The 129404-nt window shown below is 38.4% G+C and overlaps 1 protein-coding gene and 1 pseudogene across 2 annotated transcripts; both read left to right on the forward strand.

The window, feature by feature from the left end:
* The first annotated feature begins 60567 nt into the window (after positions 1–60567).
* Positions 60568–117865, forward strand: LANCL2 (LanC like glutathione S-transferase 2). The gene is made up of 9 exons (XM_079151510.1): positions 60568–61593; positions 77584–77701; positions 86305–86512; positions 88171–88318; positions 89442–89588; positions 95899–96081; positions 111969–112145; positions 114387–114459; positions 117534–117865. The coding sequence occupies exons 1-9, from the start codon at positions 61387–61389 to the stop codon at positions 117626–117628; spliced, it is 1356 nt and encodes a 451-aa protein (XP_079007636.1). The 5' UTR covers positions 60568–61386; the 3' UTR covers positions 117629–117865.
* On the forward strand, positions 83387–86285 carry LOC306668283 (glutamate dehydrogenase 1, mitochondrial-like; annotated as a pseudogene). The gene has a single exon. The product of its transcript is annotated as a glutamate dehydrogenase 1, mitochondrial-like (transcript).
* Positions 117866–129404: the final 11539 nt, after the last annotated feature.

The following is a 129404-nucleotide window of genomic DNA, read 5'->3' on the forward strand; positions in this document are numbered from 1 at the left end:
TATCTTTTCTCCATTGCATATTTTTGGCCCCCTTGTCTAGTATGAGAAAATTGTATTTATTTGGGTTTGTGTCTGTGTCCTCTCTTCTGTACCATTGATCTACCTGTCTATTTTGGTACCAGTACCATGCCGTCTTTGTTACTATTGCTTTGTAATAGAGTTGAAGATCTGGTATTGCAATACCCCCTGCTTCTCTCTTTCTACTGAGGATTGCTTTAGCTATTCTGGGTTTCTTATTCTTCCAGATGAATTTCATAATTGCTTGCACTATTTCTGTAAGGTACATCATTGGGATTTTAATTGGAATTGCATTGAATCTGTATAGCACTTTTGATAGTATGGCCATTTTGACAATATTAGTTCTTCCTATTCATGAACATGGGAGATCTTTCCATCTTCTAAGGTTTTCTTTAATTTCTTTCTTTAGTGTTCTGTAGTTCTCATTATAGAGGTGTTTCACCTCTTTTGTGAGATTGATTCCCAAGTATTTTTTTTGATGCTATCGTGAATGGGATAGTTTTCCTAATTTCTCTTTCTGAAGATTCATCACTTACATATAGAAATGCATTGGATTTATGAGCATTGATATTGTAACCTGCTACTTTACTGAATTCACTTATGAGTTCTAAGAGTTTTCTGGTGGAATTTCCAGGTTCCTCTAAATATATAATCATGTCATCAGCGAACAGGGATAGTTTGAGTTCCTCTTTTCCAATTCGTATCCCTTTAATTTCTTTGGTTCGTCTATTTGCTCTAGCTAGAGTCTCAAGAACAATGTTGAATAGAAGTGGTGAAAGAGGGCATACCTGCCTTGTTCCAGTTTTTAGGGGGAATGCTATCAGTTTTTCACCATTTAGAATGATATTGGCCATGGGCTTAGCATAGATGGCCTTCACAATGTTAAGGAATGATCCCACTACCCCAATTTTTTCTAGTGTTTTGAGCATGAAGGGATGCTGTATTTTATCGAATGCTTTTTCTGCATCTATTGAAATAATCATGTGATTCTCAACTTTTAGTCTGTTGATATGGTGAATGACATTTATTGATTTCCAGATGTTGAACCAACCTTGCATCCCTGGGATAAAACCCACTTGATCGTGGTGCACTATCTTTTTAATATATTTTTGTATGCGATTTGCTAAAATTTTATTGAGAATTTTTGCGTCGATATTCATTAAGGATATTGGTCTGAAATTTTCTTTCCTCGATGTGTCTCTGTCTGGTTTAGGTATCAGGGTGATATTGGCTTCATAGAATGAGTTTGGGAGGGTTCCCTCCTCTTCTGTTTTATGGAATACTTTGAGAAGTATTGGAATGAGCTCTTCTTTAAAGGTTTTGTAGAACTCGGCTGAGAACCCATCTGGTCCCGGACTTTTCTTTGTTGGTAGGCTTTTGATGACCTCTTCTATTTCATTGCTTGAAATTGATTTATTTAAGTTGTGTATGCCCTCCTCGTTCAGTTTAGGTAATTCATATGTCTCTAGAAACTTGTTGATGTCTTCGAGGTTTTCTGTTTTGTTGGAGTATAGATTTTCAAAATAGCTTCTATTTATGTTTTGTATTTCACTCGTGTCTGTTGTAATAGTTCCTTGTTCATTCCAAATTTTAGTAATTTGGGTTTTCTCCCTCTTTCTCTTTGTTAGCGTGGCTAAGGGTTTATCAATTTTGTTTATTTTTTCAAAGAACCAGCTATTTATTTTGTTAATTTTTCCAATTGTTTCTTTTGTTTCAATTTCGTTGATTTCGGCTCTGATTTTAACTATTTCCTGTCTTCTACTACGTTGGGTGTTGGTCTGCTCTTCTTTTTCTAGGGCTTTGAGTTGTATTGTTAAATCGTTTATTTATTGATTTCTACTTCTTTTGTTTAATGCACCCCATGAAATAAATCTTCCTCTCAGTACTGCTTTCATAGTGTCACAGAGATTTTGATATGATGTGTCTTTGTTCTCATTTACTTCTAAGAATTTTTAAATTTCCCTCCTGATGTCTTCTGTTATCCATTCATCATATAATAGTGTATTATTTAATCTCCAAGTATTGGAGAAGTTTTTGTTTTTTATTCTGTCATTTATTTCTAATTTCAGTCCATTATGATCTGATAGAGTACAAGGTAGTATCTCTATCTTCTTGTATTTGCTAACAGTAGCTTTGTGGCATAAAACATGGTATATTTTAGAGAAGGATCCATGTGCTGCTGAGAAGAAAGTGTATTCGTTCTTTGTTGGATGGTATATTCTATATAAGTCGGTTAAGTCTAAATTGTTGATTGTGTTATTGAGATCTATGGTTTCTTTATTCAATTTTTGTTTGGACGATCTATCCAGCGGTGAGAGAGGTGTGTTAAAATCACCCTAGTATTATTGTGTTGTGGTCTATTTGATTTCTGGAATTGAGAAGGATTTGTTTGACGTACATTGATGAGCCAATGTTCGGGGCATAGATATTTATGATTGTTATGTCTTGCTGATTTATGCTTCCCTTAAGCAGTATGTAATGTCCTTCTTTATCCCTTCTGACTAGTTTTGGCTTGAAGTCCACGTTATCTGAAATGAGGATGGATACTCCAGCTTTTTTGCTGTGTCTTGTGCATGGTATGTTTTTTCCCATCCTTTCACCTTTAGTCTATGGGTATCTCTTTCTATGAGATGGGTCTCTTGCAGGCAGCATATTGTTGGATTTTTCTTTTTAATCCAATCTGCCAGTCTATGTCTTTTCATTGATGAGTTCAGGCCATTAACATTCACAGTTATTATTGTGATATGATTTGTATTCCTAGTCATTGGACTCATTTTTGTTTTTTGACATGATTTGGTTTCTCCTTTATTTGGCTATTCCCTTAGGCTAGTTCCTCCCGTTGCTGATTTACATCTTTGTTTTTCATCTCTTCCTCATGGAATATTTTGCTGAGAATGTTCTGTAGTGCCGGCTTTCTTTTTGTAAATTCCTTTAGCTTTTGTTTATCATGGAAGGATCTTATCTCATCGTCAAATCTGAAAGTAAGTTTTGCTGGGTATAAAATTCTTGGTTGGCATCCATTTACTTTCAGGGCTTGGTAAATGTTGTTCCAGGCCCTTCTAGCTTTTAGGGTCTGGATTGAAAAATCTGCTGATATTCTTATTGGTTTCCCCCTGAATGTAATCTGATTCTTTTCTCTCGCGGCCTTTAAAATTCTGTCTTTATTTTGAATGTTAGTTATTTTCATAATAATGTGCCTTGGTGTGGGTCTGTTGTAGTTTTGCATATTTGGAGTCCTTTAAGCCTCTTGTACTTGGTTTTCCATTTCATTCTTCAGATTTGGAAAATTTTCTGATATTATTTCATTGAATAGATTGTTCATTCCTTTGGTTTGTTTCTCTAAGCCTTCCTCAATCCCAATAATTCTTAAATTTGGCCTCTTCATGATATCCCATAATTCTTGTAGATTCTGTTCCTGATTTCTTACCATCTTCTCTGTTGGTCAACCTTGTTTTCAAGATTAAATATTTTGTCTTCAATATCTGAGGTTCTGTCTTCCAGGTGATCTATCCTATTGTTTATGCTTTCTGTGGCGTTTTTAACTTGGTTTATTGTTTCCTTCATTTCAAGGATTTCTGTTTGGTCTTTTTTTCAGTATCTCTAACTCTTTATTGAAATGCTCTTTTGCTTCCCTTATTTGCTCTTTTAACTGTTGATTGGTGCATTCATTTAATGCCTGCATTTGTTCTTTCATCTCCTCATTTGCTTCCCTGATTGTTTTAATTATGTACATTCTGAACTCCCTTTTGGACATTTCTTCTGCTGTGCTGTCATTGGGTTTTATTGATATAGTATCTAGGTTTGTTTGGGACATTTTCTTCCCTTGTTTTCTCATATTGGTCAGATGTCAGTGGGACTCTGTGATATTGTAGATTTCCTCTATTGGCTTGTAGTGTCCCTGTAGATTTCCAGTGTATCACCTACCAGCCTTCAGTAGCCAGAAGTCTTGGATTAATTTGATAATGCAGTGCTTCCAAAGAACGCTGCCCCTAGCCCGCTACTGGTTCCAGGGAGAGAGACCTGGAGAGGTCTCTTGCTGCCCAGCCCTGGTCCCAGAGGCTGGTTGTAGGTCGGATGACTCCGCTGGCTTGGGGACTTGTGGCTGGCTCTGCATCGAGAGGCTCTCACTGGGCAGTCTGCCCTGGGAAGCTAGCCTAGAGAGGCGCTTCCCGCTGGAGGGGCTGAGCTGCTTGGGGGAGTCCCTGGCGCCCTGTGCTGGTCTCTGAAGCAACCTGCGGGCGGGCCAGAGCTGGCAGCGGGGCGGGCCAGAGCCGGCCACACTGCTTCTGTGCAGAAGGGCTCTCAATGGGGGCCTGCTCTGTGAGGCTGGAGGGTCTGTCCCTGTGGGAGGAGCCCACCACCAGACTGCACAGAGCTGCCTGGGGGAGATGCTATCTGCCCTGTCCTACTCTAATAAGCCACTCGAATCCGGGCCTGCCGCCCAGCTGAGCTTCGCTGGGTGGGGGAGACTCACCCCGTGGTTCTGTTTTAGTCCGAGTCTCTTAATGCCTCCCCTTCTTGAATCCTGGGTTCTGGGGCGACTGGAGATGCAGTCACCCTCTAGTCCGCCATCTTGGATCGCCCTGTGGAAAAAGCCTGCAGCTGGAGGGGGACCATGCTGCCTGGAGAGGTCTCTGGCTGGCCAGCCCTGGTCCCAGAAGCCACTTGCGTGTTGGAGGTCTCCGCTGGCTTGGGAACCCGTGGCTGGCTCTGCGTCGGGAGGCTCTCACTCTCTAATTATGTTTTGTATTTCAGTAGTGTACATCGTGATATCTCCTCCTCATGTAATATTTTGCTGAGAATGTTCTGTAGTGCAGGCTTCTTAGTTGTGACTTCTTTTAACTTTTATCATGGAAGTTTTTATTTCATCTTCAAATCTGAAGCATAGTTTTGCTGGATATAAAATTCAGAGCTTGATATATGTTGTTCAAGGACCTTCTGTCCTTGAGGGTCTGAGTTGAAATCAGTTGAGATTCAAATTGGTTTCCAATTATATGTAATTTGATTTCTTTATTCTCTCCCAGTGTTTAGAATTCCATTTTTATTCTGTGTGTTAGTCATTCTTATTATAATTTGCCTTGGTATGAGTCTATTTTTATTTTGTGCATTTGGGGGTCCTGTAAGCCTCTTGTAGTAGATTTTCCATTTCATTCTTTGGATTTGGGAAATTTTCTAATATTATGTTATTGAAAAGATTGTACATTCCTTTGGTTTTTATCTCCACACCTTTGTGGAAATAAATCTTAAATTTGGTCTATTCATGTTATCCCATATTTCTTGGAAGTTCTGTTCTTGGTTTCTTACTATCTTCTCTGTATGATCAACTTTATTTTCATGAGTATATATTTTGTCTTCATTGCCTGAGTGGTCTACTCTGTTGGTGATACTTTCTATTCAATTTATAATTTGGTTTATTGATTCATTCATCTTGAGGATTTCTGCTTGATTCCTTTTTATAATCTCTGCCTCTTTACTGAAGTGATCTTTCACTCCCTGTATTTTCTCTTTGATTTCACTCCTTACACTATCCTTCACTTCACAGATCAGCTTAACTATGTACTCCTTCTAAACTCCTTCTCTGACATTTCTTCTATACTGTCTACAGATTCTATTGTTGGAATATCTTGGTTTGTTTGAGGCACTTTGTTTCCTTGTTTTTACATGTTATGTGTGTGTCTTCCCATCTAGTAGTATGGATCTGAGTCAGTACCGTATCTGTCCTATAATTTATAGTGTCCCTGAATGCTTTCAGTACCTCACCTTTAAGAGGGAGACCAATATTAACAGCACCCAATACAAACAATATACAACTTTAAACAGAATAACTCCTATTAAGGCATCCACAGTTTTGTCACAATAAACATAAATGATGTGTTCAATTATTGTCTACTGTATTAACAGTAAGTTTACCAAAAGGGTTTATCATTTCCAATGATGGACAAAGAAGGAATGGAGTAGTATAGGATGTGATGTTTATGAGGGAGAAGGAGAGTAGATAGAGAGAAAATTTTATAGTAAAATGAAGGAGGAATTAATTGACATTGGTTGTAAGCATGACAGAAATGAGAAAGAGAATCCAGGAAGACAGATAAATGAGAGAAAACATATATCCAGATTAAAAAATGTAAAAATATAAGAATACCCAACCAAGTCATAATATACTATTCTGACATCCTATTCCTCAATAAATTTTTGCATGAAAAATATTTGGATTCAAACATGGCAAAGATGTGCAAGAGAGGGTTAAAAAAAAAAAAACAGGAAAGTCTCAATGGAAAATTGGTTGCTTTCATAGGCTTTCAAAATTTTTCTGAGCTTCCCTTTTCTGCAGATGGGTGGGGTTGTCTGATGTTTGATGTTAGCTCTAGCCCAGTGGGTGCCAGACTGGTTCAGTGATGCCCTCATGCCCTCTTCCAGTTTTCCCACCAGTTGTAGCCAACCCCCTTCTGTCGCTGTGCACTTCAGGACTTACTGAGCTAGAGAGAGCCCACTTTTCTCCATTTTCTCCACCCTGGACTCCTTCCCAGGCAAGTGCCCCCAGTCTCCAGCTTTCTTCAGGCTTGTCAGGCCCAGACTGGCCCTTGCAGACCCAGCTGCAATCTGAAAGACCTGGGCTTCAGATTCCCCAGGCTCTGCTGCAGTCCCAAGATCTCAATGCTGTTCCGACTTGCAAAGAGACCACCAGGGATGCACTCACACAAAGGAGCTACCTGCAAAGAGGCAGCCAGATGGTAGCCACTAGCACACCCAGCAGGAAGACTTCAGGTGCAACCAGACCTGCAGGTACCCTGACAATGTATTTCCAGGACCTGACTGGTGTCCCCAGACTGAGGCAGCCACACTCTGAGATGGTGGAGTGATGGCTGCAAACCTATAAATTCCTTGGCCCTGGACTCCCAGGCCCTGGCTGGTGTCCCAAGACAACAGTGGCCTTGTGTAATCAAATCTGAAGATACCCTGACAAAGGGCTTCCAGGCAGCAATGGGCAGCAGGCACTCCATGTGTTATCTGTGGGTGGTCTGCAGGCAAACAGCGGCCACTTGGTGGGTGGACATTGCATGGCAGGCAATATACTGGAAAAGGGCTGGTGATCATGGCAGACATATGGGGGACATAGAGCAGGGGATCAGTGAGCAGCAAGGGCTATCTCTCAGGGAAACAGAATTTCCCATGCTTGAGTCCCAAGTCACTGAGTGACAAGGAATGCAGGCTCCCTCTATTTTGCCAACTTGGATCCCTCCAGGATCTGATTTCTTCTAAAGCAACTTTCCCTGTAATGTTTTTCTTGATGTTTATTGGACTTTAATATAGCATTTTAAAAGTATATATGCCAAGACTTGGTGTTCAACACTTAATAATGCCACACTGCATTATCATTTAACCTACATGTTCTTCTCATTCAAAAGGATAATATGGAAAAAATTAAGTGTCTTCATGAATTTTTGTAATAATGTTACCCACTCTAAAATCTCATAACTGGGTTGATAAAGGAAATGGAGCTACTTTGGCATAGTTTTTAACTAAAATTAATGCCATTCTTGTCACCTATTGCTGTTGGTAGAACCTCTATTAGTTTTGTTTTTTTCAATGATTAAAATCCTATGTGGTCTGAGTTCAGATTGGTTTTCTAAGCATAAACAAGAAATTTATGTTCTTAAATATTCTGCAAACTATGTTATACAAAATATTCCTTCATTCTCTTTCAAGGGAAATGCTTGTTTCTCTTTGATCCTTTTTATATACTCTAAATCCTATAAATTTGAAAGACTCCTGGTCATCAGTTTGAGAGTTCAGCAGGTCAGTGTCTGAAGTTCCTTTGGGCCAGATCTATAAAGCAACCAGATAATCTCTCAACGAAGGTCACAAACTAGCAAGATTTGACCATGACCACACAGTAGCTAATTTTGTTTGGCTCAAACTTTGCAGTACTGCAGATGGAACCCAGAGGCACTGTACCACTAACCTACACTCCCAGCCCTTTTTACTGTTTTTATTTTGAGACAAGTCTTGCTAAATTTCCAAGCTGACCTCAAATTTGCAACCCTCCTACTTCAGCTCCTGAGTTGCTGGGATAATAGGTGAGTACCCACAGTGCCCGACTTTTTTGGCTAGAACTTTAACTTAGTTGCCAACACTGAACATTCAGGACTTCACATAAAATCAGAATTCCTGGCTTCTCTTGAAAATTTGAAAGCTGTCACACTTCTGGGATTCTCTGGTGGAACATCGATCTGGGACTCAGCAGCTGCCAGCTCCTTAGGGCATCATGCAGTTTTGGTCTCAAAGTTTCCACTCAGCCCATTTGATTCATTCACCTTGGCTTCCTGGCCCCTTTTGAAATGGAGTTTGTGATTCCTGATTTTAGGTTTCGCCATATCCTGGTGTATTCGTTAGCTTTCCGTCACTGTACCTGAGATAATCAACTTATAAGGAGGACAGGTTTATTTTGGCTCACAGTTCTTGAGGTTTTGTTCCATGGTCAGTTACCCTTATTGTTTTGCGGCCTGTAATGAGATAACACGTCATAGTAGAAGAGTTTAATGAAGCAAAGTTACTCACCTTGTGGCAGTCAGGAAGCAGAGACAAGAAGAGTGTGGGTCTCAAAAGCATACCCCCCAAATGACCTCACTTCCTCCCACTAGGCCCCACCCCCTAAATGTTCCCTCATCTCCCAAGAACATTATGAGCTGGGGACCAAGTTTTCAACACATGGGCTCTTTGGGAACATTGAAGATTGACACTATCGTAGCTGGACTCAGTTTATTCCTTCCAATAACAATCTTCTTAATCTGAAGCTAAAACTTCCCCAAATGAGAACTAAGACACATAATTTGAGTTGCAAATAATGGTAAATGCCTACATAGCATCTAACCTTGTTGAGATTCTCACAACAATCCTGAGTGGTAAGTAACATTACTGCCCATTTTATAAGTGAAGATACTGTGGCTCAGAGATGTCAGCTAGCTTGTCCAGAGTCAACTGCCTCTCCACACCTTCTGTTCAGTTCACACTTTCTTGACCAAACATTCCCTGCCCCACCCCTAGTATTCAGATAGATTTTCTTCCTTGACCTCAACATGTTGGGCTATTTGGGGCTATTTAACCCTCTAGACACACTTCCTCCAGGACTGTGAAAGTTGGGTGCCCCTCATCTTCTGCTTCGTGTTGCCCATTTATAAGTTGGGGCTCAGAAGTCACTCTGCCTGTGACTTGTTGGCTGCCATTCTTTGTAGGTTTTAAGAAACCAAGGAATCTGTTAAACAAGTTTTTTAGACAGACCAATTAGAATGCTTAAGAATAAAACTATCCTGCAAAGCCAAGTGCAAAGGGAAGGGGAAAATAAAGTGTGGATGAAAACTGTTATTATTTCTCATGAGTCAGAGAGAAGCTAAATTTACTGTCTGAAGTCAGAGCCTCAGAGGATCACCAGCTGCAATCTGGCAGTGAGTAAGTGGTTTTAGCACTTTCACTTGTCATTACAAATAAACTTGAAATTGAAGGAAAGTGAAGAAACATCTCTCAGAAGAGCCTGGTGTCTTTGACCTGGATTTCTAGGGCAGGAACTGCACACAGATTCCTAAAACCTCATCTATTTAAGCTGAATAAAATTTATATTCAAGGACATGCATGTGGTCAGTAATTCATCAAATATTTACTGAGTGCCTACTTGTGCCAGAAATGGTACCAGGTGGGAACCCAGGTCTTCATTCATTTTCTAATATTCATTAGAAAGTTTACTAAATGTAAACCCCACACTGGGCTCTGGGGGTGCATCCCCTTCATTTTTGTAGACAATGTTTCAGCAGAAGTCAGATTTTCAACAACAAATTACATTACTCATTAATTACAATTATAAATGCTGCATAAAGAAAACTTAATATTCTTCCCAGACAGTGTGTGTTCTCTAACAGCTAGTTTCCCTGGTGAAAGATAATTAAGCTGCCATTTGCAAGAGTCATGAGTTGGGCGAAGGAAAGTTAAGAGAAATGTAAGTCTTCCAAGTCAAAGGAGCAGGAATTGCCAAGGACTTAAGGAGGAAAGTTACCACTGTTTTCTAGACCAGAAAAAGGCAACAGGTTAAGGGGTGGGAACAGTGACCTTTGCGAAAGTCATGCAGAGCTGGTGAACCTATCAAGAAGCTTCAGATTCATTGTAAAAGCTTTGGAAGACCATTAATGATATCATATTACCATGCATAAAGGTCAGTGTGCAGATCTTTGAAGAGAGAGAGGTCAGAAGTGTGGCAGAGAAGGAGGCAGTGTTCATTGGGCTAGTTCAAGAGCACGAAGGAGTGAAGGTTCAGAGTAGGGTTTCTCAACAGTTGCATTATTGACACTTAAGCCCAGGTCAATCTTCACTGTGAGGGCTTCCCTGAGCATTGTGGATGTTCAGTATCCCTGGCCTGTGGCTGCTGGATGGTAGCATTCCTCTCCCAATCATGACAACCAATCACCATCACAGACTATTGCATGGGAGGTGTGTTAGCTTTCTGCCCTATAACAAATACCTGAGATAATCAGCTTACAAGGAAAAAATGCTTATTTTGGTTGACAATTTTGGAGGTCCCAGTCAATAACTGATTGACCCTATTGCTTCTGGGCTTGTTTCTATCTAGTCATCACATCATGTTGACAGTACATGGTGGAGCAAAACTGCTCACCTTATACCAAGGAAACGAACAAACAAAATATGCCATGAAGGGGATGAGGATCCCACCATCACCTATCACGTTTGCCCCTCAATGACTTAAGGACCTCCACTAGGCCTCATCTCTTAAAGGCTCCACCACCTCCCAATAGTGCCATTCTAGGAACAAAACCTCTAGCACATGTGCCTTTGGGGGATGATTCATATCCACACCACAGCAGGAGGTAAAATTGCCTATAGTTGAGAATTGTTGTTGTAAAGCAATGAGAAGAGAGGTGATGAGACATGTGTCAATCCAAGTAGGGAGATCGAAGATCCAATCTACCCCTTCAGAACACAGTCCTGGAAATGACAGCAGGTATTCCTGGGTGACAGTTCTAGGCATCTTCTCTGGGTCTCTGCAGTAGAGCATTTTGAACAACTCCTAACCTGGTGCCCCAGGGAAGCAACAGTGTTATATTTAGAAAGTCTTATTCTGTATGAATTTTCACATTATCAAATGCAACCCTGCCAGCCTCCCTGGAGTGCTGCTGTTTCTCTTTTGTGCACACAAAGTGCAGATTTCAAATCATTAACAATAAGCTCCATGATGCTGACACTATTCTGAAGTTGTTGGGAACCCCTTTCATGACAAAATTATTCAGTGTCTCCATGGACCAAATGTTGGTAACAAAGAGCAAGCTGGCAACATGTGTGAAATGGAGGTAAAACAAGTCGATTTGAAATTTTATTTATGAAATTTCTGAGGAGAAAAATGTAACTTGCTCTTCCCCTTTATTCACCAGAAGTATATATCATCCCTTCTCATCAGTCCAAAAGATTCTGCTATGGCTCAAATGCTGCCTCTTTTGTCACTTGGTCATGATTTAATCAAGGGTTTGAAAAAGTAGATGGATCGGGGTTGCCAGATGAAATACAGGACACCCAGTTAAATTTAAATATCACATAAACAATACACACTTTAAGTACAAATATATTCCTAATAATGCATGAGACATGCTTGCACTAATAGAGTATTCGTTGTGTTACAGTAGCTAAAATTTAGCTGCAGATCCTGTATTTTTTCCTTCTAAATTTAACAACTCTTATAGAGTAGCATGAGTTTCACTTTCAACTTTATAAAAGGGACATTTTGAGTGTATAAATACACTTAAATAGTTTTAAAATCGTTTTTAAATAGTTTTCCTATTGCAAAACTGGAGTAGAATGTAAAAACAAACGTGATAAAGGGAATGGAGGTCTGTCTCACCTTTTAGCCTTCCTGACTTACCCCTTACTCTTTTTTTTTAATGTATATTTTCTTCTTCCTCAGAGGATTTGAGGTGGCTTAATAAGATTGTATCCTTTTGGGTGAGTAAGTTGTTACTTAAGGGTCACTTACTATTACTAAAGAAAAGACGATCCTTGGACGACAATAAGGATTCTCTCCTCAGGCTGTTGAAGTAAATGGAAGGGAATTACAGTGGTCCTGAGGGATAGTCAATGCCCTCAAGCTGCTCATCTGAGTATTCTTCCATCCATGGGACTTCTCCCTCATGGCATCTATTTTCCTATTGCAAAACTGGAGTAGAATGTAAAAACAAATGTGATACAGGGAATGGAGGTCTGTCTCACCTTTTAGCCTTCCTGCCTTACCACTTACTCTTTAATCCTAAAAAAAAAAAGCCAAACCCCTCATCTCCCACACATGACTCTCATTCATTTTGATCCCTTAGGATAGATTTCCAGAAGGTCAAGAGGAGCCAACCTTCAAAGTCCTGGAGTCCTGGCAGACAGGTTGAATGCAATGCAAAACCAGCATCCTGAGCTACTAAGCCTGAAATGGATCCAGAGGCAGCAGCAGCAGCAGCTCTTTAAAACTGCAGAATATCATGAAGATTTTGGAGAAATGTGTAATATATATATATATGGAGAGAGAGAGAGAGAGAGAGAAAGCCGTGCCTTTTAAAATACATTCATTCTCTCACAAAACCAACAGTGTTGAGCTGATATATCCTTAGCCTTGGCCCTTTCAAAGTTTAGAAACTGGCTGAGACATGGGGTAAGAAGTACCACCTAAAACTGAAAACATATCTCTCAGGTCCCAACTTTATCTGGACTTTCTGGAAAGAGGGCAAGGCAGGAACAAGAAAAGCAGGCCTGGCTGCCCCATTACAAGAAGACATGAGTAGGATCCTCAGAGCCATACACCCACTAACCCGGCTCTGATCCAGGTTCTGGCATAAAGACATGTAGCAAGGTGAAGTCCCCAGAATATCATCTTCAGTCACTCATTCGAAAAGTCTAAAGAAACACAAAAACCTGACGGGCTTCAGGTGGCTCAGAGTTCTTACAGGCCATTATTGCCTGAGTAACTTTTCTGACTCACAGCAGTGAAAGATGATAAGAGCGTGTAAATATCCTCTTTTTACAACAGAGAAACAGAGGCTCTGAGGATACCTAAGATCAGGATGAAGAGATTCACAATAATTTTTTCATTTTTATTTTTATATATTACTTAAAAGTTTAAACATATACAAAATAAAATAGTACAATAAGCCCTCACTCACCCATCACAACTGCAATAATTATCAGCTCATGACCAATCTTATTATATCATTCTCTTTTCTCTTTCCTCTTACATTATTTTAAAGCAAATCCCAATCACTTCTTCAAGAATGTTTTAGTATGAATCTCTGACAGATACTCTTTCTGAATGCAGTAATGTTGCCAACTTCATACCTAAGAAAGAATTAATTTCCCCAGTAGATCAACCATCCAGTCAGTATTCAAATGTCCAATTTTCTCATAAATGTCATTTATTTTTAGTTTCTTAAAACAGTGATCCAAATAAGGCCTATATGTTCAGATTAGTTGATATATATATATATATATATATATATATAGAGAGAGAGAGAGAGAGAGAGAGAGAGAGAGAGAGATATTCCCCCTCCATATTAATTTTCCTTCCAATTTACTTGTCCTATAAAGGTTACAATAGTATAGATTATTCCAATTAAATCCATGACTCAATATATTTTAATGTTTCAATTTATTTTGAACTATATATATTTCAAATTGATATTGAAACATGTTTCAATATATATCTCTGTCTTCTGCATTTCCCATGAATTGGTAACAGAGACTTGATATAATTTTGCAAGACTTTTTTCATACCTGGTGCTATTTACTTCCAGGAGGAGACATACCTATTCTGGTTCTCTCTCTCTCTCTCTCTCTCTCTCTCTCTCTCTCTCTCTCTGTTATCTGCTATTAATATTCAAATCATTAATTCATTACTGATAGTGAAAACATGATATAATTCACTCTTTTTCACCTATTAGCTAAACTACATCTACAAAAAGAAATTTCCTTCTTCTCCCATGTAGCTCTCCAATGGCACAGAGCATAGAGGAAAGAAAAGTTAAAAGTTAATTTTTTCCTTATGTACCACTTTTCAGTGTAATGTTTTTAAAAATTAGTTGAAATAATAGCATTTCCAATAGGATCAATTAGATTTCAATGTGCCATTAAGATAATTAATTCAAACACACTTGATAAATCAGACCCCAAATTGAAGGAATAGAACATTTAAAACAATTAACAAGCTTGTATCAATAATGAAAGAAAATACATTTTAACTGAAAGATAATACACATATCTTAAATTCACTACTTTATACAATTCAGTTGTTTTTAGCATATTACAAAGTTGTACAATCACCATCACTATCTAATCCCATAACATTTTTATAAACGCCCCCCTCCAAAAAAAAAAAAAAACAATACCCAATAGCAGTCATTCCCTATTTCTCCCTAACCCTACCTCTGGCAAATGCTAATTTGCTTACTGCCTCTGGATTTACCTGAAAATACATTATTTTTTCTTTTTTTGTTTGAGCAATACTGGGGATCCAACCCAGGGTCTCATGAATGTTAAGCAAGTGCTTTACCATTTACCTAGCCTTTGAAAAACATTTTTACAAGCACGTTTTTAACACTGAAGAAAATCAGAAAGAAATCTCAACAAATTTCAAAGTATTTGTATTATACTAACAACATCCTTTGACTGTATAGAAAATAAGTTGGAAATAGCTGGGTGCTGTGGCACACGCCTCTAACCCCACTGCTGGGGAGGCTGAGACAGGAGGATTGCAAGTTCAGGCCAGCCTTAGCAATTTAGCAAGACCCTAAGTAACTTGGTGAGACTATCTCAAAATAAAAAGATTAAAAAGGCGGGGATTGTAGCTCAGTGCTAAATTGCCCCTGGCTTGAATACCTAATTCCTACCCCCACCCCCCCAAAAAAAGAAATTAGAAATAAGTAAGAAAAACTATCATATAACTGAATGATTAACAATACACTTACTTGACTCATGGATTAAAGTCCATGGCTCATAATGTTAATATTTATATTATGTAGAAAATTCATTTCTTTGAAACTATTTGAGCCTAAATTTAATAAAAAGGTTAAACATTAATTTTAAAGTATGTGAAAGTGTTTCAAAATGGTTTTATAGAAATATGAAAGAAAAGAAAGAAGAAAGGGAGGAAGGCCACTGGTTTAAAGAACAATTGGCTCCTGCAGGAGGTAGAGCAATGCTAAAAGAGATGACAGGGGGCGGGATCAGCAGCAGGAAGAGAAGATGTGGCAGAGCTGGGGTATCAGCACGACAGACATGCTCCTGCTGCGGGCATCACCTTTCAGGTCAAGAGCTGCCTCCTGGGAGGGAGAGTACTTCCTGGCTTGGTGCCATGAGCACCACTTGGTCACTAAAACATAGGTGCATCTCTGCTGCCGCCTTTGCGTCATATCCCGTGCAGTCATAACATACATCCTCACAGCTTCTACTTGCTGTCAATACAAATGCTAGTCATTCTCCATCAGCTATGAGATGGATAAAGAATCCCTCTTAAAAGTCAAGTGATTTCTAGTGATTCTCAATTTTTGATTCTGTGCCAGTTCATTTTTCCAGTGGTTCCCTAAAGATAATGTGAAACTTTCATTTCAACTTGCACTTTGAGCAACCCTAGCATTTGTACCTTGTAAACACCTATAGCAATGCATTTTGTCTTAAATGCGTTTTGTCAGCCAGTATGGATAAAATTGCTCAGCAGAACTTTAAATGGCAGAAAGCATGACCACAATAATGGAATTAAAGGTTTGGCTGGTACTTGGCAAGGCAAGGAAACCACATTCAACCCTCTCTGGTTCCTGAGATACATCCGACTCTGCTGTATTAACTAATGTGGTGACTGTACTCTTTTCAAATTCTAGAATATGAAATATTTCTTTGGGAAATGGGGCTGTCATGACTCAGACTGTGTGCAGTAGCTGAACAGAGTTCCAGTAGGATTGTACAGCATGGAAATTCTTCTGGAGTGTCCTGGAACTGCTGTTTTGCAAGGACAGTAGTCTTGTCAGAATAGGAGGTGCACTGGTGGGGACAGCAGCAGTAATTCAGCACCCACAGCATGAAACAGGCAGTGTTGGCAGCAAATTTCAAAGCAATAATCAGTATACAGCCACATATGCTAAAACATTATTTGAGCAACAAGAATAGTGTAGGGTCTTGGACCTCTAAACCCAGATCCATCTCCTTTCGCTTTACCAGGCAAAAGTGACAGTAGCAATAAAACCTGGGATTCCAGTAACTATTGACAGGACAGTAGAAAAAAGAGGAATGAACCTTCCTGCGCTGCTAAAACAAATGTCAGGTGACAACCACCCAAGCCAAGATGTCAGGGTTCACAGATGGACAGCGATGAAGCCATTGGCTAAAAGCCAATAGGACATCTGCTCTGGATCTGTCACAGAGATTGAGCCAAGACCATCAGACCTGAGAATTAAATATTTCCAATATTGCTATCCTCTGGATTTTATTTACAAAGCATAGCATAAGCTGGATGAAGAAGAAAACTTTTTCAAGACAAAACTGGAGAAAGGTTATGTTATTTTGTTTTCTTTGAAGTGCTTGGGGATTGAACCCGGAAGCACAAACATGCCAGGCAAGTGCTCTACCACAGAGCCACATCCCTACTGCAGGAGTCAAGCTATTTTAAACATGGAGTACACACAGGAGATTTCCTTGTTCCCAAGATAAGGTGGATTTCCCTGACGGCAACCTTCATGATTTCATGCAACTCTATCTGATACAGATTGATTCAACATAAGTCTCAAAGAAGATACTAGATTAAAAACTGAGCCAACAGAGGTTCCTGCACATTTATTTTTACCATAATTATGAAGGAGGAAAAGTCTCCTCCAAGAAACTGGCTCCTGGCTATCACCTTTCTCTTCTCTTTCTATTCTCTCATGATTTCTCTCCAGGATAACATATGTACAAACATATGCAAAGTAATGACTGTTGTGTGACAATGTATGCAGACTTCAGGGTAAAAACAAATACACAGTATAAATCAATTACATACACATTTTTAATCAACTCAGGATCATTAATTATATAAATTTTCCAATTGAGTTTCATTTATTTTTTCTTGAATAATGTAGAGGTTCTTTTAAAAATACAAGAATATAATAATCAAAAGTCAGATTGATATAAAAATTACTCAGAAGTTTAAGATGTGAAAAATTCAAATGACTACCATCAGTGATGACTACTGTATTGTAACACTGAGCATAATACATATACACATGCATACACACACACATACACAGTCATTGAAATCTTGGCATTCAAGGGTTAAATATTTGCAGTTTCAGCCATTCCCCAGTAACGCTAATTTTCACCTCTACATGATGCAGATTTCAATCTGCTGTGGGGAAAACATCATTAAACTAATGCACATCTTGCTGAAGTTCCCACCGTGACTGCTCAGACCTGTGATTATCATAAGTAATGCACCAGAGAATCGAAATTCAACCTATGCAAGCAGATTTTTTTTAAAACCCTACTACATATGAACCCTACTCTAAGCTTTTGAAGTAAGTGAATGTAATTAACATACAACCAGTCTTACTAATGTAGGTAGAAAGAACGAGAAACACAGGTGGAACTCATAAGGAAGTGAATAGGAAGTTGGGAATCCAAAAACCAGGGATATTCTCTTTCCTGTCTTAAAGATTTCCTTGCCTCTCACTCCTGTTTCTTCTACTTCCTCCTCTTGCACATGCATAAAATTTGCCACCATAGCCCCAAAGGATAAATGAAGTTTGATCTTATTCCCCCAAAACCTGAGTTTCTTAGTCTCAATTTAAATATCACTGGAGTATTGTTAAATTGGCACAACACATCTCTTGACTGTCAGATCAAGGACAAGAGCCAGGTTTTATTTAAAATTTATTTATTTTGGTTCATTGTTCACAAATGGGGTACAACCGTTGTTTCTCTGGTTGTACACAAAGTAGAGTCGTACCATTTGTGAAATCATACATGTACATAGGGTAATGATGGTTGTCTCATTCTGTTATTTTTCCTCCCCCCACCACCCCTCGTTTTCCTCTATACAATCCATCCTTCTTCCATTCTTGCCTCCTTTCCACACCCCCATTATGTATCATCATCTGCTTATCAGAGAGATCATTGGCCTTTGGTTTTTTGGGCTTGGCCTATTTCACTTAGCATATTTTCCAACTTTATCCATTTACCAGCAAATGTCATAATTTTATTCTTCTTTATTGTTGAATAATATTCCATTGTGTATATATACCACAGTTTCTTTATCCATTCATCAATTGAAGGGCATTTAGGATGGTTCCACCATATAGCTATTGTGAGTTGAGCAGTTATGAACATTGATGTGGCTGCATCACTGTGGTAAGTCCTTTGGGTATAGGTCAAGGAGTGGGACAGCTGGGTCAAATGGTGGTTCCATTCCAAGTTTTAAAAGGAATCTCCACACTGCTTTCCAGAGTGTTTGCACTAATTTGCAACCCCAGCAGCAATGTATGAGTGTACCTTTTTCCTCACATCCTCTCCAATACCTACTGTTGCTTGTACTCTTGATAATCGCCATTCTAATTGGGGAAAGATATAATCTTAGGGTAGTTTTGATTTGCATTTCTCTTATTACTAGAAATGTTGAACATTTATTCATATATCTGTTGATTGCTTACAGATCTTCTTCTGTGAAGTGTCTGCTCATTTCCTTAGCCCATTTAGTGATTGGGTTCTTTGTATTCTTGGTGTAAAGTTTTTTGAGTTCTTTATAAATTCTGGAGATTAGTGCTCTATCTGAAGTGTGTGTGCCAAAGATTTTTCTCCCACTCTGTAGGCTCTCTCTTCACATTGTTGATTGTTTCCTTTGCTGAGAGAGAGCTTTTTAGTTTGAATCTATCCCAATTATTGATTCCTGATTTTATTTCTTATGCTTTGGGAGTCTTGTTAAGGAGGTATGGTCCTAAGCCATACCTCCTTAATGATGAAGATTTGGACCTACTTTTTCTATAAGGTGCAGGGTCTCTGGTCTAATTCCTAGATCCTTGATCCATTTGGAATTGAGTTTTGTGCAGGGTGAGAGATAGGAATTTAATTTCATTTTGCTGTATATGGATTTCCAGTTTTCCCAGCACCATTTGTTGAATGGGCTATCTTTTCTCCATTGTATGTTTTTGGCACCTTTGTCTAGTATGAGAAAACTGTATTTATGTGGGTTTGTCTCTGTGTCCTCTATTCTGTATTATTGATCTACCTGTCTATTTTGGTGCCAATACCAACCTGTTTTTGTTACTATTGCTCTATAGTATAGATGAAGGTCTGGTATTGTGATACCCCCTGTTTCACTCTTCCTGCTAAGATTGCTTTAGCTATTCTGGGTCTCTTATTCTTCCAAATGAATTTCATGATTGCTTGAAGAGCCAGGTTTTGGAAGGACTCTCTGTAAGTCCAATACACACCAGATCTTGTCTCCTGCTTCTGTCAGATGGAGCCATGGTCATGGCTGAGATATAGATCCTTAGGCCTCCAGAACCTGACACTTTATCTTTAATATGACATTATCACCCTTTCCTTTCTTGCCATAAAATGGATGCAATTTTATTTCTAGTATTTTCTATCCAGGTTGTCCACCTTGATTTTAAACTCTATTCATTAACTTTAAGGCAAACCCAGAATGACAAATACCACGTGATCTCACTCATATGAGGAATCTTAAAAATGCTGATCTTGTAGAAGTAGAGAGGAGAATGGTAGTTATCAGAGACTGAGAAGAATAACGTGGAGAAGGCTGGGAGACAAATTTGGTTAGGTAGGAGGAATAAACTCTAGAGTTCTGTGACACAGTAGGGTGAATACAGTTAATAATAATGCAGTGTATATCTCAAAATAGAAAATGTCGAATGTACTCATCATAAATAAATGATAAAATTTGTGATGGATATGTAAATTACCCAAGGGATTCATGAATTAAAACATTACATTGGTGGACTGGGGACACAATTCAGTGGTAGAACCCTTGCCTAGTAGGCAAAAAGCCCTGAATTCAACCCCCAGCACCCCAAAAACCAAAAGCAAAACATCACATTGTGTGGGCTTATGCCTGTAGTCCTAGCTACTCATGTGACCAACTCAAGAGGACCATTAGAGCCCAAGACTCTGAGACAAGCCTGGGGAGCATCATGAGGCCCCTTTTAAGAAAAATCATACTGTATATAATAAATATGTAAAAAGTGCTACATGTCAATGAAAATAAATTAATTTAAATAATTTCACTTAACACATTCTCAACCAACTCCCTGCCACAGTGTCTATCCACACTAAGCAGAGCACAACCAACACAACACAATGGATGCGCCGCTCCACATCCTGCCTGTTTGTCTATTCTTGGTGCTCTTATCTACGATCCTTCACACTGCTGAGCCCAGCATCTCGCTGGGGGTTACTCTTGGCTGTATTCTTGATTGTAATGGTAAATATAGTAGGATAGCATAGACTTCAGACACATGAGAATTTGTTAGTCGCTACAGATACTGGATATTTTGACCCTGCAATTTTCCAATATGAAGGTTTTTTGAATCTGCAATTATAAAAGCACGTATTTTATTGAAAATTATGTAACTGTTGATAAACTATTTCAGAAATTATTTGCCAAGTTGAAATCCATTGAATTATTTATATCTGTTGGTAATTTATTTAACACATATAGTGTTTCCATTCATTTGTTTTTGTTTCACGGAAATTCATTTCTTTCAGATGAGTTATTTTGCATATTTCATTTGTTTTCTTTCTCTAAATCATACTTAATCTGTTCTACTGCCTCATGCTACCACGAGTCCATTGGGGGCTACATGAGTCAGGGTCTTGGCAGAACATTTACTGCCCATCTAATTAGAAATTGGTTTTTTTCCTGTTTGTTTAAAAGATTTCTGTTAAAGCTTTCTTTAAATATTATTCAAAAAACTAACATTAAGCATCATTACTTGCATCTCAGTGGTTTCTAATCTTTGATATGTAAATAATGAAAAATCTTTTCTGGTCCAGACTTTTTTCTTCCAGGTAAGTAAAATATAATGAAACACAGGAAGAAAATCTCAAGCTTTATTGTTTCAGACTCCATTTGAATTTGATCATTGGCTTATAATTCAGTGAGCAATCCTCTAATCAAATCATTGTCATTGGAGATCCAGGAATAAATTAACAAATCAAATAACTGTTCTCATTGATGGATGGTGAATTTTTGTTTTGGGGGTTTTGAGCAAACTAGGATCCCTATATAAAGAGGCATTGGGTGCACATATCATATCATGTCATTGCAATTGAGGTGTTTTGTCATTTCTTCCTTTTCTGAAACAATATGTTTTTAAAAACATATTTTAACATGGTTTTTTAAAAAACCATTTAATGAAGTTTTAACAGTAAATAATAACAGTTAATGAATTTTCAACATGCTTTATACAAATTGAAATGTTTTCTAAAAGAAATGACTTATTTCTGTTTCTCCTGCTGGTCATTGCAGCTCTGTGCATAAATGTATTGAGTTTACTTCTTGTGTCTGTATGAATGTACTGTGTACAACTGAGAAAGAATAAATGCCTCATATTTGAGGACATCATTTCCATTGTTGCTTGGTTGAAAAGGAAGTAGCATGATATGGGGAAGCTCTACTGCTTCCCTACAGAAAAAAAAAAAAAAAAATAGCTTGCTTTGTACTTATTTCATCAGAGAAAAAACAAAGGAGCAGTGAATTAAGGCTGTTTCCTGGTGTTCAAAGCTTCCATGGATACCCAGAGTGTCCTCATGGCCTTTTGTTTGCTTGTTTGTGTGGTGCAGGGTATCATACCCAGGGCCTCCAGCATGTTAGCCAAGTGCTCTACTACATACATCCCCAGGCTGCTTCCTTCACTTTTGAGGCAGGCAAAAGCAGATACAAGATAACTAAGCAAAGAATGGTTGTGATTTGAGGAATTTGTTTCCTCACCTGGGCAAATGATTCCAATTTCTTGCTAGCATAGTAGTGGTGCCATCAATGCAAATGGATCTCTTGTGTATACTGCTGTCTTATACTTTATCCATCTCTTGAGATGGAAACTATTGGTTTCATTCTGGCCTTATGCTAGTGGTTCACAGTCAGTTGAAATTATCAGAGACTTCTAAACGAAGAAAACATAAGGGACAAACTAGGTATGCGAAGGCTCATGGAGACCAAGACCAACAGGTAGCTATGTCATTTCAATGCTTGAAGTGGCAGTGATATTATCAGGGACTGGCTAAAAGCCAGAGTTCTGGAAGACTCTATTCATACAGCAATGCATTCCATGCTAGTACCATACCAAGGCAGGGGAATAGAAGGCAAAATATATACTCTGACTCTTCTCTTCAACTCTCTGTGGCCCATTGTCAGTCAGTGCCTCCCATTAGCCAAATTCGATGGGAAGCCTGAGAACACAGGGGACAACATCCATAAGAGCCAACATCCTGTCACACACAGCAGAATAGAAGATGGTATTTTAATTCAAATCTTGAATGTCCCACAAAGACCCACATTTTAAAGGCCTGTTCTCCAACCCACGATACTGTTGAGAGGTGGCTGAAACTTTAGGGGGGAGAGCCTAGTAGTAGGAAGTTAGGTCATAGGGGACAGGCCAGCCCTTTCCTGTCTCTCTTGGCTCCCCAACTGTCATGAGATGAACAAACCTCCTGCCCCACTTGCTCCCGCCATGATATATATGCTGCCACAGACTCCAAGCAAGAGAGCCAAACAATCATTGACTAAAATTTCTGATTCTATGAACCCAATCTTTCTTCCTTAGAAGTTGATTTTATTGTGTGGGTATTTTGACACAGTGATGGAAAGCTCACAGACAGAGAAAAGATCAAGGGGTTTGAGATGGTAAGAAATGGCATATGACCAGCATTGTCCCTTCTACCAGACTATTCGAAGGACCAGGTCATTCTGCATTGCTGTGGAATTGGTTTATAGTCTACACTAGTCATTAGTTCTTTGCCTATTGTCTGAGTCCTAATGGTTCCATGAAGGTGTTGTTTCCTCTTCTCTGTGCTATGCTAGGGAGTTCTTGCCCACGTGGAGCGCCACTAGAGCTCTCCCACTTGCACACTATCCATGTCCCCTCTGAGATTCTGCCAACTCCCCAAGGACAGCAGGGCACAGAAGACTGGTCCTGTTTTTGAGAGTCTAAAAAAATTAAATTCAAATTTAAAATTCTAATCCTTCTCAGAAATTTTGGGCAAATGCTTTTAGTAAATCTGATCATAATTCAGTTTCTTTTTTTCCCCAGATTTTAAAAGGAACTGATTCTTTGTGACAAAGCCTAGAAATTCAGAGCTGTCTTTTGTTGTTGAATTTTACTTGCAGCTTTTAACATCTTTTATCAGTTTTATCTAGCAAACATTTTTACATGTAGTTTTAATTATTGCAAGCATTTGTGTTGGTTGTTAATTATAATTTAGATAAAAGACTGATAATTCTTATTTATTCCTTTAATAATCTCTGAGAGTCAAGGCATACAATTTGTGTAATCATAAATTTACATAGGGAAATGTTTGATTCATTCTGTTATTATTTTGACTCCACGTACAAATAGAGAAACAACATGTATCCCATTTATTTATAGTAAAAAAAAATTTTAAAAAGATTCAATTCACAGAAAGAAAAAAGAAAAAAAAATAATAATCTCTGAGAAATTGCATACAGTTTTGCCCAAGAATTCCAATATTCCAATATTGCTTAATCTTGGTCTAATTTTTGCTATTTTTGTTCTTGCATATTCTTCTGTTCCTTTTTCTGGCAGCCTTCTAATTATCCATCCAAATATTGGGTCAAGGAGGCAAAATCCTTAAATTTTGCTTTATGAATCATATCTTATAAACATCAAATATTTAGCATTTAAAATTTCTCACAAGTATTTTCCATTGTTTTCATTTTAATAAATACAGATATGTATATTCTGACTTTTCTATATAAATACTTCATCATGAGCAGTTTCCTAGCTATGCTGTAGTCTGTTGAGATGTGAGTTTAGTGGCTGTGTTATATTTTATCTAATGGAAACACTCTAACTTATAATTAGCTCCCCTAATTTTGGACTTTAAGTTATATCCCATTTCCCCATAGTATTACTATTACTTAGAACACACTCTTACTAGTTGCTATTTGCATGTTTAGTTAATTCATCATGACTATTTCCAGAAGTACAATCAGTGAATTAAATGACATGAAATTCTAAAGACTTTTGAAACATTTTTCCAAAAGATTTCTCTCAGGATATAATTTTGCTTCTGATCAAATACAGAAATAAAGGAGAGAAAAAAACACCCGATGCTGTATATCATAGAGTATTACTGTGATAGCAACTAGAAAAACATTTAAAGCTGATATGAAAAAAAAAAAAAAAGGCTTACTCGGGGATTGGGATTGTAACTTGGAGATAGAATGCTTGCCTAGCATATGTGCTAGAACCTCAGCACCAAACAAAAATAAATAAATAAAGATTCAAGATGGTGGACTAGAGGGTGGCTGCGTTTCGTGTTGCTCCAGGACTCAGGACTCAAGAAGAGGAGATATAGAGAGACTTGGGACCAACTCAAAGCAGCCGGGTGAGTGTTTCCCACTGGGCAGGTGTCCCGGACGAGGCGGTAGCCCCGAAAGCAGGGAACTTTGTGAAGTAGAGCTGCCGGAGAGACGCCCCTCCCCCCGCCGGAGCAGTGATCACAGACAACTGGGAGCATTGGAGAGGTGGCTGTTCACCACAGCGCTTGGACTCGGCGCAACCCACCCGGGCTCTGGGAGGCTGCCCAAAGGAGAAGGTGCTCGGTGAGCTGTTTGGACTGAAAGCGACCATCCCTGAACACAGGGGGCTGCCCAGAGGAGAAGGAGAAATACGGGCTCGGCCCGTTGCTTGGAATTGGAGCAGCTGCGCCAGGGCTCTGGGCGGCTATCCGGTGGAACAGCGTGGTGAGTGGTTTGGTCCCAGAGCATCCGCTCCTGAACACAGGGGGGTTGTCTGGAGAAGGAGGAGGAGCGCGGCGGGGTGCTTGGGCTCGAAGTGACTGCACCAGGGCTACGGGTGGCAGTTGGGACAAGAAGGTGCACAGTGAGTTCCTGGGACTCCTGGCGAACGCACCAGATCTCTGGGTGACTGCCTGGTGGAGAAAGAGGTGCGTGGTGGGTTACTTGGACTTAGAGCGACCGCACAGAACACCAGGTGGCTGCCGGAGGAAAAGGCGTGTGGTGGGTCACTGGGACTCGGAGCGATTGTAAGGGGCTCCAGGTGGCTGCTCAGAGGAGGGGCCCCATAGCCAGGCGAAAAGTGCAGAGCAGGGTCCCAGTGCCTAGGCGGCTTCTTGGTGGAAGAGCCCCACAGACAAACTGAGGGGAAGAGCAAAGGCTCCAGGACTGCAGGCAACTTCTCTGAGGAGAGGCAGCCTAAGGAGATTCGTTTGCGAAGGGTGAGGCTTCCAGGCCCAGGAGGTAGGTCCGGGTCCCTGGGAACATTGCAGAAGAAGGCTGCCCAGCCCAGGTGGTAGTTGTGAATTGAACGGAGCCTCTGGGAGGAAAACCAACCAGCGAGACCTCCCCACCGGGTGAGTCCTCCCTGTCGGGTGAGGTTCTCCCAAAAGGACTGTAAAATCAGAGACACAGGCCCAAACTGGTCTTGCATCAGCCCACATCCTACTTCCCTTTTGGATGACCATCCATCAGCAAGTGAAGGTACCTCTGCCCACTAGCAGGGAATATACCCCACCGGAAGGCCACCACCCCTAGGGAGTCAGCTCCCTTGTGGAGCACTGCATTATCAACTTCCTCCAAGACTTCAGGCTACTGAAGACTAAGAGGGGATATACTAGAAATCTTCAGGGATATTATAAGACAATAGAGGAAATCTGCAATATCACAGCGGTCAACTGATACCTGAACAATATGAGAAAACAAGGAAAGAAAACGCTGCAAACAAATCTAGATGTTACATCAATGAAACCCAACGACAGCATGGCAGAAGAAATGACAGAAAGGGAGTTCAGAATGTACATAATTAAAATGCTCAGGGAAGCAAATGACGAGATGCAAGAGCAAATGCAGGCACTGAATGATCGCACCAATCGACAGTTAAAAGAGCAAATACAGGAAGCAAAAGATCATTTCAATAAAGAGTTAGAGATATTGAAAAAAAAAACAAACAGAAATCCTTGAAATGAAGGAAACAATAAACTAAATTAAGAACTCCATAGAAAGCATAACCAATAGGATAGAACACCTGGAAGACAGAACATCAGACATTGAAGATAAAATATTTAACCTTGAAAACAAAGTTGAACAAACAGAGAAGATGGTAAGAAATTATGAACAGAATCTCCAAGAACTATGGGATATCAGGAAAAGGCGAAATTTAAGAATTATTGGAATTGAGGAAGGCTTAGAGAAACAGACCAAAGGAATGAACAATCTATTCAATGAAATACTATCAGAAAATTTCCCAAATCTGAAGAATGAAATGGAAGATCAAGTACAAGAGGCTTATAGGACTCCAAATATACAAAATTACAACAGACCCAACCAAGGCACATTATAATGAAAATACCTAACATACAAAATAAAGACAGAATTTTAAAGGCCTCAAGAGAGAGGAATCAAATTACATTCAGGGGGAAACCAATACGGATATCAGCAGATTTTTCAATCCAGACCCTAAAAGCTAGAAGAGCCTGGAACAACATTTTTCAAGCCCTGAAAGAAAATGGATGCCAACCAAGAATCTTATACCCAGCAAAACTTACCTTCAAATTTGATGATGAAATAAAATCCTTCCATGATAATCAAAAGCTAAAAGAATTTACAAAAAGAAAGCCAGCATTACAGAACATTCTCAGCAAAATATTCCACGAGGAAGAGATGAAAAACAAAGAAACAAATCAGCAATGGGAGGAACTATCCTAAAGGAATTGTCAAATAAAGGAAGAACCAAGTCGTCTCAAAATAAATAAATAAATAAAATGAACCAGATGACCGGGAATACTAATCATATCTCAATAATAACCCTGAATATTAATGGCCTGAACTCATCAATCAAAAGACATAGACTGGCAGATTGGATCAAAAAGAAAGATCCAACAATATGTTGCCTGCAAGAGACTCACCTCATAGAAAAAGATACCCATAGACTAAAGGTGAAAGGATGGGGGAAAACATACCATGCACATGGACTCAGCAAAAAAGCTGGGGTATCCATCCTCATTTCAGATAATGTGGACTTCAAGTCAAAACTAGTCAGAAGGGATAAAGAAGGACATTACATACTGCTTAAGGGAACCATAAATCAGCAAGACATAACAATCATAAACATCTATGCCCCAAACAGTGGCTCATCCATGTATGTCCAACAAATCCTTCTCAATTTCAGAAACCAAATAGACCATAACACAATAATACTAGGTGATTTTAACACGCCTCTCTCACCACTGGACAGATCTTCCAAACAAAAATTGAACAAAGAAACCATAGATCTCAATAACACAATCAATAATTTAGACTTAACGGACATTTATAGAATAGACCATCCAACCAAGAGCAAATACACTTTCTTCTCAGCAGCACATGGATCCTTCTCGAAAATAGACCATATATTATGCCACAAAGCTAATGTAAGCAAATACAAGAAGATAGAGACACTACCTTGTATTCTATCAGATCATAATGGATTGAAGTTAGAAATAAATGAAAGAGTAAAAAACAGAAGCTACTCCAACACCTGGAGATTAAACAATATGCTATTACATGATGAATGGATAACAGAAGATATTAGGAAGGAAATTTAAAAATTCTTAGAGGTAAATGAGAACAAAGAAACATCATATCAAAATCTTTGGGACACTATGAAAGCAGTACTTAGAGGAAAATTTATTTCATGGAGCGCATTCAATAAAAGAAGTAAAAATCAACAAATAAACAACCTAACACTACAGCTCAAAGCCCTAGAAAAAGAAGAACAGACCAACACCAAAAGTAGTAGAAGACAGGAAATAGTTAAACTCAGAGCGGAAATCAACGAAATTGAAACAAAAGAAACTATACAAAAAATTGACAAAATAAATAGTTGGTTCTTTAAAAAATAAACAAAATTGATAAACCCTTAGCCACTCTAACAAAGAGAAGACCAGAGAAAACCCAAATCACCAAAATTCGAAATGAACAAGGAAATATCACAACAGACACTATTGAAATACAAAACATAATTAGAAGCTATTTTGAAAATCTATATTCTAACCAAATAGAAAATTTCGAAGACATCAACAGGTTTCTAGAGACATATGAATTGCCTAAATTGAACGAGGAGGACATACACAATTTACATAGAACAATTTCAAGTAATGAAGTAGAAGAGGTCATCAAAAGCCTACCAACAAAGAAAAGTCCAGGACCAGATGGGGTCTCAACCGAGTTCTACAACACCTTTAGAGAAGAGCTCATTCCAATACTTCTCAAAGTATTCCATGAAATAGAAGAGGAGGGTACCCTCCCAAACTCATTCTATGAAACCAATATTACCCTGATACCCAAGCCAGACAGAGACAAATCAAGGAAAGAAAATTTCAGACCAATATCATTAATGAACATTGACGCAAAAATTCTCAATAAAATTTTAGCAAATCGCATACAAAAATATATTAAAAAGATAGTGCACCACGATCAAGTGGGTTTTATCCCAGGGATGCAAGGTTGGTTCAACATCCGGAAATCAATAAATGTAATTCACCATATCAATAGACTTAAAGTCAAGAATCACATGATTATTTCAATAGATGCAGAAAAAGCATTTGATAAAATACAACACCCCTTCATGCTCAAAACACTAGAAAAAATAGGGATAGTGGGAACATTCCTTAACATTGTAAAGGCCATCTATGCTAAGCCCATGGCTAATATCATTCTAAATGGTGAAAAACTGAAAGCATTCCCCCTAAAAACTGGAACAAGACAGGGATGCCCTCTTTCACCACTCCTATTCAATATCGTTCTTGAAACTCTAGCCAGAGCAATTAGACAGACCAAGGAAATTAAAGGAATACGAATAGGAAAAGAAGAACTCAAACTATCCCTATTTGCGGATGATATGATTATATACTTAGAGGAACCAGGAAATTCCACCAGAAAACTGTTAGAACTCATAAGTGAATTCAGTAAAGTGGCAGGTTACAAGATCAATGCTCATAAATCCAATGCATTTTTATACATAAGTGATGAATCCTCAGAAAGAGAAATTATGAAAACTACCCCATTCACTATAGCATCGAAAAAAATAAAATACTTGGGAATCAATCTCACAAAAGAGGTGAAAGACCTCTACAATGAGAACTACAGAACACTAAAGAAAGATATTAAAGAAAACCTTAGAAGATGGAAAGATCTCCCATGTTCTTGGATAGGCCGAATTAATATTGTCAAAATGGCCATACTACCAAAAGTGCTATACAGATTCAATGCAATCCCAATTAAAATCCCAATGACGTACCTTACAGAAATAGAGCAAGCAATCATGAAATTCATCTGGAAGAATAAGAAACCCAGAATAGCTAAAGCAATCCTTCGCAGGAAAAATGAAGCAGGGGGTATCGCAATACCCGAACTTCAACTTTATTACAAAGCAATAGTAACAAAGACGGCATGGTACTGGTACCAAAATAGACAGGTAGATCAATGGTACAGAATAGAGGACACGGACACAAACCCAAATAAATACAACTTTCTAATACTAGACAAAGGTGCCAAAAATATGCAATGGAGAAAAGATAGCCTCTTCAACAAATGGTGCTGGGAGAATTGGAAATCCATATGCAACAGAATGAAACTAAACCCGTATCTCTCACCCTGCACAAAACTCAACTCAAAATGGATTAAGGACCTTGGAATCAGACCAGAGACTCTGCAGATTATAGAAGAAAAAGTAGGTCCCGATCTTCAACATGTCCGCCTAGGAACAGACTTCCTCAACAGGACTCCCATAGCACAAGAAATAAAAGCAAGAATCAATAACTGGGATAGATTCAAACTAAAAAGCTTTCTCTCAGCAAAGGAAACTATCAGTAATGTGAAGAGAGAGCCTACAGAGTGGGAGAATATCTTTGCCAATCATACTTCAGATAGAGCACTAATCTCCAGAATCTATAAAGAACTCAAAAAACTCTACACCAACAATACAAATAATCCAATCGACAAATGGGCTAAGGAAATGAACAGACACTTCACAGAAGAAGATGTACAAGCAATCAACAAACATATGGAAAAATGTTCAACATCTCTAGTAATAAGAGAAGTGCAAATCAAAACCACCCTAAGATTCCATCTCACCCCAATTAGAATGGCGATTATCAAAAATACAAGCAACAGGTGTTGGCGAGGATGTGGGGAGAAAGGTACACTCATACATTGCTGGTGGGGCTGCAAATTAGTGCAGCCACTCTGGAAAGCAGTGTGGAGATTCCTTAGAAAACTTGGAATGGACCCTCCATTTGACCCAGCTATCCCACTCCTTGGCCTATACCCAAAGGACTTAAAATCTGCATACTACAGAGATACAGCCACATCAATGTTCATAGCTGCTCAATTCACAATAGCCAGACTATGGAACCAACCTAGATGCCCTTCAATTGATGAGTGGATAAAGAAACTGTGGTATATATACACAATGGAATATTACTCAGCCATAAAGAATGACAAAATTATGACATTTGCAGGCAAATGGATGAAATTGGAGAATATCATGCTAAGTGAGATAAGCCAATCTCAAAAAGCCAAAGGACGAATGATATCGCTAATAAGTGGAGGATGACACATAAAGGGGGGGAGGGAAGGGTTAATGTTAGGGTTAGAGTTAGGGTTAGGGAGGGGGGCAAGAATGGAGGAAGAAAGTACTGTGTAGAGGGTAAAGAGGGGTGGGAGGGTGGGGGGAAGGGAAAAATAACAGAATGAATCAAACAACATTACTGTATGTAAATTTATGATTACACAAATGGTATGCCTTTACGCCATGTACAGAGAAACAACATGTATCCCATTTGTTTACAATAAAAAAAATAAAAAATAAATAAATAAAATAAAGGTATTGTGTCCGTCTACAACTAAAAAAATTTTAAAAAGAAACTCACTTAAACCATAAAAAAGTCAAAGTAATTAAAAGAACCGCGTGGAAAATGAAGAAGGAGGCAGGTTAGCAGGTCACCAGAGAAGTCCGCTTTATTACAAGATGAGGCTTACATATATACTCTTGGGGCTTCCGGGTTAAGGGAGAAAGTGGCGTGTGGGTTTCTGATTGGTCCGGCTTGCCACCGGCGGGAAAATAGGTGGCGGGAAGCCGAGACTTATGGGAAGAAGAAGCCGCTCAGGGGCCATCTTTGGTGTGGATCGGACTGCATATGGAACCTTACATTCCCCCTTCTTTGGTTTATGGGAATTCGGGACGTTGATTTTCAATCTGGCTGCTTCCTGCTGATCAGGGGCGTCGTCAAGGGGCCCGGGGCAGGGGGGGTTGGTTGTGAGGGGAGAACAAAGCGTTGGCTATTATATCGTATAATAAGGCATGTCAGATCAGAGTAATATATTACTTCGTCCCCCGTAAAGTCCATAAAACTCCCTTGGAGCCATAAGTCCTCAATTTGGTCTAGGAATTCATTGTAGTCATTAGTCGGGTGGAGGAGCCATGCATCAGTGTCCAAGGTCCGTAGAAAGGATATTAGCCTTGGAAGAAGTTGGGGGAAGTCCATCATAGCAGGACGTCACCAGGCGTTGTTCCCAGTAGGTAGCAGTTGATAGTTCCTGAGGAGAAGCTGGTTAAAGGCTTGGTTAGAAATTTTTTGTACTTGGTCTCTAACGAACCTTATGAGACAGGGGAGGAAGAAAATGATGCAAAGAACTCCAATAAGAGGACCTAATAGAGGGAGGCAACTACATAATTTTTCCCTGTGGTGGTCACTGCTCCCGGGGTTGAGGCCCCTTTGCAAGTTGCACAGGGTTGTCCATATAGGGTTTTAATGAGTTCCAGTTTGTTGACAGGTGGACCAAATCCAGCTGGGGTCAGGGAAAAGAAGGGGAAAAAAGCAGAAAGGTAGGAAGTTATCATTCCTCCTGAATGGGTGAGAGGCGCGAGAGACGGAGTTTCAAAGGATTAGAGGGATCCACGGAACTGGTGTAGATGTTCGGCTTGCCCGTATTTATAAGGTCAGGATCCAGAGGAGTAGGGGGTGAGTCTCCTTGGTCAGCTGGGCAGGGTTTTAACCTGGAAATATGGATCCAAGGAGTGGTCTCGTTAGAAGGTAGGATGAGTTTAGCTGTGGTGGGGGTACTAAGGATTACTGGGTATGGTCCCAGCCATTTAGGAGATAAGGGTTCAGGTGTGGTTGGTGGAGTATAATAGGCAAGATCCCCTGGGTTCAAGGAGGGAGGAGGGGAGGTTGCAAGAGGACAGGGAAGTAACCAGTCTTGATGTTTCCAAAGTTCAGCTCTAAGGTGAGAAAGGAGAGGAAGGCTGAGGGTATTTGGGATGTTTAGGGAGGTAGGAACGATTCCGGGGGGTACAGGAGATCTTCCATACATCACTTCAAAAGGGGACAAGTTGGTAGGTTTCTTTGGAAGTAAGCGTAGTTTAAAGAGTGCCAGAGGGAGGAGGCGAATCCAGTCTAAGTGGAGTTCTAGGGAAAGTTTGGTGAGAGTCTCCTTTATGGACCGATTTGCTCTCTCAACCTTACCTGAGGCCTGGGGACGATATGGGCAGTGTAGATGCCAGGGTAAGGCTAGAGATTGAGAGAGAGATTGGATTACTTGAGCTGTGAATTCCGGTCCGTTGTCCGATTGAAGGGAGGTAGGCACCCCAAAGCGTGGAATGATGGAGGTAAGGAGGTGATTGACGACAGTGGAGGCCCTTTCGTTGGTAGTAGGAAATGCCTCAATCCAGCCACTAAAGGTATCTAGGAAAACTAGGAGGTACCGGTGTCGGCGAACAGGAGGCATGTGTGTGAAATCAACTTGCCAGTCTGCCGCCGGAATGGAACCGCGGGCTTGATGTGAGGGATATGGGTAAGGAACTGTAGTGGTGTTAGGGTTGGTTCTTTGGCATATAACACAAGTTTGAAAAAGTTGTTTTAGCATTTCTCTATCTTGGGATGTGAGAGGAAAGAAGGATTGTAAGAAACGAGACAGGCTTTGAGGACTGGAGTGAAACAGGTCATGCAGCATTTGAAAGAGAAGTTTCTTGTCCGGGATTGGACTGGGAGAGGACAAGTGAAGAATGGGGGGTGGGGTCTCAGATGACTTGCTAAATGCTGCGTTCTTGGCAGCAGCATCAGCTAATCGGTTTCCTTGTGTAGAAGGAGAGTTGTCCTTCTTATGGGCTTTACAGTGGATAATTCTGAGCCGCGTGGGTAGTTGGGACGCTTGTAATAGCTTGTGAATTAGGTCAGAATTGGTAATGGTGTTCCCACGAGTTGTCATAAATCCTCTCTCCTTCCATATTGCCGAATGGGAGAGGAGTGTGTGGAACACATATTTAGAGTCGGTGTATAAGTTTAGAGTTTTTCCTTCGGCCAGAATGCATGCTCGGGTTGCCGCGATAAGTTCAGCTTGCCGATTGGTGGTACCCGGAGGGAGAGGTTGGGCTTCTATAGTGGCTGTTAGGGAGACTATGGCATAACCAACTTTGGGGGCTGTTGGACTTCTATATGAGGATCCATCCGTGAACCAATTGTGATCCGCATGGGGTAAGGGGCCCTCGACAATGGTAGAGGGCGAATGAGTTAAGGATTGTAATGTTTCTAGACAGTTGTGAAGTGGAGGCTCTGGGGTAGGGTGAACAGGAAGAAGAGTGGCTGGGTTGAGAGGAGAACAGGATTGGAAGGATATAGAAGGGTTTTCTAAAAAGGAAGTAATTAGGGCTAAAACTCATGAGGGGGGTAAAGTATGCAGGGACTTGTAAGCTAGGAGATCCTTTAGATGGTGTGGAGAGCATATAGTTAAGGGGGCTCCAAAAGTAAGTTTAAAAGTTTCCTGTTGTAGTTTTTGGGCAGCTGCAAGGACCCTGAGACAAGGGGCCCATCCCCTTACTGTGGGGTCAAGTTGTTTTAATAAATAGGCTACTGGGGCAAATGTGGGGCCCTGCATTTGTCCCAGTACCCCTAGGGCCTGTCCCTGATTTTCATGTACATAGAGGAGGAAGGGTTTTGTTAAATCTGGTAGGTGTAATGCAGGGGCGGATAGGAGTTTGAGACGTAGGTTATTAAAAGGCGTTTTAGGGGAGGAGGGGAGTGGTTCATTTGGGTCTCCTTTAGAGAGATCGTAAAGGGGTTTGGCTAAAAGAGAAAAGTTAGGGATCCAAGCACGGAAATACCCTGCTAAGCCCAAAAAAGAGAGAATTTCAGCCTTGGTTTTAGGTACGGGCCAGGACGAAAGGGCTTGTTTCCTGTCAGTTGTAATGGATTTATGTTGTGGTGTGAGTAAGAACCCTAGGTAAGTGACTTGGGAGGCTGAGATTTGAGCTTTAGAAGGTGTCACTTTGTATCCATGTTGGGCCAAAAAGTTAAGCAAGGCAGCCGTGTCCCCTTGAGAGATATCCCAAGAGGGGCTACAGAGAAGGAGATCATCAACATACTGCAAAAGTGTGGAAAGAGGACAAGTGGGGTAGAAATTTTTGAGGTCATGGGAGAGGGTCTGTCCAAATAGATGTGGACTGTCCCTAAAACCCTGAGGAAGAACCATCCAAGTGAGCTGTTCGGAGTGTCGTGTGTGGGGGTCGGTCCGTGTGAAGGCAAAAAGGTCCTGTGAGGAAGGGTCTAGAGGTACGGAAAAGAAGGCATCCTTCAAGTCCAGAACTGAGAAGTGAGTGGAAGAAGCTGGGATGAGAGAGAGTAGAGTGTAGGGATTGGGAACAAGAGGGTGGATGGGTATGACAGCGGCATTTATGGAGCGGAGGTCCTGTACCAAACGGTAGGAACCATTGGGTTTTTTTATACCCAGAATGGGGGTGTTATAGGGGGACTGAGTGGGACGTAGATATCCTTTGCGAAGAAGGTCAGAAATAATGGGAGAAAGTCCGAGAAGGGTAGAGGCGGTTAAGGGATACTGAGGCTGATGAATAAATTTGGTAGGGTCCCGTAATTGGATGGAGACTGGGGGGCACTGAGCTGTGGAGGGATTGTCCGTGTCCCAAACTGAGGGGTTAACAGGGTGGGAGATACATGGATGTGAGGAGGTAGGATCCTGCAATAGGGCCATAAAAAAGGAAGTAGAGGCATCGAAAAGTGGGAAGGAAATAGACGCCTTGAATTGGGAAAGAATGTCCCGTCCCAACAAGGGAATTGGGCATTGAGGCATGACTAAAAAGGAGTGGATAAAATGTGAAGAGGAATTCTTAAGGCGACACAGAAGTGGGGGAGTTCTGAGTGGATATATGCGTTTCCCTCCTACCCCGACAATAGGAGTGGAACTAGGAGTGGTGGCACCATGGAACTCTGTCAAAAGTGAGAAGGTTGCTCCTGTATCTAATAAAAAGGTGACAGACCGGCCATCCACTACAAGGGTTACCCTAGGCTCGCGAGTGGTGATATTGAGGGTCGGGTGTGGCCCAGGGCTCCGTCAGTCCTCTTCAGCCAATCCCACTATCGGAGGACAAGAGGGGGGCATTCTAGCGATTGGCCCTTCACTCCTTCGGGAGAAGGGGCAATCGGAGCCCCAATGTCCTGTTTGTTTACATTTGGGACAGGGTTTATTGGGGGGCCGCGGCTGAGGACAGGAGCGTGACCAATGACCCTCTTTTCCACATTTAAAGCAAGCTCCAGGAGGGGCCCTTGTAGGGATCGGGAATTTCTGTGAATGGGGAACAGGATGAGGAGTCCCCCTGATCATTTGAGCAACCATTAGTAAATCAGTTTGCCTGGCCTTATGCCTTAGGCGTTCTTTTTCGTCATCTCCTCCATGTAAAACCTTAAAGGCCAGCGACAGAATCTCACTTTGAGGAGTTGCCAGTCCATGTTCCAATTTTTTTAATTTGGCCTTAATGTCGGGGTAGGACTGAGCTAGGAAACTGGTCATAAGGATATGACGGCCCTCATCTGTGTCCGGGTCCAGTGTGGTATATTGCCTGAGGGCCTGAGTAAGCCTCTCTAGAAACTCAGTGGGGGTTTCATCCTTTTTTTGGATAATTTCCTGGACCTTCTGAAAATTAACTACTTTGCGGGCCGCCTTTTTTAAACCCACAATGAGACACGAGGCAAACCGGTCCCGGGCTTGTATGCCCTGATTTGTGTTGTAGTCCCATTGTGGATCGATTTCTGGGACCGCTTCAGGCCCTAGAGGGAAAGTAGGGTCTGTGCGATGTGTTTCATTTGCATGAGTTTGAGCTGCATCCCAAACTCGTCGCCGTTCCTCGGTCAGGAGGGTGTTGGCGAGGAGCATAAATATATCTTTAAAAGTTAAGCTGTAGGCTTGTAAAATCCATTGGAATTCTTATTGTTGAGTCACTTCCTGGTGGGTTTTTCTTTTTCCTGCAGCTGAAAGGGTTTTAACTAGATTGGTCAGGATAAGTCAGGTTCCTTTATGTAAGTGGTAGGATTGGAGGAATAGGAGCCCAGTTTGCGCTCCATCTGAGATAAATCAGCCAGGGAGAAGGGGACGTGGACACGGACAATACCTTCAGCTCCAGCTACCTCCCTTAATGGGGCCATAAAAGTGGGAGGGGCCGGAGGGGGTCCATGGGAGTGCGTGAGCAGCGGGCTGAAGGAAATAGGCGGAGCGGTGGGTGTAGGAGCTATGGGTGCGGGAGCCAAGGCGGCCGGGGGGGGGGGAGGGGAGGAAGGTGGCTCCGGGAGTATAGGGTTGAGAGGAGGGGCCCTATAAGGGGGAGGCTCATTGGCCGGGTCAAAAGAATCAAGAGAGGAGGATGGGGGAGGGGAGGACAATGGGGAAGCAATCTTACATGCCAGAAGAGCCTGGGAGGGAGAGCAAGTAGTGCAAAGTGAGGGGTTTTGGGATAGTAACCTAAAAGCTTCGACATAAGGGATCTCCTTCCACTTGTTCAGGCGCTGGCAATAGTTGAAAAGGTTCCTTAAAAGATTTGGATCTAAAGAGCCTTCAGGAGGCCATTTGTTCTGGTTATCTAGAGGGTAATGGGACCAATCCTGAGTGCAGAATTTTGTCAATAATTTGGGTTTGATGTCAGGCTTAAGGGAAAGAGGTCCTAGATTTTTGAGGAGACACTGGAGGGGCGTGTCTGCCACCGGGGAAGATGGGGAGGTCCCCATGGTTAGAGGGAAGAAGGGTATAGGGAGCGGAAGACCTCGGGCGAGGAGGGAACAGTCTGCGAGGTAAAGGGCGTCCCCAATGCCTCGAGAGAGACCCGGAGGGGGATTAATCTGCAAGGTAAAGGGCGTCCCCAATGCCTTGAGAAGGATCCGGAGGTTCCGGAGACGGAACGGAAGGGAAAGCGCGATGGAGATCGTCACCTCGATCGCTATTCCCAAAGGGGTAAGGAACCCGGATGGCCACGAGGTTACCAGTACTGGATTTAGGCAGTTGGAAAGGAAAGGTGACTGGGGTTCCCCGGGGGTAGATTAAGCTCCTCACTCCTCATAAAGTGTCTTCTATTGGCCTCTTTTGTGTTCTGACGGAAGGGCACAGGGGTCCACTGTGACCATGAAGGTCGTGGTGGGAGGTTGTCCCCCCTTAACTCAGCATCGGGAGGCTACCGGACGATCACTGCTAGTACTCCCGCATACAGCTGAGGTAAGGTGTGCTCTTCCAGGGGGAAACTTACGAATTTTTGAAGCCGGTGTTGAGTGTCGAGAGCTAGTGCCGGAGCAAGAGGACAAGGGTGGCCTGCCACAGAGGAACGGAGTGCCATTGAAGGCTAACTCCGTCCCGGGTTTCGGCACCAATAAAAGATGGAGATGGTTGGCAAGTCACCGGAGAAGTCCGCTTTATTACAAGATGAGGCTTACATATATACTCTTGGGGCTTCCGGGTTAAGGGAGAAAGTGGCGTGTGGGTTTCTGATTGGTCCGGCTTGCCGCCGGCGGGAAAATAGGTGGCGGGAAGCCGAGACTTATGGGAAGAAGAAGCCGCTCAGGGGCCATCTTTGGGGTGGATCAGACTGCATATGGAACCTTACAGTAATATTACATGAAATAGCACAGTTTTCTTAAAGTGACTTTATTTTAAAGTACCTCAGTCCCTTCTGAGTTCTCATAAAACCTAGTTCTTCCCTGGCTCTTGTGAGTTCTCTGGAAGGCCCACAGCTTCTCTGGTTATTTACTTGTAATCAAGATGCTTAAGGTCACTGTGCAAAATAGGGTCCAGGAAATCTGCTTTCAATAAAATCAGGAGGTACACACCCATGTACCTGAACACCTGACACTCTATCTACTTGTACCTGCTCTCTTTAAAAGCTTCAAGGTGATAAGACTGTTGGGAGCTCCCAGGCCAGTGTGTGGGCACAGCAGGGACCCAGGAGGTGGAGCATCGCTGTGCCCAGCTTTTATTTGAGGGTATTTTTCCAGACCTGGTGTACCTGAGCTTTGTTTTTCAAAGCTGAATGAAACTTGAGCAGTCACATACCAAACAACTGCAACTGCAGCACAGAAAACAGAGAAAAGAAGCCCAGAGCCTGACCAGTTCCCTGCTGCCCTCCCCTCTGTTTACATTCACACACAGAGTCAAAACTGAGACTGACGACATTTCAAAGAATTCAAAGAAAATAGGTTTCATTGACTGGCTACAACATAAAAAGTAAATAAATAAATAAATAAATAAAATAAAAAATAAAAAGAGGACCCCTAAGATCATACTTCTAAACCATAATGAAAATTAGACAGCAGCGTGAACTATTTTCAGTATGTAGTGTGAATATACTACATATAAAAATTCTTAGCATTCAGCTAAAACATGCTTAAAGAGAAGCTATAAACATGAAAAAACAAAGCTTAAACATAATGCCTCAATTATATAAATGATTTATAGTGTAAAAAAAATCTTGTTTTCTATCAGAAGGAATAGTGTGATCTAGCTGCAAAACTGCTTCAGGTCATGAATTTCACAGCAAAATTAAGGATAGTTTCTTTTTCTAATTTATTTATTTTCTATTTTTATGGATGGCATTTTGATTCATTGTACACAAATGTGGTACAACTTTTCATTTCTATGGTTGTACACGATGTAGATTCATATCATTCGTATAATCATACATGTACATAGGGTAATGATGTCTATCTCATTCCACCACCTTTCATACCCCTGCCCCCTCCTCCCTCTCATTTCCCTTTATGTAATATAAAGGTCCTCCATTCTTCTCTCACTCCCAGCCCCCCACTCCCATTATGTATCATCATCCACTTATCAGGGAAAACATTTGACCTTTGGTTTTTTGGGATTGCCTTATTTCACTTAGCATGATATTCTCCAATTCCATCCATTTATCTGCAAATACCATAATATTATTCTTCTTTATGGCTGAATAATATTCCATTGTGTATATATACCACAGTTTCTTTATCTATTCATCTGCTGAAGGGCATCGAGGTTGGTTCCACAATCTAGCTATTGTGACTTGAGTTACTATAAACATTGATGTGGTTACATTACTGTGGTATGCCAATTTTAAGTCCTCTGGGTATAATCCAAGGGGTGAGATAACTAGGTCAAAAGGTCGGTCCATTCCAAGTTTTCTGGGGAATCTCCATACTGCTTTCCAGAGTGGCTGCACCAATTTGCAACTCCACCAGCAATGTACAAGTGTGCCTTTTCCCCGCATCCACACCAACACCTATTATTCCTTGTGTTCCTATAATAGCCATTCTAATTGGAGTAAGATGAAATCTTAGAGTTGTTTTAATTTGCATTTCTCTAATTACTAGAGATGTTGAGCACTTTTTCATATATTTATTAATCACCTGTATATCCTCTTCTGTAAACTGTTTGTCCAGTTCTTTGGCCCATTTATTGATTGGGTTCTTTGCATTTTAGGTGTAAAGTTTTGTAAGTTCTTTATAAATTTTGGAGATTAGTGCTCTATCTGAAGTGCACGTGGAAAAGATTTTCTTCCATTCTGTAGGTGCTCTCTTTTCACATTATTGATTGTATCAATTGCTGAGAAAAAGCTTTTTAGTTTGAATCCATCCCAATTATTGATTCTTGCTTTGATTTCTTGTGCTTTGGAGTCTTGTTAAGGAAGTCTGATCCTAAGCCAACATGATGAAGATTTGGGCCTATTTTTCTTTTATTAGGTGCAGGGTCTCTGGTCTAATTCCTAAGTCTTTGACCCATTTTGAGTTGAGTATTGTGCAGGGTGAGAGATAGAGGTTTCATTGCATTTTACTGCATATGGATTTCCAGTTTTCCCAGCACCATGTGTTGAACAGGCTATCCTTTCTCCATCGTATGTTCTTGGCTTCTTTGTCTAGTATGTGGTAACTTAAGTTTTGTGTGGGTTTGACTCTGTGTTTTGTATTCTGTACCATTAGTCTGCCTATTTTGGCGCCAATACCATGACATTTTTGTTACTATTGCTCTGTTAGTATAGTTTAAGTTCTGATATTGTGATACCTCTGCTTCATTCTTTCTACTAAGGATTGCTTTAGCTATTCAAGGTCTCTTATTCTTCCAGATGAAGTTAATGATTGCTTTCTCTATTTCTATGAGGAATGTCATTGGGATTTTAATTGGAGTTGCATTGAATCTGTACAGCATCTTTGGTAGTATGGCCATTTTGACAATATTAATTCTGCCTATCCAAGAACATGGGAGATCTTTCCATCTTCTAAGATTTTCTTTGATTTCTTTCTTTAGTGTTCTGTAGTTATCATTGTAGAGGTTTCTCACCTCTTTTGTTAATTGATTTCCAAGTATTTTAGTTTTTTTGAGGCAATTGTGAATGGAGTAGTTTTTCTAATTTCTCTTTCAGAGGATTCATCACTTATGAATAGAAATGCATTAGATTTATGCGTACTGATTTTATATCCTGCTACTTTCCTGAATTTATTTATTAGTTCTAGAAGTTTTCTGGTAGAGTTCTTTAGATCCTCTAAATATAGAATCATGTCATTGGCAAAATAGTGATAGCTTCAGTTCTTCTTTTCTATTTGTATCCCTTTAATTTCTTTCATCTGTCTAATTGCTTTGGCTAGTGGTTCAAGGATGATTTTGAATAGAAGTGGTGAAAGAGAAAAAAATTAAAAATAATAAAAATAAAAAATAAAAGAAGTGGTGAAAGAGGGAATCCCTGTCTTGTTCCAGTTTTCAGAGGGAATGCTTTCAGTTTTTCTCCATTTAGAATGATGTTGGCCATGGGCTTAGCATAGATAGCCTTTACAATATTGAGGTATGTTTCTACTATCCCTAGTTTTTTGGTGTTTTGAGCATGAAGGGGTGCTGTATTTTATCAAACACTTTGTCAGCATCTATTGAAATAATCATATGATTCTCAACTTTAAGTCTATTGATGTGATGAATTATGTTTATTGATTTCCACATGTTGTACCAACCTTGCATCCCTAGTGTAAACCCTACTTTTTCATGGTGCGCTATCTTTTAAATACATCTTTGTATGTGATTTTCCAGAATTTTGTTAAGGATTTTTGCATCTATGTTCATCAGGGATACTGGTCTAAAGTTTTTTTTTGTTGTTTTTTTTGTTTTTTGTTTGTTTGTTTTTTAGCTGTTTTTGGTATCAGAGTGATACTAGCTTCATAGAATGAGTTTGGAAGGGTTCCCTCCTTTTCTATTTCCTGGAATAGTCTGAGGAGTATTGATATTAGTTCTTCATTAAAGGTCTTATAGAATTTGTCTGAGAATTCATCTGGTCCTGGGCTTTTCTTGGTTGGTAGGCTTTTGATGGCTTCTTCTATTTCGGTGCTTGAAATTGATCTGTTTAAATTGAGTATGTCCTCCTGGTTCAGTTTGGGAGGATCGTATGTCTATAAAAATTTGTCAATGTCTACCATATTTTCTAGTTTGTTGGAGTATAGATTTTCAAAGTAGCTTCTAATTATGTTATATATTTCAATGGTGTCTGTTGTGATCTTTCCTTTTTCATCACAAATTGTAGTAATTTGGTTTTCTTTCCCCTTCTCTTGTTTAGTGTGGCTAAGGGGTTATCAATTTTGTTTACTTTTTCAAAGAACCAACTTTTTGTTTTATCAATTTTTTGAATTGTTTCTCTTCTTTCAATTTCATTGATTTCAGCTCTGATTTTAATTATTTCCTATCTTCTACTACTGTTGGTGTTGATCTGTTCTTTTTCTAGGGCTTTGAGATGTAATGTTAGGTCATTTAATTGTTGACGTTTTATTCTTTTAATGTATGATCTCAACGCAATGAACATTCCCCTTAATACTGCTTTCAGAGTGTCCCGGAGATTTTGATATGTTGTGTCATTGTTCTCGTTTACCTCTGAGAAGTTTTTGTATTTCTCCCTGATGTTATCATTGCATCATTCAATAGCATATTATTTAGTCTCCAGGTGTAGGAGTAGTTTTTGTTTTTTTATTTTATCATTTATTTCAGATTGCATTCCAGTATAGTCTGATAGAATACAAGGTTGTATCTCTATTTTTTTTTTTTTTTTTTGTATTTACTAATGACTTCTTTGTGGCATAGCATATGGTCTGCTTTAGAGGAGGATCCATGAGCTGCTGAGAAGAAAGTGTGTTTGCTCAATGATGGATAAAATACTCTATACATGTCTGTTAAGTTTATATCATTGACTGTATTATTTAATTCTATAGTTTCTTAGTTCAGTTTTTGTTTGGAGGATCTATCCAGTGGTGAGAGAAGTGTGTTAAAGTCACCCAGTATTATTGTGTTGTGGTCTATTTGATTCTTGAAATTGAGAAGGGTTTGTTTGATGTACATAGATGCTCCATTTTGGGGGGCATAAATATTTAAAATTGTTATGTCTTGCTGGTTTATTGTTTCCTGAGGCTGTATGAAATGTTCTTCTTTATCCCTTTTGACTAACTTAGGTTTGAAGTCCACTTTATCTGATATGAGAATGGAGACCCCTGCTTTCTTACTGAGTCCATGTGCATGGTATGTTTTTCCCCATTCTTTTACTTTTAGTCTGTGGATGTCTTTTTGTATGAGATGAATCTCTTGAAGGCAGCATATTGTTGGGTCTTTCTTTTTCATCCAATCAGCCAGTCTATGTCTTTTGATTGATGAGTTTAGGCCATTAACATTCAAGGTTATTATTGTGATATGATTTGTATTCCTGGTCATTTTGGTTTATTTTTGATTTTTAACTTGATTTGGTTTCTCCTTTGGTTAGCTTTTCCTTTAAGGTAGTTCCTCCTTTTGCTGCCTTGTATTTTTTTTTCCACTTCCTCCTCATGAAATATTTTGGTGAGAATGTTCTGTAGTGCAGGCTTTCTATTTCTAAGTTCTTTTAACTTTTGTTTATCATGGAAGGATTTTATTTCATCATCAAATTTGAAGGTTAGTTTTTCTGGGTATAAGATTCTTGGTTGTCATCCATGTTCTTTCAGAGCTTGAAACATATTGTTCCAGGCCCTTCTAGCTTTTAGGGTCTGGGCTGAGAAATCTGCTGATATCTATATTGATTTCCCCTTATATGTATTCTGATGCTTTTCTCTCACAGCCTTTAAAATCCTATCTTTATTTTGTCTGTGAGATATTTTCATTATAATGTGCCTTAGTGTGGATCTGTTGTAATTTTGTGCATTTGGTGTTCTGTAAGCCTCTTATATTTGATTTTCCATTTCATTCTTCAGGTTTTGGAAACTTTCTGATATTATTTCATTGAACAGATTGTTCATTGCTTTGCTTTGTATCTCTATGCCTTCCTCAATCCTGATAATTCTTAATTTGGTCTTTTCATGATATCCCATAATTCTTGGAGGTTCCATTCATGATTTCTTACCATCTTCTCAGTTTGATCAACTTTATTTTCAAGATTAAATATTTTGTCTTCATTGTCTCATATTCTGTCTTCCACAAGATCTATTCTGTTGGCGATGCTGTCTACTGAGTTTCTAATTTGGTTTATTGTTTCTTTCATTTCAAGTATTTCTGTTTGTTTGTTTGTTTTTTTCAGAAGCTCAATCTCTTTATTGAAGTGCTCTTTTGCTTCCTGCTTTTGCTCTTTTAACTATTTATTGGAGTGATCATACATTGCCTGAATTTCCTCTCTTATATTTTGCTTCATGGATCATTTTAATTATGTAGATTTTAAACTCCTTTTCTGTCATTTCTACTGCCATGCTGTCATTGGATTCTATCAAAATATCATCTTGGTTTGTTAGGAACACTTTCTGCCCCTGTTTTTTCTTGTTTTTCCTGTATTTTTCCCTCTAGCAGTAAAGAACTGAGGTATTGCAACTTCCCATCTGTAGGTTTATTGTGACCCTGCAGGTTTCCAACACCTCCCTTTGTGGGAAAGATCAATATTAGCAGCACCCAATACAAACAGTATGCAGCCCTACACCAGAGAGCCCCTATAAAGTTGTTAACAGTATTGTAAGAAACAGGATGAGTTCTATTATTATCTACAGTGTGGCAAATAAGATTGCAATGAGCGCTACAACTTCCAGTGGTGGATGAAGAGGGTGGGAAGGGGTGTAGGATGAACTGTTAATGGGATAAGAAGGGAATATAAAGAGGTGCCAGATCAAGAGAAGAGTGAGAGCGGATCAAAAGAAGTTAGTCTTTAGCATGAGAAAAGGGAGAGACTCCGAGAAAATAGGTAAACAAAAGGAAAATAGAATGAGAAAAAAATAAAAAGTACCTGACCAAAGGGCCTCCAGTCTCCTGCAGGAGTCTCAGGATGGGAGCTGCCCCACCCAAATATGGTGACCACGGCCTCAGGGATAATTCAAAATATCTACACCAACCTCCAAACACTATGGAGTACCCAAGCATGGGCGCCAAGTCCATGCAGGGTGGGCGGGTGCAGTCTTGGGTCTGGAAGCGGCTGGAGGCCAGCGGTTCAAGGACAGTTTCTTTATAAAAATTTGAAACTGAGTGAAATGATCCATAACTTATTCCTGCTCACAGAATTAAAGACCCAGGAAATGTCAAGATAACCGTAAGGAACTACTATAGTTCGGATCCTGGATGTCCCTTAGAGTCCCATGTGTTAAAGACTTGGTCCTAAGCTTGGCATTACTTGGAGGTAGTGGAAATTTTAGAAGGTGGAGCTTACTGGGAGGTCACTAGGGATGTGCCTTGGAAGGGGATTATAGAAGACTGCTCTCTTCCTCTCTGTGCTTTCTGGTCACCATAAGGTGAATAGCTTTGCTGCACCACATTCTCTCACCATGATGTACTGCCTCACCACAGGCTCAAAAGCAACATGGCAAATCAACCATGGACACAAACCTTTGAAATTGTGAGCCAAAATAAACCTTTCCTTTTTTTTTTTTTTAAGTTGATTGCCTCAGATACTTTTCACAGTAACATAAAGCTGACTACCAATAACTTTAAACCTAAAAGTTTTACTCAAAGAATAATTAAACATTTTCAACAATGAAATATACAGTTATGCCAAAAGCCTGCCTTCTTAGGTATGAAGTGTGGTGAGAATGGTCCATCATCTAGATGAACAAGTGAATGTATATAGGTACAACTTGTTCTTGAGAGAACAAAGTGGCAGTGGGGCAGGGAAGAGAGAGGAATTGGATTATATAGTCATGGTCATTTTTTTAAATGAACAATCATTTTCTTAAAGGTTCTTCCACCTCCTGATGGTGCCATGCTGGGGAGCAAGACTTTACCACAAACACCTTTGCAGGAACACTTAACATTCAGATTATAATACCAGGTGAATACAGGGTGAATTATGTATGACAAATGGTATAGTAAAGTCCTCTTACTTAAGGACTGATCTTTTCTCTTGAGAACAATTATTTAACAGGTTGTGTCAACCTTTTCTATAAAAGGATGAGAATTCTTTTTGTCTTTGCAGGATCTTTAGTGGATTACCTGTGATATGTATCACAGTATGGTTTATCATGTATTCCAAAACAGGATGATTTTTTTCCTGCTTGAATTTTGTGGAGAGGTTCTTCTGGGTTAGCAGGACATTTTATATTTAATTATATTTCCCTAACACTGAAAATGCTTTATATCTTGATTTAAGTAGTGGTAACATGAGTTCGAACACATAAAAATTCTTCAAGCTTTGTGTACTTTATTCTAGGTAGATCAGATGTGAAATTAAAAAGAAAGAGAATGTCAATTCAAACACTATATTTGGCTTTTCTACAAGTTGAAGAATGTCCTGGGCAAAAACCTCACCTCGCTTGAGAGTAGCTATAGCCAAGACCAGAATAAAGTATCGTTTCCCCCTAATATCCTCCATCCAAATCTCATGTCTCTATATCACATTGGTAGGACCCAACTCATATACAGCAAGAGGTCTGAGAAATGTAATTTTAGCTTTTTACCTATAGTAGGCCCTTCGTAGCAGTGGGTTCTGCATCTGTGGATTCAACCAACCATGAATCAAAAATATTTGAACAAAACATTTGCATTTGTACTGAACTTTTACACTTTTTCCTTGTTATCATTCCCTTAACAGTATTTGTAACAAGTATTTGCACAGGACTTATGCTCTGTGTTATAAGTAATCTAGGAATTATTTAAAATATATGGGAGGATATGTGTAGATTCTATGCAAATAATTCACCATTTTATAGATTCTCCACACATTTTAATATTTTCAGGGAACCCAGGAACCAATCAATACCCCATGATTCCTGAAGGATGGCCTTTATTTCAAATAGATGGTAGATACAAAAAAGATTGAGCTAACTGCAAATGACTAAAACACATGAGGAAAAAAAAAAGGATTCACCTTTCCAGTGTAAGAATATAAATGAAGACAAGTAGAATGGGGTTTATTGTCCTCAGTTACAAGCAAACTGAAAGGGATCGAAGAATATCAAGAGAGTTTGTTCTTCCAGTTACAAAACTATAGTAGGGTCCAATCAGACAAAAATATACAAGCTTATAAAAATACTGAAGTTGCCAAGGATTAGAGCCAAACTCCCAGTATCCTTGGATACTTCAGGAAAAGAAACATTGCTTGCATGCTTGGCTTGGATTCATCTCTGGAGCATTCTTCAATCTGCAAAGATTAGGGCAGTGCACCGTGTATGACAGCTCATGGAGTGGGGCTTATCCATTTGCCCCAGTTTAGTGGCCAAAATCCAAACCAAGGAAAGTAAGATGCTCAGTATCTCCACTATAATAAGGGTAAGATATTCATCCCTGTTTTGGTTTGAATGTGAAGTTTCCCCCAGAAGCTCACATGTGAGACAATGAAAGAAGGTTCAGAGGAGAAATGATTGGGTTGTAAAAGAGTCTTAAACCATTCAGTGAATTAATCCCATGAAGTGGTACGGTGTGACTGGAGGAGGCTGGAACTGGGGCATGACTTTGGAGTATATATTTGTATCTGGCAAGTGGACACTTCTCTCTCTCTGCTTCCTGATCACCAGGTGAGATGCGTCCCTCTGCCATGCTCTTCCACCATGTTGTTCAGCCTCCCCTTGAGCTCTGAGGAATGAACCTGTCTGTGGACTAAGACCTCTGAAACCATAAGCCTCCAAATAAACTTTTCTTCCTCTGCAGTTGTTCTGGTCAGGTCTTTAAGTCATAGCAGCGAAAAAGCTGACTAAAATAACCCCTAACCTCTGGGACAGAAGAACAGACTCAATCAGATCTCTCCACCTGCCTCACCAGAAAGAGTAGACCAAGGTGGGGAAGGGATGGGTGATCACCGAGTTATCTCGTGATTTTGCACAGCACTGATGGCAAAAGCCTTCTTTCTTCTCCTGAGGAAGGCAATGCCTCCTTTCCCCACTTACCACCTCCCAAAGCCAAGAGAGGAGAAAGGTGCCAGAAGACTCATTTATGGAGCTTGAGGTGCCTGAAAGAATGATGGATTTCAGTCTACCTGTCAATGTTTTCTGCAAGTTCCCCAAAGTAACCCAGGCTGGCAGGGTGAGAAGGGCCCACTGTGGGGTGTGTCAGAGAACAGGAAGGAGTTACTTCTTCATTCATCCCAGATCTCTGAAACTCTAAGCAAAGTGAAGGGGAACTAAATCAGTCCAGTATGCAGCACAGATCCTGGAGGAGAAAAGAAACCCCAGGGTCACAGAGGTTTGGGGTCAGGTAAGTCAAACCCATGTTTGAACAAATATTGTAGACATAGATTGCTGGTGTGACTAATGGTAGACACAGTAGCACTTTTTTTCCAAGGGATACTCTGTGATAAAGGGTAAGTCAGAGTGAAATTGGACACAGCCTCTTCTCAAATAAAACACACATGGTATACTTACATAGAGAACAGCATAAGTAGAGAAGCCATCAACATCACATTGAATAATACAAATCAGTATAAATCTGGAGTGGTAGGGAAGGGATGGAATAAAACAGAAGATGACAACCACATTCTGACTCCAGGTAAGGAAGACTTGTAGCATATACAGATTTCATTTAGTTTAACAATTTTTTGTTTTGTTTTGTTTGAGGTGCTGGGGCTTGAATCCAGGGCCTCTCAGACATGCTAAGCAAGCACACTACCACCGAGATACACCCCAGTCCTGAATAAATTTTTGTTGAAGTGAACACGCATACAGAAAGTGCCAAAATTATAAGATTACAGCTCAATCAACTATCACAAAAAGCACACACCTTGGATTTTAAGTGACTGAAAATCCTCTCTCAAAATCACTAGCTCCCTCCCAAAAGGAATGACTATCGTGTTTTCTAACAACATGCATGAGTTTTAACTCATGATTTGAACTTTATGTAACTAGAATCTTATATTATGTTCTCTTTTGACTCTAGCTTCTTTCATCTAGCTTTATTGTTTTTTGAGATTGATTCATATTGTGTATAGAACAGTTCATTTATTTTAACTTTATTTTCGTTTATTACTTATAAACCATTTCATGATGCAGTCATTTTCCTTATGGCTACTATAACCAAGTACCACAAAATAGCAGACTGTTTTATTGTTTTGTGGCTTAAAACCAGATTCATTTTTTCTCAGTTCTGGAGGCCAGAAATGCAAACTCAATATCACTAGGATTTAATCAAGGGGTCCACAGGGCCATTCTTCCTCTGGGGACATTAAGGGAGGATTTGTTCCTTATATCTTTTAGCTTCAAGTCATTGCCAGTGTCCTTGACTTGTGGCCACATCTCTTGGTCTCTGCTTTATTGTTCATATTGCCTCCTCCTATTCTGTGTGTATTAAATCCTCCTCTGTCTCTCTCCATAAGGATATGTGTTCTTGCATTTGGGGCACCCTGATAATCCAGGATAATCTCCCCATGTCAAGAGCTGTGATTTAATCATAGCTGTAAAGATTCTTTTTTCTAAATAAGGTAATATTTATTTTGGTTGTTTTTAGCTTGGGGCCTTTTAAATAATGCTTCTATGAATATTCCTATTTTTTTTGGTATATTCCTGCATTTTTGTGTATATCCTTAGTAATGCAATCATGGATCTCAGGGTGTGTGTAAATTCAACTTTCGTAGTTACTGTCAAACAGTTTACCAAAGAAATTATAGCAATTTAATAGTTAAGCCCACAGTATATGAAGTTCCCTGTTACTTCACATTCCTACCAACATTTAGTATAGAAATTCTTTTTAAATTTACCTTTCCAATGGGGTGTGCCCTGGAGTCACATTGTTAATTTTGAATGGCATTTCTCTGAGGAATTATGATGTTGAACACTTTCACCATGTATGGAAAATATCTTCTCCCTGTCTATAGCTTATTTTCATATTATTAGTGATTATAGTCCACACACAAGCTGTATTTTTACATACCAGGAACTAGTCATAAAAATTTTCATTGAAAATTTAAATGTCTGGGAATAATTCTAATAAAAGATACAGGACCATGGAGCTGGGGTTGTGGCTCACTGGAAGAGCACTTGCCTAGCATGTGTGAGGCACTAAGTTCAATTCTCAGCACCACATAAAAATAAATAAAATAAAGGCTCATCGACAATTAAAAACTATTAAAAAAAAAGATACAGGACCTCTATACAGGAAACCATAAATTAGCATTGAGAAAAAAATGTTAAAGATCTAAATAAACATGATTTGAAGACAGAATATAATAAAAATGTCAATTATCTTAAAAATGATTCATAGAATCAAAACAGTTTAATTAAAATTGCAGAAGACTCTATTTGGATACTGGCGAGCAGATTCAGAAACATATGGAACTGCAAATGATCTAGAATAACTAAGGCAATCCTGAAGGAGAACAGAGTTGTAGGACTTTTTCAAGTAACTTCAAGACTTGGCATAAAATAACAATAATTTAAACAATACTGAGAAAAGTATGGACAAATGGACCAAAGGAAAGAATAGAAAACAGAAATTGACTCAAACATGCACTCACATGTAAGGGAAAGTTGGCCAGTCAAGCAGAAACATCAGTAAAAACAATAATGCTGGGTTAATTGGATATTTAAATTAAAAAAAATGAAGTTGAGCCCCTCATCATTCTGTGTACATAAATAGTTCTAGACAAGTTTTAGATGAGTGTGAATCATTAAAAAAATAAAGTATGAAAAAAATAACATGAAAATAACTTTATAGTCTTATGTTTTACTTCATTTATGGTTGCTAAAACAAAATAACTGAGACTGAGAACTTTATAAAGAAAAAAGGTTTATTTAACACACAGTTTTGCAGGGTCAGGAGTGTGGCACCATCTTCTGCTTGGTTCTGGTGAAGGCCTCATTGCTGATAGCATCGCAATGGCAGGAGCACATGTGAGAGGGACCACATGTGAGGCTTGCCCTTTTACTAAAGACTGGCTCTTCTGAGATTTTTTAGTTCACTGTGCATGTAAAGCAAGAAATCACAAACAAGGCTAAATTAAAAGTAAAGACAGCAGAATAGATTTATAAGTTGGAAAAATAGACTAGGTTTAGAAAACAGGAGCGTGTTCTTTCAAGATTAAGCAGGACTGGGGTTTTGGTAACAAAGAAGAGCATTATTTTAGGAAGATAAGCAGAGTTGAGAGAGAAATTCAGTGTAAGAAACTGGAGCAAATCAGTATAGCAGTAAGCTTCTAAGTCCATTGGAATATCTAGGTCAAGAGGCAAACTGGCTAATCTACTATTTTTTTAAACCTTGCAACATGTTGTTAGATTCCAGAAAATTGTTCTTTCTCGTAGATTGAGTTCCCTATATGATATCTGTGTAGCAACTTACCCCTGCCAGAAAAATCTGTAAGGCTTAGAAAAGGGTTTTTGCTCTCCTTTAGATCATTCTGGGGCCATTTTGATTTTTATGTCATTACATGAGATCAACCATAATCTCTTTTAAATTTCTACCACCTCAAGAAGCTACACTGATAATCAAACCTTAAGCACATGAGCTGTAGTTGGACACACTCAATCCATATCAGAACCATAGCATGTGAGTTAAACAATGTGTCCTAAAACTGAACCCAGATAACACTAACCCTAATAGGTCTGACTCCATTAATACTTGGATTACTTTAATGACTGAAAGTGATCAAAAAGTTGTGGAAAAATAGACTACATAATAATATGTTAGTAATACTAGCAACTACCATTTAATGAGCATTTATTATATATTAAGCACCCTATTAAGTTTCAGGTACTTTTTCTAATTTAACCCTTAGTATTATTATCATTATTTTATGGATGAGGAAACTGAGGCACAGTGAGCCTAAGTGACTTGCTTAAAGTTATTTAGACTGCTAATAAATAATAGAGCTACCACCCAGACCAGTTTGACTCTAGAGTTCCACACTCTTAATAATTCCAACTTAGCCCTATTAGAAACATTGAATCTTATAAACAATGGGCATTTAATTAATATGCTGATGATGAACCTGAAGAGGACATATAGGTTACTATTGTACAAACATATCAGGAGCCACTGGATCCATCCAGTCCCTCTCAGTGCTATGTTTTCAAAAGATGCAAAATATAACAAGACTTTAAATGTACTGAGGAAGTTCCTAAGAATAATACTCAGAAATCTGGGCAAAGTCATGCTGATAGGCTCAGTCTTTAAGTGTTCCAATCATGTTCCTGCCTCTTATCCAAAGCTATAGGTTTAGGTTGTTATGATAACAGGTAAAGGTTTTTTAGACTTATAAGAAAAAATTTCCTTAGATTTTAATAAATAAGCCTAGCATTATACTAGCAGATAGTCTGTCAATAAAATGTCTGAAGGATCTGTGAACCTAAAATAGCCATGGGTACTGCAGTGATAGTGATAGCAATAAACTTTGTATTACTGAAATCCATAAGTACCAAACTCTAATTTTCCTTTTGCATGCTACCTAATTAATCTGGTTGAGTTACATTATCTCACAATCTTTGCTTTTGTTTATATTAAAAACAAAACAAGTTCTGGGGAGAGGGCAAATCCCAAATTTCACTGCGCCCATTAGAGATGAACCCAACCTTAGTACGTTCTCAATTCTTAAGTACATGAGCTGTAGTTTAAGAACTGAATCTGGTTAAAGTCTACTACAAATAATACTAAAAGATCATAAAAAGAGGCTTTCTGCCCACACAGAATGTTCATGACATTCATATTCCATGTGAAATAATACAAGACTAGAAGAAATTATAAAATCTTATAAGTCACCTCTATCTTTGCCAATTGTTTCCTAGACAGATGGAGAGGTAAAAGATCTAAAACTGCATATATGAGGGATTAGTATTCCAAAATTTAATTTACCCATAGGAAAATAATATTAACACTCTTTAGAATAGACAACACATCAAAGATTTTGCTTATGGGACACCAACTGGAACCATCTGAACATAAAGTGTTAACAAGAGACCGTGTCTGCTTGCTAGGATTATGGATGTCTTTTATTTTCTTCTCTGTTCTTTCCCAAATTTTTCTCTAAAAATTTTTCTCTAAGCAGGTATAATCAGGAAAAATAAATTAATATAAACAAATAAGCAAGGAGGTAAACATTTTACTTGCTAAAGAGAATTACACAAGTCTTATTTAAATTGCAGTTGGTGCTGTCTAGCTACCACTTTCCCCTCAGAGAAAATTTCCTCATCACAGTTTGGGTCTAATCCAACCAACACTTAGCAAGTACCACATTGTGTTCCTAAGGTTGGGCATTGTGGTAGAGGAAGTAATATGTATTCTGAGGGATTTAATCCAACAGGGTTTTGACTCTGACAGAGCAACCAGGGTGAATATGGTAATCATCCTTTACCGCTAATATTATTTCTGAAGTTGAAAAAGGCACTCACACCCTAGGGTATGTAGAGCATAGATAAATATATTTTGCAGAGCAACTATTTATATAAACAATTTGAATCACCCTGAATTAATGTGCCAGCACTCTTCTTGTGACCAAATCTTTTTTGAGGCCACTGTCTTGGGAAATTCTACAGGTTTGATCTCAGAGGCCCTAGGAAAACCCCGAAGTACAAATCTTGAAGCTATTGGGGCATATTCAGGGGTGGGTGGCACAGTAAGAGGTTGGCGAGTTTTCTAGAGGCAAGAAATGAGAACAAGCCCTTGGATGTCCCATCAGGTATTAGGGCATCCCACCTAAATGACCTTCCAAACGTGGCCAAAACTAGGCATAAAAGAACTTGGAAAATTTTGAAGGGCCTAGTGTGAGTTTATGGCATTTGTCTTTTCCTCTTTATCATTCTATCTTGTCCTCTGCTCATCCTGGAAGACTAAGGCTGACGGGTGTCAGGGTCAGAGCTCATTTGAGTGGAGACTACCAGTGCCTGTTCTCAAAGCCTGTTTATTTTCCTTTTTTTCTTTTTCTTTTTTTGGTCAGTAACCAATAGTTCTATTTCCCAACATCCAGGCCAGGTGTTTTCAGTCTCATCTAGTACAAGTTCAGACATTGCTTCCACCTATATTGTTGGAAGTTTGCATCATAGTATCCAACCTTGGATATGTTATGGTTTGGAGCTTAAATGTTCCCCAAAGGCCCATGTGCTAAAGGCTTGGTCCCCAGCTTATAGTGCTTTTGGAAGGTGGTGAACCTTTAAGAGGTGGGGCCTAATGGAAGAAAATTAGGTCGTTGAGTGTGTGCCCTTGAAAAGATACTGGAATCCCAGGCACTTCCTCTTTCTCTTTACCTCCTGTCCATCATGAGGTGAACGTCTTTGCTCCATCATGAACTCCCAGGCATGGTATTCTACCTTTCCACAGACCCAAAGGAAGAGAGCCTAAGAATCATGGACTGAAATCATTAGCCAAAATAAATCTCTCCTTCTTTTAAATTGTTTATCTCAGGCATTTTGTCACAGTGATGGGATACTGACTAACGCAGCTGATATCGAGGTATTGGCCATCAGTCCTTCAGTCCATTTTGTGTACAAAACAGTTTTGAGATATAATTTACATAGCATATAATTCAATCATTTAAAGTATACAATTTGATGGTCTTTAGGATATATGCTGAATTGTGCAACTGTTGCCATAACCAATTTTAGAACATTTTCATCATTATGAAAAGAAACCCCATACCTTCTAGCCATCAGTACTCAATCCTTTTCTCCCTCAGTTCCAGACAATGAGTAATCTTTCTGTTTTTAGAGATTAGCCTGTTTGGATTACATTCTATAAGTGGAATCATACAAATGCAATCTTTATGACTAATTTCTTTCACATAGCACCACATTTTCAAGATTCATCAATATTATAGCATATCAAAATGTCACTCCCTTTTGTGTGATAAAATAAATATAAATTCACGATATTTTAAATTGTACAATTGAGTGGCATTAAGTTCTTCAAAATATTGTGCAACCTTCACTACTGCCTACTCCCAAGAAATTTTCATGACTCCTAAAGGAAACTCTTTACCCATTAAGGAGTCAGTCCCCACCTCCTCCCAGTCCCTGGAAACCCCTAATTTGGTTCCTGTTCTTATTGATTTACTTATTCTGGACATTTCATATAAATGGGCTCAGATGTTATTTGTCCTTTTGTGACTGGCTTTCTTCACTAACATGTTTTCAAGGTTCATGTATGTTGCAGCATGTCCCAATACTTCATTCCTTTGTACTGCTGAATACAATTCCTCTGTATAAATATATCACATTATATTTTCCCATACTACTTTTTAACTACTATAAATAATGCTGTTATGAACATTCACATATAAGGTTGTTTGTGGACATATGTTTTCATTTATCCTGGGTATCTCCAAGGTATAGAGACTTTCTTCTTTTATATCATTTTCCTTTCCATTGTTCTTTTAAAGGGAAGAACAATTTATGGCCTGCCCTAACAGAAGCACTTTTTTCTTCTTTTATGTAACTTTTTTTTTTTTTTTTGGTTCTTCTTAGTTATACATGACAGTAGAATCATTTTGATAAAATTCAAGCATGGAATATATCAAGTAGGAAATAGATCCAAGTAGGACCTCGTTCTTGTGGGTGCTACCTTGATGGAATTTAGGTATTTTCATATGTGTGCATAGGAAAATTATGTTATATTTATTCTACTATCTTTGCTATTGCTATCTCCCCTCCCTTCCTTTCATTCCCCTTTGTCTAATCTACTTAACTTCTCTTCTTACCCTTCCACCTTCATTGTGGCTTAGCTACTACATATCAGTGAAAACATTTGACCTTTGTTTTTCTGGGATTGGCTTATTTCTCTTAACATGATAGTCTCCAGATCCATCCATTTACTTGTAAATGTCATAAAGTCATTCTTCTTTATGGCCGAGTAATGTCCCACAAAAACACACACTGGAGAAAAGATAGCCTCTTCAATAAATGGTACTGGGAAAACTGGAAATATAATAGAATGAAAGTTAATCCCTATCTCTCACCGCAGGGATAATCCCTATCTCTCAACTCTAAGTGGATCAAAGACCTAGAAATTAGACCAAAAATCCTGCATATACTAGAAGAAAATGTAGGCCCAGCACTTCAACATATTGGTTCAGGAACTGAATTCCTTAACAAGACTCCTAAAACACAAGAAATAAAATAAAAATCAATAAATGGGATGACATCAAACTAAAAACGTTCTTCACAGCAAAGAAAACAATCAAGAGCATGAAGAGAGAGCCTACAGAATGGAAAAAGTCTTTGTTACCTGCACCTCAGATAGAGTTAATTTCTGGGATACACAAAGAACTCAAAACACTTTTTAGTTGGGTGTTTAAAGGAACCTACTTTATCCTTTAAATGACCAGGACAGATACTCCAGACACTAAAGTGAATGGAGAACCACCTCAGGGGGAGGGTAACTGGACCTTATGCTTTTACTGACTCCCCAAAATTTGCTTTTCCTTGGGATTCTATCCCTAATTTCCACTGCTGATCCAATGCTGACCACAGACTGGGTACAACTTTAATGCTCTGACCCTGAATGGGCTCAATATCTCTGATATGAGTAAGAGCAATCTGCAATGGTTAAAACAAAACTCTCTAAATTCTCAAAATAAGAAGGGAAATAGATCAAGATACACAAACAACAAATAATATAATTAAAAGGTACAGCATAGTCCCCTTAAATAGGGATCCCTACATGACTGGACTACTGTCCAGCTCAGTTCCAGAATTGCCTTCATGAGGCAGAGGCCATCTTTCCCAACTACCAAGTGTCCCCTCAGACAACTGAGTTCTTTCACATATGGACAAGAGGATGGGACTGAGAGAGGCAGGCCCACCCTGTCTACATGGCCCAGCAGGAAGACTAGCAAGAAAAACATCCACTCATTTAAGGGGAAATCCCACCTATTCATTGGGGGAACCTTGCCTATGGCTTCAACAGACCAACTATGCCAAAATACCTCACAATAAGCCTATTATCCTATGAGTGACGAACATGTGGAAAAGAGGGAAATGTTTCTGAATCATTATCTACTTAGGAAGTCAAGTAGTCAATCAGATAGCCAATTTGTTCTTTATAATTGGGGGAGCTGTCCCAAATAAAGTTCAGCCTGAATCAAGAGACCTATTTGCATAGAGAAGATGTCAGGAAATAATTAGCCAGGTGGAGGCAGAAGCAGTCATCTGAGTAGAGAAGGTACTAGTTATGAAAAAATACTACATCTTTGATGGGAAAGGGATTGCTTATTTTTATTTTTATCTTTTTTTTTTTTTTTTTTTTTTTTTGAGACTGGGTTTTTCTATACCACTCAGGCTGGCCTCGAACTTTTATCAACCTCCTTTATCAACCTCCCCAAAAATAAAGATTATGGGCATGTGCCATCACTCCTGGCTAATATTTCATCTCTTCAATTGCCCTCTGTACCAAGTAGGTCAGATTTTACCCTTATAAATAGAGTTGTATAAGAAGTGATAACAACGCACTACACACAAATGACACCCCTTCCAAATATTTATGGGACTCCTCACAGTATGCCTCAGATGCTCATGACTATTTGCTACCCAGATGCTGCCTGTGCTTTGCAGGGTACCATACTGATTCTGCTATTCTAACAGGCATGATCATGAGGCACCAGATCTCCCTAAATTCCCACAAACCTGGTGGTATTCAGTAAGGTAGAGGAAGGCCCAGTTATCAGTGAAGTTTTCTTTTCCTAGGACCCTTTCCCAGGTTGAACGAGTGTCAAAGATGCTGTTTTGTATTCTTTCACGAGATGGCCAGTCAGGTGTTTATGTAGGAGGGAACATAGAAGAGCACAGAAAAAGGAAGTTTATTAAATGTATTCACAGGTTTTAGAAAGATAATCAGTGCACGTCATGAGGAGGCTATATAAAGGGATCCAAGGGAATAAGTACAACCAGACAGGTGGGGAGGAGAGTAAAGACCTGTGATCAAGTGCTAATATTGGGGGTCAGGGTGGAATACACAAACAAAAGGCATGTAGGGACTCCACTGAAATGTCTGCATATCACTACTGTTAAAGAAAAAGTGATTCAATGATAAAGGTTAAAGTGCAGAGAGGCCTACTTTATTCAGGACTATCTCCATAGGTAAGGGACCATGGCAATGAAGATTTGCATTGGACAGAGATTGGACTCAATTCTGAACATAGCAAGAGCAAGTGCGGATTTATAGTCAAGGAATAATTGGGGGGAAATTACTAAGAGAAACCATTAGGGGTAAAGAAGAAAAACTGACTGCTATGGTTTGGATATGAGGTGTCAACCAAAGATCCTGTAAACAAAGGGATGCTCAGAGGTAAAATGATGGAATTGTAATATAGGGGCTGGGGTTGTGGCTCAGTGGTAGAGTGTTTGCCTAGTATGTGTAAAGCACTGGGTTCAATTCTCAGCACCACATATAAATAAATGAATAAAATAAAGGTCTGCCAACACCTAAAAATATTTTTTAAATTGTAATATAATCAGTTCATCCTAATTTGAATGGACTGATTGGATGTTAACTGTAGGCAGATGGGGCATGCCTAGAGGAGGTGGGTCACTAGGGATATGCCCTGGATAAATTCATCTTTCCTGTGGCCTCTTTTCCTATCTCCCTCCTTTCTTTCCTGCCATGAGGTGAGCAGCTTGTCTTGCCATGGCCTTCCTTCCCTGATGTTCTCCCTCACCTTGGACCATTGGAGTTGGACATCTATGGACCTCTGAAATGGTGAGCCCAAATAAACTGTTTTTTACCCATAAGTTGTTCTTGTTGGGTATTTTGGTCATAGCAACACAAAGCTAACACACCTAATGGGATTCTGAAGACAAGCCCTGGTTATCAGATATCACCTGTGGCATAGTGAAGGACGAAATACTTGATCAGCTGTTAAGAGTGATCAGATAGTGAGGGTTGGGGGTTCTTAATGAACTGACTTTGCAGAAAGTGGATTTCATAAGGAAGTACACAGATGTACCTAGGAAAATATTCAGGAACCTAGCCAAAGTTTGACCAAGCAAAGAATCTTTGCCACTAGGTCACAAAGAAGGGCAAGAAGGAGAATCTATGACAGAAGAAGCCTTGTCATGGATGCACCTGGTCCACTGGTCAGGGGGTTCACAGCCTGTTTGGGGGGATATTGAGGCAGCATAAAAATACAAAATTTTAAACTATGTAGTACAGATTCCACATTGTTCTAACTCAGCCCCACATTGTTTTTAGAATCATAATTCCTGTGCAAACAATGAGACTTTGCTCCTAGGCCAGATGGTTGTACCTGGATCTCACAGAAGGAAGACAAACTCTGCAAAGAGGCTAGGGCTGTAGCAGCCTGCAAGTCCTCAGAACTCTCAGACATGGCTGAAACCCAGCCACAGAGATTTCTCCTGTGCCTCAGATTTCCTGTCTGAGTAATTCTTAATATCTCTTATATTTTGAAACATTAAGATGACCCTGTCCTGAGAGCACACTGCTTTCTTGGCAGCATTAGAAAGAACAGCAGAGGAGTTGCCCCAGAGATCTGCCCAGATGGGTAAGTGGTGTGGAGAGAGCTATGTTATCGTAACCTCTGGTCTCCAAGTATCTCATATGAAGGCTAGTTTCTGGGTAATTTTGTCTAGCAAAGTCCCTGAGGTGGAAGCAGGATGGCTCTGAAGGCAGATCACCATCAGTAATTAGTGCATTGGATTTCCCGGGGTGTAGGCATGAAAACTGGGAGCACTGAGGAAATTTCCTTCACTGACAAGGGGAGAAAGATGGGCTCCAGAGGCTGGAAAAATGGAGCAGGTCCCTAAGAGATGCTGCTGTGACAGTCATCCTGTTATATCAGCTATTTCCTTAAACCCAAGGTAGTTATGCTGAGTACCCTAAGATTTTTTCCCCTACATTGTACCTTTCTATGCCCATGTTCTTAGCAGGATGTTTCACATCCACAGCCTTATGGGGTTGGTGGAGGGTAAAATAGGACAGGGCAAGAGTGAGACCAGACTTTCCCCACATCAATCTGCTCTGAAGCCACAGTGGCAGGAGTGATTTCAACTATCTAGTGCTTGGTAAGGTGTGTTCTTCTCTATCATGTCACCATGTACATTAATGTGTACCTTGTTGGGTTTCAGAAAAAATATACCCATTATGCTGTGAGTTTTGCATTTCTCAACCACTAACTGGGCATCCTCAGACAGAAACTTTTAAATCTCTTATTTCCTCATTACCTGGCACCAATGTTTGCTAAATGTAAGAAAAGTGAAATAAGACATTTCCCTCAAAGAGGACAAATCATTATATCGATTTAGTTCTAAATAAATAGCATGAAGAATAAAGAGAGCTAATAAAAGACTGTTAAGTTAATATATTATGATTATATAAATGCAAAGTTCTATTTGCTTGTGTCCTTTTTTATGATACACATTGTGCTCCAGGTCAATTATAGCCATATTGAAGGGATCTTTCTGGTCAATAATATACTTGGATGATTAAACATGCTTTGATGTTATCTCTTGTTACCAAAGATGTCCATTTTTTCAACACAAAGAAACTGAAAATAAAACATAAGATTGAAAAATAAATAAATAAAGCCTGTGACTCCTCCTCCAAGATACCCCCCCCCCCCCCCAAACAGTGATGAATAGGAGGAACTGTATTCCTCCCCCCTGGAGACTAGCCTTGCAGATAGTCTATTTCGAAATTCTTTTCTTTAGAGAAGATTTTCTCTCTGTCTCTCTCTAAAAATATCAAACAAAGCTGCTGCTTGCTATTCCTGTGGCTGGCGCACCACCTGGGGCTGAGGACATGGGCAGCATCGCCGGGCTGGGGAAAATGCAGATTGATGATGGAGCGTCTGGGGATGCGCTTTTTCTTTACTGCGAACCACACATTCCTTGAATGACAGCAAATTCTCTACAGGTTTTCCCTACGGGAACGTGCCCCTCGGGGCCATTCGGTTTTCTTTAGAAAATCGGTCACAGGGGAGGAGCGGGGCGCGGCATTACTGGGAGCGTCTCCAGACCCGGGGGCTCCAGCCCAGCCTGCGCGTACCCGCGGACGGGCTCTGCGGGCTACGATCCCGATTTCTCGCAGGCCGGGCCGGCGGAGCAAGGGGCGAGTGCGGATGGCGTGAGCGGACTCCGAGCCGCCGAGGACAGCGGAGGTCCCACGGAGCCCACTTTTCCCGCCGCAGCAAACGGCGGCCGCGCGGGGCGGAGGCACCACGTGCAGCTCACCCGCTGCATCCAGATGTGCAGGCACCCCGCGGCTAGGCAGGCCACCAGGCGAGGCTATAGCGGGTTCCAAGACCCAGCTCGTCCCGCCAGCTGGCAGCTTCGCTCTTTCTAAAGGAAGCCCTTGGCCCTGGCTGCGGGATCTTCGGTAGGTGGCTGGCGCGCTAGAGAGCGCTGCTCCAGCCGGAACGCCTCGGCAGGAGGTTTGTCCCCGCCCGCGCGCCGTGCCGCGCGGCACCTGGGGTGGGGAAAGGGCGCGCGGCGGAGATGGGCGAGACCATGTCAAAGAGGCTGAAGTTGCATCTGGGAGGGGAGGCGGAGATGGAGGAGCGCGCGTTCACCAATCCCTTCCCAGACTACGAGGCCGCCGCCGCCGCTGCGGGGCTCAATGCCGGACCGGTAGAGGAGACGGGTTGTGTTCGCACCCCACCCACCACAGACGAGTTCGGCCTTCCTTTCCACCACGACGGAAAGGTGAGTCGGCGGCCCAGCCTCGGGAAAGGCCGGGCGGGGGGGGCGCCAGCGGTGGTAGCGTCCACCCGTCCCGGGCAGGCGGCGCGTTGACGTCACCCGCGCGCGTCTCTGCGGGCTGTCCCGGGCTAGGGAGAGTGGGATGTGGGGTTGTCTGCGCGCGCCGCCTGCGGAGTAAAACGGGCCTTGGGAGCTGCGAGCTATTGTTGGGGTGGCCGCTTTAGCGCGGGTATACGCCTCCTGGGCCTACGGTCTTTAAATCTCTGATAGAGCGCTTTGTTTCCCGGCGCCTAAAAGTGATATTTGGGCACTAGTGGCGGTTGGACATGCAGATTTGTATACCAAAGGCCTGCCTGCTGGCTTCCTTCTCTAAAACTACTAAATTTAACGTCAGCAACTTATTTGCATTTTCTTGAGTCTGATTGTGCGTGCGAATGTTATACCTGTCCCTCGGTTCCCTGCCCTTAGACTTTGTCTCCTTCGAGCAGTAGCAAAAAAGCTTTGTTCATAAAGTCTTGTCATTTTTGATAGATCTTTTCTGTGTTCCCAGGAATTGAAAAACGAGAGTAAGAAAAGAAACTTTACTCTTTTAGGGTCCTCAGCTGGACCAGAGAATGAAATTAACATAAATTAACAAAAGGAAAGCATGAAATTTATGTTTTATTGACATAGGAGCCCTCCTAAGGAAATGAAGACAAAAGTGGCAAAACCAAAATGTATTTATACTAGGCTGAACAAAAAGAGACAATTATGGAAAAGGAACTAAAATATAGTTTATAGGGAGAATAAAGGAAGGTGATTATTTTAACAAGGTCTGTTTGTATAAAATTCTTTTGGCTTCCCCTCCCTGTCCCTGGTGATAAGAATGTTTCTCCTGGTATAGGGGTGCCATCTTTTCCATGGAAGTTTTATCTCCTACTTTCAGGAGAAAAGGGGGAGGTTTTGAACACCCTTCACTTTCTTAAGTGCTTTTAGCTCAAAATAATCCTTTTGCCAAAATGACATATTTTGCTATGGCATATTCTGCCACTTTTCTCCGGAATCTGAGCATAGGCCTACTTGGGAAGGAAAAGAAAGGAAGGTGTGAATAGCAACACAATTGTGTTTGTGTTTGGTAAAACCACATATTTACCAGGTTGTCTTGTCCTCTATGTATTCCAAGGCACCTTTATTTCCCTGGCTCCCTGTGCATTTTATATTTGAAAAGGGAGAAGTTGACCAAAACGAGAAAGGTAATTTTTGAAAGAGCCATTGGTCTAAACATGAAATCTTACCTCCTTGACTTCTCTAAGCCTCTTTTGTCTTACATGTGATTAAAAATTGGATAATAATTCCTAACCCAGGAATGTTAGTGACTGAATTAAAGTATATTAGTTGCCCAGCAGACTGCCTGATCTGCTACCTAAGTAGGCCCTGAGTAATGTTAACTTTTTCTTAGCAATTTAAGACTATGCTTTAGAATTCATATGTCAATATTGATTTTTGTTTTTTCTCTTTTTTTATATATCTATTATATTTGTGATTTAGTGTTCAAATGTTTTACAACAAAAATCTCTAGCAAACATTTTTAAAAATCTATGATTTATAATTATTATCAGTTGCTCGTATCAATTATCTTAGGGACCTGTGCCAGTGATTGTGATTATGTGCCTAAGAAAAGGGGAAATGGAAAATGTTTCTTGAATGTGAAAATGAGAGAACATTGAAGTGAGACAGAAAGAGTGGTTTTAAAAGGTAGATTGATGTTTGATATCAGGAAGTCATAAGATAAAATGAATATGAATTAAGTTTCACTGTCTTCTGTATACTTTTATCATGGATAAATTTATTTCATTTTTATTCTTAAGATATGTTAAGAAGCAATTAAGCAATTAATATTAAACTATGCATTTGTTTTGATAGACATGAAATTTCCTGAAAATAAAGGTGTTATGGGTTGAATTGTTTCTCACTACCAAAGATTATAACTGAAGTTTTAACCCCTGGAACCTCAGAATGTGACCTTATTTAGGAATAAGGTCATGGTACATACAATTAGTTAAGATGAGGTCATATTGAAATAGAGTAGTTTCTTAATCCAAAATGACTGGAGTTCTTTTAAGAAGAGAAGATAGAGAAACACAGGGAGAGAGAAAATGACCATGTGACAATTGCCGTAGAATGATGCATCTCCCACACAAGGAGTACCAAAGATTACCAACCACACCAGAAGCTAGAAGAGGTGAGAAGGATGTTTTTGGACTTAGAACTTTGAGAACAGAGACAATAAATTTCTCTTTTAAGCCACCCAGTTTTGTGGTTCTTGGTGACACACCTAGGAAACTAACTCAGAGGGTAATTTGTTAATTTGTAAGTTAAGCATTGAATAATTTTTTCTTGACAATGTGTGCCATGAGTAAATATTACATAAAATCTATCAACACAATTTATTACTAATATTCCTTAAATAATTTACATAGTCTCATTTTAACTGCATATGTATGTGGTGTAATCAATGAATAAAATTCACCTCTAGTTCTTAATTCACTCAAACCTGCTTCTCTGAGTCATTTCCATTAAGTAGACTTTTGCAGCATTTTTTACAATATTGGTCCAAATATGAAAAACAGTGAACCAATATAATAGCAGGTTTTAAATAATAGGAGATTTCTGTAACAAATCCTCTCAATACTTAGGAGTCATATCCTCCCTTTCTTTTACTGGAATTTGCTATTACCATGGACTTCAGGGGAATTGATTCCAGTTCCAGGAGCTGAATCCTGATCTTAGCTAGTAGTTCCTTGACCAGCAGCATCAGCTTTATCTGGCATATTGTCAGTGTTCAATCAGGATAGAAACCACACAGAGTTTGATAGGAAAATTTTAAAAGAATTAACCATAATGAGATTGGAGTAATGAGAGATTGTCTCATTATAAATAAAGTTCTAGAGGATATAGGAATAGCGGAAATAAGGAGCAGCCTTATCCATAGGACTGAGAGGTTGTGCAAAGGAAAATGTGCCTGTGCTAACAACACACAGGGTGCTTTCTATGTATTAAATTATCCCCAAATTTAACCACTTTGTAAACAATGTCTAGAGTCAGGAATTCAGTTGCAGCTTAACCGTTTCTAACTCCAGGTATGTCAGGAAGCTACAGTCATTTTAAAGTTCCAGTGGGGCTAGGAAAATCTGCTTCCAGGCTCATTTACATAATAGTTATTGACAAACCTCTCTAGTTATTGTTTGGAGGCTTCAATTTCCACACTCAGGCCTTGCCATAGGACTGTTTCATGACATAGTGACTGTCTTCCCCCAAAGTGTACAAGAACAAGATGGAAGCTGCAGTCTATTTTATAATCTCAGAAGTGACATATCACACAAATGAAGGGATTACACATGTACATAAGGACTAGGTGTTTCACAGCCTTGCAGCTGAGACTTAAAGTTGGGAACTTGTTGGGGAGGGCATGGTCATGGGCCTTTGACTGGCAGTTGGGAACTTGTTGGGGAGGGCATGGTCATGGGCCTTTGACTGTACCACTGGAACTTGCTGGAAGTGTACCCTTTGGAACCATGCAGTGAGTGGTATAGTAAGTGAGAATATACAAAGAATATAATGAAGCCACAAGAAAGAGATTAATTCTGCTCACTGGCACCAGGAAGGGCTTTTCACATTAAGGTGATGTTTTTGAAGATTAAGTAGGACTTGCCAGGGTAAGGTAGAGAAATGCATGAGCAAGGGCTTCAGAGATGCAGTACTAAAATAGGAGTTTGTCAAGAAGTAAAACATGGCTGGAGAAGAGGGAGCATGGATGACGTGGGAGTTTGAGACAAAAGGTAGAGAGGGACTGATTTTGAATGACTTGATAGATCTGAAGGATTTTAAAACTTTCTGCAGGAAAATGAAATCAGGAAAACTTTTCACATATATAATTTGTATAATCTCGAACTATTGAAATGTTTTATTTAGATTTTTTAATTTAATTTTCCATATTTTTGTTTAAAGGTAGATGTTCTTTCTCATCAAAATTTGTTTAACTTCATATTATATAAACATAAGGAAAACACTTCTCAATGGCCTGGAGAAATGTAATTCCTTTTTCTTCATTCAAAACGAATTAGATGGAGGGCATGATGGTGTCCTCCTGTCATCTAGGCTACTTGGGAGGCTGAGGCAGGAGGATCATCTTGAGCCCAGGAGTTGGGGGCCTGCCTGAACAACATAGACTCCATCTCTTAAATATATGTGTATATATGCTTTCCTACATATTACATATTAACAAAATGAACTAAGTTGTATGTGAGCGTGGAATAGAGGGATACACTTTACAGCCTTTCTCCTCAAAATGAGGTTTGAGGGTCAAGAGCACACATTTCCAGAAAACCTGTTAGGAATGCAAATCCTACCTCAGACCTAGAGAGCCACATACATTTTAAAAAGAGGACCAGGCCCAGGAGATTCCTAAATGTGAGAAGTAGTGCTCTCGCTCTTTCTATGATATTGTGTAATTTTCATTTAATATGAACCTAACCTCCAACCAGTTTAATTCCTAATATGGAAAGGTAGTGACAAAAGGGTGATGGGAAGATTATGGAGAGGAGGCTAATTAAATAGTAAATTAACATTTCCCATCTTTTACAAAGAAACTGAAGTATAGAGCAGTTATTACTTGGATAGGCCTATTGCTACTTTTCTGTCACTTATTTGCTTTCAAATTGGGGCAAGTTACCTAACTACATTGACTTGACTTTCTTACCTCATCAACTTGTTAAAAATTAAATTGAAAGTTTAATTGAAGTTCTTAATATAGTTGTAATATGTTTGTTAAAAGTTTGTAGTAAAGGGCTTGGGATGTGGCTCAGTGGTAGAGTGCTTGCCTAGTATGTATGAGGCACTGGATTTGATCTTCAGCATCACATAAAAATAAATAAAATAGAGTTATTGTGTCCATCTACAAAAAATATGTTTCAAAAGTTTGTAGTAATAATAGTTATAACTGTCCCATCCTTACATAATTTTTATAATGGTTAATTAAGTTAATACATTTAAAACATTGAGAACAGTGCCTGATATAAGTAATTAGCTATACATAGTTACTGATGTATAGGTAAGTAGTAAGAGTTGAGTTGATAGTTTAGTTGGTAGTAGCTATTAACATTGTACATTCTGTTTTATAAAATGTGATAATGATAATTTACTTTAAAATGTATGTTTTCAGATGAATACACAAAATATTACATGTTCTTTGCTTTTATAGAATTCTTATAATGATTAATTTTCTTGTGATTATGATATATTTGCATCAGAGATTATACACAGGAGATTATCAATAACTATGTCACACATCAAACTGAATTGAGATGTGTTTAGGATAGGTAATCTAGAATAGTTTCTATTATGAGTTTGGCATAAGAAAAACAGAGCCAGACATGATTAGATAAACCAGTCCCTATGTTTTTGGAGAATAAACTATTTTAAACCTCTAAGCAAATAGCATTTTCTTGATATAGATTCAGTTTAGGTAAGGACCTGTTTGTCATAAATATTGCTAGTGAAGGTAGATGTTTCTACAGACCTTCTAATTCTTTACTGTGGAAAGGTGCAGTTCCCATGTTCACTTTCCCTTTTCATAATTAACTTTGTGGTGAGGATTATGGATTGTTTTATTCATTTTTGTTTCACAGAATGGAGTGTTAGCAAACCAAACCCAAGGCCTTTCATATGTGTAAGACATCACAGAGCATCTTACAAATAAGATACTTGGAGATCTGAGATTATGAAATGTACTTTATTCTAACAAAACAGTTTAGTAAAACCTTTCCTAAGAAAGATCTTCCAATGTATATATCATCTCATACAAGATGTGGATCTAAAAGCTATTTTTACTATATTCAAAACTTGTAGGCAAGTTTTTCTTAACTTCAGTTTTTTCGTCTATTCCCTGGGGATGATAATACTGTTTTTAGTATTATCCAGAGGGTTAAATTAGATGAAGGGTCTTAAGTGCCTACCATGTGTCAGGAGTGTGTGAATTATATTATTAGTAAGCACTCCTAGTACACTTTGTACAACTAGTTTGATTTATGCATAAAATGTTCAGAAATTACTGTTGTGTTTTTCAGAGTTATAATACTTTCTGTATTTTTATATATGGCAGTTGTATTTCCTCAATCCAGCACTGTATTTTTATTAAGAAAATACAGGAGAACATTATTATTTTAGAAAAAGGATGATTGTCTATTCCTTACTTTTCAGATAGAACTACTTATTTCTTATTTCTTCAGGAAATACCATTGTCTTTCACTAAATACCTTTCTTTTTTTTTTTTTTTTTTTTTTTTTGTGGTACCAGGAATAAAACTCAGGGGTGCTTAATCACTGAACTATATCCTCAGCTCTTTCTTTTGTATTTTATTTAGAGACAGTGTCTTATTGAGTTGCTGAGAACCTTGCCAAGTTTTTGAGGCTGACTTTGAACTCAAAATCCTCCTGTCTGCTGGGATCACAGGCAGGCACCACTGTGCCAGGCTAACTACTTTTTTTATGTTATCTTTGTACTTCATCATAGAACACCACCCCTGCTACTTTCCACATGGCAAACTTCATAAGACTCATGCTAGATGCATCTTTCTCCATGAAGCTTTCTCAGAATTGTTAACCATGTGAAAGCCATTTGAAGGGTTAAATAAGAAGTTGTGCTACTTTTCTATTAATAACATTATAATAAAATACCACAAATTTAGCAGCTTACAATAGCATCTATTTATTTTCTCTGGGTTCTGTTAAGTCAGAAGTCAGGGTGCAGCTCACCTGTTTTCTCTGCTCAGTATTGCTCCAGTTTTTAGTAGACCTTTTATGGAGGCTCTGGGGGATGAACTGCTTTCAGTTTCATTCAGGTGGTTAACCAATTTCAGATCCTTGTGGTTTTAGGACTGTGATGTACATTTCCTTGCTGACTGTTGGCCATGCTATTCTCCCCACAATTTCCCAACTCCGTACTACCCAAGTCCTTGTGATTTTCATGTGACCTCTTCAGCAACAGTACATTGAGTCTCTTTCATATTCACATTGCTTTCTCATCACCTTCTGTCATAGCTCTCAGAGTTCTCTGCTTTTAATGGCTCATGGGATTGAATTGTCCCCACCTGGATAACTCAGTATACTCGCTGTAAAATAAAATACTGAATATTTTATCATATATTAAGTTAATATACTATTATATTTGCTAAGCCTGTTAGATCCAGTATAAAACAGATTAGAAGTCTCTTTTATATGAGAAAGTTAGAAAAGAAGAACTAAAAAATGTAACTTAAAGTGCAGCTCTGGGTATGTTGGCACACACCTGTAAACCCAGCTATTCAAGAGACTGAAGACAGAAGATCATTAGGTTTGAGGCCAGCCTATGCAACTTAGCAAGTCTATCTCAAAATAAAAAGGACTGGGGGTAGATAACTCAGTGATAAAGAGTTTGCTTATGTGCAAGAGGCACTGGTTTCAATCCCTAGTACTGGGGGGAAAAGGGCAGAAGAATGATTTTTGCAGTGAAATTATGGCAGATATTAAACAATTCACATTAAAAATATCATAAATAGGAGAAATGAAGATTTTTTAAAATATATTTTTTTAGTTGTAGGTGGACACAATACCCCTATTTCATTTTTATGTGGTGCTGAGCACTCTACCACTAAGCCACAACCCCAGCCCCGAGAAATGAAGATTTAATAGCATATGCTTTGGAATAAAGTTCATGACTGAGCTGCATATGAATGTGAGTTAGGCTTACATTCACAACAATAAACAGAAAACTCTGATGTACAAATATCTTGATTAGGTTTTATTTACCGTAATAACAAGAAATCTAGAGGTAGACAATTATTGGTCTTGATAAGCTTCAAAAATATTAGGGCCAGGATTTCTGCTGTAGCTGTAGATATCATATTCAGGTTTTCACTAGAAAGAGAAAAGACGTGCCTATTCCCTCTCCCTCTCCCCCCCCCTCTCATTTATCAATAAAAATAACAACTTTCAAGATGAAGATTTGCACTTAGGTCTCATTGGTCAGAACTATGTCACATGGCTTCCCTTTTTTCTTATAGAAAGACTGGTAGAACAGTAGCTCTTCTAGGGATGGATGTGTTGCAGTTATGACTATAACCATAATTCTTCTAACAAGGAGGTATGCAGAATAGATAAACCTCCCTTATAGGTTCTGCCATACCAGGTATTACAAAGAGGTATTACTCACATTTTTTTCTTGTGCCAATTATTCTACATCTCTTTGATTGTAGCAGAAGACAAAGGTTAAGACTCAGAAAGATTAAGTTACTAATTTGACATCAAAGTTATTTGTCAGTTGTATGGTGAATCAGACAATTACAGCTTGCTAGGTTGGCTCTGGAGTATCTGCTATAATACCATTGGGAGATGGTGGTACTTTTAAGAGGTGGGGTCTTGTTGAAGGAAGATAGGTCTTTGGGGGGCATGTCTTTGAGAGGGATATTGGGAACCTGCCATTTTTCTCTCTCTGCTTCTTCAGGACCATAAGGTGGGCAGTTTTGCTCTGTAATGGACTCCTACTATGCTCTACTGTATTGTCAGATGCTCAGAATGACAGGGCTAAGTGACCATGTACTAAAATCTCTGAACCATAAACCAAAATAAATTTTTTTATCCTTATAAGTTGGTTATCTTATGTTTTTCATTCTAGTGATGCAAAACTAACATAGCAACAAAATAAGACACACAAGTATATTATCAAAACAATAGGAAATGTCAAATCTTGAAAAATTTTTAGTAAGCAAGGATTGGTAAAATGGAGTCTATTTACATTACCTCTGAAATATCATTGATATTGAAATCATTGGTTTGCTTTATCATTTTATATAAGCATATTTGTAAAGAAGTTCATAAAGTTGCTGTTTGTCTTAAATTTCTAGCTTACATTTTTGAATAAAAGAAGGTATTTTACCACCGTGTTTGAGTAGGAATTATTGTAATTTACTACTCTTTTAATGAAGAGATGTAATTTTGAAAGCCAATATTATGTTTTAGATACTGAGTAGAATCCATAGTCTACCTGTGCATTATAATCTTGTGCAAATAATAAATATTATGATAAGGAGGGAAAAAGCATACTTAATACCTATATGATTGTTGAAATATATACCTATAAATTTAAATCCTCTGACAAAATTAGTTGGATATCTCAGCTAATGCTTATTATGGCTTAAAAATGTGGGCAGGCATGGGGATTTTAAAGGTATTGCAGGCATACCTCATTTTATCGTAGTTTACTTTATTGGTTGCACTTCATAGATAATGGTGTTTTTAGCACATTGAAGGTTTGTGGGAATTCTGGACTGAGCAAGTCTACCCAAAGTCAACAGCACGTGTTTGCTTCATATTTCTTTGTCTCATTTTAGTAATTCTCACAGTATTTCAAACTTTTTCATCATTATTATATATTTTATGATGCTCTCTGATCCACTAGTGATCTTTGATATTTCTGTTATAATTGTTTTGGAGCACCATGAGATGTGTCAGTATAAGATGGAAAACTTAAGTGTACATTCTGACTGCTCTACTGGCCATTCCCCTATTTCTTTAGTTTTTCTTAGACCTCTGTATTGCCTAAGACACAACAATATTGAAATTAGGCCAGTTAGTAATCCTATAGTGGCTTCTAAGGACAGTGAACGAAAGAGTCACACATCTTTCAGTTTAAATCAGAAGCTAGAAATTATTAGATTTAGTGATGAAGGTGTCTCAAAAGCCAAGATAGACCCAAAGCTAGGTCTCTTCTGCTAAACAGTAGCCAAATTATGAATGCAAAAGAAAAGTTCTTGAGGGAAATTAGAAGTACTACTTCAGTGAACACAGGAAAGATAAGAAAGTGACTTTGGAGAAATTTTTTGTGAACAGGACTGCCAGAGCAGTCCCTAAAGCTAAAACGTAATTCAGAGAAAGGCCCTAAGTCTTTTCAGTGCTGTGAAGACTGAGAAGAGGGAAGGAAACTACAGAAGAATTCTTTGAAGCGAGATTCATAAGTTTAAGAGGCCATCTCCATAAAATAAAAGTGCAAGATGAAGTAGCAACTGCTAATATAGAAGCTGTGGAAAGTCATGCAGAATATCTAGCTCAGATAGTTGATGAAGGTAAGGTTACATTCAACAACAGACTTTCAAGGCAAACAAAATAGCCTTCTCTTGGAAGATGATGCCATCTAGGATTTTCAGAGCTGGAGAGCAGAAGTCAATGTGCCTCACTTAAAGATTCAAAGGACAGGCTGAGACTCTTTAGGGGCTCCTGCAGCTGGTGGCTTTATGTTGAAGCTGATGCTCATTTACCATTCTGAAAATCCTAGAGCCCCTGAGAGTTAGTTATGCCAAATCTACTCTGTCTGTGTTCCGTAAATGGAACAAGAGAGCCTGGACAATAACACATCTGTTTCTGATATGGTGTCCTGACTATTTTATAAAGCCCACTTTTGAGAACTGCTGCTTAGAAAAAAAAAATCATTTAAAAATACTAATACTCATGGACAACACACTTGGTCACCCCAGAGCTATTATGGAGATGTACATGAGACTAATGTTTTCATGCCTGCTAACACAAGATTCATTCTTCAGCCCATAGATCAAAGTAATTTCAACTTTTGAGTCCTATTATTTAAGAAATATATTTTGTAAGGCTGTAACTGACATGGATAGTGATTCCTCTGATGGATCTGGGCAAAGTAAATGAAAAACTTTCTGGAAAGGATTCTTCATTTTAGATACCATTGAGGGCAGCATTTGTGTGGTGAGATCAAACTATGAACATTAACAGGAGTTTGGAAGAAGCTGATTTTCACCCTTATGTATGACTGTGAGGGATTCAAGACTTCAGGGGAGTCTTGCAAATGTGGTGAAAATAGAGAAATAGAAAATAGAGAACTAGAAACAGAGCCCAAAGATGTGCCTAACTTGTTGCAACCTCATTATAGAACTCGGAGTTGCTTTGTTATAGATGAGCAAAAACTTATTTTTTAGTTGGAATCTACACCTGATGAAGATGCTCTGAGCATTGCTGAAGGAACAACAAAGGATTTAGGATACATAAGCTTAGTGTTAAAGCAGTGGCAGAACTTGAGAGGATTGACTAGTTTAGAAAAACTTCTACTGTAGGCAAAATGCAGTCAAACAGCATCACTTGTTATATGAAAATCTTTCACGAAAGCATTAATAACTACTGAAGACAATGGGGAAGTGGATGAGTCAGAGAAGGAATCCCCAAATTTTGTCAAAATATATCTCTAATCAAATTTGGTTATAGACTTAAAGATACTTAGCTGAAACAAAAGATCTGAACTGGGACAGCTGCTGCCCAAGAAACAGAATTTGCAATTCAATACAAGTAGGATAACATTATACATTTGCATTCTAGTTACCATACAAAATTACCTGATATATGAAGAACCAAGAAAATAGGGGAGAAAAATAATTTTCTCTCTATCCTTTGGTGTGCTTAGTTGGGGCAGACATCTATAACAAAAAAGACAGATTAACAAGAGAAAAACAGAGGATTTTTAATTTGTATAGTGTATTTTCCATATGAATTGGAGGTACCCAGGGAGTGAGTAAATCTCAGAGATGGCTTCAAAGTCTGCTTATATTATATCTTTAATAAAAAACAGTAAATTTTTAAAGAATTGACAAAGGAAAAGAACTTTGAATTTTTATGCACGCTAATTGTGGAAAGGCAAATAAATGAGAATTTTTTATATAGATTCCTCTGGTAACTTCTCCAGCCTGATTGATGCCTAAAGTTGTCTTGTTGAGAGAAGACAGACATTTTTGTAAATTTATGTCCTGCTTTTAAAGCAGTGGGGGAAGACAGAAAGCTGTTCTTATATTGCTTCTTCTCTGTTGCCTTCAACTCAGAATAAATAATCCTTATGTCAAAAAGGCATGTTTTAGGGTGGCATAGTTTTCTCTACTACAATAGAAACACATTTTCAAGAGAAAAGAAAATTGGCTCCACCCAACCCTGAAATGAAACTTAACAGGCAGGATTTTAAAGTGAGTACTGTAACTGGCTTTCACAAAGCAAAACAAAATATGCTTTCAGTGAATAAAAAGATAGAAAATCTCAGCAGGGAAATGGAAAGGCAATAAACAATGTTATGGGTAGTCTAGAATTAATAAAGACAACATCTGATATTTAAAAGCTACTGGATGGATTTAGAGGAAAAAAGGTGACTGGATTTGAAAATAGATTAATAGACATTATTCATTGTGAAAAATACAGAAAATATTGAAAAAAATAAAAAGGAACAGGGCTTCAAGGACTTATTACATTATATCAAACAGCCCTACATAATTGGGATCATAGAAAGAAAGCAGAGAAAGAATGAGACAGAAAAATAATTTGAAGAAATAGTGGGTGAGAATTTACAAATTCAGTGAAAGAAATTTAAAGAGCAAATCTTGAATAGAGTAGGGGAAAAACAACACATTTATAGGTACCATGATTAATGTCTGATTTCTAGTTAGAAAATCATGAAGAGTAGAGAAGAGTGAAAAAAACATGAAAGTACTAAAAGAAACTATCATCTAGAATTCTTTACTCAGTGAAAACATCCTTCAAGAATGAAGGTAAAATACATTTCATATTAAAAAAAAAAAAAAATCCAAGACTCCTGAGAGAACTTGTAATTGCAGAACTGTGCACTGAAATGGTGACATTTAAGAGGGTAGAGGCAAATTTTTTCCTATTCTTTTACCTCTTAATTTGTTTATAAAACAGGTTGTAGTTGAAAATTGCATTCGTTACATCCTTAGGCCAAAGTAACTCCATTTTGAAAATCAGCACCTGCCTATCCAGGCATGACCTTCCTGGTAGGCCCACCCCAAAGAGTCCCTGACCACTGAAACCACAGTGAAGAGGCCAAATAACAATCACAGGGCCAGACAACTTATTTTTTAACGACTCCATTGTATGTGACTATATAGTTAAAAAGTTTTTCCTGCAGACTGCTGCATCTTGCAGAGAGGCAGCCTGACAGACTGTCTGTCAGTAAACCTTTACTTGAACTCAGAGCTGTGTCTCTTGTGGATATTTATGCCAGCTATCCTAATAGCATTATTATTTTGTAGGATCCATTGCCCATGTATTGGTAATATAGATATCAGGTGTAACAGAAAGGACTCGGGGTAAGGTCTGAACCTAGCAGGTTCAGAGTTTGTGCATTTTACGTTATGAAGTGGCACATTACTAATTGCAAGTGGATTGTGAAAAGGTATGGACATTTCTTTTGTCCTCTAGATCAACAACTAAAACTAATTTTCCTGCTAAAAGTTCAGCAGGAAAATTAAAATACCTTTCTAAATATATTCAAACAATCCAAAATCTGTGGGAAGGCAAGAAAGAAGTTACCAGAGGAACAGATAGAGAGGATAAGTAGAAAAACTAGTAACTTGATCAAATCCAAATCAATTAATTAAATACTCCAAATGAGACAATCATAGTGAATTAACAACTAAAACTAAAATCAAACAAACTGAAGAAGTTAAGAATGTGCCATCCCAAACTCTGCAGAGTTGGTGTATTGATTATTTCAAGCTGAAATTATTTGAGAAACTTTAACTTCCATTTGGCCATTCTTTTCCTACAAAAAGCAAGCCTAAAGATTCTTTTGGGAGAGAAATCCTTGTACCGAGGTAGGAAAATAGCCTTTATCACCAGACATTGGTATGTTAGTCAACTTTCTGTTTCTGGGACAAAATACCTGAGATAATCAACTTATTAGAAAGATTTATTTTGGCTCCTGGTTTCAGAGATTTTTGTCAATGGTCAATTGACTTCTGTCTTTTGGGCTTCTGGTAATACAGCACATCATGGCAGGAAACACATGGTGGAGCAAAGCTGCTCACTTTATGGTGCTGAGGTTGCAAAGAGAGGAAGGGGCCAGGAATCCCTATAGCCTTTTCAGTGGAATGCCCTCAATGGCCTAATTTCCTTCCACTAAGCCCCAACTACTAGAGGTTCCATCACGTCCCAATAGCACCACAGGCTAGTGACCAAGCCTTAGCATATGGGTCTTTGGGGGATATTTTAAGATCTGAACCATAACAACTAGTGATTAGGGCCGTAATGAAGCAAATAAATAAGTTCATTGAATTAACCCTTATTTTACATATGACTTTATATCCCTTTCATATATCACTTCATGACATCCTAGAATTTACTACTGTAGTTCAGAGATTAGTCATTCCTTCCTTTGCAAATTATTGTCTAAAAATAAAAATAAAAACATTGATTTGGGCATTTTCTTTAGACTTCATTCTGTTCGAAAATTCACATGTGTATGTAAAATTAATAAAACAGGTAGGCTTTTCTCTTGCTAATCAGCTCTTTTATTAATTCAGTTCCTAAATCCAGCCAAAGAGCCCACATAAGAACTAAAGAGTGATAGAGGGGATTTCTCCCTCCTGACAAAACAAAACAAAGAAGAGCTAACTATATGCTATCCAAGATATGCACTTTAACTCTGAGTACAGAGAGACTGAAAATAAATGGACAGCAAAAGTAAGCATCAATAAGAAAACTGAAGTAACTATATTAATATTAGATTTTATGACAAGAAGATAAAGAGGGTATTAGGTTTTAAATATTAACATTTGATTGGTTTTGTCCTGAATGTACACAGAAATTTCCTGGATCAGAGATTTTTTGTTATTTACCAGACAGCACATAGCAGTTGGTTCCCTGTGACCCAGTTCTTAATTGCGGGGGTGATACAGTGAAGGTGGGATCTGCTGTCCTACATGCACAGAGTCTGTATTATAGGCGAGAGTGAAGAAAAAATAAATTTTCTGTTCTTTTTATAAAGGGGAAAGAGACAATGTCTGCCCTTCCCCTTCTAGGAGAATCTTATTGTAAATGTCTTACTCTAATCCTTTGGAACATACAGTAATTTCTGTATGAAAAAGACCAGCCCATTGTCCAATTTTACCTTTTCTCATCCCTTTTTGAGATGGAAATATGTATTTCCAGGGGTTAACCACTTGGAATTTTTATTACATATGTAGTTGCAAATTAATTCTTAATGTTTGAGTCCAGAATTCCAAATTTGACTAAAATTTGCCCTGAAGCCTCTAATTGTACAACACAGATATTTTTCCATAGTCTCACAACAGGACATTTCATTATGAAAATGAGTCAATTTTTTAGGAAGATTTAATAGTCAAGTTTGTGTATGCCATATAACAACTTTAAAATACACAAAAGAAAAAATAACCATTAAAGGGAGAAATGAAATTCCACAATCATAAACTAGTTTTAAGACCCTTCACAATTGACATAGCAAATAGACTTTTAAAAATCAACAAAAGTGTAAGAGATTCTACTGCATATTTAAGAATATTGCATATTTCTGTTGGAAAAGACTGCCAGCAATTAAAAGAATACCTGTTTCCTTTGTTCTTACCAGCCTGAGAATTTAATATTTTTTTAAATGTATTCTCTGTTAGGCTGACAGGGAAACCATGGTACTTATTGTTATTTGCAGTTCATGAATCACCAAGGAATTGAACATTTTGTACATGCTTACCACTTGATTTTTCTTTTGTGAAAGATGCATTAATAATTTGGGTTGACTTCAGTATTATATTCTTTTTTGATTTATAATATCTTATATTGCAAGTGTTTTTCATTTGTCATTAATTTTTAAATCATCTTATGTTCTTTACCTTATGGAAGCTAAAATGTTTCTGTAGCCAAATCTCTTTTTCTGTTTATTTTTGTTTTCTGCAAGTTATTTTTTGTGATCCTACTTGTGAGTTGTATTCACCACAGGACATTATCTCAGTAAGATATTAACCCTATAAAAGTCAGGGTAGTATCCAGGTAGATATTGAGAGGGGCTAAGTAAAATAAGTTCTCTGTTATGTCCATGTGACTTACACTGTCATTGTGACATTGTCCTCCTGTTCTTGTGCAATTTAAATTTATCTTTTCTTTTGCTTCTTAGATCATTCATAATTTTGTGAGGCAGATCCAGACCAAAATCAAAGATCTTCTACAGCAGATGGAAGAAGGACTGAAGACAGCTGATCCTCATGATTGCTCTGCTTATACTGGTTGGACAGGTGAGAATATGGAATATAAGCAATTAATATGTTTTTTTCTTGGATTATGAGATGTAAGACTTGGCTTTGAATTTTCATTTCTTTTAAAGTGGTAAAGTTTTATACTGTTGAATTCTTCAACTATATCTTCATTGATAGATGCTTTGGAATTTTATTTCTAAAGAAATATTTTCTGCCTGAAGTTTGACTTTTAATGTATTATAGTATGTGGTATTTTTCCAATTATTTAACCTAATATATAACTGTGAAAATGTATAATAAAAATAAACTTGCATAAGGGTCAGGTGTATTTTGTTTCGCTTTGGTTTGTTGTCATTGTTGCTTTAGTCTTTGTGACAAGTTGTGCTTGAATGATTTCTCTGGTCTGCTTCATAAACTGTTTACCCCACTGCTTGAACTCATTTTGACTCATTTGTACATGTAAGAATTTTCATTTAAAATTTAATAATATCAGTTAAACAAGCAAGCAGTAATATACTTTACTTTAAAAATGTAATTTCAGAATTAACTTTTCTTAATGAATCTTTATATTCTTATTGTTTTACCAGGTAGCCAAAACATTGTAATAGCTATTTGGAGTATATAAAGGAAATAAGACAGACCTTGTACTTAGGGATTAGACTAAAGTCTGATTAAATTGCTAATGAAAATTTTTATATAAATTTAGAGGCATTTCTTGTTAAATTGTTATAGTTGAATTAATAAATAACATAGACACAGGTATACGTTAGAGCTACCATCAACCAAAACCTGTTTTTGCCATTCATAGCCAAATATGGCAGCCCTGATAATTATGTATTTATATTTATTTTAGTGATGTTTCATTTATTATTTGCCTTTTATGGATACAACATTTAGATAGTGACATTAGAAGTATATATTTCAGACTTATAAACCCAGAAAGACATGGACCAAGTTCAATTACAGGGCCGAAAAATATTATCCTAAATGTAAAATGAGATATTTGTGGTTAACCAGAAGGAAAATACAAAGAATATTTTGGGAAGAAGATTGTATTTGGGAAAAAACAATAACATAGCTATTAGTAGTACAGGTTTCCCTTAAAAAGTCTTTTACTTACAGTTTCCTCTTACTGTTGACAAAGGGTTTTTAACTCTTATAGTTTGGTACCAAACTGACTATGCATATAGTTATTCAGAAAACTTTATAATAAACTAGGAGGACAACTACATTAGGACCTCTGGGAATCTGTATTCCTTAAGGACCTCATTGATTGCTGCCTTCTGGAATCAATGGTAGAATCACCATGGAAGTATTTTGTTTCAATGATATAGAATAGAACTTAGGGCTTTGGGGTTCAGGAAAAAGTATAGAATCTGCTTAGATCCATACCTTTCCATCTTTTCTCTTAAAATCATCCAGGGTAAGAAGAATGAATGAAGCATCAATAACTTATCCCTTTTGTAAAACTTTGAGACAGACAACAAAACACTCAAATAATTTTGGTTGAAAAACAACGTACAGAATGAGTGTGGAAAACCATGACATAGCAGGGAAGGAAAGCCAGAGGGTCCAGGAGTAGCAGAATCCTGCCCCTTCTCACTCCCCATGTTCAACAAGGAGTGATTCCCAGGAGTGGGCCACACCCTCAGCAGAAACTTTTGTGGCACATCTGAGTGTAAAGTGAGCAGGCAATGCTGGGCAAGGCAGAGGAGAAGAGGCATGAAAAGTATACAAGGAAAGAGTTCAAGCCTTCAAAAAGATCAAAAAGATGGGCCGCCGTGCAAGGCAGAAGCAGCATCCTTGGTGGCAATGGCTAATGACTTAAGGCAGGAAGGAAACGGCAATGACTGACACCCTCCTGAAACATGAAAAGATGTGGGAACGAAGGGAAATCTGGCCACCAGAAGTCATCACCTATTAAAGAAACTGTTGTTCATTACTTAGCCAGAGGAGGATGCCCTGGAGAAAAAGCAAAAACAACTATGAAAGCTACCCTAACCGTTTTCCTTTGTTAGAGAATCTTCCTGTCAATAATTGGTTTAGAAAAATTTAATATATTCACATTTAAGAAAAAAATTGTTATATCCATAATATAAGAAATAAAAAAGGAATATCAAAATTTCATAATGAAAGAAGGAAGCACAAGGAAAATGCCACTGCAATGTGGAGAAAAATTGGCAGTACTTTCAACATGAATTTTGTAAAAACTTATTTAAGCAGTAAGTTCGTAAAGCAGAAATAAAGGCATTCAGAGAAGAGAGAGCCAGAAAACAAGAGCCTATAATATAAGAATTGGCAGACCAAGAAAATAATTGACCCAAGAAAGTCATTTAAGAAATAAAAACTGAAGTACAAAAAGCTGAAGCAACACTCAGCTGATACCAAGGAACTGTCAGCAGCACCGTGAAAAGCCAAGTATCTTTCTTGTCTAGAAAAGTTTCAATACATGTTTTCTGAATAAATATATTACTAAGGGGGAAAGGCAAATAAAAAGAAACAAAAATCAACTGAAGAGAAACTCCTGGTTTTCAGTCAGGCATAGAAGGATTTGCTACTCCATCCTAACAAGAGAAAAGTTGAACATACTGAAACATCAGTTCTCAGATCTATCAGAGAAGTTAGGTCACAAGGCAAACTGCTTTATCACAAATTGGAAAGACAGGTTGAGGCAAAGAGTTAGAACTAACAGGAGCCACTGCCAGTTAGTACCAACAAATTTAATTACAGATTGTGTTAGTCAGCTTTTCATCACTGATACAATACCATAAAAAGTCATCCTAAAGGAGGAAATAAGATTTATTTGGTCTCCTTGGTTTCAGATGTTTCAGTTCATGGTCAGTAGGCGGTATTGTTTCTGGGCATGTGGTGAAACAGAACATCAATGGGGTAAGGAAGAGTCTGTGGCAGAGCAAAGCTCTCACCTCATGGCATCCTGGAAGCAGAAAAAGTAGAGAAGAGGCCAGAGACAAAATAGACCCAAATGACCTACTTCCTTTAAGTTGGCCCCACCTCGTAAAAATGCCATCATCCATGAACTCATTAATGGATTTATCCATTGATTGAGGTCAGAGCTCTTGTGATACAATCACTTTCCAAAAATCTCAGCTCTGAATATTGCTGCACTGGGGACCAAGCCTTCCACACATGAGCCAAACCATAAAAGAGATCTGATTGACTTTTATTCATTATTCACGAATTGAGGTATCCTTCATTCTACAAAACAGTTGGAGAGCTCCCACCTGGCAGTGGCAGAACAGTGGGTTTTGTAAGGTAGGAACAAGGAAACAAGAATAGAACAAAGCTGGTTGGTTAACATCAAGTTACTTCAGCTTATTATTACTACGTAAGGCTTAACGCAGAAGAGGCCTCCTTATTCTGACACAAGTAGACTGAAATCTGTTTTCAGGAAAAACTGGTCTGTTTTGGGATCTATCTACTGCCTTGAAGTTTCAGTTTATGTAACATTTAACATGAGTGACTCCATTTGGTTAATTCTGGGGCCTTACAGTTCAGTCTAAAACAATGGGCTCCCATAATTTTTGTTTAACAGTAGGAAAACCTAAATTGTATTTGATTAATTCCTGGAGGATTAGTGTGAACAAATCTGAGAGACAAAAAGTCCAGGGGGTTGTAATCATAGGACCCCATACTATGCACCTTGCTCCAAAAGTTCTACCAGGGCTTTACAGTGAATATTGGAGAAAAATTCGCTCAAGCTTTGAGCAAAAGGAGGGAAAAAGGAAATCATTTTGAAATACCTCAGAGCACTCTGTTCTTAACAAAGCCTAGCCTCTGGAGAAACTTTTACCAGATCCTGACCAGATCCTATGTTTTAACATAGCCAAACCTACCTGGGAGAAGGAAAACACCCAAGTCCAATTGGCTCTAACCTTCAATATTGGGGAAGTGAAATAATTAACTCCAGCTCCCTCTGGACATCCTGGCCCTCTAAGGGGGACTGGGGGTGAGAGGCACTGGTGAAGTTCACAGTTCCAGGGGCCCAGGCTTGTCAGAAGATGGAGACCATGGGACTGTGGACTATGAACCACTTCCCCTTTTTTCAATAAAAAGTTGCAAAGCATGATGATCAGTTTATTTTTATTTGTCCTCATTTACTTTAAAATACTTAAAATTTGTAAGTTTTTAGGTCCTCAGGTTAACCAGAAGAGCATTCTATTTAGAAGTTTCTGAATCAGTCCAGGAGTACTTATTTGTAAATTTTTTATCATGATTATTATGTTTGAAATTCATCCATATTTAACTTTTAACTCTTCTCTAATGTTTACATAAATTTACATTTTTTTAAATACGGAAAACACTTACTGGAGGAGATAATAAGCAACTCATACAGAAGAATTTTTTTTCAGCTTCCAGATAAGCTACTTTAGATCCCAATGTCTTTTTAAAGAAATGGATAAGGATGAAAGAAGGATTGCTCAAAACAGTAAAGTGTTAAGTATTAATTTGAAAGGGCCATGGGATATCCTAAATAGGAAAACTGAACAAAGCAGCAGCTAGATATTTAGAGAACCTTAAAAAGCAAAATAAAAAACAGTAAAAATCAGAGGAGGGTATTAGGTAAAGACCAGAATATTGAAGAACATAAATTCTACATTAAAGGGATGATTTGTTTGGCCTTTCCACTGTCCTATCATCTCTTTCAATACTTTTCTCCACAACATATTTTATTAAATATATATTTATACTGATTCCTATTGCACTTTGCTGCCATACTGACTTCTTTTTGTTAACACATATTAATTGTACATGTTAATGGGGTCAGTGATAATCCCAGACATTTGTTCAGTGTGCATGGATCATATCCAGCCATTCTTCTATCCTCCTCCCATAGCAACTTCTTGTACCCAGGCATTAAACTATGCTTCTTTAAGAAGCTATGTACATCATCCTCCACAGGTAGCAAAGACCCTTTTGTGGTTCATGTGAATATACGGGTATCCTTCAGTCTAAAATAGAAAGATTGCATAGGTGATAGTCTGTACGTGTGGTGGTCTAAAAATGGTGATGTGACTCACTGGTCAATTGGATGGGTTGATCACTAAAGAAAATTGAAAAAAAAAAAGTGACAAATAGAAATATTAGAAAAAGTGTATAAAATCCAGAAAGGTAATTATTTAATTTGGGGTAGCATGAAAGGAAATGATTGTATAAGAATTAAAAAGAAAGGGGATTCAAGTAGGACCCCATACTCGGTATTTCAGCCTTGATATTTCTTCTCTTATTTAAGAGTAAGAGCATGGAATCACTGTGCCAGACCAGTTATCCAGATTACAGATTTATATTTGTACCCTTCCTTTTTTTTTTTTACGATTTCCTTGTTTTTGTTTTGTTTTTTTTTTTTGTTGTTGTTGTTGTTGTTGTTGTTGTTGTTTTCTTTTTAAGAAGTATTTGAGGTCCCTAATACCAGGCCGGCAGGCGCGGTCGCCTGGGAGGCCGCGGCGGAGGCGGAGGCCAGTGGCCCTGGGTGGCTCGCAGCCCCAGAAGTCCGTCCTCCCTGTTAGACTACAGCGGTCGACGGGAGGGTTCAGCCAGGCAGGCAGGAAGCTACAGCTTAAAAGGGCTGCCCACGCTGGGTCCTTCCTCCCTCAGTCCCAGACCTGCGAGCGCACCTCTCCTGCGGCCCACTGGCCTCTGGCTTCTACTCTCCGCCATGTACTGCAGCCTGGGCAAAGTGCTGCTGTTACGCCGCCCGCCCGCCACTACGGTGAGGCGGCGGCCAACCGCGAAGACGGCCCCTACTTCTGCAAGATGGTGGAAGGCTTCCTCGACCGTGGCGCCAGCATCGTGGAGGATAAGCTGGTGGAGGACCTGAAGTCCCAAGAGAGCAGGGAGCAGAAGCGGAACCGGGTGAGAGGCATCCTGGGAATCATCAAGCCCTGCAACCATGTGCTGAGCCTCTCTTTCCCCATTCGGCGCGATGATGGTTCCTGGGAGGTCATCGAGGGTTACCGGGCCCAGCGCAGCCAGCACCTGACCCAGCACAGCCAGCACCTCACGCCCTGCAAGGGAGGTATCCGTTACAGCACTGATGTGACCGTAGATGAAGTAAAAAGCATTGGCTTCTCTGATGACTTACTTACAAGTGTGCAGTGGTGTTCCATTTGGGGGTTTTAAAGCAGGTGTTAAACTCAATCCCAAGAACTATACAGATAATGAATTGGAGAAGATCACAAGAAGGTTCACTGTGGAGCTCGCAAAAAAAGGTTTTATTGGTCCTGGCATTGATGTGCCTGCCCCAGACATGAGCACAGGCGAGCGGGAGATGTTCTGGATCGCTGACACCTATGCCAGCAACCATAGGGCACTATGATATTAATGCACATGCCTGTGTTACAGGTAAACCCAGCAGTCAAGGAGGCATCCGTGGACGCATCTCTGCTACTGGCTGTGGTGTTTTCCATGGAATTGAAAACTTTATCAGTGAAGCTTCTTACATGAACATTTTAGGAATGACACCAGGATATGGAGATAAAACATTTGTGGTTCAGGGGTTTGGTAACGTGCACCTGCACTCTATGAGATATTTACATCATTTTGGTGCTAAATGTGTTGGTGTTGGTGAATCTGATGGGAGTATATGGAATCCAGATCGTAGTGACCCAAAGGAACTGGAAGATTTCAAATTGCAACATGGATCAATTCTGGGCTTCCCCAAGGCAAAGTTATATGAAGGAAGCATCTTGGAGGCTGACTGATATACACTGATCCCTGTTGCCAGTGAGAAGCAGTTGACCAAATCCAGTGCACCCAGAGTGAAAGCCAAGATCATTGCTGAAGGTGCGAATGGACCAACCACTCCAGAAGTTGATAAGATTTTCCTGGAGAGGAACATCATAGTTATTCCAGATCTCTACTTAAATGCTGGCGGAGTGACAGTATCTTACTTTGAGTGTCTGAAGAATCTGAATCATGTCATCTATGGCCGATTAACCTTCAAATATGAAAGGGATTCTAACTTCCACTTGCTCATGTCTGTTCAAGAGAGTTTAGAAAGAAAATTTGGAAAGCATGGTGGAACAATTCCTGTCATACCCACTGCAGAGTTCCAGGACAGGATATTGGGTGCATCAGAGAAAGACATTGTGCATTCTGGAAACACACCATGGAACATTCAGCCAGGCAAACTATGCATACAGCCATGAAGTATAACCTGAGCTTGGACCTGAGAACAGCTGCCTATGTCAATGCCATTGAGAAAGTCTTCAAAGTGTATAACAAAACTGGCATGACCTTCACATAGATGGATCTTGGTTAACTTCCTCACCACCCTCTTCACTTCTGCTGACATATCACAAGTTTACATGTAACTGCAGAAATCTTTCTCTCATGACTCATTAAACAATGGACACTGTTCTCAACAAGTCAATTTGATTTAGCCCATTAAGAAGAAAGAAATTAAATTTAGGGGATCGTGTACAAGTTGATGAGTATGAAAGTAGAAATCACCTATTCCAGAGAGCCATTTAGGCATTTTGCTTTTAAATAAAGTCTCTTTTGCCTAACTGTGCTGCCTTGCACCAGGGCTTTTCCCAACATAGTCAGTGCTCTTGCCAGGGAAAGCAGTCAAGAATAGTCACTCAATTTTGCTCTGGACAAATCTGGGATGTGCTATAACTTTGACACATGTGAGAATTAGATATATGGTTTTCAGAAAGTAGCATGGTCCTCAAATGAGTTATTGGTATTACATCTGCATAATAACTCAGTTTTACAAGTTGCAAACAAAAATAAAAGCTGTCTTGTATTCATTTTATTCTCATAGAATAAAATAAGTACATGCTGCTGTAATAAAATTGCCTTGAATCACTTAATAAGCCTAACCTGACTCAAGCGGTGAATGCCTATAAACATAGTAAATGAAGAAACTAGTATTTTTATAACATAAAACAGTGTCATTTATAGCTTATCAGTCACATATTGTCCAGCAAAAATAAAAAACTTGATGGAGGTCTGTCTTCATACCCAGAAACATTGAGGCTATTTTTGTTAAAACTATCAGAATTTGCTAACTACCATTATGATACATAGTCCAAAGAGTTTGGTAACCTCTTTATCATGTAGTTAACTGTTCTTCCCTTTTGAAGATATAGTGTGTTGACTAACTGAACCATAATTCAAGTAGTGTCCCAAGAAAAGCCACTGGGCTCCCCGTTTGAAGTCCAGCTGACTCTGAGCACTGCTGGTGGCTATATCTCAGTCTGTGTTCTCTCCTTCTGGAGGCTTTGCATTCTGCACCCAGCTTCATTAACAGCAGCCTGAAAACAACGTAGGTTCTAGTGTTTATAGAGTTTTTTGGCCAGGGCCTTTTGAGCAGTAGTGTCCCAATAAAGTACTAGATATTTATGTAAGAATGAATGCTTTTTTTTATTTAAACAATAATGCCCTTTCACAAATTTCTAACTACTTTGTAACTGCCTGATTTAACCTGATGATAAAAGCAGTTATTAAAGGTCTACCTTTTCCAAAATAAAAAATATTTGACACAATTTTTTGATGTTGGCCCTTCAGAAAATGTGGGGTTTTTGTAGAATAATTTATATCATGTAATTAAAAAATAATATTTTGACAGTAAAAAGGAAAGACAGTAATATTTTTCTTTTGGGTGGGGATCATTTCAGGTATAGCCCTTTTGTACCTGCAGCTGTACCGGGTCACTTGTGACCAGACATACCTGCTCCGATCTCTGGATTATGTAAAGAGAACACTTCGGAACCTGAATGGTCGCAGGGTCACGTTCCTCTGTGGAGATGCTGGGCCCCTTGCTGTAGGAGCTGTGATATATCATAAACTCAAAAGTGACTGTGAATCCCAGGAATGCATCACAAAGTGAGTTATTAAAACTGGAATAATTTTCTTTAAATTCTTAGTTGAAACTCTAGCTATAGAAAAATAGTCAAAAAAGTAATTATTTTTAACTTAATCTCCTGTTACAAACAGGTCCCCCTATGAAGTGAAAGTATCTGTATGTCCTCTTCTTCTTTTTTTTTTTTTTGTACCAGAGATTGAACCCAGGGGTGCTTAACCACTGAACCACATCCCCAGCTTGTATTTTAATTTTTAATTTTGAGACACTCACCAAGTTGCTTAGGGTCTCCCTAAGTTGCTGAGGCTGACTTTGAACTTGGCAGTCTTCCAGCCTCAGCCTCCTGAGCCTCTAGGATTACAGGTATGCGCCACTGCACCCAGCTATATGTCACTCTGAGTATTATAGTGGAATCAGGTTTTCTTTCTATTCGAGCCTGAGTGTGTCTTAATTTCAGAGGGACTTTAATCATTTTTCCTAAACAATTTTTGGTTGCTTTCAATGTGTGAAAATTAGCTCACATGCTTTAGATCTATAAGAATCAATTAATCATAGGTTCAACTTTTAACTGATTAGTTTTATTAATGAGGAGCAATTAAGGAATGTAAATTTTATTGTACCTATTGGTTTATATTCCCTCTTGAAGAAGTAGAAATCAGGGCTTACTTCTAGGACTTGATGGAGCATCTAGCACATGTTAGTTAATGTTTGTTGAAAGTTAGAATGACTCACACTCATTCCTAAGCACTGGCAGCATTTCAGGGCCATTTTTATTTAGATTTTAAATCACTTTGTTCTAATGCTGGATTTCAAAATGAAATATATTATGTTACATGGTTTAAAATAAATACAAAGGTAGAAATTTTGAGCAGAAAGATTTTTTTTTCTTTCTTTAATGGTGCTGAGGATGGGACCTAGGACCTTGTAACAACATGGCTAGAGGCCTGACTCTGGAGACCAAAAAAATCAGGTTCAGCTACTTGCCCCAAAAACAAGTAGGAAAGGTAACTATGTAGAGTATGAAAGGAACTTTAATCAGTGTAGCTACACCAAGAAGACAAGGGGATCCATGTCCTTAGTCCTGTCTTTGAGGTACTAACATTTACTTTGAGGTTTTATAGAAAGAGGAATAAGTACAAGGTTGTTTGCACAGCTGAAGGCTTTTCATAACTGCCAAGCAGGTGATCTTGATTAGGCATGCTTTGTCCATCATTATCTCATGATTGGTCAGGCTGGGCCTTTTCCAAGATAAAAATTGCAGGGGATGTTGCTGGGCAGGGGATGGGGTAAAGGAAAGCTTCAACTCATTACAAGATGTTTATCCATCAGACCTGAATAATGGAGGCAGAGATTCCAAGTCTTCATTCTTGCTTTTAATCACCCATGGAACATTTGCAAGGAAAAGTGAAGAGTCTAAGTCCTTATTACACTTGTACATGCTAAGCACACACTCCACCACTGAGCTATATCCCCAGGTCAGATATTTTGTTCATAATTTTTACGTTTGAAAGAGGAATTAGTAAAGTAGAGAAATTTTAGTTGTTTTGGGGGTTTGGGGGTACTTTTTAAAATCATAGTTTTAAATTAAAAAATAAATATATTAAAGTGGTGGGTTATTTGTTTCAGAAAGCAGCATTTTAGATATTTTTAGGGAAAACAGAATTTTTTTCTTGTTGTTTAGACTTTTGCAGCTGCACAAAAGCATTGTCTGCCAAGAGTCAGAGCTTCCTGATGAGCTGCTGTATGGTCGGGCAGGTTATCTGTATGCCTTACTGTACCTGAACACCGAGATTGGCCCTGGCACTGTGTGTGAATCGGCCATTAAAGAGGTATTGTGGGATTACTGACATCTATGTGCATTCAAAACTATCTGTTAGCATGGACTTATGTTAGTAGCTGGGCTCTGCTTCTAGTTTGAATTAGTTTTTTAAAGCATCTCATAAAAATTAAAAATTAGCTGCTTTTCTTTTTGGAATATATTCTTTCAAAGTCTATATACTTTTCCATCCTTTATTGATACAGCTGGTTTTACTGGAACCTGACAACAACAGGAGCTTCAAAATATTAGAATGTTTATTTTCTTTTGTGAGTTCTCTGAGATGACTATATATGGTGACCTATCTTTTTTTTTTATTCTACTATTCTAGAGGCATATTTTTACCTGCATGACCAATGCTAGTTTGGTACCTTTAACCCAAGGAAGAGGAAAGGGAGAAGCATCTTCCTTTATAAGGACTCCATCTTTAAGTTTTTCACCTCAAGCCTGCTCACACTGCATTGCCAGAAATTAGTCAAATGACTGTGTTTAGCTGTTTCTAGCTAGGAGACCAGATGCCCAGCTAAAACTTGGAGTACTCTATCAAAAGGATGAGAAGAGCATAGATTTGAGGAAACAATTAGTGTCTTTGCCAAATAGTCATTCCAAACATGAAGTTCTTGTGATCTGACAAATCCTTCAGCTGACCACATTGCATTAACTTTTCATCGATGAAACTAAGTCCTGCAATCTTTCCTGTAAGGTGTGTTTCCCAGGGTTTGGGGCAAAACATTGCAACTACAAAGCAACTAAAAAAAAAAAAAAAAAACTTGTGGTGTTGAGGATCAAACCCAGTGCCTCAAACATGCTAGGCAAGTGCTCTGCCACTGAGCTATAACCCCAGCCCTGGGACCATTTTTAATGGAAAGTTTTTCCAGATTTTAGTTGACTTTTCATAGAAAGAACTTTTGTTTCCTTTCGTCAACAGTTTTTGCTCTCTTTTTCTATTCTGTGTTGTCTTCTGATTCTTCTCTGCCCACATTTATTAATTAATAAGATGAAAATGACTGTTAGGTACTAATTGTTTAAAGAGTTTTAGATTAAATAATCTCTATAAATACACACGTTAATGTTAATTAGCCCATAACAGCATGTGTGTACATTTTTAGATTTATGGTATCTCATTGCCTCTGTAGGTCGTCAGTGCTATTATTGAATCCGGTAAGACCTTATCAAGAGAAGAAAGAAAAACTGATCGCTGTCCCCTATTGTACCAGTGGCACAGGAAGCAGTATGTTGGAGCAGCCCATGGCATGGCTGGGATCTACTACATGTTAATGCAGGTAAATAACAATACTCTGAAATACTAATACAGCAAACACATTACAATATATTAGTCAGATACAAGTGGGAAATGAAATTCTTAGACAAACAAAGCTGGCTGAATTGAAATAAGTTCCTCCTCTGAATCACAGTTTCTTAAACTCTGCTTCATGAACATGAGAATTCCAAGAGTACATTCTGTATGTAGTTGTTTATCGCCCACACTTTTCTTCTGTCCTTGTCCTTCTGCTGATTAAAGTAGAAACTTTTTTAATAGGAACAGATCTTCAGGGAGGAAAAGGGCCTCTTGAATCCAAACTGAGGCAGAACCTTTGTTATATTCAGATGTCTTCAACTTGCTATCAGTTGTGTTCTGAATTTTTAACAAGTTTATTGCTATGGTTATGATCTTGTCCCTTAATCATCTGTGACACCTATTGAATTAAGAACCCACACTTCTGTGAAGTAGTTCGACACCCACCCCAGATATTACCTCAACCAATGCTTGTAGCCTTATGTCAAAGAATATGAATTAGAATTTAGATATCTTTGACTGAAAGACTATTTTAAATTTTTTTTTTACTTCAGATTCCTTTTTTTAAAAAGTACTACACCATGCTGCAACTTACCTAAAGGAAAATAGAAAATTCACATCTAAACAAGACCAAAACTTCCTTTTCTGGCAATTAGTTGTCTTTGTCAATTATTATAGAAAGTAGACATGCATATATTCTAGTTGTAGATTTTCTTAATAATGTTGGCATGTATTTCCAAAATAACCAGAATTCCATCTCAATTTAAAAATAACCATTACTCCCAGAACAGTTAGTAGATTTGTGTGTGTGCGTGTGTGTATTAGAGTTCTCTAGAGGCACAGAACAATAGGAGACATAAATACACATACACATACCTGAAGAAATTGATTATAGGAATTGACTTTGTGCAAAAATGATGGCTGAGAAGTCCCACAATCTGCCATTTGTAAGCTTGGTACCTGATGGTGTAAATCATAGTCCAGGGACAGGAAGAGACTGATGCTTCAGTTCCAAGTAGGCAGGTTGGCAGGAAGGGGGAACTTCTTCCTCCTTCTTTTTTCTATTTATGACTTCAGTGGATTAGATGATACCTATCCACAGTGAAGCGGACCACCTACTTTACTGAGTCTCGCAATTCAATTGCCAATCTCAACCTGAAAGACACTCCCACACATACCCAGAAATAATGGATTGGGATACCCCATTGGCTCAGTCAAGTGAACACACAAAATTAACCATCACAGAATATACTCTGTTTTCCCTGAAAAGTGTTTTAACTGGTGGCTCAGGAACCTATTATTGTTTTTGTTTTTGTTTTACATGATAAAACCATTAGGGAAAACATAATAATGTGAGAATCGCACTGATGTGGTTTAGATTCAGGTATTGAGGTTGATTTTGTTGCATATTAGGAGTTTCTCTGAGAGAAATACAAATCATGAAATTTCCCTTCTTGTGCTTTTTAAGTGAGGAACGTGTTCACACTATTTAGTAAGTATTTTGTTTAGAAATTTGTTACTGGGCATAGTGGTGCACGCCTGTAATCCCAGTGGCTCAGGAGGCTGAGGCAAGAGGATCACAGGTTCAAAGCCAGCCTTAGCAAAAGCGAGGTACTAAGCAACTCAGTGAGACACTGTCTTTAAATAGAATGCAAAATAGGTCTGGGGATGTGGTCCAGTGGTTGAGTGCCCCTGAGTTCAATCCCCAGTATCTACCCCCTGCAAAAAAATAGAAATTGGTATTTTTTTTTTAAAATAGATATTAAACAGTGTGATGGCACTGGATGAGAGCTGACTCTGCATTTCCCTCCCCTATTCCACATTTCCTGCTGGTGTGGTAGCATAGTCCTGTAATGGTAGTATGCATTGTATGCTGTCACTTAAACAGAACTTCACTTTCATAATGCATAATTAAAACAATTCTCTTGAAAATCCTTTCAAAATGACAAGAAGAACAAAAAAAAAAAAGTAGAGACCCATATTCTTAATTGAAACATGAACCTAGGAGACACCTAGGGCCCCAAACTTGTGAATATATAAACTGGAAAGAGGTGAATGAATGACAGATGTCCTAATAGGATAGAAGAAGATAACACAAAAGTGCCTAAAGTGAGGCTACCAGAAGGAATCTAGCCAGTTTCTCCTGCAAACCCAAAGACTGAGGAGTTTCAAATGTGATGTACCATAAAAGTGGCACCAGACAGGTGTCTGTATGGTAGTGAGGGCAGTTTAGCAGAGGGGCTTCTACAGACATTTTTATAAGGAGCCATTGGTTCTCTGTTAGTGTGTCTACCCAGCACAGTGAGATGACTAGTCCTTTTCTTAACTCCTATTGGAGATAAGAGGATTTGGTCTGTGTTTTATTAAGTTTTTTCCATTACTATGACCAAAAGACTTAACACGAGCAATTAAAGGAGGAAAAGTTTATTTGACGGGCTCACAGTTTCAGAGGCCTCAGTCCACAGATACCTGTCTCCATTCCTTGAGGCTTGAGGTAAGGCAGAACTTCAGAATAATGTAACAGAGGAAAGCAGGTCAGGACCTGGCCACCAAGAAGCAGAGACTTCACTCTCCAGGGACAGAATATATACCCCTAAGGCAGGCCCCCAATGACCCACTTCCTCAAGCCCCATCCTACCTGCCTTCATTTACCACTCAGTTAATCCCTATCAGAGGATTACTTCACTAACTACAATTCTCATAACCCAGTCATTTCACCTCTAACAGCCTGGAAGAATTGAACGTGCTCTTCTGATTAGAGATAGCCAGGTGTAGAAGAGAGTGAAGGGGCTTGAATGAAAGTCCACGTAGTTGTGTGATGAGATCGCTCTCTGCCACAGCCAGCCTAGCCTCAGGCATCCCCCAGTCCCTACCCAATGCAATGGGAAACTCTACCTCCCCCAGATGAGGGGCTGAGTCTCCTTTTTTTGAAAAAACAACAAGCTCAGATAAAAGATTTACAGACATAGTTATTTGAAAGTTCCCATTAAAAAAATTAGCTAGCCATCTGTGATGGTTAATTATATGTATCCGCTTGGCTGAGCCGTGGTACCCAGATATTTGGTCAAAAATTATTCTGGATATGTCAGTGAGGATAGTTTTGAATAAGTTCAACATTTAAATTGGTAGAGTATAGTACATTGCCCTCCATAATGTGAGTGGGGAACTTCATCCAGTCAGTAGAAGGTTTAAATACAACCAAAGGTTGAACTTCGTTGCCAAGCAAGAGGATACCTTCCAGCAGACTGTATTCAGAATTCACTTCATCTACAACATCAGCCCTTTCTGGTTTTTTAGCAGACTTGCCTTTGGGTTTGAGTTGCAACTTTAGAGTCCTTAGCCTTCTGGCAACCTCATCAAGACTCATGAATGCATTGGTTACTTTCTCAAAAAGTCTCTTTCTCTGTGTAACATACTATATCGGTTCTAGTGTTTTGTTTTGTTTTGTTTTGTTTAGAACCCTGATTAAAACACTATCTACAACTCTAAAGTGATTTCTACTATTGAACAAATCCCTCTTTTGTGCAGAATATATTCGATACGCTTTGTACTACCTCATGCAAAATATAGACAAACAGCCAAAAAATTTTCAGACATTCGAGGGAAGTCTCCCATTGAAAAATTAGAGACCTAAACAAGTTGAAAAAAGACTCAGAACAGATAATCTAGGAAGAAAAAGAAAACATCACAGAAATCAAATTAATAATTAATGTCTTTAGGCAAATAAGAGAAGCAGTTGCATACAAAAAACATTTGAGGAGTAAGAAAGAACTCTTCAAATTAAAAATACAGTTCAGTTTAATTATGAAAATGTTTGGAAATCAGATATCTTAGAAATAAACAGTGGAAAACTAAAATATAAGAAAATAACAGGATTAATTCAGGAGGCCAAACATCTGATTATTAGAACATCTGGTAAGGGAGAATACAAAATAGTAGGGAGGAAATTTTGAGATAATGTAGTAAAAGACTGTATTTTAGAACTAAAGGACATGAGTTGCCACATTGTAAAAAAGCTACAAAGTTGTGCAATGAACGGGAAAAAAAAATCCACATCGTTGTGAAACTTAAAGAGATAATGTTTAAAATTTCAGAGAGGAAAAAGGTCATGTACCAAGGTTGAGCATCAAAATGGCATTGGAATTTGCAACAGTTTTGTTGAAGCTAAAACATAAAGGGAAATGCCTTCATGTTCTGAGTAAAAATGATTTTCAGCATTGAGCTCTACCATGAAAATTTTCAATTAAATGTGGATTAGAACAAAGACAATTTTAAATATCCAGTCTCAAAAAATGTAATTCCCCTGCATCATATCTCAGGAAACTACTAGAAGGGAGTTGACTGAAAAAGGAGATCCAGGAAAAGAGACCGTATATAAGAGGGAGGGAATAGAATCTCCATGAAGTTGGCTGGTGGATGTCCCAGTACAGTAGTTGACACAGTACCTAGAAAATAACTGATTAAGATTGGAATAAGAGATTGAAGAACTTTCTCCATGAGGGGGGGGGGGGATCACAGCAGTTTTGACTATGTGGAAAATTACATTGAGAGCTTTATAAGCTGTTTGTGGGTGAGAAAAAATATAGATGGTAATTCAAAGAAAACCAAGTAAATAAAAGAGTGAGAAAGTTACTAACTTTAGGAAAAACTAAAAGTTATAAGAGACTTAAGATTTGTAATTTAGTATGTTCCTTCTCTTGGCAGCAAGAAATATTTACATAGTCTAGTCTATAAAGGGCACAGTGAATATGGATACAACAAAAATTGGTGATGAAATAAAATTCTCATGGGATGATTTGAAGAAGGAAATCATCTCTTCATCTGCCTGCCACAGGGGAAACCCATAGATGAAGTCTAGAATTAGTAAGTCTATAACTATGCAGGCATTTTTAGAAATATTCATGAAATATGAAAGTACAGCTAAAACACGAACAAAACCGTGCTTGTATCCTGGAGAAACACTGACTGTTGCTCTTTGAAATAAGCTTTCCAGACATTTTTTTAAAATTGTTTTTTGTAGTTGTAGGTGGACAGCGTGCCTTTATTTATTTATCTATTTATTTATTTATTTATTTATTTTGCAGCACTAAGGATCATACCCAGTGCCTCACATGTGTGAGGCAAGCACTCTGCCACTGAGCTACAGCTCCAGCCCTTCCAAACATTTTTTGATATTTAAATCATTTGATTACATTATCTGTGCAAAATAGCTTTTAGATATCCAGTTAGTCTTTTAGAAATATATTGCATGACTTGTAGTTTGAAAAAAATCTAATCTCTAAATGTGTGTCAAGGAAAACACTTGAAGATTTTCTAATATGTAAATTAAAACTAAAAGTATTTTACCTATGTGAAATTTAGAAACATTGATATTCCTTAAAATTACCTCTTTTGTGTTTAATAAAATTAATTTTTATTAAATGAGATTTTCATTTTGTTTTATATAAGAAAGCATCATGTAGATTTTCTTTGGCTTTAGTAGAATAATAATAATAATCGTAAGTAGTACTTCATTTTATAGATATAAATATAATTTATATTACCTCTGAATACTTGGGAGGCTGAGACAGGAGGTTGGCAAGTTTGAAACCTCAGCAATTTAGCAAGACCCTCAGCAACTTAAGCAAGACCTTGTTTCAAAACAAAAAATAAAAAGGACTGGGGACATAGCTCAGTGGTAAAGCTCATAGTATCCCTGGGTTCAGTCCCAGTATCAAAATAATTAATAATATTATTATAATTATATTCTATAAGTAATAGTATAATAGTTATTATATAACATATAATTATTTTATTGTTTTGTTGTTGTTAGTATTGTTGTTGTTGTTGTTGTTGTTATTATTTTTTATTATTATTTGCCTGCAGTGACAAAGCCCGTTAATAGATTTGGGAGAAGTGGGGTACTTAGCCTTTTAGGAGGCAAGAGCCACATGGGAAGAAATCAAGGATCAGTTTTTGGACAAAACAAAACAACAAAAACAAAATCCTTCATAGTCCTGGATTTACTAGAAATTCAGCTAGTCTCTCCACTGCCTTATAGTGACTTCAAGTTGGCAGTCTTAAGGATAAAATATGTCTAGTCTAACACTAATAAATTTTAGAGAGATTTAAAAAAGAGTCGAAATAAATAAAGGTTTGCTTAAGTCTTTAAAAAAAAAAACCAGGTAATTGAACTAATTCTAATTTTATATGTTCCTCAGTATTCCAGGTAAATGTATGCTTTATTATATTAACCATGATACAAAGGTTAAAAAAAAAATTTTCAGGAAAATTGTTTTATTTTTGTTTCTTAAAAGCCTGCAGCAAAGGTGGACCAAGAAACCTTAACAGAAATGGTGAAGCCTAGTATTGATTATGTGCGCCACAAAAAATTCCGATCTGGGAATTATCCCTCTTCATTAAGCAATGAAACAGATCGATTGGTCCACTGGTGCCATGGTGCCCCGGGCGTCATCCACATGCTCATGCAAGCGTATAAGGTCAGTCCTTCAGTTGGTTTCATAAGCTTCCCCTGTGCAGGGATCCCGTTCTCACCAAGTTTCAGTTTGATTTTGGTAAGCCCATTTGATTGCACACTAAAAGCCTTTTTGAATTAATGTTTTTACAGAATAAATAGAAAGCCTCTTTGTTTCACTATTTGCTGTCACTCTGGTCAGTGATGCAAGTGTTTACATTTGTGTGTAAAAGAAAATATCCATGACAGGATAGCGATGATTTTCATTCTTACAAGCATGAGTATCCAGTAAGGCAATAGAAAGAATGAGAACCAATTATTTTTTTGTCTTCATATCATAGTATACTTTTGTTTCCAAAAGCATTTATTGCTGGATTATAATAATTATCATCCAAGAGCTTTTAAAATTGTTACAAAATTATTCGCAAGAGAATAGGGATGGTGCTCAAATTTTGAATATCTGGGAAAATAGGCAGTACCTTCCCTGAATAATTTAGTAGGTTATAGACATATTTGGGCTCAGTGTTAAGAATACTATTGATTTTTGTCCTAGACTAACATTTATCATGTAAGGTGAAAGAAAACAGGGCTTTTTATTTTTATTTTAATACAATATTTATAATAATTGATGTTGGACCTTATTGCTTATTTATCAACAAAAGTATACAAATATAACTACAATGATTGCTCTATTCAACACAACATTTTGGCAAGTTCTCTTTGTTTTGAAGAAATAGATGGAATTCATGGAGCAGAATTCATATTTCTACATGAAAATATCACAAACTGGAACCTGAATTCAATTTTATTTTCCCTTTATGACTAACTATAATAAATTCTTTAGAAAAATTGTGGTAACTTAACACCTTTTTTTTCTAACTTATAGTTTTATTAGGTTACATTTCTATCTTGGGTGCAAATCCTTACTAGGTATTTTTTCTCATTGTTTTTATAATTTTATTAATTTTTTTATTTTTACAGATTACATTTTGATTCATTGTACATAAATGAGGTACAACTTTTCATTTCTATGGTTGTACACAATGTAGATTCACACCATTCATGTAATCTTACATATACATAGGGTAATAATGTCTGTCTCAGTCTACTATCTTTCCTTCCCCTACCCCCTCCCACCACATTTTCCTTAACACCATCCAAAGTTCCTCCATTCTTCTCTTGCCACCCCCTACTACCTTCCCCATTATGTATCATCATCCACTTATCAGGGAAAACATTCGACCTTTGGTTTTTGGGGCTTGGTTTATTTCACTTAGCATGACATTCTCCAACTCCATCCATTTACCAGCAAATGCCATAATTTTATTCTTCTTTATGACTAATATTACATTGTGTATATATATATATATATATATATATATATATATATATATCACAGTTTCTTTATCCATTCATCAATTGAAGGGCATCTAGGTTGGCTCCACAATCTAGCTATTGTGAATTGATCAGCTATGAACATTGATGTGGCTGCATCACTGTAGTATGCTGATTTTAAGTACTTTGGGTATAGGCCAAGGAGTGGGATAGCTAGGTCAAATGGTGGTTCCATTCCAGGTTTTTTGAGGAACCTTCATACTGCTTTCCAGAGTGGCTGCACTAATTTGCAACTCCACCAGCAATGTATGAGTGTGCATTTTCCCCCACATCCATGCCAACACCTATTATTGCTTGTGATCTTCATAATAACCATCCTACTTATAGTTAGATGACATCTTAGGGTGGTTTTAATTTGCATTTCTCTAATTACTAGAGATGATGAGCACTTTTTCATATATTTACTGATCATTTGTATATTTTTTGTGAAGTGTCTGCCCAGTTCCTGAGCCCATTTATTTATTGGGTTCCTTGTATTTTTGGTGTAAAGTTTTGTAAGTTCTTCATAAATTTTGGAAATTAGTGCTCTGTAGGAAATGTGTGTGGAAAAGATTTTCTCCCACTCTGTAGGCAATCTTTTCACATTATTGATTATTTCCTTTGCTGAGAAAAAAACTATTTAGTTTGAATCCATGCCATTTATTGATTCTTGTTTTTATTTCTTGTGCTATGGGGGACTCGTTAAAGGAAATCTGGTCCTAAACCAACATGATGAAGATTCAGGCCTACTTTTTCTTCTTTTTGGTGAAGGGTCTCAGGTCTAATTCCTAGATCCTTGATCCATTTTGAGTTGAGTTTTGTATAAGGTGAGATGGGGTTTAATCTCATTTGATTTCATATGGATCTCCAGTTTTCCCAGCACCATTTGTTGAAGAGGCTATCTTTTTTCCACTGTACGTTTTTGGCACCTTTGTCTAGTATGAGATAACTGTACTTATGTGGGTTTGTCTCTGTGTCTTCTCTTCTGTACCATTGGTTGTCCTGTTTACTTTGGTATCAATACCATGCCATTTTTGTTATTATTGCTCTATAGTAGAGTTTAAGGTCTGGTATTGTGATCACCACATCACTCTTCCTGCCCAGGATTGCTTTGGCTATTCTGGGTCTTTTTTCCTTCCAGATGAATTTCATGATTGCTTTCTGTATTTCTATGAGGAATGTCATTGGGCTTTTAATTGGAATTGTGTTAAATCTGTATAGAAACTTTGGAAGTATGACCATTTTGATAATATTAATTCTCCCTATCCAAGAACATGGGAGATCGTTCCATCTTCTAAGATCTTCAATTTGTTTCTCTAATGTTCTGTAGTTTTCATTGTAGAGATCTTTCACCTCTTTTGTTAGATTTATTCCTAAGTATTTTATTTCTTTTGAGGCTGTTGTGAACGGATATGTTTTCCTCATTTCTCTTTCAAATGATTCATTGTTTATGAATAAAAATGCATTAGATTTATGTGTGTTGATTTTATATCCTGCTATTTTGCTGAATTCATTTATTACGTCTAAAAGTTTTCTGGTGAAATATTTTGGATCTTCTAAATATACAATCAATCATCGACAAATAGTGACAGCTTGAGTTCTTCTTTTCCTATTCATATCCCTTTCATTTCTTTTTTCTGTCTTAATTGCTCTGGCTAGTATTTCAAGCACAATGTTAAATAGAAGTGGTGAAAAGGGCATCCCTGTCTTGTTCTGGTTTTTAAAGGGAATGCTTTCATTTTTCTCCATTAAGAATGATGTTGGCCATGCACTTAGCATAAATAGCCCTTAGGATATTCAGGTATGTTCCTACTATTCCTATTTTTTCTAGTGTTTTGAGCATGAAGGGGTGTTGTATTTCCTCAAACACTTTCTCTGCATCTATTGATAATCATGATTCTTAACCTTAAGTCTATTGATGTGATGAATTACACTTATTGATTTCTGGATATTGAACCAACCTTGCATCCCTGGGATGAACCCCACTTAATTGTGGTGCACTATGTTCTTAATATGTTTTTGTATGTAATTTGCCAGAATTTTGTTAAGGTTTTTTGCATCTATATTCATCAGAGATATTGGTCTAAAGTTTTCTTTCCTTGATGTGTCTTTGTCTGGTTTTGGCATCAGAGTAATACTAGCTTCATAGAATGAATTTGAAAGAGTTCCCTCCTTTTCTGTTTCATGAAATACTTTGAGGAGTATTGGTATAAGTTCTTTGTAGGTCCTGTAGAACTCAGCTGAGAATGTGATCTTGGGCTTTTCTTGGTTGGTAGGCTTTTAATGTCTTCTTCTATTTCATTACTTGAAATTGATCTCTTTAAATTGTGTATGTCCTCCTGGTTCAGTCTAGAACCATCTTATGTCTCTAGATATTTGTTGATGTCTTAGAAATTTTCTGTTTTTTTGGAGTATAGATTTTCAAAGTAGCTTCTAATTATGTTATGTGTTTCAGTGGTATCTGTCATCATCTTTCCTTTTTCATCACAAATTTTAGTAATTTGAGTTTTCTCTCTCCTCTTTGTTAGTGTGGCTAAGGGTTTATCAATTTTGTTTACTTTTTCAAAGAATCAACTTTTTGTCAGTTTTTTGAATTTTCTTTTGTTTCAATTTCATTGATTTCAACTCTGTTTTTTATTATTTCCTGTCTTCTATTTTGAGTTGTTCTGTTCTTTTTCTGGGGCTTTGAGATGTAATGTTAGGTCATTTAGTTGTTGACTTTTTATTCTTTTAATGTATGAGCTCAATGCAATGAGCTTTCCTCTTAGTACTGCTTTCATAGTGTCCCAGAGATTTTGACATGTTATATCATCATTCTCATTTACCTCTAAGAATTTTTTTATCCCCTCCCTGATGTTTTCTGTTATCTATGCTTCATTCAATAGCATATTATTTAGTCTCCAGGTGTTGGAGTAGTTTCTGCTTTTTATTTTGTCATTGATTTCTATTTTCATTCCATTATGATCTGATAGAATACAAGGTAGTATCTGTTTTTTTGGGTTTTTTTTTGCTTTTTTTTTTTTTTTTTGCATTTACTAAGGGCTGCTTTGTGGCATAACATATGGTCTATTTTAGAGAAGGATCCATGTACTGCTGAGAAGAAAGTGTATTCACTTGTTGATGGATTGAATATTCAATATATGTGTTATGTCTAAGTTATTGATTCTGTTATTGAGTTCTATGGTTTCTTTGTTCAGTTTTTGTTTGGAAGATCTATCCAGTGGTGACAGCGGTGTGTTAAAGTCATCCAAAATTATTGTGTTGTGGTCTGTTTGATTCCTGGAATTGAGAAGGATTTGTTTGATGTACATGGATACACTATTGTTTGGGGCATAAATATTTACGATCGTTATGTCTTCCTGATTTATGTTTCCCTTAAGCAGTATGAAATGTCCTTCTTTATCCCTTCTGACTAACTCTGACTTGAAACCCACATTATCTGATATAAGGATGGAAACCCCCGCCTTTTACTGAGTCCGTTTGTGTGGAATATTTTTTCCTATCCTTTCACCTTTAGTCTGTGGATGTCTTTTTCTATGAGATGAGCCTCTTGAAGGCAGCATATTGTTGGGTCTTTCTTTTTCATCCAGTCTGCAAGTCTGTCTTTTGATTGATGAGTTTAAACCATTAACATGCAGAGTTATTACTGAGATATGATTTGTATTCCCAGTTATTTGGGCTTATTTTTGGTTTTTAACTTGTCTTGATTTCTCCTTTGATTGGCTTTTCCTTTAGGGTAGTTCCTTCCTTTGCTGACCTACATTGTTGTTTTTCATTTCCTCCTCATGGAATATTTTGTTGAAAATATTCTGTAGCACAGGCTTTCTATTTGTAAATTCTTTTAACTTTTGTTTATCATGGAAGGATTTTATTTTATCTTCAAATCTGAGGGTTATTTTTGCTGGGTATAAGATTCTTGGTTGGCAACCATGTTCTTTCAGAACTTGAAATATGTTGTTTCTGGCCCTTCTAGCTTTTAGGATCTGGGCTGAGAAATCTGCTGATATCCATATTGGTTTCCCCTTATATGTAATCTGATGGTTTTCTCTCACAGCCTTTAAAATCCTGTCTTTATTTTGTATGTTAGGCATTTTCATTATAATGTGCCTTGGTGTAGATCTGTTGTAATTCTGTACATTTGGTGTCCTGTTGGCCTCTTGTATTTGATTTTCCATTTCATTGTTCATGTTTGGGAAATTTTCTGATATTATTTCACTGAATAGGTTGTTCATTCCTTTGGTTTGTATCTCTGTGCCTTCTTCAATCCCAATAATTCTTAAATTTGGTCTTTTCATGGTATCCCACAGTTCTTGGAGGTTCCGTTCATGATTTCTCACCATCTTCTCTGTTTGGTCAACTTTATTTTCACAATTAAATGTTTTGTCTTCATTGTGTGAGATTTTGTCTTCCAAGTGATCTATTCTCTTGGTGATGCTTTCCATTGAGTTTTTTATTTGGTTTATTGTTTCCTTTATTTCAAGGATTTGTTTGTTTTTGTTGTTGTTGTGGTTTTTTTTTTTTTTTTTTTAATCTCTATCTCTTTGTTGAAATTATCTTTTTGCTTCCTGCAGTTGCTCTTTCAACTGCTTATTGGAGTGATCACTCATTGTGTGTATTTGTTCTCTTATCTCATCCTTTGCTTCATGAATCATTTTAATTAAGTATATTCTGAACTCCATACATTTCTTCTACTATGCTGTCATTGGGTTCTATTAGTATAGAATCTTGATTTGGAACACTTTCTACCCCTGTGTTTTCATGTTGTTCATGTATCTTTCCCTCTAGCAGTACAGATCTGGGGTATTGCAGTTTCCTCTCTATGGGCTTATAGTGACCTTACAGGTTTCCAAAACCTCTTCTTTAAGGAGAAGATCAATATTAGCAGCACCCAGTATAGACAATATGTAACCCTAAACCAAATAACCCCTATGAAGACATTAACAATATTGTCATAAAAAACAGAGAGGATGAGTTCAACTATTATCTACAGTATCAGAAATAGATTTGCACTGAGGTCTGCAATTTCTAAAGGAGGACAAAGAGGATGAGGAGGGGTATAGGATGTAACTGTTAATGGGATAAGAAAAGAATATATAGAAGTTCTAGATCCTAGGAAGAGTGAAGTGTAATCCAAAGAAGTTGGTTGTTAGCATGAGAAAAGGGAGAAAGATACACTGAGGAAACAGGTATACAAAAGGAAAATTGAGAAAAAAAAATAAAGAGAAACAAAATTTTTCAAAACGGAAAAACAAATCTACACTATAATAGTCATATACTATTCAAACCTCCCAGTCTTCAGTAGCCTGATGCATGAGAGGACCTGACAATGAGCTTCCAGTCTCTCAGCCTCCCAGCAGGCATCTCAGGATGGAATTTGCCCCACCTAAAGATGGCAGCTTCCGCTTCCAGGATAATCCAAGATGGCCACACTGGCTTCCAAATGTGTTGGCAAATGGGGAGCTGCAGCTTGGGGGATGGGCACTGAGTCCATGCAGTTGGTCGGGCCAGGGGTCCTGGAAGTGGGGTGCAGTTGGTTGAGCCAGGGGGTTCTGGAGGTAGGGTATGGTCAGTCGGGCCGGGGTTCCTGCAGGTCCTGGCTGTTATCCCAGCTGTTGTCCCAGCCACATGTAACCAAACCTGTGTGCACTGTGACAATGGACTTCAGGCATCAGCAGACAGCTGGCAGTCTGCTGGCCATGTGGATGATCTGTAGGCTATCAGTGGATGATTGGCAGTTGGACCTTGGTTGGTGTTTGATGGGTAGGCTAAAAACAGGCAATAGGCAGGCAAGAGGCAGGCAAATGGGCAAATGGCAGATGTCATATGATAGGTGGCAGTCAGTGAGCAATCTGCACTCAAAAAATAGTCGATAGGCTGGCAGATTGCGGGCGATCAAGGTGGACAAAAGGGGTAAACAGCAGGGAATTGATAATCAGCAAAGACTGCAATATTACAGAGAAACAGATTTTCCTCGGGTTTCCTGCTTGAAACCGAAGTTATAGAGCAACAAAGAACACAGCTTCCCTTTAGTGTGCCATCTTGGATCTCTCCTAACTTAATTCTTATGATAGGGGATAATTTCTCAGAAATTTTTTAGTTCTCCTTCAAGAATAAGACTAAAAATTTTCAAATAGTATAAAAAATATGAACATTCAGAAATGGGTCAGTTATTGTACTTGTTGAGAGCATAGCACAATACTCTTCAAAAATCTGGAGAACTTGGGGCTGGGGTTGTGGCTCAGTGGTAGAGCACTTTCCTGGGATGTGTGAGGCACTGGGTTCTATTCTCAGCACCACATATAAATAAATTAATAAAATAAAGATCCATTGACAAATAAAAATATATATAAAAAAATCAGGAGAACTTAATGATTCATCTTAACATTATCCTAGCTTTTAAATTAAAACGTAATTCTGTTCAAATCACTGCCTCTTCTTTTTTGTATGTTAGAGTAATTATAATATCAATGATATGATGATATATTTTAATATAAAATTTAAACAGTAAGGTGTGAGCATAATATTGACAGCACAAACATGGATCCTTTATTATTCATATCAGATGTAAGACTGCTGGAATTCAAAGTTTCTATTTTTCAAACTCCTCTTCCCCTTTCACCTTTAAGATTAGCTTTTGTAGTCCAGTCCTCCTGGTGACTAATAATCCCTGCTGTGGGACTGCTTTCCTCTCTGCTTCAGCAATTGAGACTTGTGGATGACAAGCAGGTGGTGATCAGCTACCAGGATTTCCTCTGGGGACCTCCATCCTGGGCAGTTCCATTTCTATTAGCTCTGTGCACCGTTGCCACCATCTGTTTCCACTGCCTCTGATCACTCCAGGAGCAAGCACCTCAGTTTTCTGCTATCTGTAGCCCACTAATGACTCAGACCAGCTGCACCCTGCAGGGACTGTGCTCAGAATTCCATTTGAACATCTTCTCCTGTCCTGCCATTCCTAAACAGAGATTCCTCTCATAAGATACAAAGGTTACATACTTAATCATTTGAAATTCATTCTACTACATTAAAATTCTGTTTATTCTCTTTTTGAGTTATGAGAATTCCTCATTAAATTCTGATTAAAGTTCTTTTGTAAGTTATATATTTTACAAATGGTTTCTCCCAATCTGTAGTTCTCCTAATCATGTTTGTGTTAGTCAGCTTGCATCATTGTAACCAACGTACCTGACTAGAACAACACAGAGGAAGAAGTTTATTTTAGGCTCATGTTTTCAGAGGTTCAGACCATGATAGGTCAGACACCATCTCTCTGGGCCTGAGGTGAGGCAGAGGTTACAGCTCTTATAATCGAATCATTTCTCCTCTGAGTATTCCTGCATTACCTAGCCTGAGATTTTTGGGGATCAGTTGATTAATAGCGTTTTTAATTTTAATAAATTTTATCACTCTTTTATGGTAATTTGTTGTCTAAAAACCGTGCCTACCCTCAAGTTATACAAATAGTATTCTCCTAGGAACTTTTTGGTTTTAGACATTTACATTTAGGCCTATCTCAAGTTCTGTTTATTAACATTATGAAAGGAATGGGGTGCTTTCTTTTGACCTTAAGGATTGTTCCTGCACTTTGTTGAAGACTTTTTAATTTCTCCCATTTGATTCATTTGGTGCCTTTATAAAAATATCAAATGACCTGGTAAGTATGAACTTCTTTTTATTTTAAATTTCATTTTGTTATTTTGACTTTATGATACTATTTTATGATAAAGCTGTTTTACTTACTTTAAGTTTTGAGTTTGATAACTTAAAACCTCCAATTTTGTTGTTTTTTTTTTTCAAAACCAATTTGAATATTCTAGGTCTTTTTTTATTCCACTAAAAATTTTGGAGTCAGCTTGTCAACTTCTCAAAAAAGAAGTGTATTAGTATTATGAGTGAGAGTGCATTGAATCTATAGATCTATTTGGGTAGAAGTGACATTTTAATAATACTGATTTCCTAGTCACAAATATTTATTCTCTCTCCATTTATTTATATTTTCTTTAATGTCTGTCAACAGTGTTTTATAGCTTTTTGATGTACAGATCTTATACATATTTTGTTAAACTTATTCCTATTTCATTTGTTTACATTTTTAATCATTCATTTCTTATCTATAGAAATAGAATTGATTTTTGTACATTGACTATATTCTGTATGCTTGCTAGATTCACATAGTAATTCTAGTAACTCAAATTTCTTGGGATTGTCTGTATATACATATCTATGAATAAAGATAGTTTTACTTCCTTCTGATTTATGCTTTTTATTTCCTTTGTTGCATTGCTTATGCTCTATAACACAATATTAACTAGAAAGATTCTGTCTCAGAGAAAAAATTAAATGTTTCATCATCAGATGTACTTTAACTGTTTTCATAAATGTTCTTTATCAGATTGAGGATGTTTTCTTCTTTTATTGTTTATCATGATTGGATATTGAATTTTCTTTTTTCTTTCCCCTTTAGTTATTCAAGTGCTTTTATAGTTGTCCTGCATTCATTTTCTTAGTGTAGTGGTTTATGTTGACTGCTTTTTTAAAGTTAAGCCAATATGTGTTCTTATTGCAAACCCCACTTGACCATGATTCTTATTCTTTTAATAGGGTTAGATTTAGTTTTCTAATATTTTGTTAAATATTTTTATGTCTCTGTTAGTCTGTAATTTTTCTTTTCCTATAATATTCTGTTTGGTTTTGATATCTGGTCATATAAATCAATTGCACAGTGTTTCCTCCTTTTATCTTCAGAAAGACTTTGTGTAAAATTCTTGCTCATATATTTGTGGCATAATTTTTATTATAAATTGTTTATTTAATAGAATTCATTTTGTGTCAGTTTTAATTTTTTCAATATATTTTCTCATTTATCTAAGATGTCAAATTTACTGGCACAATATTGTTCTTAAAAGTCCCTTATTTTTTCACTGTCTGTAGAGTCTGTAGTGATAGTTCTCTTTCATTCTTTTTTGTTTTTGTTTTTGTTTTTGTTTTTTTGGGTGGGGGAATACCAGTGATTGAAGTCAGGGGCACTGAATTACTGAGCCACATCCGCAGTCCTAATTTGTATTTTATTTAGACTGGGTCTCACTGAATTGCTTAGCACCTGGCTTTGGCTGAGGCTGGCTTTGAACTCACAGCCAAGGCACTGGGATTACAGGTGTGTACCACCACACCTGGCTGTCTTACATTCTTTTTTTTTTTTTTTTTTTTTTTTTTATTGTAAACAAATGGGATACATGTTGTTTCTCTGTTTGTACATGGCGTAAAGGCATACCATTTGTGTAATCATAAATTTACATAGAGCAATGTTGTTTGATTCATTCTGTTATTTTTTCCCTTCCCCCCACCCCTCCCACCCCTCTTTACCCTCTATACAGTAGTTCCTTCCTCCATACTTGCCCCCCTCCCTAACCCTAACTCTAACCCTTCCCTCCCCCCCATTATGTGTCATCCTCCACTTATCAGCGATATCATTCGTCCTTTGGCTTTTTGAGATCGGCCTATCTCACTTAGCATGATATTCTCCAATTTCATCCATTTGCCTGCAAATGTCATAATTTTATCATTCTTTATGGCTGAGTAATATTCCATTGTATATATATACCACAGTTTCTTTATCCACTCATCAATTGAAGGGCATCTAGGTTGGTTCCACAGTCTGGCTATTGTGAATTGAGCAGCTATGAACATTGATGTGGCTGTATCTCTGTAGTATACAGATTTTAAGTCCTTTGGGTATAGGCCAAGGAGTGTCTTACATTCTTGGTATCAGTAATTTGTTCTCTCTTTCTGTCTTTCCCTTTCCTTCCCTCCCCCTCATCAGATAAGGGCCTATCAGTTTTGTTAGTCTTTCAAACAAACAACTTTTAACTCCGTTAATTTTGAGTTCTCTTTTTTACTTCATTGATGCTTTTCTTCTCTTTCCTTTAAAACTTTGCTCCTGACATTAATTTTTTCTTTTTAAATTTTTTAAAGCTGAACCTTAGGTCATTGATTTTTATAACTTTCCTATTTTCCCCCAAATACAGCATCTAAAACATATTTCTATCCAAGCACTGCTTCAGCTTCATCTCTGAATATTTTTTTTTCCTTTTTCATTTAGTTTGAAATATTTTCATATATTTTCATAATTACCCTCATGATTTCTCTTCTGATCCATGGATATTTTAGAAGTACATTTTTCAGAGAGTGGAGAATTGTCTAGATATTTTATTTGTATTGTTATTTTATTCCATGGTTGTCAGAGAATATATTCTGTATGATTTAAATCTTTAAATTTTATTTACACTCGTTTTATGATTCAATAGTTTGTCTTGATGAATGTATCAGGCACTTTGATCAGAATGTATATTCTTTAGTTACTGGGCATAGTCCTCTACAAATGTTAATTAGGTTAGATAGTTGAAGGTTTCATTTAGTTATTTTGTGTCAGGAATTTGCATGGGTAAAGACCTGGATAATAACTGTTTTAGTCTTGTCCATACTGTCTCTAGTATAACTACTCAATTCTGTCATTAGAGAACAAGAGCAGGTATAAATATGTAGATGAATGATCATGACTGTGTTTCCAGTAAATTTCATTTACAATATTAGACCATATGGGCTTATAGTTTGATGACCCCTGTTCTATGACTTTGTAGATATGTTTGCTCTATTTTTTTTCTCTCTGTTATAAGGAGTATGAGGAGGTGGGGTGCTTCAAATTCTCAACTGTTACAGTGGCTTTATTTCTTTTCTTTAAATTTGTCAGTTTTTTCTTCATGTATTTTGAGACTCTTATTAGACATACATATTTATGATACTTATGTCTTGCTAGTGAATTAGCTTTTTAATCAATATGAAATGTCCCTTTTATCTCTGATAATATTGTCTTGAGTCTGCTTTGCCTAATATTAATACAGTTACTCCAGAATTTTATAACTACTCTTTCCAAGATATATATTTTTGCTTTCAACCTATGGACTTATATTCAGTCTAATAATCTCAGCTTTTTATTGGAAGTTTAGTTCATGTATGTTTAATGTAATTACTGATATGGTTAGATTTAGCTCTGCCATTTTTTTCTTTTTTTCTTTTTTTTAGGGAGATAGGATACATTTGTTGAATATTTTTTAGAATTTCATTTTAATTTCTCTGTTTACTCTTTAACTGTATCTATTTGTACATTTTTATTTTTAGCGGTTGCTGTAGGGATTGCATGTATGTCCTTAACTTTTCATACTCTGTGTAGAGTTAATCTATCACTTCACATAAGATGTAATAACTGGTAAGCTTATAGTCCTGTTTACTCCCCTTCTTTACACTGTGTCATATATACTACGTCTACAAATGTTATCAACCCTAGTATAATTTAAAATTATAAATTTTAAATTGAAAAAATTGTTTTTATTTAAATATTTCTGATTATTTAAAATTTCTTTTAAATACCTTAATTTCTTAAGGTAGTTTTGATATTTATTTAAATATGTTTTTAGTGTATTGTATTCTTTCCCAAAGGTTCAGATTTCTATTTCCTTTAGCCTGTAGAACTTGCCTTAGCATTCCTGTAGTACAAGTTTGGTGACAACAAATTGATTTTAATTTGTCTTAGACTTGTCTTTATTTCACCTTCATTTCCTTTGCATCCTTAAAGATATTCTTAATTACTGCCTGAAACTCTTATCTCTGTTTGCAACATTAGAGTTATCTCAGAGTTAATCCATTTTGTAACATAAGCAAACAAGGCCACAGAAGTCACATGACTTACCCAAGATCACACCATTAGTAGTTATAGAAGAAGGACTCTAACTTAAGTCTCCTGACTCCAGATCCCTTATGATTTCCTCTTCACTGCTATCTCATTACACCTTCTTGTCCTGACACTTCTCAGAGAAATCTACCATCAGGAGAAGAACTATGGCTAAGTCATTGGATTTTCTAGCTAATTACTGTTGCTACAGTATAAAGATTGTGAATCTTGATTAAATCTGGAAGCTTTTTTTCTCTAATACTTAATTTTTCAAATGTCTCATTGTTAAAAGTCACTTTTCACATAGAGAACTTCAGTGTATATGATGGGGGCAAGGAAACTAAAGTGTAGGTAGTATTATGGGCCTTCCATAGCATCCTCAGTCTTACCAATATAGCAGGACAGGGAAGGACACCTAATTGATTTCTCCTTCAACCTTCACATGCCCCTAGCAATCACTAAAGAGAAGCAAATCAGGTTTAAGTTTTTTTCACATGTATGATTTCAAGACATAGCCTCTACGTATCTTTCCAGTTATTAGCTTTGACCTAGTATTTCTTTAAAATAGGTTAAAGTGTTCCCTTTACAATTAACTCTGAGAGACTTAAGATGCAACTAACAGTGTGAAATAGTCATGCTGGCAGGATAATAGAAAAAATAATGGAAGTAGTTAGCACATATTATGGAAGTAGTTAGCACATATTATGAGCCAGTTTCTGTTCTAAGAACTTCTTAAACATTATCTCATTTTAATTCTCACAGCAAGCCACTGAAGTGAAGAAATGTTGGTGGGACTGTAAATTAGTGCAACCACTCTGGAAAGTAGTATGGAGATTCCTAAAAAAAAAAAAAAAAAAAACTAGGAATAGAACCACCATTTGACCCAGTTATCCTACTCCTCATTACAAATCCAAAGGAGTTAAAATCAGCATACTACAGTGACACAGCCACATGAATGTTTAGAGCAGTATCATTCACAGTAGCTAAGCTATGGAACCAACCTAGGTGCCCATCAACTGATGAATGGATAAAGAAATTGTGGTATATATACACAATGGACTATTACTCAGCCATAAAATTGAATGACTTTATGACATTTGTTGGTCAATGGATGGATCTGGAGACTATCATGCTAAGTGAAAAAAGCCAATTCCAAAAAAACAAAGGTCACATGTTCTCCAATATGTGGATACTAACCCGCAATAAGGGAGGCAGAGCCAGCATAGGTCTGTAATCCCAGCGACTCAGGAGGCTAAAGCAGGGGGATTGTGAATTCAAATCCAGCCTCAGCAATGGCAAGATATTAAGAAACTCAGTGAGACCCTGTCTCTAAATAAAAAATACCAAATAGGGCTGGGGATATAGTTCAGTGATTGAGTGCCCCTAGTTCAATCCCCAGTACCAAAAACATAAAAAATAAGGGAGTCAGAGAATAGACATTCACTGGATTAAAGGGGAATGAAGGGAAGGGAGGGGGGATGTGGATAAGACTAGGAAAAACAGTGGAATGAATCTGACATAACTTTCCTGTGTACATATGTGAATATACCACAGTGAATCTCCACATCATGTACAATCACAAGACTGGGATCCTAATTAGAATAAGATATATTCCACGCTTATATAAATATATCAAAATAAATTCTACTGTCATGTATAACTAAAATGAACAAATAAAATTAAAGAAAGGCTATCCTTTTATAGAAAACTAAGACATAATGATTAAGTGACTTGTCCAAGTTGAAAGATGACAGAAGTGGGATTCAGAGACAGACAGTCTGACCCCAGAGCTTGCCTTTCAGCTGCTGTCATGATAAAGAAATAGGGTCTTACTTTTGACTCTGGCAGCCTAATTTTGGGAACATTTAATCTCCTTCATGATTAGATGTGCCTTTCCCCTGTACAACTTCAGGACTCTTCTCAGCCTAGTGCCCAGGAGGTTACTACTCATCAGTCACTAGTAGATGAATCCTATGTGCCACCTTAAGTAGATCATGTCTAATGGCCTTCATGTCTTTCATTATCCAAGCTTGTTTGTACTCGAGTGGCATGAGTTCATAAGCTGTTGAGATTATTAACAGACTCTGAGAACAGGACCAAGGAAGCAATAAATGCAAAATAAGAAAAAAGAGAAGAAAATTTATAAGGGAGTCTGGGAAATGAAAACAAACAGCTTCTTCTGACAGTCATTTGCCTTTGCTGTGCCTGTTTGTCTCCGTAACTCTCCATACAAACTACTCAGTGGAGACAGTGCTATGAAATTCTGCAGTCTGGGCATGCCTGTTTCTGGGACTACAGAAAGCCTTGTGCAGGTTTCCTTTTAATACATTTTGACAGAGCTCACTGACCTTGGTAGTGCAGGGTCCTTAGGGTATTGCTGATATGTGTGTTGACCCAAGATGTTGGGTTTCTTGTCCTAGTGACAGGATATTGTAGAATCATCCATCCCTTGTGTAAGAGTAGAGGTTTTAGAGGTAGGGAATGTATGTTCCAAGAACTATGGAACTGTTTATTTGTTATAAAACCTCATATCAAAGAGATGTGATAACTTTAATAACTAATTTTTAAGCTAAATTTTAGAATTATTTATGCAGAACTACAAAATAGGAAGCCATGAAGAATAGGCTGATTGGGATTGTAAGAAATGATGCACTTCTGGTGCTAGTGGTTTTTTGTTTGTTTGTTTGTTTTTTACCCCTAATGCCATTTTGGTTTTCCTACCATCATGTAATTTTCTACATGAAGGGAAAGGATTTTGCTAACTCTTCATTGAGAACATCTTGTTAACACTGTTTTGGTTTTCCATTGCCCAGGTTTTTAAAGAGGAGAAATACCTGAAAGAGGCCATGGAGTGTAGTGATGTGATTTGGCAGCGAGGTTTGCTCCGGAAGGGATATGGGATCTGCCACGGGACCTCTGGGAATGGCTATTCTTTTCTGTCTCTTTATCATCTCACAAAGGATAAAAAATATCTCTACCGAGCTTGCAAGGTGAGGACATATGAACACCCCAGGACTTGTACAAAGTCCTCAAACACTCCTCTTTCTTTTCTTACCCTGTTTTTCCACCTTCCACATGTTTAATGGAACTTAATTTGCTTTCTACCTTCCAAATCTGCCTCCTTGTTTGATCATAAGGGAAAACCCCTTGATTTCCTCTGGCAAAGTCTTTTCCCTGGCCTCTGTGTGCTACAGTGTACTTGTCTATAAGACAGAAATAATAAACGTAAATAACCTCTATAGAACACAAGTTTTGGAGTTACACTGGCTGGTTAGAATTACCATCTGTACTGTGTATTAGCTTTATGACTTTGATCACATTTCTTCAGGTTTCCTTTTCAAGTAAATGTTTGCTAGTATTTTTATTATTATATGCATTTTATACACTGTAGTAATATGGCTCATAGAAAAGAGGTTGGAAGAAAATGTTTATTATGATTCTTGATAGATGAAGTCCTTAAGGTTGACATATTCTTTATACCTTTTGATCAATGAACATCTGTTACAATTATGGGCATTTTATTAATTCAAATAGAATGTACCTCTTGTTGGTGCCTCTGTGTAAACACATGGATACTGTGGAAGAACAGTAAGAAGTTAGGACCCAACTTGGGTGTGGGAGGTCAGAAAGTAATATCCAGGCCAATAGTCCCTCCAGGACAACTAGAAGTTAAGCGAAGGGGAATGAGGAAAGGTTAAAAGGAGAAGAAACTGCTTCTTCAGAGAACTGGAGGTGTGAAACACACAGAGGAACTGTGTGAAGTTCATGGTAGCTGGAGCATGGGCTGGGGAGACCAGAACAGGAGAGGCAGAGGCATAAAGCAGCCAGGTTCTGCAGGCGACATCAGCCTTGATAATTATAATTGTAGATGTTTAAGTAAATATGGGGAATTTCAAGACTTTAATAGGGGTAAGGCACAGCTGGTTCTTCAAAGATGAAGTCTCTCAGGTGGACCAGGAGTAGGGTGGCCTCGGGGGTGGAGTACATTCCTGATAGGGAGAATAGCTTGTGTAAAACTGCCAAGGCACAAAATAGCTCTGTGTATTCTGGAAACTCTTAGCACTTCAGTGTTGTGGGATGCCACAGGAGGGGTGTTTAGTAAGAGATAAAGTCAGACTGGCAGGCAGAAGCCAAAGAAAATAAGTCCTCTGTTAGCAGTTTTCAACCTCAGTTATACCTGACAATCAGTGGGCCTACTCTAGACCAATTAAGTGAGAGAGCCTGTCACCAATAGTTTAAAGCCTCTGCAGGTGATTTTAATAATCAGCTGGCATTGAATACTGATTTGAAAGATGGGAGTCCATGTTGTGACTCTTCAGAAAGAGGGCCTTAGTTCCATTGGGAAGGATGAGGCAGAGATTACATTAATCATTAATGCAAAAAAAAATAATAAGTTATAACTAGGCATTGTCTTTGATAGAATGGAGAGTTTAGGATGTAGAACTGAATGTAGTGCCATCTTTTTTTTTTCTTTAGTGTGGAGCAGATGGAAATACCTGAGTGTTTTCCTTTTGTCTAAGAAAACAAGGTAGATGGTGATCAGACAGGGAAAAGAGGAAGCATATTTGAAAGATAGAAAGCAGAATCAGTTTTATTAAACATGTACTAAATATGCTAGTGTTACCTTAAGAAAAAAAAGGAAGTTTATTATAATATAGAAAAATCCATTGAAGAGATCTGAAAACAAAGGATCAAGGAACTCAAAGGAAAGCACTGACAGAGCTAAGGGATGAGGCATTTTCACAATGAAGCTGGCCAAACAGTGGTGCATAAGGAATGGAGTAAGAGGAAGCTGAGGTAAGAAAAGCAGAGTAGATTATGTTTAACAAGAGTTTGACTGAGAATGGCCCTGTCCAGGGCTGAAGTTGCTACCAGAGAAAATCGCCAGGGGGAGCCAGCAGCTGATTCTGAAGGCAGCTTCAGAGCCTGGTTTTTTAAATTCAGAGCAAGAGTTTGGAGTTACTTCAAAAGTGATCAATGGGTGGGCAGGAGGCAGATGCCTAGAAAGGACAAACAATGGATGAGGTAGATACCACCTTGCAGATGAGAAAACAGACGAGGAGAGGTACATAACATAACTTGCCAGGTCTTAGCCCTCTGAGAAGAGGTAGTCCAGGCCCAAGCCCTTGCTCTGAAACACTGTCAATTCTTGTGAATTCATTGTAGTATCTCATTTATTGCTTTTCACCAAATGAAAATTCTGTTCTTAAAAAGAAATGCTTTCGTTTTAGTTTGCAGAGTGGTGTCTAGATTACGGAGCACATGGGTGCCGCATTCCTGACAGACCCTATTCCCTGTTTGAAGGTAGGAAAGTGGAAAAACAAAAACAAACCAAAAAAAACTATAGATTTAAGCATCTGAATGAGTGAAATTGATCTTCCTGTCTCTGGGGATTAGCAGCAGTGTGTTTGATCTTACATGAGTAGTAATTTCAAAACTAAAATAATTAGATGAATTTATGGCTTAAAATGATATTGAGTGTCTTTATATTGACTACTTTGTGTACCTGTAAATATCCAAGTGTTTTTAGATCTGTGAAGTATACGTGGACAGAGTATGGAGGGCTTGCTACTCAGCAGTAGGAGAGATAGTAAGTTTACTTTTCTGCATTACATTTGTATATATTAATGTGCTCACAAGAAGCTTGAATAGTTAAACAAATTTAGTTTATATAAACTTAAATTATATAAATTATATGTATTTATATTATATATTATATATTTAAATTATATATAAATTATATAAAGAAGCATTAATAATTGGAAGTATTAGTAATTAGTAATATTAGTGATTGGAAGAAACAATGAACAAATATTGAAGAAAGTTCTGGAAAAGAGCAATAATAGGCCATCAGTAAAAGCAATAAAAACTAATAGTCTGCTATAGGTACAACAGAATGTAAGTCGGGAAAAAAAATAAAAATCCTATAGAGGGACTTAAATTTAGTTTTATATTTATGTGTGTATCCACTTTAAGCCACAGAAATCAAAGGACAAAGACCAAAAGGTCAATTGAGATAAATTGATAATAACCTTTAATTACTTCAGAGCCACATCTTATACTTATCCCAAACGGACTTCAGAACTAATAAAATGATTCCTACTGAAGAACATTTGGGCTGTTCCCAGCCTTCCTGATAAGTTTTTATTAGAAAAAAGTGTTCCAAAAATTAGTCTTGTATAAAGATTTTTTACATCTGCACTCATGAAGGGTGTTGATTTCTAGTTTTCCTATTTTGTACTGTCTTTATCTCATTTTGGTAGTAGGGTAATCCTGACCTAATGAACTATCCTGAGAACTGTCCTCTCATCTTCTGTTTTCTGGGACAGGCTGTGTATTTGTTGGTGGGAAAATTAGTGTAAATCAAATTTTAATGTTTGATAGACTTCTCTAGTAAAAATTTCTGCATCTGGAAATTTATTTTTCTGAGATTTTTCAAAACAGTTTCAGTTTATTTAATAGTTATATGGCTGTTCCCTTTCTCTATTTCATGTTGCGTGAGTTGTAGGAGTTTCTAGCTTTTGAGAAATTGGCCCATTTCATCTGTGATGTCAGATTTTTATGTGTTGAAGCTATTGGTAGTATTATTATTTCATTTGATGTCCAAATCATCTCTAGAGATATATGTTATTTTATTCTGACCTTGGTGATATTTTTAATCACATAATAGAAATATGAACAGAAAATAGAGTATTTGTTAGATCTTTTGAGGAATATGATCTTTTTAATATTCAAAAAATAGAGGAAGGATATTTCTCAATGAAACTTTTAGTTCTTTATGTCATAAAAATGTAGTATATTTGCATCAGATATATCCAGATATCAGAGTTAGAACCTGAACTCTAAATGGAGGTCATTCAGGTTTGTAAGTTCAATTTTATAATAGCAACTTTAAAGCCCCAGTGAATCAATATTTTTCAGTGTACAACCGCCTGGTGTCTGGGAAGTTAACTCTGCCCTATGTCTCTCCAGTGCCTGCCAGACAGAACTAGTGGTAGGTGTTAACAAAACTCTTGGTCAGATGGCCCAAGGGATAGTTATATTGAATGTCTATGTGGCAGGCCAGGCAGAGGAGCTGCTGACGCCTTGCACCCCCTCCTGTGGGTGTATTCTCCTGCTAATGTGCTCCATCTAGTGAGTCTGACACCCCACTCTTTAAAACCAGAAAATAGGCCATTTAAGCATGGCCTTCTTTAAGGCCCTCCCAAAGATATCAGGTGTTCCTGTTTATTTTGAATACATTGAAATAGGTTACTAGTTTTTTAATTTTTAAAATAAACTTCTGGAACCCTTTCTTCAAGAACTTATAGGAAAGGCTGGAAACAATTGAAATGTCCTTTAATAGGAAAACAATCTATAATGCACTACTCAGTAATAGAAAGAAACCAACTACTGACATACACATGAATGAATTCCAAAAACATTGGCTGAGTGGAGAACCCAGACACAGAAGGCTGCATTGTGATTCATGTGAAGTTCTGAAATGCGCAGAATTCATCTGTGGTGGTTGCTTCTGTGGGATGCAGTGGGGATGGACTACAGGGGCACAGGAAACTGCTTGGATTATATAATATTCCAGATCTCGATAGGGGTTTGTTTTACATAAGTGTGTGCATTTGTCAAAACTCTAGCAGTACACTTAAGATCTGTGTTTGGTTGTATGTGATTTTTAAGAAAACTTAAACATACAGAAATCCTGTAAGAAAGGTATCGTTCTGATTGGAGGAGGAGACAGAAGCCTGGAGGCTTGAGTGGTCAGGGTACCTTCCCCTGCTTGCAGCCTTCAGAAGCTCCTGTCAGTGAAGTGTGAAACCTGAGGTTTAATTACTGCAGCGATTTGAAATGGGGATCTTGACCAAAGCAAATAACGCTTGTTTGAGGACTACTGTCTTAAAACCTCAAGAAGATATAAAATACAACTTTTTTTTTACTTGTAACATAAAAGCTCTGAGAGGGGGAAGTTTTGTGTATTGAAATATATATCTGTAATTTTTTTCTTTTTTTTTCCCATGGTGCTAGGACTGATACCCAGGGCTTCATGCCTTCTGGGCAAGCACTCTGCACTGAGCTACACCTCCAGCTTAGCATCTGTAGCTCTTTGGTAGTGATTCTGTAGTATCATCTTATCATCTTAAAGTTTTAAGATGTTAAGATGAAAGATCATGAGTCAGTTTTTAAAAAATAAGAGTAAAGAAAACTTGTCATTACCTGCTGAGTATTAATATAAGAATATCCTTGTTTTTTAATGAAATCATCTTTGAAGTCCCAGCACTTTTTCTCATATCCTTAGAGCGACCAGTAAAAGAAACAATTAAAGGTCTCTGTTGCAAATACCGCCCTCATGCCTATTCCTAAAAGGTCCACATTTTGCTTTACAGGCATGGCTGGCGCTATTCACTTTCTCTCCGACATCCTGGTACCAGAGACATCACGGTTTCCAGCATTTGAACTTGGTTCTTCACAGAGAGATTAAAAAGGTGCAAAGACAACTAAAATACACGTTGGACCAAAAGCCACCAGATTGCTTAGTGCCTGACACAGAACCACCATGACTCCTAAGAGAAGGAAAAACAAAAAAGCAAACACCTTCACAAGCACCCTTTTGTTGCAAAGACCCTCAAGTTAGAGCATGAGTAACAGAAACCATCCCATCAACATTTTGTAACAGTGTCCCCTCATCGTGTAAAATATGAAGTCTTTACCTTCAGGTTCCCTGTGGTGTTTGCATGTTTCTTTGTGTTTGTTGTCTATAGATGTAAGTTGTTCTAAATTGAAAGTCCTTCTCTTCACATGAACTCAGAGCTGAGCATGCATGAGTGTATGGTGGTAGCCACACCTTTCTGTATATAATATATAAAGTGGAGTGTCATCTCTGTTGACAGGGGGAGCGGTCAAGTGATAGCTTTCTTATATATCAGAAAGATAATCTAGGGTGATATCCTACTGACTGTCAGCATTTTCCCTGGGTACCTTTCAGAAGAATATGAGGACAAGATCACTCCAAAACCTGAAAAGAAACAGCAGACAAGAGGGCATTTGCTGGAACATTTGGGGAGTATGCAGTTGAATGCTGTTTCTTATTTATATTTTGTGCTCACTTTAGTGTTTTTAAGAAGCTCCAGGAAGCACATTAGAGCTGCCCATTCTCCCAAGGCAGAGATTTCAGGAACTTTGCATAAAGTTCAAAAGACTCTTTGCAATTTAAGCAGCTAGTGCCCTGGGGAATGTGTATCGTGATACCAAGAGTAACCTTAATGACCACATCATAAGAATTAATGAGTGTTGGCAATTCTAGAACATGTACCCAGGTGTATATTATTAAAACAGACCCCACCTTGGGCTGGGGATGTTGCTCAGTGGTAGAGCCTAGCACACACACAAGGCCCTGGATTCAATCCTCAGCACTGAAAAGAACCCACACAAAAATAAAAACAAATAGACCCCACTTCAATTTTATCAACATGATCACTTATTGGTTATGACAATAGTGTATACAATTCCAGATGGGTGATAAACAGGAAGATCCTCAGTTGAACCAATGTCTCTGCAACCAAATTTATTTCAAAAATCAAAAGTATAAATTTGGGATGAATGTATACCTTTTTGTATGCTTTTGGGTACTTAAAAGTACTAGTCTGCTTTTATACATATGGGGAACAACATAATGTTCTAAACAGGAAAATTATGGTATTATCCAGATGACTTTTTATTTTTCAAAATAGGTCGTTAATATGGATTAGCATGTCCTCAGTAATTCTGTTGTGTAGATTTTGGTTTTTAGAAGGGCTTTTGTCATCAGGGTACAACTGGCCTATGATTTTCTAAGTATTTCTTATTAGGCAAAGCAGTGCATGTGTCACAAAAGACAAGATAGGATTCTGAAATGGTCTAGTCCTTATCTACAGGGAACTGTCTGGATATCAGTTCAAGTTTCCACACCTTTTGCAAAGGATAAAGAATGATATCAATTTAGAAGATAAGTCTCCATGTTCATGAAGTTTTTAGGGCATTGCTGAGTCTTATTTGAGAGTCTGGTACCTTAAACATGCGACCTTCAGTTTCTAAACGATGCCTTCTGAGTCTCTTCATCGCAGACACTGTGGCTTCTAAGTCAGTGTTATTTTTGTTCCTCTTAGGGTGATGACTTCCATGGGCATGATTCATGCCCATGATTATCCTTAAACTGACTTCCTGGGCCTGCTAATGGGCCTCTCCAGGAAGTCATTACCTGAAGGCAGGGTAAGCCATCATGAACAGGCTGAGGGGAACTGTTTTGCAGAAGACCTCACACAGTATCCAATCTCATCCAAAAAACAAGGTTCCCATCCTCCCCACCCACTCCACGGAAGAAGAATACACAACCCAGCTTACCAATGAGGCCCTGCTTGTCTTACTTCTCAAGGGAAGCCATTGGGGCTGCCAGGAATTCCCTTGGGGCTCTCTAGTACATCTTTCTGCAAGGAGGAGTCAGCCAGTAGAAGCTCTAATCTGGACAGGATTCTCCAGTCCAGGAGCAGCAAGGGTGACTCTTAATTATCAGATGCTAGATGTGTTCACTTACGTGCATGTTTGAAAAATACTAGAGTTTCTAACTAACACACTAAGGGAAAGATAAAATAGCCATGGAATAAATGGAGATATTATTCAAAGATTTTTCTAAGCCAGCTGGGTTGACACCTTCCTACTTGTCCACTAGATATTAACAGATGTACAGTTCTTTGATTCTCCATCACCACTTCTCGAGTCTGTTACATGGGCTACTGTGTGATGAAAGCTCCAGCTGTCCATCATGAGAAGTGGAGGAGAAATGACACGCTTCACAGGACAGGATTCACAGACCTAAGTTTAATAATTACAAGTGTTTGAAATCAGACTTCTCAACATCTCACATTCATTTCTTGGATTAGTTTGTGTCCACAACTAAAAATATGTACATGCACAATACCATTTCAAAATCTGGAGGAAAAAACTAAAGTCCACAAAAAGTGTTTGGGGTTCTTTGGCTTTGTTAGTAAAAGACAGTTTTGTGGTGATGACTTGTGGAATTGTCATTTGTTTCCATTCTATCTCGTAACACAGGTTAGGCGCACTGGTAACTATTCTGAGGATTTGATTTTTTATGTGAAGATGTGGTTTGTTACTTATGATATTCTATTTGATGGCCTCTATACATGCACTCTTTATATTTCAAAAAGACCTTCTGAAACTTGGATAATAAGAATAACAATCACAAATGTTCAACTTCAGTTATGTGAAAAACTTTTATCTTCTCAACATCATGGAGAGATTATTGTCACCTTCTTAAAAAATGAAAAAATGCTGAACTTGCCCAAAGTCTCATACCTAGTACGTGGAACAGTCAGGGTTCAGGAGATTCTTGCCAGTAGTCATAACAATTCAAAGCTGTACTCGATAGTCTTTCCCCACACGCCCAATGCAGAGGTAAGCCAGTGAAACCTCAAGAGGCTCTGGGACCTGGTCATATGCATACAACTAGAAAATGGAAGGCAGGGCCAACAAATGCAGGGGCTCTTTCTCTGTTCTCATCATCTCCATTCCCTTACAACCATTTGGTATGATTGCAACCACTTTTAACTTAGGTTGGTTCACATTTATTGTTTCATTTGCTTAATTTAAAAAAGAAAACAATGATTAAGTTTAAAATTCAGCTTCCCCAAAAAACATTTTTAAAAACTGTCCCCACTTCACCCCAGGCTCCTTGCTGCAGCTTGTAGGGAATCTACTTTTCATGAGCCTCTACATTTGGCAAGAGACTGGGTTGTAGTAGGGACTGGGACATAGGTGGTCTTCACAAAGTTATGAGCCCACTGAATTATATATAAACTTTTATGTGTGCATTTTTTGTCTGTGAGAGGGTTCCTAGTTTTCATCAGAGCTTCAAAGTGGTTTGTGACCTAAAAAAGGTACAAGTGTAAGGTTGTGGGTTAAAGAATGTATATTGACAAGCTGGGCTTCAAAACAGGGAACAGCAGATGCTGCGGGAGATGGGCCTGACAGGGAGATCTAAAATCAGATATCATGCTCATTTAGGAAGAGACCCCAAGTCCACCATGAAAGATGTCACTTACAGGTCTCAATTTTCCATATCAGATTGTCTTGATGAGACCCAGGTGTCAATTCCAATTTTACTCAATGATTGGTACCTATCGCCTTATCTACTCACTGGTGCACAGCTGCTGATTCCAACTGCATAGCTGGCCTGTAGGCTCCTGAAAAGCTGTATTCTATTCGTTGCCTGTCCTTAATCAGAATATAGTTGTGGGCTCCTTTATGGTTCAGTTCTACCAAGGATCCAGCTCCCTAAAATTAGATCACTAAAGCACCAGTGAGTTCATGAGTCTGCTTCACAAATATCACTGTCCCCCTTTTCCTCTCCCATCTGGGGATCAGAGGGTTGATTCCATCATACATTAAATGTTAAGCACCTCCAGTGTTCCAGACATTGTGCTAAGTGCTGACAGTGAAATGATAAGGAAAAACCCTTCTGGGTCCTGTCTTCATATAGCTATCAGTCTGGCTTGATGAACACCTGCCAGAAGTGAGCAGCCTTGGGCTCAAACTCAGGGCCCTCCCTTGACGGGACCCCAAGCAGCTCCTCTGCAGTTAGAAGTGGAGACAGCTTCTGTGTGAACAATGTTGTATTCATGTTCCAGGCAAGGGCTGGAGGAGGACCAAAGGTAAGTGGTGATTAGCCTGGCCTTTCTGTGAAGCTCTCTGGGTGTGAGGGTAAGGGTAGTTCCCCAGTCCTGAAGGACCCATGGTCTACAAAGAGAAATAATTATTCCCATTTGTTACAGTTTACGTATGAGATGCCCCCCACAAGACAATGCAAGAAGGTTCAGAGGTGAAATGATTAGATTATGAGAGGTGTGACCTAATGGGTGGATTAATTCACTGATACGGATTAACAGGGCAGTAACTGTAGGCAGGTCAGGTGTAGCTTGACAAAATAGTCACTGGGGATGTGCCTTTGGGGTTTATATTTTGCCCCTGCTGGGTGGAGCTTGCCTTCTCTCTGCTTTCTTGTTGCAATGTTCTGAGTTGCTTTCCTGGGGCACATTCTTTCACCATGATGTTCTGCCTCACTACGGCTCAGAGCAAAGGAATTGGCCTTCTATGGACTAAGACCTCTGAAACTGAGTCAAATAAACTTTTTTTCCTCTAATTGTTCTTTTCAGGCCTTTCAGCAATGAAAAAAACTGACTAAAACACCATTTTACCGTTAGGCCAGTGAAGAACTGGTAAAAAGTAGAAGCTGTTGATGCCAACCTCAGCAACTTGATGGTGAGACCCTGTCTCAAAAAATAATTTAAAAAGGGGCTGAGGATGTAGCTCAGTGGTTCAGCACACCTGGGGTTATCCCCCTGTACTCCACAAAATAATATTAAGACAATATCTGCCATATCCAGTTGCCAAGAGAAGTAATATGATAAAACAAGAGTATCTAGTACATGTACATGTAAGTGCTCTGTAATAGGGAGTTGAAGTCGTTGATGTATAGCTTTTATATGGGGAAACCGGCTCATTTACCTAAAGAGTACAATGAAAGCCCCTATCTGTCCAGCTTCAAAAACCCATGCTTGGGCTGAGTTGGTAGCTCAGAGCAAGAACCTGTGCTTAGCAATGCACAAGGCCTGGAGTCCAATCCCCAGAATAAATAAATGACCAAATCCCATGTGTCACCACAATCCTGCATCACTGCTCTGCTTGGCAGTCCACAATTTTTAGCCATCCGTGTCGTGTGTGCACGTGTGTGTGTGTGTGTGTGTGTGTGTGTGTGTGTGTGTGTGACTCTCACTACCCCAAAGTAATTCAAAGGGAAAAGATGCCACAGAAGCAAGGATGTCCATGTTTGATTTCAGTTGTGCTCAAAATTTGAGAGTTCAGAAGCTGAATTGGCCATTTCTGTGTTGAGTTCCTCAGGAGAGCTTCCTGGTTCTGTGCCACCTCCCACCCTCACCCCTCAACTGTAACAAAACAGTGTTGTGGCTAACAGCATATCATACATTCACCCATAATCACCTAAAGATTCCCTTTTTTAACAGTTCCAAGAACCGACAAGGCCACCTTTACAAACCATTCCCTAACGGAGTCTGTAGTGATATTATGAAACACTTCATACTCAGCTTCTGAAAACCAGAATAAGAAGGAAACAACCTCCACATATCTCCAGTAAACCAGCTCCGTTCACCTGGGTGCCCCAGGACCCTCTCCAGAGGCTGTCAGTAGCTGGAAGAAGGGTCCATCTGCAATTCTGTTTCCTTGCTGTAGCTGAGGTGAATGTTTTGAGTTCTTGCTTGCCTGAAAGATGTCTTTATGTGTCCTGACACTTCAGTCTGTTCATTTACAGAATCCTTGGTTGGAAATCCCTTTCTTACTGGAATTAAAAAATATTCTATCTGCAAACATTCAGTTTTGCCACTGGGAATTTCACAGCCATTGTGGTTTTTATTTCTTTGCACATAATCTTGTGTTTTATACAATTGCTTTGCAAGTTATAGGATTTTGTTTTCCATTTGTCATGAAAATAGGAACTAGTCCTGGGTTCTTATTGGGCCCTTCTAATCTGTGAACTCATGTTCTTCAAGTCTAGAAAATTTTTCTAAATTATTTCTTTAATTTTTTTTTCCTTCTCTGATGACCTTGCCCCTTTTCTCTGAACACCTATTATTTGCATGTTAAATTTCCAACTATGGTCTCTGGTTTCTTCTAACATTTTATACCACCTCTTTGTCTATCTGCTTTACTCCTGAGAGATTTCAACTTTATCTTCCAGTCCTCTCATTGGGTATTTCATTTTTTCTTTTTCTGGAGTTTTCCTTGTTCTCAGACTATATTTACAATGTCTTGCTCTTATTTTTTTGTAGTTGCAGTATCTTCTCTTTCTGATAATGTTGATTTATTCAACTTATATTCAGTGCTTACTCCACACCACACACTGTTCTAGGTGCTTGAAATCCATTAGTGAACAAAACAAAGATCATTACCAAGCTGGCTTGGCGGTGCGCACCTGTGACTTGGGAAGCTGAGGCAGGAGGTTTGCAAGTTTAAGGCCAACCTCAGCAACTTAGCAAGGCCCTAAACCACTTAGCAAGATCCTGTCTCAAAGTAAAAAGGACTGGGGATGCAGCCCCTGGGTTAAATTCCCAGTGTCAAAATAAATAAATAAATAAATCATTACCATAAGGAATTTGTAGTCTAGAGGGGGAGACAAAAAATAAACATAAATAAACAAATATTCTCATATGTTGTGAAGTAATAAATGATATGGGGAAAAAAATCAAGGGTCGAACTTTATGTTGAGTTTGAAATAACTGTTTAGGCATGGACTAGTCTGGAGTTTGGAACAAAATCTGGACAAGAGTTGTCACTTTGTTTTTATTTGTATATTGACATTACATAAAACTATGATACCAGATGAAATCACCAAAGAAATGAGGGTAAAGAGATCAGGGAGAGCGCTGAAGACAGGTTTAGGCAGAACAGTGAGAACAGTGAACTTTGTGAAGAAAGGAGTGATCAACTGTTTCTGTTGCTTCTGATAAGTAAGATAAAGACTAAGAATTGACCTTAAGATTTAGCAGCATGGAGGTCATTGGTCAGTTGGTCAGCAATGTAGACCCACTTGAAAGGAAGCAGCCATTCTCTGGTGAGAGTAATATGATCAAGAAAACACTAAGTTTCAACAAATAACAGCGTGTTTGTAAATTGATAGGAGTGCTATCATGGGCAGTTTTAAAAAAAATGATGATGTAGCGGGGTGCAGTGGTGAATACCTGTAATCCCAGTGGCTCAGGAAGTTGAGGCAGGAGGATCACAATTCAAAGCCAGCCTCAGCAATGGCAAGATGCTAAGCAACTCAAGACCCTGTCTCTAAAATAAAATACAAAATAGGGCCGGGGATGAGGCTCAGTGGTCAGGTGCCCCTGAGTTCAATCCCCAGTACCAAAAATAAAAAAATTTTTTAAAATGTATGATGGTGTAGGACAGAAAGGGGGAAGTGCTGGATTGGTATCCTTATGTAGGAAAGAAGGGCTGGGAGCTAGTGTCCAGTGCTGGACTGCTTTAGATGGGAGTGTGGACATTTGATTTAACTTTGGTTAACAGATGCTGGTGGGTGGTGGGTGGTGGTAGGAACTGTGGAAGTTCTCTCCTGATTGCTTCAGTTTTCTCTGCAGTGAAGTCGGAGCAAGCAAGGCAGCATCTGCTGAGTGAGGATGGAGGAGGAGGAGGTGTTGGGATTAGAAGGAGAAGAAGCAGTGTGAAATACTACCCAGGAGGATGGGAGAACAAGCAAGTGGTTCTCCAACTTCAGCGTGCTTCGGAGATCACTTGAAGGACTTGCAGAAAGACACACTGGGGGGAAAGCATTCTATTCAGTAGGTCCAGGGTAGGACCCCAGAGTTTATACTTCTAACATGTTCCATAGTGAAGCTGCTGATTCGGAATCCCACTTCAGGAAAACAGGTTCTCCCTTGAGTTCTCTGGTTGCTCCAGAATGGCTGGTCTAGAGGCAAGTTGCTTGGAGGTAAGGTTGACAGCGTCCAAGGGCCCACATGGTTGGGAATATAGCTGAGACCAGCCAGCTGTTTCCTTATGGCCATAGTCAGCCTGCTTTTCAGTGTACCTGAACTGCCTTTTCCTGTTTGTCGACTTTGGTTTTCATCCATAAATGTTTATCTAATATTTATTTTTTATCCATTTTTATTTAACTTTGATATTAAAGGGTTCACACAGACACATGCTGCTGAATGCTGCAGAGTTCTGAATGTGCGAGGAAAGTGGATGGAAAATTTGGCCCCAGATGAGTCATGGCCATGTAGTGTGGTCTCGCTGGATCTTTTAATTGGGAAACCACAAGGACCAGTTTCTGGGACTCCTTAGTTCCTGCCGAGCCCACCCAGTTCCCTACTTGCAACATGATAGGAAGGAACTGGGAAAGAAAGCTGGAAGGCCACCCTTACTTCAGGATGATATCGTGTGCGCGCGCGCTCGTGCGCGAGTGTGTGTGAGCTGCTAGGGATTGAACCCAGGACCTCACACGTGCTAGGCAATGCTCTACCACTGAGCTACAGCCCCAGCACACAGGATACGTTCAGGCCTTCCTTTTGGGTCAAAATCTCTCTGTATTACTTTTCAAAAAAAAAAAAAAGCCTCTGGTTTTTCACTGGGTTGGGGAGGGCAGCTGGAGTGTTATCTAAACACTTTGACCTGACCTCCTCGCTGCCATCAAAGGTGCTCAGCCTTGGGCTGGGGTCTAAGTAAATGACTCTTATTCCCCTTGTTCCGGCTCTTGTTCTCCTTGCTGTGTGCCCAGGGCTCACCTGTGCTCCTCCATCCTCCTATTGCCAAGTTCTGCTCAGTCATTTGTCACCCATTCATCTGCTTCTTGGCTTTCCCAATTTTGTGCCTGTTTCTTCCCCTCTCTCCATGCTATGCTCCCTGTGGAGAAAAAACAAACAAACAAACAAAAAAACACCTAGGTGGGGTATTCCTGGACTCTAGGGACCTTGGAAGGAAGCCCAAATGTGCCCCGTCACAAGCTCTTGCACAGGCTCCTCCGGGACTCACTGTCTTAGGATCCTGCCTCAGTTTGAAGGGCCAGAGATTGGTCAGATATTTTTGAGCCCATAGGGATTTGAATCTCAGTGGTTTTCCTGTGACTCTTCCTGTGTCATTTTTAAGTTCTGTACAGTCATCCACATACTGAGCAAAATTTAAACACACCTTTGCTCCTTGTCACTATTTTCGATGTCATGGTCACATTGAAACCACACTCAGAGACTAGTCAGGAGAGGAACTATTGGCTGCACTCAACATTGTCAGACTATCCTGGTTTCTTTGAAATTCTCTCACTTTGAATTATTTTGCTAACATCTTAATTTTTAAATGTTGTCTCATAATGGAAGCCTACTAATTTTTGTCAAAGGGGAAAATTCATGAACTAAACATTTAGCATTGGCAAGATACTGTAGTTTCTCAATTGTTTTGTCACCCCAAGTCTCCCAGTGCTCCACAGATGGTTCTGTGTTTCTCTTAGTCCTCCCTGGGAGAATCCATCTCAGGGGTCATCAGGACCAGAAGGAGGTGGCTGTGGGAGGGGGGAAGAGGAAGGAAGCAGGACTTACAATGGCCTGTGGTGCAACTATAAGAGAAACGCCAACATCCCTCCTTCCCCCCACTTGAGGAGTATTCGCTTCACAGATGTATTATACTGATGCCCGAAATTCCTTGATTCCTCATCCAGATACAAGTTGTAAAATTAAAGTACCTTGGGGAGATAAAGGTATGTTTTATTCACTAACCCAATCTACACTTATAGAGACTGTGACAAGAACGATCACTGTCATTCAAATTCTCTGGGTTTCATTCTGATTTTTGATACTTTCAATGCTACTTTAAGGGGTTATTGGAAGGATTAAACAAAATAATCTGAGTAACACAACTGGCACAGTGCACATGTTCAGTAAATGCCATTTTTAAGTTAGAGATTAACAGACATCAGATGATTTTCTAGGAGAAAAAATTTTATAATGGAATTGGTTGCTTCTGCAGCTGGCACCCCATCAGAGAGCAGTAGGGCAGCTCCAGCCCCAAGTAAATGAGATTTTTTTGGTTTTCTCTGCCTATACAATACCATTTCCCTATTTCTTCTGGAAATAACAATCACTTCCTTCAGGGGACGGCTCTTCCCACTTAGACACTGCAGCTTCAGCATACACACACCCGACATATGGCTAGCTCTTTTAGAGAGATGTGATATTTAATTTAAAATTAGCACATTTTGAGTCATTGGTAACGTTCCCAAGGGCCTACTCAAGGGACATAGCAACAGGAATTCTTCATATTCTTTATTCTAGGCTTTCTTACATTTAATGGGGTTAACTGCTTGAGTGCATTTCATTTCTAATGCATAACAATAATATCGACCATTTACTGAGTCAGGCACTGTGCAAAGCAACTTGATAAGCATCATTGCATTCAATTATCCCCATTTTGCCCTATTGAAGCTTCTGCATAGGCTTCTCTACCAAAGTTCTATCTATTAGGCTGGGAGGGTTGGGAGAGTTACCCAAAGCCATATAGCCAGTGAGTTGTGGAGCAGAGGTTCAATCAAACACAAGTTTACCAGAACAGCATTCAGCTGTTTCAAGGTCAAAGATAAAAATGAAACTAATCTCTATTCTCACTGAAGGGTGAGGGTAGTGGAAGAAGATAAGCCATTAGAATGGGCAGTAGTGTGACATCACAACATCTAGAGCTTAGTGAACAGGGGACAGGAAGGTAGCAATGGAAAGAGGTGCTCAAATCTAAGCATTAAATCATGTACATGAGCTTTATATTCTTGTTTTGTACCTTGCTCAGACAAGTATGGGTCTCAGAGTTATATCCTATGACACATTTGAAGGAATAAGAGAAATGGAACTGCTTTGTCCCCTAATTATGCAGTGATCATCCGTGGCTCTTTGGAGTCCAGTAGACATTGTGTGTCTTCTGACAGACATTGTGTGCCTTCTACAGAAACACACACTACTGCTGAAGTAGACCTTTAAAAAGAAAAAAAAAAAATCTCACATGTGAACTTGTGTTGCAAATTGGCATTATACTTGCTCTTCTGTATAATTTTTAAAAGGAAATAGAAGGAAGAGGAGAAAGAAAAGAAAAAGAAGGAAAAAAAACAAAAAAGAACCTGAATATGACCACTTTTTTTTTTTCTAATAGTTTGCAAGAAATACAGAAGCACAGGGCAGAGAAACATGTTGAATAATACTGTTTAAAGATGGATGCAATATGCAAATTCCAGACTGTCAGTAAATCTGCAAGACAAATGACCCGATTTCTTTTCCAAGTGTGTGTGGGGGGATGGGAAGCAAAGGATAAAAAAGAAATACAGAAACCTACATATTCCAAGAGATAGAGAAATCAATTTCATGGTTTCTACCTTATTTGGATCCTGATACAATTTTTTTAAAAGTTGTGAGAGAAGAAAAATGTAGATACCATTCAGATCTTTAAAGATATTGAAGAATTATTGTTGATTTTTTAACTAAGTGTGGTGATATGCCACAAGTGGAAATATTTTTGGAGGAAACGTCTGAGATTTACTTCCAATAATCCAGGGAAAGGCCAAAGGAGAATATGTGGAACAAGATTGACTATGCACTCTGATTGTTGACGTTTGTGACGAATACATAAGAGTTCATTATCCTAATCTCTATTCTTCTCTA

The sequence above is a fragment of the Sciurus vulgaris genome (assembly GCF_902686455.1).
Source record: "Sciurus vulgaris genome assembly, chromosome: 8".
In the NCBI taxonomy this organism is placed as follows: domain Eukaryota; kingdom Metazoa; phylum Chordata; class Mammalia; order Rodentia; family Sciuridae; genus Sciurus; species Sciurus vulgaris.

Coding starts and splice junctions, on each gene's coding strand:
- LANCL2 (XM_079151510.1), top strand. CDS start 61,387: ATGGGCGAGACCATGTCAAAGAGGCTGAAGTTGCATCTGGGAGGGGAG. Junction 88,319..89,441: donor GTGAATCGGCCATTAAAGAG/GTATTGTGGGAT, acceptor TTGCCTCTGTAG/GTCGTCAGTGCTATTATTGA. Junction 96,082..111,968: donor TGCTCATGCAAGCGTATAAG/GTCAGTCCTTCA, acceptor TCCATTGCCCAG/GTTTTTAAAGAGGAGAAATA.